At 40.6% G+C, this 113,257-nt stretch overlaps 1 protein-coding gene across 1 annotated transcript; it reads left to right on the forward strand.

Moving 5' to 3' along the window:
* The first annotated feature begins 57,667 nt into the window (after window positions 1-57,667).
* Window positions 57,668-111,380, forward strand: lrrc4ca (leucine rich repeat containing 4C, genome duplicate a). Its single transcript, XM_034084314.1, has 3 exons — window positions 57,668-59,049; window positions 92,946-93,019; window positions 106,256-111,380. Exon 3 carries the CDS (start codon window positions 106,307-106,309, stop codon window positions 108,248-108,250), a length of 1,944 nt encoding a protein of 647 aa, XP_033940205.1. The 5' UTR covers window positions 57,668-59,049; window positions 92,946-93,019; window positions 106,256-106,306; the 3' UTR covers window positions 108,251-111,380.
* Window positions 111,381-113,257: the final 1,877 nt, after the last annotated feature.

The raw sequence follows: 113,257 nt of genomic DNA on the forward strand, positions 1-113,257 counted from the left end.
ATTTACAGATATGTATACAAATATATATATATATATATATATATCCTATATAATGATGGTGGACACTTCACCTCCAGCAGGGCAGATGGCTGCACAAGTCCATCGGGGGATGCTCCCAAAACACCGACTCACTCACAAAGAGACCAGACTCGAACACTGTCTCCTGATAGGCCTGCACAAAAGCCTTCACCCCTTCGGCCTCGTTTACAACCCCCCAGTTGACAGCCATGACTCCGTCCAAGTTGTACCCCCCGAGCACCCTCTTCATGAGGGACGCGCATGGAGTGGATGAAAGTCCCGACCGCAGCACAGCACCAAACTTGCTGGCTGTCAACCTGCCCCGCCTGTGTAACTGCCACTTTGTCCGCTGTCCTCCGGTGGCTGTCTGGATGGCAGCTTGCTGGTCTCTGCTCAGTCGCATTGAGGCAAGAATTGCCTCAAGCCCCCATGCCCCTTCACCAGCTCCGGCACGGTGACAATGGCCTGATGTTGAGGCCGCGGCTCTGGCTCAGGTGACAAAAGCCATGCCATGCCACACTGTGCGCCCCTCAGTGCAGACCTGAACCAGTCTACATCCTGAGTGGCGATGTCTCTGGCCAGTGGGTTGTATGTCTCCTCTCACTGTTGGTAGAGTTGAGACACCGGCTGGACTACTTTGGAAGTGCCAGGCTTCCTCCACTGGCACTCAACATATGTGGAGCGATCTGCCACATGGCACATATTGCCAATGCTGCAGCGTGGCTGCATTTGTACATCCCCCGTGCACAATTACAGACAGCGCTCTGCATCGCGCCATCGTCTCCCATGCAGATCTGTACAAATAAAGTAAGTACCATGTTTGTTAGCATGCTATAATAGATTGCATGAGCAATAATACAAGGATGGTCCGGATCTGGGGGTGGGAGGGGTTATTTTTCCATAGTTTTGTCTGATTGTTGTTATTGTTTGTTTTTTCTGTATTTTTTGTAATGTGTGTTGTACTGGTTGTGATTGTACATTGTATTTTTCTAAATGTGTATGAATACATTTTTGAAAAACATTTGATCAACAATAAAAAATGATTTGGTCAGGATCTAGACTCAGTGTGTAGTTTATTAATTAATCAATGCTCTCTACATTAGGAAAACACATACCAGTGTACCCGAGGGAGTCACACACAGCTGTGCCTGGATAACCAAACAAATTGACAAGATAACCAAAACCCTTGAATCTACACACAGCAAATAAACTCAAATGACACAACGAGATGTAAAAGGAGATCACACATACAGTATAGTCGATAAAACTGGCCGCTTCAATCTGAAGAGCAACTAAAACAAAACACGGGAGTTTACCTTGTTCTTGTGAACACTAATGTTATCCACAGCATACACACAGACCACAAAGTTCTAAAGGAGAACACTAGTTACTGAAACAAAACACGTTCGTGTACCTTGTTAGCTAATGTTAGCTAGCTGACATTAACGTTACACATTGCACTCATATTACTCACCAACATCTTGTAAAGCCGGTCCCGCTGCTCTTACAGAACCGACTAACTCCCCTTTCGTGTATGTACAGCTCTCAACGTGTCCAGACTTGTAGTCACCTCGTTTTATACTTTTATTCTCATTCTGAAAGAACTGTGAAATTTGCTAACGTGACGGCCATCTTTGTGATGGTGACGCGTATTGTGCGAGACCAAGAGACCTGTAGTTCACTCAGCGGTTTCACACAAAAAAATGTGTAACTTCACAGTTTTACGACACATTTTAATTTTTTTGACTTGCAAAATATTCTTTTAAATTGACAAACATCATATGTGTCATTCGTGGCACAATTCAAACGGGATCAAAAGATAACCTTTCTCTCTCCATTGACTTCAATGTATAATTTTACGCTTCCGGGGTCCCATGGAGGCTCCCGGAAAGGGAGGGACTTCGCCTCTCTATATGAGGCTTTGAGGGGAAAGGCCCCCATCCAGGACATCGACTGGACGGCGGAGCTGTGCATGAGCAGTGGGTGGAGGGTGCTTGGCAGCCACTCGCCTTTTTCAGCCATCAGCTGATGCCCAGGGAACGAAGGTACAGCGCTTTTGACCGGGAGCTCCTTGGACTCTGGCTGGCCGCACGGCACTTCCGTTTTTTGCTGGAAGGCCGGGAATTTACGGCGTTCGTTGACCACAAGCCGCTCACGTTTGCCATGTCTAAAGTGGCGGAGCTTTGGTCTGCTCGTCAACAGAGGCAGCTTTCCTACATCTCGGAGTTCACCACAGACATTAAGCACGGGCTGGCAAGTCGAACCTGGTCGCAGATTGCCTCTCCAGGGTCGCCATCGGGGCCGTCCAGTTGGGCCTCGACTATACCCGCATGGCGGCGGACCAGGTCACAGATCCCAGCGTCCAGGCCCTGAAAGGTGATGACGTGGGGCTGCGCCTGGAAGACGTGGTCTTCGGTGACGCGGGCGTTACTCTCCTGTGCGATGTCTCCACGGGCCTGCCGCGTCTGGTCGTTCCCGCCAGTTCCGTGTTCGGGGCGGTGCACGACCTGTCACACCCCGGCGGGAAACCTTCGTTGCGCATGGTGGCCAAGTGCACCACCACCGAAGTAACAACATACTGATACCGGTTAGTAAAAACCATGAATTAATGCTTTGACAAGTCTGCAGACAGACGGCAGGCGAAAACCCTTTTAAAATGCGTGTTTTCTGAATGGAGATCGGCTAAGCTAACGTTGTATATGATCTGACCGTCCACACTCACAACAACGGCCTATACAGACATAAATAAACAAGCGACTGTATTCGCCATGACACAGACAGTCTGTGGTTTGTACTTCTTTAACTTTTGTCTAGTTTCTGAACAGATATGAGGAGCTGTGAGCTCTGAGGGCTAACAGCTAACGGCTGATGTTGGTTTTGTTTTTCGCATTGAAGATGACATCACGGCTCCGCCTACACACTGCGTTACTATAGTTACTACCCCAGTTCCTAAACTGTAATGGAAACGCAGCATAAAGTGAGCCTGGCCTACCAAGGCCTAACTATACTGTACTAAGCCGTGCGAGGCAATGTTTTATGTCTTACTGTTTGTTTGTTTTTCTTTTTGTTTGTTTTTTTAAACCAATATTTTCAATGGCCCGAGCGGGCAAGTGGAAAGTACGTTATGCTGACCTGGGGTGTCTAATGGCGCATTAGACACACAGGGCTAGACATTTATAATGTCTAACCCTGTGTGTGATCTGAGCACTTCTCTTCGTTGACTCGTATCCTAAAATCTATTCTGAGCAAAAGATTGTCCATACAAATCTTGTATTTTATGAAGGATATGCATTTGCACATTACAATTTTATATTTTGTCATGGTTTTTTTAAACCATTAAATTACAGAGACTGTAATCCGCAATCTAAGCAGTTTCACACTGTTCAGTTACCAACATCTTTGCTTAAATTGCTTGTTTGCGGGAATTACTGTGGTAGCTGTCGTCTCACAGGGGTACTTATCTCTACTAGAATTGCATTTCTGCACAGGATTACAGGTTTCAATCACAGTTTACAAAATCTCTTTAAAACGTCAAAAAAAACGAAGACAAGAAAATGCAAAAGAGGCAGCAAATTGTAAGATTGTCTTTGATGTTAGTCAATTCCTATTGTTTTGATTGAGCCGTTTCTCTTTATGAAAACTCATACACACTTACTTTTCTTTTGGTGGCATATTCTTCCAGCATTGTTACAATGCAGGCATACTTATCTTAATTAAAACCTTTCCCAAGACTTGCCACATTGTTGCCTTAACCTATAGTTGATAGTGAAACCTAACAAATGCAACTTTAGTTGTGGTGATAACCACTAATAACTAACATCCCGTACAGTCACTGATGGCTTTTGCTTAGCTTTGCTTTAATTCATGTGGCATTAACAATCTGCAGTATTACAGGGTGAACATGCATAGTGATCTGTTGGTCTAGTGATACAGAAACATATGATTTTAGTGTTTATGTCCACATGCTACACATATAAAATGAAAACCGTAGGTCTGCATACAGATTTGTACTACACACCAAGCATGTATGAGTCATGCTGGTTTATTCACTTTTCTTAATTCCAAGCTTATACAGCCTTTTAGTTGTCTGGGCTGTCTGTTAATTAAGATAAACCCAGTTGGTGAAACCAATGTGCAGTGTGTGTGTGTACATCCTTATTCTGTGTGATTGAGCTTTCTCTTGGTTCAAATCAATAGTGATGTTATAAGAGACATACTCAAGCATTAACTTTTTAATGTCCCACAGGGATTCAACTGTAGGTCTTTTTCTAGATCTTGTCTGTGAATTATATATCCTGCCCTTTTGTTTGATGGGGGATTCATTTTTTTAAAGGATTCGGATGCTTGATGCTAGTGAAATAATACGTTTGTGTTTCGTCCTCAGTTAGTGTCACTAATGATTATGAACCTCTGACATTGCACTGTATTTCAATGCAACAGCTTTGCAACAGATACTACATTTGTAAAGCATAAAGCACAGTTATTATGGTATTAGGCATTTTAAGTTGGTGGATATTTTTTTGCAATATTTGTAGATTCTGGTACTGTGCGTGATGGCAGTAGATTGCAAGGTGTTCATGTTATTGTGTCCTAGCTGTCAAGCATATAAACGGACTAAGAATTCTGATTTGTTTGCTTTATTCAACAGTTTTAGAGCCCATACAATCTGGTCTACAACATCGCAATCATTAATGTTGAGTCATATTTGATGTATCAAAATCTGAAGATGTTTCACAAATGTATCGTTCCCCTCAGTTACGCTTTGTGCATTCATATATATCTGATATTATATTCACTCTTTTCAGAGTTAAAATGACTTTTGATCCATAAATAAAAGGGCATGATGAAATGTAACATGTCCTTTATTGCTCCCTTCACCTATTACCTTCTATCCCTATTGTGGCCTCTTTCAAGAAGTAATTATAAATCATTCTTCTTTCCTGTGACTCTAAGAGCTTGAATGCAAATTATCACACTGTGCATATGAGAACAGGACCTCACTTTTCCATTAATCACAGTACATTTGTTGTGATGAATAATCCTAATACAATGAAAACACTAAATTGTTTCCATTACAGCAGCTTAAATTAACCATGTCCGGGGTTAACATTAAATTCAATGTTGAGGTTCTTGAGTTTTCATCCCTAAGAAAATCCTCTTTGAACGACACACAATACAATCAAGTTTTGCATTAAAAGCAGCAAAAGGCTATCCTTTTTAATGAACCAAGAGAAAATGCCTCAGGAGAGTTACAGTTTAAGATTTATCTAATGAGTCATTTGACAATGATTAGAGTTAATCTTTGTGGTTAACTTTTGATAATGGTCATTTAGGCAACTGATTACAGCTCAGTAATGAAAAAGAAGGCTTATTTATTTCAGTTAAAATTAAAATGCTTGGATACAGATGTGTAGGCCTTTGCTCCAATATTCTTTGCCTGAAATTGTACAATTGACTTATCTGTATAGCTTGATTCTTTAGATATTGCGGGCAAACTTCAATTCAGGCAACCATTATTTATTTCACTTTGATTGTTAGTTTCTCAAAGTTACTTTGTATTGGCCCCTTTTCAATGCCAACCCAACTCTAGACAGAGAAAGGAGGAAATCCACAGTCTGCCAATCACACAAAATTAAACCAAAATGTCTTCGGTTCCCTGGGGGAGATCTCCTCCGTCAGTGAAAGATCAACAAGCCAAAGATAAATCAGAACAGTGATTGTTTGGAGTTCAAACATGGACCTTGGATGGTGCTGCTCTGCCCCTCTGTTTTTCAAAGTAAGGTCTGAGACCTGAATGAATATGTATGCTCTGTGGTAACTAATGTGATATAAAAAAGAAGAGCTTTAGGCCATTTTAAAGTAAGCTATGGCCAAGACTTTTTAAATACATTTAAAACTGTCTAAGAAAAAATAATATGGTTATATGATCAATATATATTGATCATCAGTATACAACACTTACATTAATCCACTTAAGATAAACTTCATATGTGTACAAATGTGACTGTAAACTATTGCTGGCATTAAGCCATCAATACATGGCAAACCAAATGGTAAAAAATGTAGGACTGATGTCAAAAGAGAGGACCCTGAAATATATTTTTTAAGAAAGCTGATATTTTGTGAGGCATTTATATTTGCCCAATTTGAAACATATTGTGGTCAAGTACATGTCAACCATTTGTGTGTTACATCTGCACTGGCTTCTTCTGGATTGTTCTTTCAGTTATCAGCTAATGTGTTCAGTCAGTCTGTTTGTTCTGCTGCTTTGCCACCTTGAGCAAGAACCAGGGAAACTATAGACACAGGACCAAAATGTGGAGACTGCACTAAGTGGTTATAGTGATGGCAACGAGCTCAGTAAGGACACTGAAGGATACTGCACACAGGGTTCTGCTAGTCCTCACACAGGGAGTAATTAGCCATGACATTCCTTTGGTTACATTATTCCTGGAACAGGTTCACAGTCTCGTCATACATCCTCCAGGTGTCCATAACAAAACCATACGCTTGCTAACTTGCACTTCAGCCAAATAAGCAGATTTTGTTTTTTTAAATATGTTCACATTGCTCTTTGTTCTAACAGATATACTCTGTTCAGCCAACTCTTAAACTTTGCATTAAAAAACAGAGTCTACCTCACATAGTGTTGAATGTGTCAGTTGCTGGGCTATGCATGGTCAAAAAGCCATTTATTTTGTATTTTTAAGCCACAAAGTGTTGGTAAAATCAGAGGAGCTTCACACAGGTCTCTCCATGCTTTCGGCCATGATGGAAATCAAAGAGTCCTCGACTGCTTTGCATAGATTCCTGCTGTGAGCAGCTATAAATACATATCATTACAGCTTGGAAACGGAGAAAATTACAGTAAATGGAGAGGCAGGCTAATAATTCTGGCCGCGGCAAGCACTTCAGCATAAATACTATAATGTTGTTAAATCTCAATTGCCACACACTATATAGATTATATACACATTTACTCCCTGGCTGAATCTGCATGACAGAAGGAAACAAATGCAGAACTAACACATTTGTATATAACGCTGACACAGTTTACATCTGTTCGGACAGTGAAATTGGGCCACTTTTTACACTGCTATGCCATATCCATTTAAATTACACTTGTCATGCTACAAATTAGGTAGCTGTCAAAATACCAGAGCGAACCAGCAATGACTTGACAAGTAAATAATTAAATAAATAATAATGTTGCAGGTTTGGGTCAGAAAAAGCAGCTGCTGTCACTCCTGCTACCCTGTCCTCAAGCCTCTCGAAAATGTGTAATACTTGCATAGGCTCAGCAGCGCCAGGCTTAAATGTTAGGATTAGGTTGTCAGGAATAGTCAAGCAAGTAGGTAACCCATCGAGCCAGCATGAAGGTTTGTACAGGTGTGAAGAAAAGATGAAGAGGAACAAGTTATGGCAGTGCTTAGTTCCCCTCCCGTGCGAGGATTGGTAACAGAATTGGCAGAGAGTGAGGTTTGAAATATAGGAAGCAAGGGAACAGAAACGAGAAACAACAAAGCACTCCCTCTACCTTCAGTGAAGCCATTATGCTAATATATCTTGTTTCTTTTATCCATTGTTCATATCTATAATATTATCTGAGATTAATAAAGCAGTGATTTAGGAATTACAGTACTTTAGGTAATACTAATACATATGGATTTGTCACGAACTTGGAAACACAAGGTATGGTAAAGGACTAAAATGCACGACCCGGGAGACAGAGGTAAAGTATGAGTAAAATAGTTTATTCCAAATAGGTTTACAAAAAATTATCGACACTCTTAACGAGGTGAAAACAAGGCTCAAAAAAGGCACAAATAACTGGATTGGATAGACTGGATTACTGCAACGCTCTGTATGTGGGTATGGACCAGGCGTCAATTAGACGCCTGCAGCTAATCCAAAATGCAGCTGCACGTCTTCTCACTGGCCATAAAAAGCGTGACCACATCACCCCAATTCTGGCCTCACTACACTGGCTTCCTTTTATTTGTTTTCAAAGCCCTAAATGGGCTGGCTCCGGCCTATATAGCTGAACTCCTCCATCGCTACACCCCAGCCAGAGCTTTAAGGTCTGCTGACCAGCTGCTGCTGATAGTGCCCAAGACCAGGCTCAAAACCCGAGGGCACCGAGCCTTCGCAGCAGCTGGTCCTAGGCTCTGGAACACTCTGCCCCTCCATGTGAGGTCGGCCCAGACCCTAGGGCATCGTTTCTCAAAGTGTGGGGCGCGCCCCACTGGTGGGGCGCAGAGATGTGATAGGTGGGTCGCGAAAAGAAAAACAATTATTTAAAAAAATAAATAAATTCTAATTATTATTATTTATTTTTATCAACACTGGTGGAATATCAAAACAACGACCCGCCCGGGGTGCAAAACGCATCAATGAAAGTGACCCTCTACCACACAAAACAACACCTGTAGATAACCCAATTTGTGTTCTTTGAAATTGAAAATGATATTGCATGGTGTTTGTTACTTTCGTTGCAGTTGTATGTCTTAAGCGTAATTTGGCATGCTTTTATTTTGAAGGCGAGTTTACGCTGTTGACAGTTGTTGTTGCTATGGAAACAAGAAACGTTTCACAGCGGGCGGAACTTGTCATAAAGTCCACGATAATAAAGCCCACCCATTTAGAGGGAAGATATGATTGGTCAATTGTACTGTCATTTGACATTACTCTCTCGTTCAGTTACTATAGCTGGCCCTCTGTGAATTCATAGCTGGACGTCCAATCAGCTCCTGTCTTCACAGACTCGCAGAGACTGAATAGGCAGATTCAAAGGATTTATGTCTTTGGAAATGTTATTTTAAATACAATTTAATCAAGTTATTTTTGGTAAAACTAATGACAAATATTACTAAAAACATATTTAAAAAAAATATATAAAGAAAAATATAATTTGTTTTAATGTTTTTAAATATTATTTTGTAGAATATATTAGGCCCTCAGAGACAGACTCGCCACTGGTAAAAATCAAATCAAAGTAGGGCTGCTCGATTATGGCAAAAATCATAATCTCTATTATTTGGGTCAATAATTGATATCACGATTATTAAAAACGATTAACCATTTACTTTGAAAAACATCAATTTATTGAAGAAAATAATTTGAAAAGTATGTTTTTAACAGTTGATTACCCTGAACTTTAAGTATAATTCAACTGAAAAACCTATTTAAAAAAAAATAAAATCCTTTTATTTCGATTATGTTGTTTTCATAATCGTTGCAAGCCAAAATCGTAATTGCGATTACAATACGATTAATTGAGCAGCCCTAGGTCAAAGTGCACCAGATTGATGCATTTAACTTCAACATTTAAAAAAAATCTTCCTGGGGGTGCATGCCCCCGGACCCTAGAGGATGTGACGTCCACCACCAAATAAAGCAGGTTAAAATAATGAAATTGCTGGTGAGGAACAGGTGGGGAACAGGTGGGGCTTGAAAAGGCCCACCTGTTCAAAGTGGGGAATGACAGAAAAAGTTTGAGAACCACTGCCCTAGGGGTTTTTAAATCTACACTTAAAACTCACTTCTTCTCTTTGGCCTTCTAGTCAGAGCGGAGCACGACTCCTGACATTTCCCTGTGTGTGATTTTTTTTATTTTTGCTGTTGTATTTGTTGTAAAGTGTTTTTATTGTAAAGTGTTTTTATTGTATGTACAGCACTTTGGCTCGACCAAAAATCGTTTTAAAAATGTGTTATATAAATAAAACTTGATTTGATTTGATTTAACCACAAAAGCCTATATCAGAGCCATCAAAATTATGCAATTAGGACGGAAGCGACATCTCTCATCCTCCCTTGAACATTTGTATTTGTATCATAGACAAGCTAAAAGGCTGGAGTATTTCAGACTGTCACAGAAAAGGGGGCAATAGGCATGGGGCGATTATACTATGCTTCACATTATCATAGAATCTCTGATTAATCCAACACATTGTTGTTATCATTTTGATCTTGTTTATTATGATTGGCAGACTAACATTTCCCATGCCTTCATTTTTTGTTGCTTCAAGCTTTCTTGCTTTATCTTGAGTTTCAGACAACCCTGTCTCCTACAGGATTAAAGGGTCTATTATAGCCTGCAGCCGGATATAGTTGTGCCTTAAAAATAATCTCTGGAATATGTAAAATCACTTTCAGAGTTTACAAACCAGTGCAGAAGGGAAGTTGAAAAGAAAAGGGGGGTTATGTAATAAAATATCTTTGTTCTGAGGTATTGTTGCAGCAGAAAAGAGAATAAAGGATGGGGAAAAAGCCAGACAAAGGGGAGCAATACATCCAAAGAAGTAACAAAGTAGATTGTTTGTAGATTAGGTACATGCAAGTGTTAAACTACTTTGAGGGCTATGATTAACTTCAGTCATTATTAAAGATGGTATGATTTACTGACTTGTAGATTCGTAATCATTTAGATATCTAAGATGATTCGCCGGGTATTTAAATTACAAATCTCTCGGGTTTATAACAGAGACAGAATGGTGAAAGTGTGTGACAATAATAGATATATGGAAAGGCCAATGCACTGCACTGCAAGGGATTATGTGATAATGGAGACTTGCTCAGTGTTACTTAGAAGGTCGGCTGGTGAATTGGGACATAAACAATTTAAGTACTTTTTTGGTTTGTTTTGAGGCAAAATGCCAGAGTGCATTGTATTGATTGCCACAAAGGTTTGAAATGATTAAATTATTGTTCAGCTGTTACTTATCTTGAAAGAAGACACTGGGATCAGGGCTGCCTGCAGAACTGTCTGAGAAACTGTAGTTCGTTCAACATTTGTGGTGGGTCATAAAAGGTATTGGCTTTTAATTTTTCTCTAAAACTGTGAGGGGATTAGGGGAAGGGCTACTCGGTGAGATTCCAGGGACCCATTTTAGATTTCTAAAAAGTTTGATGCAAAAAGAATATCCAGACAGTGTCCAAAAAAGGTAATGAAAACAAGTTGTGTCACCAAGGCCATGTTTGTGCACATCGTATTTGAAAACATTTCCACAAATATCCTGCTGTCGATCTCTCTATGAAATATAATGACAACTTTAATTGTAAATCCAGCAAAACCTTTTGCATACCCATCGTATTTGCTTGTAAGTGTTAACTTGAAACCATATCCCCAAGTATTAAAGCCATAGTTGTGATATTTGTGAACATAAATGCACATAATGTTTATATAAAATATTGTCATATACCTTTGGAGTAGAAAGCATACAAAGAGCTACTGTTACATTATGTCAAATGTAATCAATTGTTGAGAGTGGTGCAGTAAAACAATTAAATATTTGAACAATAATGTTGTAATCTACAGTATCAGCTGTGAGCTTTTGGATTGGTAAAATTCATAGAAATGTATCAAAAAAACATGCATGTTTTAGACCAAATGCCCTTGGACATCTTTTAAGTTTTTTATTTTGATGTCAGCTACAGAGTAAAAAAGAGCCATTTGCCTTTTCTCCTTCAGTAAAAGGGGTCAGAGATGGTTATGGGGTCTGCTTTTTCTCCTCCAGTGAGCGCTGGCGTCTGACTTTTACTTGAGAGAACCTGTGGTTTGTGGCTTTTATTTTGGCTCTTATGTGAGAGACAGAATGAGTCAGACTCAACTACAAGGGCTTTGCAAGGCCACTTTCCCACTGGCTGGTCCTGGGGAAAAGAGTCACTTCTCTCCCGGGCTTTGCATTCTGAAGAAGAAACAAACACAGGACAGAGGTTTTACATCATGGTTGGGGTTGTGCTATTGCATGATCCTCTGTGTCTTTGCTATTTGCAAAATGCTGAGTTCTACTTGAACCCTAAATGCTTTATATTTTTATATAAAATATACATTTGCAACATGTTTGTTGTTAAGCTACAGTTCCCATTGTATTGCTTGCACAAGGCATTCATATTCAGTCTGGCTGGGAGTAGGTGCCTGGAAGCCATCCTAATCAATGCGTGATTGATGAGTATAATTATTATTTTCTGTGAGCTATTTCAGGATGTGTGAACTGGTCACATTGCCTACTATATAAGCATACATATACACCCACATGTAAGAACCCAACTGCAGTGCCTTGTGTCTCTGTTGTTCTCAATGGGAACAAGTGTGTGTACTTTGAAAATGTAAAGGGCATAGAGCAGATTGTGCGTGAAACCAACCCAGTCTCACAAAAAAACGTGTAATAACTACGTTGGTCCACAACTTGGGACGTAGTATTTCTACAAAAACGCCTCTGAAATTGTAAGATCCCTTAAAATGCGTTTTGATGTCATTTGATGTGAGAAATATGAGTTGTTATTTCAGATTATGTGTGCAGTGGATGTACATGATCTTTCGTTTGCTAGTTATTACGAAGATTACTTCAGGAAATTGTGTCCATTCAACGTTTTCATTGTTAACAAGGTGGTTGCTAGGGACGCTGCCATCGATATTATTTCTGTTATGTTGTGTAACTGTTTAATGGTGTTATCTTTATTGCTACCCCCATCCCCGTCAATGTATAGTGTTGGTCCACAGTGCAAACATATTAGTTTAACAAAATCCGCATCTAAAATTGTGGCATAGATACGTTATTTTCCCCTGTGCAATTCTCCAACCCAGTCTCACATCTCACATCACATCGTCATAAACAAATACCGGAAACAGACCGAAAACATTTTTTAAAAATAAAATAATACTTTATTCCGAGTGTGCTTGCTTTTCTCTTTGAAAGTCATCACATAACGGCATTGTAATACACGGTTCGGCTGCATTAAATATTACATATCTGCCGTATAGTTCTCTATTTATAGAGCCCTGATGAGAAGACTTCTAGACAAACATGAGAAACTGCCACCAAAACTGAAAACGTGATGTGGATCATAAATATATCAGCAATTAAACATCTTACATTTCTTGTCACACAATACGTCTCCTTGCAGTATCAACACTAATTCGGCTCACTTTTATATTTGATCCAATTGGTAGATAGGCTGTATTTACACCATAAAGGTGCACAGCTGATATAAAGGGACACCTAGTGGTTAAAGCATGTTATTGAATTTCATTATTTTTATTATTAGATATTAATAGGATCCTTATAAAGTATATTCATTACTCGTTATTCTCTACTAATAGTTAATTAAAGACTGTATATAATTATTATTATTACTGTATATAATTATTATTACTATTTTGCACATCCCTTTCAAGATTTCAAGATTTTCTAAGGTGTATTGACATATCATATAACGAAAACGGTGTAGTGAATGAAAAACTTGGGTCGCAGGTTCCTCAATAGTGCATTACAAAACATCTATCAATATTTGTATACCTCCAGCAATGTTAACTATGTTGAAGCACTTATTTTAACTGATATTATACATATGTATTATACTCTTATAAGATGTATGTAGATAGTATAAGAAATGTGCAGAATATGACAGTTTAATGGTGGAGGTATACACACATATTGATAGATGTCTTGTAATGCGCTGTTGAGGAACCTGTGACCCAAGTTTTTCATCTCCGACCGTCAGGTATTGAACAATCAATAAATAAAGAACACTGAATTATTAAATATAAAACACAGAATTTGTGTGATTGTACTAAATGATTTACAAATAAACACCACTGCATATTTACAACTGTTACACATGCTGATGTAACGCAAATGTTTCAATAAAGTATATCTTATCTTAAGATGATCGATGGCTACTGCCATATTTGCAAAATGTGCCTCTGAACCTTGACAAGTGCATGTTTCAGGCTTATCAATGATGCGAGCAGTACTTAACATCAGAAAGAGTGTACATGTAACCAACAAGATCCTGTACGAGGGAATACCAAGGGTGAGCGAGAAAATTGCAGCCAGGAGAATGAGACTAGCAGGACATTGCCAAAGGCATCAAGAGCTGCCAGCCGGCAAATTGGTGCTGTGGGAACAAACACACGGGCATCGGTCACGAGGACGTCCCGCACAAACATACGTGGACCTAATCAAGAATGACATAGGAGCACAAAGTACCAATGAACTGGCCAGATGTATGGAGAACCGGGATGACTGGAAGCAACGATGGAGGGCTCGTCTGAGGACGACCTAGAGAGAATGAACAACAGGAGGGGTCACAGATATAAGACCAGCTGTTAAATAAAGCTCTTCTGACCTTAGCTGTCATGTGGGTATATATTAATGCTGCCCATTATGGGCACAAGCAATTTCCACCCATGTATTAATTATATGTTTTAAATTTGAGTGTTCCTATCCCCTAAACCTCCAGGGATGTACACAGTTTAATACTGGCAACTTCTTATTATGGGAAATATGAAAACGTCTTTTAAAACTACAATTCCCAGTAGAGATGTGCCATAGAGAACATGTTGCGAAACACAATAGCCAGCATGTGTAGTTCTGGGGACGGGGTGGGGGAGGGGGGACGCGGTGGACCCGTTCAAATCCAGTTTTGGACAGTCTGCCGTGGTTCCATCCCGTTTCAAAGTGCTGTTCAACGCTCGGCGTAACCTATGGGCATAACCCTCGGAGCACACTCAAACATCCAATCACAGAGCTTGAGGACTATCACAGGATTTGGGTTTGTCAAGCGAAGCGGAGAGACTAGGCTTGTTTGAGACAAGCAAGACCTGCGCAGACCTGATCAACGTCTTGCTAGTACGTTGCATGATGGTTAGTCATTTTGTCCGACTTGCTCTGGAGGCTCGCCTACATGAGACGTTGAAATCTCGTGGGACAAAGACGCCCGCAGAACTTGAGAGCGAGGCGCGGCGAGGCGCGGCGAGGCGCGGCGAGGCGGCGCAGTTCCTCTCCACGGGCTGCGGAAGCGAAATGCTTGATGGGAAACGTGTGAGCTGAGCGCTCATTGGTGGTTTTTACCACGTGCTGCTGATGAAACTCTCCAATTGGCTCTGTAAAAGTTTGTTGTTGTTTTGTGTCAGTTTTACGTCGCCACTTTCATTCACATTTTTCATCATTGTTCCACAATGTTTATCATCATGAAATTAATATCTATATATTTTATACTATACTTGCACTGCTTACCGTTTTCATACTTTATATATCTTAGCATATTCATACACACTGTTCATACTGCTCACAGGCTGCTGTGTATATCTATTCATACCCCTCACTGTTTATTCATCATTCAATTCATTCTATATTTTACTCTGTAGATTGTGTACATTACTTTTCACTTTACTGCTTGTTGCACTCCTGGTTAGAAGCTAAACTGCATTTTGTTGTCTCAGTACCTGTAATATGTGCAATAACAATAAAGTTGAATCTAATCTTGAGTACATATCTGACATTAACGATTAAACACGTGTGCATTCTTTATAAATGCAAACCGAGTCAAGCCGACTCCGGAGGTGGCAGCATGCACTTCAAGCTGTTTGCAATCCGCCAAAAACCCGAGAGAAGAAGAAGAAGACGAAGCCGACTCCGAGCTGTCCGACTTCAGGCGAGCTTTTTGAGACCTCCCCCGGCTGCGATCGGCTATTCTCGTCTACTTTCGAGGCGAGCCGCAGCTCGTCTCAAACAAGCCTATTCTCTAAAGCACATTAGCTGCTCCGACCCTCGGTCCTGACGGACTCCAACTTGTGTTTATTAATCAAACAAATAAATAAACACAAGTATAATTATGTGTTATTGTTGAGTAAATGGAGAATTGCACAGGGGAAAATAACGTAGGCCTATCTATGCCACAATTTTAGATGCAGATTTTGTTAAACTAATAAGTTTGCGCTGTGGACCAACACTATACATTGACGGGGAAGGGGGTAGCAATAAAGATAACACCATTAAACAGTTACACAACATAAGAGAAATAATATTGATAGCAGCATCCCCAGCAACCACCTTGGTAACAATGAAAACGTTGTATAGAAACAATTTCGTGAAGTAATCTTTGTAGGCTAATAACTATCAAACTAAAGATCATGTACATCCACTGCACACATAATCTGAAATAACAACTCATATTTCTCGCATCAAATGACATCAAAACGCATTTTAATGGCCAAACTAACCTTAAAATAGGCATTTTCCACCGAGAATAAAACGAAGTTCGGCCATGTTTTCTTTTTCTGCAGGGAGAAATTTGAAGATCACGTGACATAGACGCCAGCCATTGGAATAAATGGTGAAAAAAACGGCATTTTTGTAGAAATACTACGTCCCAAGTTGTGGACCAACGTAGTTATTACACGTTTTTTTGTGAGACTGGGTTGGTGAAACCTGAGGCTCAACAGACCTTTATGCTGAGCTCTTTCTTGGCTTGACTAGCAGCTGCCTTGATGTGCCTATGGTTGTTCTCCATTTTAACCTTGTAAAATCTGAGGAATATTGTGCACATTTACAATGGTCAGCAAATAACTTTAAACAATGCCTTTAAACTCTGAGGTTAAAACCCTTGTTTCAACTACTTTACACATGGCTACAAATTGCTCCTATCTACACTTTGCTCGTCTTATGAAACCAGTAGCAGTACTACTTCTGATTCTTGACAGACGCTTCTTGCATTGCCATGAAAGTCACAAAGAGAATATGACGAACCACCACCTTGGCAGAGTCCAACTCCCACTGAGAGCAGCCGTGACCTATATGCCGATGATGCAGTCGCAGCAAACATTTCAATATTCCACGACATGTCACGGCAAGAAACGCCAACTTAACTTGCTGAAAGGGATGCGATGAATTTAAAAGGTGACAGTGATTTGAGCTGACAGCCATCTTCCCATTCTGACAAATCAGTCAAGTAACATGCCATGCCATTTAGCTGCCAGGTAGTGGTGGGTAAACAAAAGGGCACCACATTCTCCTGGAAAAGTTTAAAATAACACTCAAACATATACGCCCAAATGAAAAGACAAGATTTAATGTGCACACCATGCTGAGCTGAAGAGAAACTGATTTTTTTAAATTATTTCTCTGTCTGATAATCAGCGAAACTTTGTGTTTTTCAAGCTCTTCGATGCAAGCAGCTTTAGAATGTGTTATTTTGCATTTTATCTTTTAATGGTAATGAACTCATCCATGAAACATCCTTTGATTTCACAGTGTATTCTCTTCTACCCTCCCCCTTACGCTGAAATAAATGCACAAACCTACTCCAGTAGTAAGGCAATGATGATTATTCTGATTGTAGTTACAGTAGAACCTCAACCTTTCTATGTATATCAAGAGTATGACTGCCTATTGATTTTTCTTCCTCTAACAAAGGTCCTTTAAAAGGTGAAAGCAACATATCAGTGATTTCTGATGAGGCCGACTCAGATCTGGAGCTCTCTGCTACTGAGAGGCTGTCAGTTTTCCTTCCCTGCTCCATCCTTTCATTCCTGCCTGTCGGCCAGCAGACTGGACAGAAGGTCAGAGAGTTGATCTGTGCCAAAACTCTGAGGATTTCCCCCCCCTCCCTCCACCTTTATTATCTAATTTTCCCTTTCAGATATGCAGATTTGGGACCTCCTAATGAGAATATGTTACTCCCAGATACCATCTGTTCTGCTTGCACTCTGTATGAGAAAATAAAGAACATGTGATATCATTTCAATGAGACTGATTAATCAACGTCATGGGGTAGTTGCCCTTTGGAGATGTGTGTCACAGTCTGTCTTCAATACGTTTCCTGTGTTCAACCAGAAACACATGGATATAGAATATGAATATGGAAAATGTAACATCTTAAGTTCATTTGAGCATTACGATTAACAAGCTTGACACTGGAGGTCTTCCAGACTCTGATAAGCTGTGATTAAAAATACACTGTAGGGACATTCATGTGACCACAGGACTCCATAAAATTCAAAGAGACTTGGAAAAAAGGAAAATAAAATTGAAAAAATAATTGTATCTTTAAATGGAGGAAGAATATTGTTTGAATAATGAAAGACGTGTATCGAGGGATCAGAATAATAATGCAGGCAGTATTCTGTTGCTGGCCACTGTCTTTTGAACCTGCTCATGCTATAAATATTCAAAGCTCTTTCATTTATTTCCCTTTGTAATCCAATGATCTCACACTTATTCCCACACACAATAGACCCCACCATAGCTGGAGTCCCTCTATTTAAAACCAACAAATTGATACGATGGAAACTAGATTTCAGTGAAGAAAGACAATCTTTGGATGTGCTGGATTTTGTTTTGTCCCAACCTAAATAGTGTATTCTCACGTCTCTGTTTTTGTTACATTCTTTTCCACACATTGAAATGAAAACCATGTCGATGTTGGTGCTCCATGTGGCAGGCTACAATTCCAGCTGCATTTCAGGCAGTCACTGTCAAATTGGACATTTCGGCCTGCCCGGTGCACACCAGTGTTATTCCAATCAACTCTTGGGACGGGTGGCGCAGTAGTCTGTGCATTTGATCATCAGATCAAGGGGGCGTTGGGGAACTCCAGTTCAAAACCCGCTCCTGCCTCACTGCGTCAGGCCGTTGTGTCCTTGGGCAAGACACTTCACCCGAATTTCCTCCTATGGGTATTCTCCACAGTAGATGACCATTACATGTATGTATGATCTGTATGTGTAATGTGTATTTGTAAAGTGCTTTGAGAGTCATTGATAAAGTGCTATAATTAATAAGGATTATAACTCTTGTCCTGTCTGTGGGCATGAACATCTTCTCTTTCCTAAATAAGAAATGACAGCCAAGAGCGCTGCTCTGGTAGGCCAATCAAAGAACTGCTCCAGGATGTTTTACAGTGATTACCAAGACAACCTAGGCTGGACCAGAAACAGGCCACATATAGAGTTGGGATGCTACACCAATGGCTGGTTACTGAGTAACCTGTTGAAAAATGGTGTATAGGAAAGACAGAAGCTTATATTTATGCTGAGGGGTACAGCAAAGAAACGTTTCAAGGAATTCATTTGTGTGTCATCTTGCCCAAGCTGCTATCAAAAGAAAAATAGTTCAACAAAGAAATTAGTTTAAACATGAAAGCATCTGTAGTACGATGTCAGCTTGGCAGACAGTGGTACAGTATACCTCACAGTAATATTTAACAAGTGGCTGATTCTTTGATTCTGACTCTTAAGCTAACACGATGCAACATATTAGAATACAATCTCCTCTAATTTAAATAAACGAGATACAGAGTGTAAAGAAGAATGCTATGGAGCAGTTGGAAAGCATTTTGCTACGCTAGCACTTTCCCTTTGCTTTCCTTTATTAAGCTAATCAAGATCTGTCTACTGATTGAACAGAAATTAAACTGATATTGATCGTCTCATCTACAGTAAGACAGCAATTGAGTGCATTTTTTAAAAGACTATGTTGAAATAAAATGGTTGGATTCATTCCATAAATGTAACTTCATGGTGACAGTGCACACCCCCAATCATGCTGCTTCTGAAATGTTTTTCACTAAAAGGCAGATTTGTATTCTTTAGACAACTACCTTCACCACTTATTCTGTCAAATAAGTGGTGAATTGTCCATATTTGGGCACAATCATCCCCATTTGTATGAATAATCCAGTGTCGCCCTCTCTCAATGACATATATGTTCTGCCCACATTTGCAGCCATTAACACTTGTTCTGTTAGATGCAGTCAGACAGCACGTTGAGCAGACTTACTGTATGCCTTTAGCCTGTCCCTAAAATCACTTCAGCTCATACGTTACACAAAAGGTGTAAAACAAAAACGAAGACGCATGTATAATAGTTTCATTATATGCAGGACACTGTACCCTTTTTTGTCACTTAAGACTTGAACAATCTGTCATGATATAAAACATATTTGCATAGTGTCAATGCCTTTCCTGCAGCATTGCTATACTGTCACTTTTCGTATAACCCATTATTTTGTTTCAGAATTCCGTGACTTAATCTGCCTTAGTAGAGAAAGTCTGTACACATTTAAACCATTTGACTGAAGTGGTTGTGGACTTCCATACCATTTGTCACAGAGATGCTTCCTTTACATTCTCTGTGTAAGACATTGGACTGATTTTGCTTCGCTGCAGTTTGTTGTCATGAGGAGCAGCATTTGCAGTCTCAATACAGGAACAAATGAAAAGCATCAGTTTAATGTGTAATATGGGTCCATCCTCTTGTGAAGTAAGACAATTAGCTTTTTCTGTTGTATAACACATGTCATGGCAAAGAAAATGTGCCAGAACCTCAATGGAGGCTTTTCAAGCTTAACATGATAGACTGCCGGGAAAATGTTTTCACTTTTCTAATTGTTGTTACAAGCTGGAATGCTTTGGGCGGTGTCCTCTACAACTAAACTCATGATGAACCCAAACAGTGTTAAGACTCACAGCTGTTATTGTGTGTCTGCCATTAAGGCTTAGACTCATTAGCAGGACTATCACGACACTAACATAGTCTTTGGCCTTTTAAATCAATCAATCAATCAATCAATCAATCAATCAATCAATCAATGTTTATTTATATAGCCCAATATCACAACTGTTACATTTGTCAGAGAAAAACCCCACAGTTTAAAGGGAAAATGGGAGAAACCTCAGGGAGAGCAACAGAGGAGGGATCCCTCTCCCAGGACGGACAGACGTGCAATAGATGCCGTGTGTAAATCGAAGAGATAATACATTTTACAGCGTAGGTAGTCCAAATGTTTGGAAATGCATGTGTCTATAATAAGAAGATGAATCCACGAGGATGTCAACAATCCTGTGGGAGCCATCAGGGAAGTAGTATGATGAGAGTCTGGCAGGACCGCAGAGATAGGTTCAGCCACGACTCGAAGTCCAGGACTCAAATCCAGAACTCAGGATAGAGGATCCAGAAAATGTGCCAGAACCTCAATGGAGGCTTTCCAAGCTTAACATGATAGACTGCCGGGAAAATGTTTTCACTTTTCTAATTGTTGTTACAAGCTGGAATGCTTTGGGCGGTGTCCTCTACAACTAAACTCATGATGAACCCAAACAGTGTTAAGACTCACAGCTGTTGGTGTGTGTCTGCCATTAACGGAGCTTACACACGGCTGCGTGCGTTGAAGCTTCAACGCTTCTGCCCATTCACTTTGAATGGGGTGACGTCACGCTTCGCCAAACTGCATTGTGGGAGCAAAGTGTAGCTTTGCTCGCGTTGCTCACTTCAAAAGTAGAGCAATGTTCTACTTTTGAAGCTTTGACGGAAGCGCCAGCCAATCAAATCATATGCCAGTACAAGCTCTAGCCAATCAAACCGCATGCTTGTGTGTCCGGATTCATGTGATTGGTTGTTGGTCGAGCGTCAGACACGCCCGCCGGCAAGCTTCAACGCACGCCGCCGTGTGTAAGCTCCGTTAGGCTTAGACACATTAGCAGGACTATCACGACACTAACATAGTCTTTGGCCTTTTGAATGAGCAGTGCATCGAACAAGGCTTACTTCCTGTGTGAATGTTAAGTCACAAAACAAAAACAGTGTTACTCGCTTATTGTAATGCCTGCAGTTACATTAATGAACACAGAAATCAATGTCACCAACCATCCTAGCTACAGACAATAGCATCACAGGTACACATTTTAAATGAAATGCGTTATACTTCATCATCAGAAGTAGAATCAAGCACATAGGCAGCACGATTCCATCTCATGATGTATGGCACAATATGAAATGTGTTTAAAGTGCCTTACAACCAATAATGCAAATCATTATTGTGTCATGGAAACTACACAAAACAGCATCAGTTATTTTACAACAAATCGATTCAAACAGAATACATTTTTCTAAAATAAATCAAATCAAATATTTAGAAATAGTTTAGTTTTTTTCTGTTGGGCAAGAACTGTTATTTCACTTGTTCTGGTTGTGAAAAAAATGGTCTGAGTGTGCCTCTTAATTGAGCAGTTGAATTCATCTATTTTATATAGATGAAAATAAAATACCTGCTCTTCATGAATTGTATAGTTTCATGCTACAAAGAGTTGAAGCATCTGTTCAGGGACTGAGACATAGCCGTGTACTAATCTGTTCCTTTTTTTAAATACTCATCTGGTATCAAATTATCTTCTTCTGTTTCTGTTGTCACCTTGGAAACTATGACATAATGCACTACTTGAGTCATTGGGATGACGTAATCCACGTAATTTTAACGTGAAAAAAAGGTAGCAATGCTCAGTGTAAGAGATAGTTCAACTGATGCATCTGTAAGTAAAATTAATAAATGTTTCTGTTTTTTCCCAACAAATAGTTAAGTGGAGCTTTAACCATAGTTATTATAGCATTATCATGTTTTGACTGTGCTATTGGTGCATCATCTTATACAATTGTATAGTGATTCAATACATAATATATAAATGGCTTGGAGTACAGTTCTTTGTATTATAACTTCTCTGTGCACCAGGGGTTGGGTTTCGTTTTTACTACTTTGTGAGAACCTGCTGCAGCTAGTCTATAAGAGTAAAGACAAACCATTTACCTTTTTATATCGTGTCCTCGGCTTTCACTGCGGAGACCGCCTGGGACAGCTATTGTCAAAAAACACAACAGAAAACACAAAGGCGGGAAGAAATAAATGGAGCATAAAAAGCTATTTTTTATTAAGTTGTATACAGGATTACTTTGACCTTTTGTTTGACTTTGTATCCTTTTTCGAATCCAACAGGAAAAACCTTTAAATTCCAAACAGAATCCAACCTTGAGTACTTCAAAATGCTAAAGTATTTCTTAACAACTAAACAAAATAAGTATTCATGTTAATAATGCAACCTCTTTTTAGTACTACAGTGCACATGGAGACTTCTTGGAAAGGCTTGGATAAGGAACTACAATTAATGTAGCACCATTATTTGTTGAAAAAAACATTGTACAGATAACAGTTCAGTCTATCTGTTAGATGTAAGTAAATGAAGCATCGAATATCCCTCATTTTAAGAAACCAATGCTTCTCACTCATTTAAACTTTGCAAATGCAATCTTTACTACCATTACATTATTGTTAAATCTCTGTTCTCCATAGTCAGTGCTCCTTCATAAGTGGCATCTTTTGACTTCCAATGTCAACCATGGCAGCTCTGGTTTGGTTTACACACTGACTGTCAGTTTTCTTCCCACCCTTACACAAGTTTGTCTCACAAACAACTTGAATTGTAAAGTTATGAAACAGATGGCTCTACTTGTATACAAGAAGAATGCCAAGAAATAGTTTGAACATGCTGAGTTTAACAAATATCTAGTGCAAGCCCCATTTTTACAGACAGGGACCTGATGTTGTGCTTTTTTGATTTATTTATATTAAGTTATGATTTGCATGGTCAGACCGCACAGCCACAATCCATCCAGTTACTTTGTATAACACCTGGTCATACCATGTTTCCATTTCAAGGACATGTGCTGCCTCAGATGATTCATGTGGATAATATTTCAAGCTTCTCCCACTCCAATTTGCTGTTGATCGGAATGTGTTATTTATTACTTGTTTTTCAATTTCAAAACTGCATTGATGTAAAACATTTATGTAAAGTGTAATACTGTGTTTTATTATGTAAAACAGTATCTGGTTACTGTGGTAAAAGGAGTTTTCACGGCACATTAGTAAAACCACCATGTCCTTGCATAATTATAATTTTACTTTGACTTTAGAATGTATGATTAGGTAAATTGACTTTTTTTCAAAGACACTGTGCAAACTATTCTTTTGTGTGCCTTTACTATATTTTGAAATAACGAGATCACTTTTCATGTGGACTGAAATCAAGTGAAAGAGAACGGAGGTAATAATGCAAGAGAAAATAATCCATGCATTAGCTCCAAACCTGCTTGTCACATTTGAAACATGGAGGTCATTTACTTGAAAGGCCAATATTGTAATGGGAGATGAAAGTGTTATGAATACGGGCATGGCTTGCTTCTCTTGTATGATTTAGCAAAGGGAGATTTATATCCCTCCTCTGAAGTCTCCAGGGCAACCGTATTTGTCTTTTCTTTCCTTTCTCCTACTGTCCTGTTCATACTATATCTACCTACCTACCTATGAACAGTAAATGGTTCAATACATTGTTTATTAATGCCTGACAAATTGATTTTTCAGCTTTCTGGCATCCTTTATACTTTTGGAGAGCTCAATGCCGATATAATTTATACAAGCACCACTGATAATGCACTCAGCAAGCCAAGGTGACAATGACCAACTGCTGACAAACCATGGCACTCAATATACTGACTCATAAAATCATGCCATATTTTAACGATTTTTAATATTACAGAAATAAAGTATTTATTTATTGAATGTAACTATGAAAGGAATTGTGTTATTCTTTCTAAATAAGGCAACTTTGTTACGTCATTTACAAACAGTTTTTTATATATAGGTTACTTATTATGCAATAGTTGTAATGGTCCAGCTCACTTCACAATCAAATTGGGCTGTAGAGTGTGTGGTCCATGAACTTAAATTAGCTTGACAGCCCTAGTGCAGTTGAACAGTCTTGTTTCCAGATGAGTGTACACACACACATGCACAAAGTAGTGCCACAAGTTCTGTTGACTTCCTTTTCTTACAAATCATTTTAGTTAAAGCTCCCACTTTTTATGTGTATATAGCAAAGACCAGCTCTGATCAAACAATTCCAGTATATGAACAGTAACTAAATCTAGTGAAAATATGCTTATGTATCAATAATTCATAGCATTCAGAAGATGTAATTAATTACTAAATAAGTCGAATTAAAAGACAGTGACAGAGCCAAAAATAAATAAACAAACTGTACTAAACAGAGAAGTACATATATGTTTACACTACTGCTTAATTTACCAATTATGATACGATTCATGCCTTGAGAAGAGTTTGAGCAGGAGCTAATTAGTTGTTTTAAAAAGCGTCCACTCCACATCAGAGGGCTTAGAAGTTTGAAAACACTGATGCAAAAATGGAAGCACAGGAAATGAGTTGAATTGCCATCATGTCTGCATACTCTAAGCAACATCCCCAAACTAAGGGAATTAGTGAAAGTAGAGCAGAAGAAACAGAAAAAGAGAGCTAGTTGCAGCTGGCAAGCACAGTGAAATACCTAGAGCGCTAGTGAACTGAAGACACAACACAGAACTGAAGTTTCTATACATATACAGGCTATACATTGCACATGGTGATGTTGGATGGATTGGTAGTTGGACTATCACATTACAGCATGCCATAATACTTTTTGTGATTTGTGATTTGAAGTATGATTGTCTGAGTGACTGTGTATAAATAGTGCTACTCTTTATTAATGAAAGACATGTCATACACACCTGCAGTGAGTGGTAGTAAAAGCAAGTGAAAGTGACATAAGAGACACCACTTTGAATGTCATGGAGCCATTAAATCGCCCCTATCAGTTGTTATCAGTTCCAATTACAATGCACTTACCAGTTGTAAACATGTCATTGACTATGGCATTGTTAATTGAAACAAAACTACTCGTTAACTAAGGTTAAGGAAAATATTATGTTTTGGTTAAAATAAGTATCTATGTTATATGAATATAGGTACGATATAGGTATGCTAGATAAGTTAATGTAATAAGCTAGCTCTTAATTGTTACATAATAAACAGTTCACCAAATATGAAGAGGCTAAACATATTGTAGTGGATATAAATAAAGGAAAACAATATGAAACCTTGCATCTAACTTTTTTCATATTCAGTATCTTCAATTTCATGCGACAGTGTCCAGGGTTCATTGACAGGAGAAACAGAAACACAGAGGAGTTGACATGAACTTGTATAAGCCTCCAGTATTCCAAGAGATTCCTAATCACTCCAAGCAGATAAAAGCACAGCGTGAAATAGATGATATCCTTCATTAGCATTCCATGCTACGGTTCTGCTATTTTAACTCCTTTGTTTAGCCTGGGATGTATGTATCTGTATCCCTTGGATTAACTCCAACTGCCAGTCAATCAACACTTCCGTCCCTGGAGAGTTCCTTTACTCAAGGCAAAGCATGTTGGTGAAACATGGCAGGAAGCAGGATAAAAACACTTAATGTTCACGTTTCCCTGAGAGTGGAGCCCTCTCCCTCTCCCCATGTCTCAGTCTAATTATCTGGGATCTGCAAGCTGCCATTTGGTGGTATTGATTTGTACTACCTGTTACACACAACAGGCTATGGCCCCTAAGGATGATGTCTGCGGAGTGTTTGCCCACACCATGTAGTGATTATCGGCTGGCCAACTTTGTTGTTCAGGATATGAATAAGTGTCTACACGAGGGGTAAGCCATTATCTTCCATGATGTGTCTCTCTTGAGGATGTGTGTGTGTGAGCGAAGGAGCATCAGAGAGATAACTAAAGAGAGAGATAGAGTATAAAGAGCAGTGAAGCACATCAATTCAACATCAGGTTATTTGCAAAGGGTTTATGTGTTAGGCACAGACGTGAAGAGGCAAAGAGAGGAATTAAGAAGTAATGTAGCACGTAATTCAGCCATATGTTGCCGTTAACCTTGGGGGAGAGGCAATATCAGAGGAACACATGTATTTAGATTCTGAAACTGTAGGAGACGTCTCCAAGGAGTCATCGGTCTCCTTACTGTGTGTCAACTTAAGATGTACACGCAATGAGTATGCTAACATAGTCACAACATCCTTATTAATGAATTATCATTAAATATTACTTTTTATTCCATGATCTGTGTGTGCGTGCATCATGTTCTACACTGTTTTTAAAGCACGGAAGACCATCGTCCCCATAAAGAAAGCAAAACAATAATATCTTATAAATATATATTTTTTAAATAACTCATGGTGGGTCAATATTCATAACATTACAAATATGTATTTAACAACTAGAAATGATGTTATATACTGTCTATATATATTGATTTATATTATATTATTGTCTTGTTATTTAGTGCAAACTTCGTTTAAAGGGGACCTATCATGCAAAATGCACTTTTGTACGTATTTTATACAGTGGGGCAAAAAAGTATTTAGTCAGCCACCAATTGTGCAAGTTCTCCCACTTAAAAAGATGAGAGAGGCCTGTAATATTCATCCTAGGTACACTTCAACTATGAGAGACAGAATGGGGGGAAATAATCCAGGAAATCACATTGTAGGATTTGTAATGAATGAATTGGTAAATATAAGTATTTGGTCACCTACAAACAAACACGATTTCTGGCTCTCACAGACCTGTAACTTCTTCTTTAAGAGCCTCCTCTGTCCTTCACTCGTTAACTGTATTAATGGCATTTGTTTGAACTCGTTATCAGTATAAAATACACCTGTCCATAACCTCAAACAGTCACACTCCAAACTCCACTATGGCCAAGACCAAAGAGCTGTCAAAGGACACCAGAAACAAAATTGTAGACCTGCACCAGGCTGGGAAGACTGAATCTGCAATAGGTAAGCAGCTTGGTGTGAAGAAATCAACTGTGGGAGCAATTATTAGAAAATGGAAGACATACAAGACCACTGATAATCTCCCTCGATCTGGGGCTCCACGCAAGATCTCACCCCGTGGGGTCAAAATGATCACAAGAGAACGGTGAGCAAAAATCCCAGTACCACATGGGGGGACGTAGTCAATGACCTGCAGAGAGCTGGGACCAAAGTAACAAAGGCTACCATCAGTAACACACTACGCCGCCAGGGACTCAAATCCTGCAGTGCCAGACGTGTCCCCCTGCTTAAGCCAGTACATGTCCTGGCCCGTCTGAAGTTTGCTAGAGAGCATTTAGATGATCCAGAAGAGGATTGGGAGCATGTCATATGGTCAGATGAAACCAAAATAGAACTTTTTGGTAAAAACTCAACTAGACGTGTTTGGAGGAGAAAGAATGCTGAGTTACATCCAAAGAACACCATACCTACTGAGAAACATGGGGGTGGAAACATCAAGCTTTGGGGCTGTTTTTCTGCAAAGGAAAGAATGAATGGGGCCATGTATCGTGAGATTTTGAGTGACAACCTCCTTCCATCAGCAAGGGCATTGAAGATGAAACGTGGCTGGGTCTTTCAGCATGACAATGATCCCAAACACACCGCCCGGGCAACGAAGGAGTGGCTTCGTAAGAAGCATTTCAAGGTCCTGGAGTGGACTAGCCAGTCTCCAGATCTCAACCCCATAGAAAATCTTTGGAGGGAGTTGAAAGTCTGTGTTGCCCAGCGACAGCCCCAAAACATCACTGCTCTAGAGGAGATCTGCATGGAGGAATGGGCCAAAATACCAGCAACAGTGTGTGAAAACCTTGTGAATAACGTTTAACCTCTGTCATCGCCAACAAAGGGTATATAACAAAGTATTGAGATGAACTTTTGTTATTGACCAAATACTTATTTTCCACCATAATTTGCAAATAAATTCTTTAAAAATCAGACAATGTGATTTTCTGGATTCTTTTTTCTCATTTTGTCTCATAGTTGAGGTATACATAGGATGAAAATGACAGGCCTCTCTCATCTTTTTAAGTGGGAGAACTTGCACAATTAGTGGCTGACTAAATACTTTTTTGCCCCACTGTACATGAATATGTGTCCCCGGTGTGTCAGGGAACTCACCAAGTGTCAGAAAACACAACCCTCTCTCTTTTCCTCCATACCCAAATCTAAAAAAACGGGGCTGCAACAGAGCTGATTATTCTTTGAATTGTTCTGACGTCAGAAAAGGGGTGCTCCGCCTATATGGGCAACTCTCCACCTATCAGGGGAATGAGAGACCGCTCGAAAGCGCTGGAGACGCTGTAGTACATATGCCAGGCCTGTAAGTGGTGCTGTAGTCTGCCACAAAAGCAGAATCAGCCCTTGCAAATACAGGGCTGGAAAAGAGCAAATAGAGCGAAATGAAGCATGGTTGATCTGTTTGGTATTTTGAAAAAAAAACTTCACAGACATCTCATCTCATTATTGACTTCATAATAAAAGTCTTATTTTATTTGGACTTAGCTTGAAACTACACATGGGGTTTAGGACCTTATGATAGGTCACTTGATGGCTTGTAGTTTGATGTTTTCTTTTTTATTAAATGAAAACAAAAACATAATTTACATATAATGGTATTCTAGATGGAACTCCCACCAGGCATAGTATAACATCTAGGCCACAAATTGCAATTGTACGGCTCTTACTCGTTGGAGAATAATTATTTGACTGACAAACGGTAAATATTGAAAAAAACTGATACAAGGTATGCATTTTTCGTGGGAAAATAACTGAACCAGATGATTAAGTGTACTGTAATCCAAGTCTCTAACTGTATTATAACAACCGCAGCACACTCACTAAACCAAAAGCACAATATTGCCCTGAGTCTGTATTGTTATTTCAGGCTGCTGCATTCTGGTAAGGGATGGCCACAGGGCTTCTGTTGCAAAGTAATTCAGCTTGTGACATTGCAGATCTAAGTCCATTGCTTTAAGTGTACAACGCTTATGAAGCATGTGTGTGTGTGTGTGTGTGTGTGTGTGTGTGTGTGTGTGTGTGTGTGTGTGTGTGTGTGTGTGTGTGTGTGTGTGTGTGTGTGTGTGTGTGTGTGTGTGTGTGTGTGTGTGTGTGTGTGTGTGTGTGTGTGTGTAGGTTAGTGAGCTAGCTGAGAAAAGGAAGCGGTTTGACTCACATGCTGTTATCCCATGAAACTGTCAGTGTTTATTAATGTTTCCCTTGCATGCATTTAGACTCAGTACAAATATTTTCAGTATGACACACATAAACCAAAAACGTTTTATCCCCAATGAATTTTGCATCTCAATATCGGTTGCTGTGATCAGCAATATCCTTTGTATGATCCTACTGCCTGCCTAAGGGGTTACACAGGCACTTCCTTCGAAATATCTTTGCATTTTCATCATTTATTTTCTACCAGCCAATGCAGTTATCAACAAAACCCCAAATACCAAGCCTAATTCAAGTTATGAGCTCACGGTGTTCACCCTGTGTAACCTCTGAGCTCTCGAAACTGCTCACTCTCAAAATGTGCTCTCGAAAGACAAAGCCAGTGTAATAAAGTGCAAGCTTTCAATGTAAACTTATAGTACTTTAGGTAACAGGAATGAAGTCATTATTTTTCTAAGTGTGTTTAGTTACCATTGCTTTTTACTATTTTCATGCCTGCTGTTATGTCCTGCTTGATTGTGTTTTGAATTGAAGGTTTCAAGGTGTCAGCTCAATTTAGAAGGACATTTTCTGTGGGTCCAAGTCATCTTTAACCATAATTACAATCATGTGTGATATGTTGTTAGTGCAATTAATTGCTCACCAACTTGAAATGTTAACACAGAGAGAGAGAGATCAATAAAACACAAACACAGATATGGTTGGGATTAATTATTATTCAGTTGCGCAACAGACAAATAATAATGGGAGTTAAATCACCTTGCTTCACAGCAACCAACCCCGCGACTAGAAGCTTCACACAGGAATATATAGGATTCTAAAATGACGCACCCTCATTTTCCTTGCATTTAGCTAGCACACAAACCTAAATGTTTTCCCTATGAATGCTATACTTGTATATGTTCCAGATGTCGAAAATTCCCTTATCTCATGACATCCTTAGGAGTAATTAACTAACTAAGGCTTAACTGTATTATCAGTATCACCTCAGGCCCTCTCTGTACTTCCAGTCACCCCTAATGATTACGGAAGAGGCGATGGGGCCTCTTCTCTGGAAACGTAACTCAAATATACATTTACCTTAACTAACCATGTGACTAGGCATACGACTGATATAACAAGACGATGGGGCCTCTCTGACCTGTGTGACCTAACTCAATAACAGACTTGGTAAAGCTTATCATGTGACCTTAAGGAATCAAATGTGTTTACACTTTTGAATTCAAGTTTTGGAAAAGTGTTGAATCTCGGAACAAAGTCATAGGTTTGTAAATGATGCATTAGAGGTAAATGTAGTAGTTTGGCAGACTACAGAGGTAGCTGATTCAAGCTGTGTGTGTGTTTATGATGTGTTCTCTGTCTCAGAACTGAGCGCTGGGCCACACATCTTGGCACCGCAAAAACACAAGAGATGGATGCAAGTAACAGCATTTGTTCCCCCAACACTTCACACAGACTACATATTGTGTTATTGTAATGGATTTTCTTTCTCTTGGTCTATGTTTCAATGGCTTCCCACAGCTTGTTCTGAAATAATACATGAAACATTATTGTATTGTCTGAATGAGTTTGTATTCAGTGGTTATTGGCTGTACCTAAGACAAATCATGAGAATTGATACATAAAGTGAACTCAAGTGTAAGTCCTTGACAGAGAACAGCTAAATTAAGCAGGATTCATGCCTGATAGCACTTACGCTTGATATGTAAACAGCTCTAACCTCCACTTTAAAGTACAGTGTAGAGTTGCAACCCAGCTCGGCTCTGGACATGGTGGTGGCTTTTTTATGATTCCTTTTACGCTTTAGTCACCAGGCCATCAATCTGAAGAGGCAGCCAAAGAAAAAAGATATCAAAGAAGATGTGTTGTCACACATAGTCCAAAGGGCTTTTTAAAAAGAACAATGAGGGTTCAGTTATATATTTTCAGGGTGGTAGAGCTCCAACAACAGCTCTTGCAGAAAATACACTTCAAGAAGAGTTTTGTATTGTTTGAGCCTTTCAGTGTTGCCAGTTGTTTTGGAGCTTTTGGTTCAGAATATTGTTGACATTTGTCCTAAAACATAGTTACATAATTGCTGCCAACATGTATTAATCTGTGTGTGCACGTGTGTGTTTCTTGTATTACTGCAAAGCAGAGCTGAAACAATTAGGCGACTAATGGATTATTCCATCTACTACACAATAATTAAAAAAAAATGTTCTCATTCATTACACTCCGTTCGATGTCTCACTATGGGATGCGCCTCAACGCGTATGCAAACAGAAGCATCAATCTCATTACGCCAATCCTGATTGGCTGGTAATCTTGACGTCTACGTCAGGGAATCCACCCACCCTTTAAGTAGCTTGCGCTACGTCGCAGCGTCATTCAAACACCTCTTCTCGCTTCAGAGCACATCTCGAATATCAGTAGCCGGGCTAGCTTAACGGTCCACAGACTGAACCCAAGCTAACATTCGGTCGACGGGCGCTTGCCGGTTACTTTTTTGCTTTGCAGAAGAATTGAAAAAATATTAACACACCAGTTAACCTCTTAAGCCCTGAGCCTGTTTTTCAGGTTTCAGGCTCGAAAATGCCACTAACACAACAAAGACTATATCTTCACTTCTAAAAGGGGTAAATTAATAATCTTTTCTCTCAAAGCAAGGTTACATCTGTGAGTTGGATGTAGAAGTGTCAGAATCAATATAGATGTTTTTATTTTAAAGTAAATTCAGATGGAACACAGTAAAAACATGTAAATTATAATGTCCGCCTAAAAAACCCATTACTTATAGTGAAAACCACCCTTGAATGATGGGCTAGTAGACTAAAAGCTTTAGGAATCCAAACTATAACATATAATAAGTGCCCTGTATCAAGATCGATGCAAAACAAGTGAAATTTGACCTTTTTAGACAGGTTTAGAAAAATAAAGTCCAAGCGGACTCACCTCTGGGTAATTTGGGAACCATCAGTTCCATTTGAACTTTTTCACTGTAAAAATCATTTTATTACTTTGAATTATCACTATAGGTATTCATTCCATCCAAATACAACTGTTGTGAAAAAAATAAAAATAAAACATAGGCCTACTCTGTTATCCTCTTACAGTGAGCCTCTGAATTAGCCCCGAGCGAAAAATGCTAACCTATTACTGCACCGAAAATCACTCCTAGCTCCCTTATTACTTATCCTAGCTGCACATCCAACACATTGTTTATGATCGTAAAGACACATAATCTAACGGTGCCCACCTCAACAATGAAAGATACAAACTCGCGACGTTATCAACAAAAACGTACATCAAAACAAGTGGCGCAAGCGCTAATGCGCTAGGCTAACATGGCTCACCTTCCTCTTTGTCTGGTCTAAACTGGTCTTCAATGGCATTAAAACGATAAAAACGATGATGTAGTTAATCCATAGGTTAATATCCAATGTGGCTGTGTCCCCTTTGAAATGTTCTGATAATCTATAAGCAATAACACTGCAATTCCGTTATCTGCTGTCCGCTCTGTGCTCCATGCGCTCTTGGGTCCTGCAATTCCTGCTTCCTTACGTAGTAAACAATAAGTAAAGTCTGCTGCGTAATGTACTTAAGCTGGCTGGCATTCTTTATACTTTACGCAGGACCATATCTCTGGAACCCATTGGTCGATTTGGGTGATTTACACCTTTTTCTTAACCATTACATCCAATAGAATCGATGGGCAGTTCCCAAATCCACGTAAACATTACCATTGCGGACGTAATAGAGAAGCAAACTAAACATATCTGAAAGTACAAGCCTGGACGGCAACACTTTATACCCAGTATATTGCCATAAATATGATGATGGATTATCAGTAAAAATGTCTACGTGACACAAAGACATTGGATTAACCTTGAGCAGCATTTTTATTCCGTTGAACACAACTTTTGATCACAAATCAAAAAAGGTAAGACGTAATTATTGTAATATTTTTGAAACCGGATGTTGTTTACTTTCTCTTTTCTGGCTGATAGCTCCAGGAATTCGAGGTCGTACAGTGATGACATTACATGTGTGGAATCTGTGGAGTCTCAGCTTTAAATCGTATATCTTGTTTGTGCAGTTAAGATAGTAATAAGGGCATTTCTACCGTGAGTTCTGTGTAAAAAAGCGTTAGCATTAGTTAGCATTTTTTCGCTCAATGCTAATTCAAAGGCTTGGTATTACTCTTGTGTTTTTTTTAGCTAACAATTGTTCTTATTGTCAGTTAGCGGAGTTTCTTACCTTTAAAAGGGTATGACACATTAATAGTTTCATAAATGTTAAGAAGCCCTGAGACATAGTCTCGTAAAAAAATGGTGGGAGGGGTCCACTGGGTGGACCTTCGGGCTTAAGAGGTTAATATTGTAATCTGCCCCGCCGTTGTTTCTTTCGAAATAACGGTAAGGTTTGATTTTTATTTTCTTCAAACAGTAACATACCTGTTGCTAGTTTATCCCTCCGAGCCGACACCACGGCAAGCGGGGATGGACTCTTCTCTCCCTCACACCAGAGGAGACGGAGATAAGAAAGATATTAACACACCAGTTAATATTTTTTAAATAAAAATCTACCCCGTCGTTTTTTCCTTTCGGAATAACGGTAACGTTGGATTTTTTTCGGTAACATACCTGTTACTAGCTTGTCCCTCCGCGCCGACACCCCGGCAAACGAGGATGGACCCTTCTCTCCCTCACACCAGAGGAGTCGGATGCTCGGAGGCTCGGTTCTGCGGCTGCGGGTTTAGGATCTCGGGCACGGACTCACACCAGGTATGCTCTTCCTGCCTTGGGCTGGAACACGCCCAGGAAGCTATCGATACCCCCGGTTTGTGCGGGCATTGTGCCCGCTTCACCATCAAGAGCCTCCGCCGACGGATAGCGCGCCAAGCTAGCCTGTCGGGACGGGACCCCTTCATGTCCGTTGATTCGCAGGCCGGCAATCGGGACATGATGGCGACTGCCGCGGAGATTGAGCCCCGCGCTGTGTCAGGCCGGGGCTCAACAACGGCGGTAGCCGCGGAATCGGAGCCCCGCGCCGTGTCAGGCTGGGGCCCGGTGGTGGCAAGAGCCGCGAGAGCGGAGCCCCACGCTGTGTCAAGCTGGGGCTCCCAACTGGACCTCACCGTGGTTCCACCCGCGGAGGATGTCCTACAGCTGGATTATATGGAGGAGGATGAAGAGGATGCCTCTGAGTTCCTCTTATCCGACTCGGACGAGCACGAAGATGACATCTTTGTTTCATCTGCCCAGGCTGCCAAGCCGGAGGCGATGTCCGCTCCCCCGGGCGAAAGCACACCAGCTTCGGAAACGACAGGAAGGGGGAAGCACTTGCCCCAAGCAGCGAGGATATGGAAGCAGCTTCTCCCAGTCTTTCCAGAGATGCTGGACGAGGTGTCGGTCTCGTGGAGAGACCGCCCTTTCAGCAACAAGGCCCCAATCCAGGGTGCCTCCTCTTTGGACTGTGTCGGCATGGAGAAACTCGGCCTGTTCCGCATGCCGCCCATGGAACCGCTGGTGGCAGCCCACATCCAACCGCGGCTGGCTTCGGCACCGAGCAGGAACCCCACGCTACCGGCAAAGGCAGACCGCTTCCAGTCAGCAATGACCGAACGAGCCTATAAAGCCGCAGCTTTGTCCGCCAGGGCGCTCAGCGTCTCCTCGCTGCTGACCGCCTACCAGGCGGAGCTCTGCGAGGACATGACGATCAAACCTGAGCCTGCCGTGTGGGACGAAATCGCAGCGATCATGGACCTCCGTGTGCAGCGCTGTGCAGTCCAAGCCACGGGCAAAGCACTGGGGATAATGGTGGTACAGGAGAGAGCCAGGTGGCTTACCCTGATGAACCTTCCAGACCGGGAAAAAGAGGACGTCTTGGACATGCCTATTGTTCCCGAGGGCATATTTGGCTCCGCTCTAGCTTCGATGCAGCAGCGGTGTGAATCCAAAAAGATGGAGGATGAGGCTCTCCAGCTTTGTCTTACCCGAAGGGTCCAGCCGCCGCCTTCAACGGCCCTGCGGCAGTCCCTCGCTCAGGCTGCCTCACGTCCTGCCCGTTTCAAGATCCCGAAACAGCAGAGGCCACAGCCCGCCCCGGGTTTCCAGCCCAGACACGAGGCGAGGACGAGCTGGCCAAGAAAGTCTCCGGTTCCGGCAGCAGCCGCTCAGGCACAGCCGGCCCAGACTTTCAACCACCAGACGAAGAAGAAGAAGAAGAAGAAGAAGAAGAAGAAGAAGAAGAAGAAGAAGAAGAAGAAGAAGAAGAAGGCCTGACAGCCTCCTCTCTTCTCCTCCATGAAGGAGCTTGAAGTTCCCTGTTCTCCAGCTCCAGAACACGTTCCAGTGTTAGATGCTCATGTGTTTCCGGGGTGCAACCATGCCCCCATCTTCCCGCCGCCTCGAGTGATGTCAGAACGTCATCCTCAAGTTCGCGCCATGAGGGAAATGGACTTAACATCAACGACAGCAAGCTCCGCTGCTCGTTTAAGTCACACAAACACATGTCATCAATATTGTCTTTTAATAAATCATTTTCCACTGTCGTTTCCAGGCTTAAAGCCAAGGGCGCAGTCAATAAAAATGAAAAGAAAGACAATAAAAACAATAAACAGTCTGGGTTCACCGCCACGCTCTAGGGGTTTCACAACTACCAATATGTACTAGTCGACACGGTTTTCAAAATAGAAGTCGACTAGTCGTTACGTCATAATAAAGACACACAAAGAGAGGTGTACAACTATATTGTATATTGGAACTCATACAGTTACATTAAACACTGCATTTTAAATGTGTGTTACATGGCTAAGTAAATAATAAACAGTAACTGGACTTAGTAAATAACAAACAGTAACTGGACTCACCAAAATCGACAGCAAAAAACTCTGTTTACTGAAATGCCACGTTAACTGTTTTGGACTATGAGAAGATCTCTAGTCATTCTGAGAAGACTACTGGATTCAGGTCTGTTCTGCCACCCGCAGTGGGCATCCCCTGCAAAGGTTCGGATGTGTTGCTCAAACAATTACCGGTTGCCTTGTCACAGTCAATCTGCTCGACAAAATATGTTTGTCTTTTTTCTTTTCCTGCGATGATGGTTCTTCAGGACTGCTTCTTAAGCTCTAATCACACTCTCGCAGACTTTTCCGGTGTTTCTAAATTAGATGACAATGTATGTGTGTCATTTAAGAGGAAAAGATGCCTGTTTTTTTTGTTGTTATTACTGTCAGGAAATGTACAACCTAACCCTGGTCCGCCCAGTAGTAATAGTCAGATCGCTACTCCTGCTGATTTTAAAGCTAAGCTGGGTTGGGTTTCATCCACTTCATCCACTTGAATGTGCGCAGTCTGTTAGGTAAACTAGATTTTGTCCGTATCTGGGCAAAATCGACTGACGCTGACGTCATTGTCTTATCTGAAACATGGCTAAATAAGTCTATTTTGGCTTCTGACATTGCCTTAAATGGTTTTAATGTGTATCATACCGACCGGCCTAATAAAGGTGGTGGCGTTGCCATTTATGTTAAGAATAAGTTCAGTGTAACCACATTAGTTTCCAAATCGATCAGTAAGCAATTTGAATTTTTAGCCTTAAATATAGAAGTGGCAAAGGGTCAACAGGTCATGGTAGTGAGTTGTTACAGACCCCCCTCAGCTGTCAAAGACTCCTTGTCTTCACTAGCAAATCTTTTATCACAACTAGACTACAAGGAAATAGTCCTACTTGGAGATTTTAACTGGGACTGGTTAACTGCAGTGTCAGAGGATTTTAAAAACCTTTGTATCTCATTGAATGTTACTCAGATTGTGGACAGTCCTACTCGCCCAAATATTAAGTCCCCTAATAAATCCTCCCTAATTGATCTCATTCTAACTAATGTTCCCCATAAATATTCATCTGTGGGAGTATTTGCAAATGATCTGAGCGATCACTGTGTTGTAGCCACAATTAGGGACACTAAGGTCCAAAAGGTTAAACCTCGCATTATCATCAAGAGAGACATAAAACATTTTGTGGAGCAGGGTTTTGTGCATGATCTGTTTGATTTTGATTGGGGTAAAATCGATCTGTGTGCTGATGTGGAAACCGCATGGTCTTATTTTTATCTTGGTTTTATGGAGATCATTGATAGACATGCACCCCTGCGTACATTTAGAATAAAGGGACGAGACAATCCTTGGTTTTCTGCTGAGCTGTCTAGTCTCCTTCATGAGAGAAACAAGGCCTGGGCAAAGGCTAGGAAATCAGGCTCAGAGATAGAGTGGCTGCGTTTTAGGCAGCTAAGGAATAGCTTCACTTCAAATGTCAAAAGTGCAAAGTCGAAGTACTATTTGTCAGTTACCACAGAAAACCTAAATAATCCTAGGAAATTTTGGAAAGCAATAAAATCGATATCAACCGGTGAGATCCGTAATGAGCTACCTCCGTGCCTTACCACAGCATCTGGCTCTATATCGGATAGGGCCACTATGCTAAATTGCTTTAATGAGCATTTTGTGTCCTGCGGTTCTATGTTTGATTCTGTGACTAACTCTGCTTCTGTGAACACTACAGTCTGTGACTCTGAACAACGTGGTCTGGAAAACCCTTTCAGTTTTACTCCTTTTACTGTCAATGTTGTTCATGAAGCCTTATCTAAGCTAGATCCTAGGAAACCGGCTGGCCCGGACAACTTAGAACCTTTCTTTTTAAAGATAGCTGCAGATTTTATTGCTCCACCTCTTACTACTCTTTTTAACCTCTCCCTCAGCACAAATACAATTCCAAAAGTATGGAAGTCTGCTTATGTCTTGCCTTTACTAAAAGGAGGGGAGGCAACTATTTTAAATAACTATAGGCCAATCTCTAAATTGTCAGTTCTGGCTAAGGTTCTTGAACGCCAGTGAGTGAACAGGTAAAGGAGTTTTTATGTACAAATGACATCCTGTCTAATCATCAGTCAGGCTTCAGAAAGAAACACAGCACCATCACTGCCACAATGAAAGTGGTGAATGACTAGTGGTAAAGGTAGTCGACTAGTCGACTAGTCGATTAGTTGGTGAAACCCCTACCACGCGCATGCGCAGTGTCGACAGGGGTTGTCAACCTGGGGTACCAACATGTTCAGACACTAGAGGGCCCCATAACACAACAAATAAAGACACAGAGGTTACAGACTCCAATTCGCTGTCACCCCCCCTCATTTTTCGGCATTCGCAAGCCCGGGGAGAGTTGGCCCATATTCTAGAGCAAGAGATCCTCTCGCTACTAGACAAGAAGGCTATATCTATAATACCCTCCAACAGAGTCAGAGCGGCTTTTATTCCAAGTATTTCCTCGTTCCCAAACGGGGAGGGAACGGGATTCGGCCTATACTAGATTTGAGGGCTCTGAACAAATATCTCAAAAGATACAAATTCAGAATGCTCACTCACACATCTCTGTTGCGTCTCGTGCGCCAAAAAGATTGGTTCACATCAGTCGACCTGAAAGACACGTATTTCCACATCCCAGTATATTATCCACACAGGAAATATCTGAGGTTCGCCTTTCAGGGTGTCTGTTACGAGTACAGAGTACTACCCTTCGGTCTGTCTCTCAGCCCACGAGTATTTGTACGGTGTACGGAAGCCGCGATAGCCTCGTTAAGACAACAGGGTATTCGCACAGTCGGAGCAAGAGGCTATTACGCAGACGAATGTCCTCGTAAAACACCTGCTCGACCTGGGTTTCGTAATAAACACAGAAAAGAGCATGTTGTCCCCAGCCCAGACTGTACTCTTCCTGGGCCTACGCCTGAATTCGGTGCCCTTTACAGCCCGCCTGTCAGCAGAGAGAGTGAAAGCCTTCAGGGCTTGCCTCGCTCATTTCCAGCCACGCAAATATGTTCTCTTCAGATCATGTATGCGGTTACTGGGGCTCATGGCGTCAGCCATTCTGGTGGTACGACTGGGACGCTTACACATGAGAGAGTTTCAGCGCTGGGTAGCTGCCCTCAGACTGGACCCCGTGCGGCATGGCGTGCGGAGAGTGATGGTCACTATGAAATGCATAATGGCACTGCGCCACTGGCTGCACCCGACTTTTCTAGTACGGGGCGTGCCTATGGGTGCTGTCCTATCGCGGAAGGTGGTCACCACAGATGCATGTCAGATGGGCTGGGGGGGTATGTACGAAGGTCGACCTGTGAGGAGTCTCTGGAGCAGAGACCTCCAACGGTCACACATAAATTATCTGGAGCTTTTAGCGGTGTTCCTCACGCTGAAACGCTGTCTGCCTTTTCTCAGAGGCCATCATGTCCTCGTGAGGACAGACAACACGACCACAATATCGTATATAAACCGCCAAGGGGGTTTGCGTTCTCTCCAGTTACACATGCTGGCACGCAAACTGATCTTATGGAGCTGCGGACGTCTCCTCTCTCTGAGAGCGACGCACGTACCACGTACCAGGAGTGATGAACCTCGGGGCGGATCTACTGTCCAGAGGTGCACCACTATATGCAGACTGGACTCTACATCCAATGATTGTGAGTCAGCTGTGGGTGCGTTACGGCCGGGCCGCGGTGGATCTGTTCGTTATCAAAAGAAAACGCTCAATGTCAGCTGTTCTTTTCAATGCGCGATTTAAACGCACCGTTATGCGTGGACGCGCTCGCGCACGTTTGGCCTCCGGTCCTTCTGTACGCATTCCCACCCCTGGCTCTGATACCCCCAACTCTGGCCAGAGGGAGAGAACAACGCCACACACTGATCCTAATAGCTCCACACTGGCCTGCAATGTACTGGCTGGCGGAGATATATCAGCTGCTGTGCGGGCAGCCGTGGCAGCTCCCGCTACGCAGGGACATACTGTCTCAGGCAGGGGGGACGATTTTTCACCCACACCCAGAGCGCTTGGCACTATGGGCCTGGCCCGTGAGTGGTATAACCTGAATACAGTGGGACTCCCTCAGAAGGTGATAAACACTCGACCTCCATTTGAACCCCTGGAAGAAGCTGACATGAAACACCTGTCACTGAAGACAGTGTTGTTACTGGCTCTGGCATCTGCCAAGCGAGTCAGTGACATTCATGCGCTCTCTGTACATCCTTCATGCACTCAGTTTGCCCCGGGGCAAACGAGAGTGTTGCTGAAGCCCAACCCTGCCTTTGTACTGTTGAGAGCTTCATAGTATGTTGAATACTTAAAACGAAAGTTAGTTATAATCAAATATAATCAATTATATTCTTGTATAACCCACAATGAAAATGCTTCATATTTTAGGTTTTTCTATATTTACAGCATAAACAAAACAAAGTGGTCTGTTAAGTTGAGTGTAAGACCTACAATGATGTATGCCTTACTCTCTGATAAGGGAGGAGGCAGGTTCTTTCCTCTCCTCTCACAGCAGGGACGGGGGCTCCGGACTTAAGGAGAAACACATTGAGGCCTCAAAAGGGTGGTTATGTCATAGCCATAGAATATGTCTAGTCATGTTTTGTTTTACACAAACTTGGGAAGGTGTGTCTTATGCCAGAGCCAATAGAATATGTTGGTTGGGTATAGAGGAGGTGTTTTTGGGGTTTTCTATCCGGTTTTTTGAGCATAAAAAGACTGGCTTTTTTGGATTTCGGGGGGGAGAGAGGGGGAAACCCCTGGTATACTCTCTCCCGGTAAGCTCTGGCCCTCAGAGCTGGGTTAGATGGCTCTCGGTAAGGTATACCTGGAAGACGTTGTTAGGACGTACGGGGATCTTATAACTAATGGTTAGACCTTCACTGGAATGCGTAATTATTACGTACAGGATCTTAGAACTAATAGTTAGACCTTGCCTGGAAGGCATAATTATTACGTACAGGATCTTATAACTAATAGTACTATTAAGGTATACCCGGAAGGCGTTGTTAGGACGTACGGGGATCTTATAACTAATAGTTAGACTCTACCTGGAAGACGTTATTCGGACGTACGGGAAGCTTAGACCTAATAGTACTATTTAGATCGACCTGGAAGGCGTTATTAAGAACGTACAGGGATCAAATGAATAACACTATTTAGGTATACCCGGAAGGCGTACGCACGGGAATAAAATGAATATGAATTAAGGTTTTAGATAAAAAATATAACTCCAGCATGATATGTTTTGTATGATTATAATGTGTTAAAAGGTAAAGACTCTGTATTAGTTTGGACCTATTTTTCTTCAAATAAACTGATCTCACCTTTTGGATTGGGACAACTAAAAAGAAAATCTGTGCTCTCCTCTCCTGCTTCAAAGGTAAGACTGCACCCTGCCACACTCATGTTTAGGTAGGAACACACCTCATTTACTGATATCAAAATCCTTCGGGATCGCTTAAACAGATTAAAAAGAGTTGTCTGAATAGAAACAGCAGTTAATTGAACCTGGTTCTTCGGGGAGTTAATAGAGGTGAGATCTTGCTGACGTTGGTGGATCTGAGCCAAGCAGTAAACTTACATAGACTCAGTAACTTCGGTCAGGTCAATTAGTAGGTCAGAGTAATTTACCGGAATAAATGATCAGGACCTCACCTACTCTAAACAGTACCTAAGGTGGTTGGCTCATGTACCCCCATTGACATTGTGGCATTTCCTCCGCCACTGTGTTCTTCTGAGGAACAGCGGCCGAATTTGCTGTGCCCAGTCCGTGCTTTACGCATCCATATGGACAGGTCAAAAGAGTTTCGTTGTAATGACCAACTCTTTGTATCCTGGGCTAACCCTCATAAGGGCAAGCCTGTTACCAGGCAACGGCTCTCCCACTGGATTGTGGAAGCGATTGCTTTGGCTTATACAAGTCAGGGTTTGCAGGCACCAATGGTGCTCATTCTACTCATGGACTGGCTACATCCTGGGCTTTGTTCAAGGGTGTTTCCATCCAGAGGTTGCGCTAGACTTTTTCACTGCCCGTCATTTTGACGGACAGGATCGTAAAACTTCTGTCAAAATCCAGAATTACCCGTCGGCCTTTACACAACTCTGACGAGGGGGGGGGGGAAGCATGCTTGTGAACTGTCAACGGGGGGGGGACAGTTCATATGCGCTGTGTTATGCATGGCTGCTGCACCTCGCGGGAGCGTGCACAGCGTAAAGCCAAAACTCACAGACATTTCAATGATTTGTACGGCACAGTTAGGTTTGGTAACGGTATGATTTTCTTTTTGGAGGGCATGCATAACACCGGAGCTTCGCTGCGGGGAAACTTTGGCGCTGTTCCGAGTTTGTTCTAATCTGTCAAAATGACGGACTGCTTTCAGATTTGTCCGTCATTGTTCAAAAAAATCCGTCATAGACGGAAAATATTCGGTTAACGCGACCTCTGTTTCCATCCAAGACATTTGTGCAGCAGCGAGCTGGTCCTCACCGCTCACTTTTGCCCGCTTTTACAGGCTAGATGTCTCTGCTCCAAGTGTGGCCTGCGCACTGCTGGGCCCCTTGTTGAGACAGGGTTCTACCTGTTAAGTTCTGGTTGTTTTGGTGATTTTCGAGATAAGCATGTCTAGCAATACGGGAGTTTCAATATCCCATAGTGAGACATCGAACGGAGTGTTATGAATGAGAACTATAGGTTACTTACGTAACCCCAGTTTCAGACGGCCCTTCTTGCTAAGGCGAAGCAAGAAGAGGTGCTTATTTTGAATGACGCTGCGACGTAGCGCAAGCTACTTAAAGGGTGGGTGGATTCCCTGACGTAGACGTCAAGATCACCAGCCAATCAGGATTTGCGTAATGAGATTGATGCTTCTGTTTGGATACGCGTTGAGGCGCATCCCATAGTGAGACATCTCACTTCATGTTACTCTGAGTACTGGGGTTACGTAAGTAACCTATAGTTTTACATTTCATGTCATACACTATTGATGTAAAATAATCTGTTTATATGAATGAATGAGCCAACAGTCTCAACAACTTCCTCTCAAACACCCTTTGTCGATTAAATTAAACATTTCAAAGACATGTGCCTTCCTCTGTTGGTTTTTGTATAAAAACATCGTGTTGCACTGCATTTTAAAATGTTTGTGTCACTGATTTTGACAGGATAAGTGAGTAGCACCCATTAATACCACAACATGTCAACATATCCAGACTGTCAATCAGAGATCTAATACGCTTGAAATCAGAGAGACAATAACCACTGGCCACCAAAGATGAATTCCTTTCCACTGTAGACTGTGGGATGTGTGAACCTTGATCTTGAACATTGATTCTTTCAGTGTTTTTGATCCGTGAACATACCATCTCAACGCCGGGGGTAAAGAGTGGATTCTATCAACAAGTAGCTTGTCTAACGTAAACATTCCCTGACTTATCTTATTGTTTTGTGAGGCTTCAATAACCATTTTCTGTTGGCTATAACATACATTATATCTCTGGAAAATAATGCGTGAAGTGTAAATTGGGTCACTGTAAACAATGAAAAGGCTTTACATTATTACAAATTTAACCTTTAATCTGGTTGACGTCAGAATTTGGTTAATGTAAAAAAGAGGTGATGCATTTGTTAAAGATGGATGTTTTTCTTGCGTATAAATAGTTATGGTTTGAGCAAAGGACTGACATACAAATACATCAATTGAACAATTATCTTGGGGTTTATTTAAAGCTTTTAAGACGTTGTAACATTGTTTTACTGTTTAATATATATGTTGTTTTCTATGGTGTAGCTGTAGAATGTCATGGTTTCTATGCATTCAAATACAAGTATTTCATATTATGGACAACAGCAATAACATGGAGGTAGCACTTCATTCACTAGTTGCTCTGTCGGCATTTGGCTTCCAGAATATTTTCAGCTGGGCAGGTTTGGGAACTTGAGTTAGATAGATACTCTTCTGCCTGTCAGCCAGTATGATTCTGGGAGGGATTATGGCAAAGGGCAAAGCTTAAATTGCTGGCAGAGAGTTTGGAGAAACGGCTTATCACTAGTTTCTGTGGGCTTTTGCACAATGCTATCCACACAGGGTCAGTCTGAGCTGCTCCTTAGATTCAATATAGAGCGGAAACGGACCTGCAGTAAGTGGTTGTGTTGCTTATTAAAGATTGCCAAGCCTAATTAATATAGTGAAACGAAAGCCGTAGACAAACGTGATCATTTATCGTTCTACCATTTGTTTGTCTGATTCTGTTTATATATGTTTTGTTTGTTGCATTGTAGTCTTTTTCCTCTTTCGCTGCCTCTTCTGTGCCTCATCAAACAGGCACAAATCCACAATTCATTAACTTGCTATATTTAATACACAGCCACATATAATACAATCCAATTAACCAGCCCTGTAATATATCCCATAGTTATAAAGCTTAGTAAGGCAAGGCAAGACAAGTTTATTTATATAGCACCTTTCAACACAAGGCAATTCAAAGTGCTTTACAAAAAACGAAAGACATTAAGAAAATGGCATTTAAAATCAGTCATTAAAAAGAAAAGATAATACAATAAACATTAAAAGAAAAAATATATGGATAAAAGTTCCAGTGCAATTTAAGATGTGAATAGTTCAATTAAAAGCAGCGGCAAAAAGAAAAGTCTTTAGTCTGGATTTAAAAGTAGTCAGAGTTGCAGCGGACCTGCAGGTTTCTGGGAGTTTGTTCCAGATATTTGGAGCATAATAACTAAACGCTGCTTTTCCATGTTTAGTTCTGACTCTGGGGACAGAAAGCTGACCAGTCCTTGAAGACCTGAGAGATCTGGATGGTTCATAATTTAGCAGTAAGTCAGAAATGTATTTTGGGCCTAAACCATTCAAAGCTTTATAAACCAGCAGCAGTATTTTGAAATCTATTCTTTGACACACAGGAAGACAGTGTAAAGACTTCAGAACAGGAGTGATGTAATCCACTTTCTTAGTGCTAGTGAGGACTCGAGCAGCAGCGTTCTGAATCAGCTGCAGCTTTCTAATAGATTTTTTAGTGAGACCTGTGAAGACACCATTGCAGTAGTCGAGTCTACTGAAGATAAAGGCATGGACAAGTTTTTCCAAATCCTGCTGTGACATTAGTCTTTTAATACTAGATATATTCTTTAGGTGATAGTAGGCTGATTTAGTAACTGTTTTAATGTGACTGTTGAAACTCAGGTCAGAGTCCATGACTACACCTAGATTTCTGGCTTTATCTGTTGTTTTGAACATTGCAGACTGAAGCTCAGCGCTAACTTTTATACATTCTGACTTGGCTCCAAAAACCATTACCTCAGTCTTATCTTTGTTTAATTGGAGAAAGTTCTGACACATCCAGTCAATGATTTGTTCAATGCACTTACTCAGTATTTGACCATAGTCTCCTGGTGAAATTGTTACGTACATTTGTGTGTCATCCGTATAGCTTTTTGGTAACTTATTTTGTTGTTTTTCATTATCTGAGCCAGTGGTAGCATGTAGATCAGGGGTGACCAACCTTTTTTTAACCGAGAGATACTTTTAAAGTTGCCAGTCTGCCGAGATCTACCAGTCCAAATAGAGAGGCGTAGCCATTACTGACAGCCTACTACCAGGTAAATACACACTTTTTAGTTGAGTATAACAAGAAATGCCTTTTAAAATAGGATGCAAGCAACACTAGTTTCTTAACCTGAATTGATGATAGACTATAATGAATTTAAACAGAACAGATCTTAACGGTAAGTTTGAGAAACCGGCTCGAGATACACTTTTTGTTATATTCCATGGAATGCTCTTAACATCCCGATAGCAATGAATATCTTAAGTGCTTTGACAAAAAATCCATACAAAAATTTCATCTGTGGAAGCCGTAATACTGTAAAAAGCACGACCAATCATCTGAGCCGGACCGGCTAAAATAAGTGGATGGCCTACCTGCCTGTCAGCCTTCCATCTGTGCACACATTTATCTCGTGCCCTCATTGGTCACGTGCACGTTTGTGTGTGTTGGAGGAGGGGCTCTGTAAGGAAGTGGCAGATTTGTTCCGGTTGTATATTTTCAAATTCTAGTGCACTCAAGCTGGTTTCTCCAAAATGACCTACCCCACCTTTGATGTTTGCATTCTTATACCATTTTGTACAATAATTATAATAAATAAGTTCAAACAAACTAAAACTTACAGCTGATTAATAACGGTATCCAACTTGAGTTTTTATTATTTCAAAAACCTGTTGAAATGCTACTGTTATTTTTAGTGTCCCCAAAAAGCGCGTCGGCAGCCTCCAGGAATGCTTCTTACACAACTTTGCCGTCTTTGAAAGACTTCATGTGTTTCGCAAGAACGTGACTGACACGACAAGATGCTATGGTAGCAGCCTTGCTCTTGTTGTTGGGCCTGGTGAAAATGGACTGCTGTGCATTTAGCTGTCCTTTCAGGTCCCTCCGCTTTTGGGAGCGTAGGGCAGAATTAGGAGGGAATTCCGTCTCGTAGCGTGTGTGCACTGTTTTGAAATGCCGCTCCTAAATGACCCTTCTTCGATAAAACCACGCTCGCATTGCAGATGAGACAGATGGACTTTGAATTGGAATAGATACAAAAATAATCATCCTCCCACTAGGAGTGAAAATTATATATTTTGGGCTTTTTTGCTTCTGCCATAATTGCGGTCTTGTGTGTGTGCTGACTGTCACTCCTGTTGACACGGACAATGTCAGCAAACTAGTGCCCACTGCCCACCAGCCACGCCCCCACACATGGGGTCACGCCGGCCAATCACAAAGCTTTGGTGCGTTCAAGTGCATTATTCTGGCAGGGGAAGATTATGTTATAGGACATTAACGATAAAACAGAATATTGTTGTTCTATTTTTAGACACATCTCGCGATCGATCGACTGGTTGGGCACCCTTGATGTAGATGTTAAAGAGAAGAGGCCCCAAGATGGAGCCTTGTGGTACCCCACATGTCATATTTGTCAACTCAGATGTGTATTTACTATTTACCTATAGAAACAATGTTTTTTCTGTCCTTTAAGTAGGATTCAAACCAATTTAGAACTGTTTCCGAAAGTCCCACCCAGTTTTCTAGTCGGTCGAGTAATATGTTGTGGTCAACAGTGTCAAACGCAGCACTGAGATCTAATAATACTAACACTGAAGTTCTGTCACTGTCTGTGTTTAAGTGGATGTCATTGAAGACCTTTACAAGAGCAGTCTCAGTGCTGTGGTTTGGACGAAAAGCCTGACTGGAACACATCGACACAGTTATTTAAATGCAAGAAATTACTCAACTGTTGAAAAACAACTTTTTCAATGATTTTACCTAGAAATGGGAGGTTTGATATGGGCCTGTAATTGTTCATTACTGAAGCATCTAGATTATTCTTTTTTAAGAGCGGTTTAATGACCGCAGTTTTCAGGGCCTGTGGAAAAATACCTGAGTGAAGAGATTTGTTTACTATATGAAGTAGATCTGAGGACATGCAACGAAAAACATGTTTGAAAAATCCTGTTGGAATAATATCAAGGCAGCAGGAGGAGGATTTCAGAAGTTGTATAATGTCCTCTAGGTTTTTATCATTCATCTGATGGAATTGTGTCATGATGTCTGAATTGATGTTAAGTGGACACAGAGACAACTGTTCCTGATGCAGAGGCACTGACTGCTTGTCTGATTTTCTGAATGTTGTCAGTGAAGAAGGAGGCAAAATCATTGCATGCCCTGGTGGATAGGGCTACTGACACTGGGGGGTTAGTTAGTCTGTCAACGGTAGCAAACAAGGCACGTGCATTGTTTTTGTTTTTGGTAATGATGTCAGAGAAGAAAGACTGTCGTGCGTTTTTCAATTCCAAATTATAAAGGCCAAGTCTCTCTTTATAGATTTCATAGTGAACCTGGAGATTTGTTTTACGTTCAGCTTTTCGACACTCTCTTTTTTCTGCTCTCACGGTCATGGCCTTTCTCCATGGAGATATTTTCTTCCCAGTCACTTCCTTTACCTTAGTTGGAGCAATGGCATCTATAACATTTTTAATTTTTGAATTAAAATGATCTACTAGCTCATTTACTGAGATGTTAGCAGGGGCAGGTGTGGAAGAAAAATTCTGAGTAAACATTTCCCTAGTATTTTCAGTTAAATATCGCTTTGTGGTTACCTCTTTTTGAACATTTTTGTGAACAGAAATAGAGCTCTCAAAGAACACACAGGAATGATCAGAGAGCGCAACATCAGTCACCACAACCTTAGAGATATTCAGACCCTTTGAGATAATTAAGTCGATTTACTTAATAGTAGATTACATTTTTCTTTCCTTTAGGACTCTGTCCGATACTGTTGAAGAACAATTATTGAGCACTGAAGATCAATAGTTTTGTGGTTTAAACACAAGTGAAATTTTATCAGAAGTTAACTTAGATTCATAAACTGCAGAACATTAGTCTGCAATTAATACTGATAGAGAGTTACAGGTCACCGAGAGTTTTGCTAAGCACTCTGACTTTGGCTGATATGTCTTCACTTACAACTTGAAAATATTTTTTGGCTTCCTAATTCACACTAAAATACAGTATTTTAATAAAGAAATATGTTTTATTTATACTGCAAGTGGCAGAGATCATGTCTTTTTTCATTTTTGTTGTTTTGCCAAGAGCTATCTGTCTTGTGAGCTGAATTTCTCTAAGCATTTCATTGGGAACACTTTACATAATGCCCACCACATTTCTGGCCGCATTGACTTCAGTTCATCATATTGATTGACCATTTGCAGAAGTAATGTATACTCAGGGTGAAATGGGAACTCATCTAAAATCCTGGATTTCATGTGTGTTTTGATTAAGTGTGGACGTGTACTGCAGGACACTTTGAATAAATTGGACTTTAGAAAGGATATCACTAAAATATATTTTCCTTGTACCCGTCTGGCCTGAGATGAAAAATGTTTTGATGACACAACAATAACGGATCAGGGCGATTGCATTTTATTTTAATGTGTGAGGAAGATTTAATAATATTGTTAGAGTGTTTTTGTGTGGGCGGGTGCATGTGTGTGTGTACCAGTGAGTCAATATCAAAAAGGGATAGGGTATCTGTACAGAATCAGATTTTGTTACATATCATGTGCAATGATTATCAGAAAAACTCCTATCTTCTAAAAACAATTACCAAAGCTACTGGAACTTTTCGAGTGTTTGATTACACAAGCTTTTAACTACAGCCATCTGTGTGCTAATTCCTAATGTATTGCTGATGCAGATTGACTGGAATTACTTAGCAGCCACCATCCGATTTGTCAGATTTATTCGAATGGTTAAAAAGGTTAAAACGTAATCATGATGTGACCATTTAGTAACTACGCCAAGACCAGAGGTGGTGAATTAATTTCCAGTCATCCAATGTTGTTAATGGTCAACGTTTGTCATCCCATGTCACGTCTGGCTACATATTATATTCTTCATCTTGCTAATCTCTTTAAAATAGTGTTAGCTTGCCCATTATACATTACCACAAGCGGCTCTTAGGAAAGTCATCATTTACCAGTCATTGATTCTTATTGTCCGTAGTTACCCAGACTCTAAAATGACCTTTCTAGGAGAAAGATGATTAAGGTAATCGGTAATGAATCTAATGGTGTTCAATTATTTCCGACCTTTCAAGGTGATACCTTGCAGTGGCCAAATAAAGCTCTCATTCCCCCCCTTAAAGTTGCATATTGCTTCATCAAGAAGATAAAGGTTTCTGGCATTTATAATTTCAGTCGTTCCTTCTTTGCTTTCAGTCCCCCTGCTTAGTATTTATACGCAATATATTCATGTAACCACATTATGGGCTGTTATAAACCATGTTTTATATGGGGAGTTAAAGTGCTGCCCTCCTAATGCCATTTAAGCATACACAATGTCAGCTGTGTTTTTGTAACTCAATAGGTGAAGCCTGTATCACAATCACACATTCTTTTATATCCATAACTCCTCATGAACTCTCATGTTCCCACGCATTTTACCGTGTTTGTGAAACCAGCCTGAAGAGACACTTACTTTGAAAGCTAATCAACCTCCATCCCACCAATTGTGAGCAGTGTATTGTTGCAACAAGATGTGAAAACAGCCAATGAAATGTGCTCTCCGTACAGTGTTTCTTATTAATTATGTGCCTAATTACTATGTTTCCCTCTGTTTATCTGCCCCATGGCAGGCAGGATGTGAACGGATGGCCCACTTGATCCCCTATGTGTCTGAGCAGAAACAAAACCACACGGAAGATTAGAGACAGAGAGGATCGGCCGTCACATCCAGATGCTGCAAATCTGCTCCCTGCCTCACATGTGAAAAGGTACACCATTTTCTAGAGAGCACTGCTTGTTTTGCATGAACAGAGACAAAGCCAAGGAGATAAACAAGCTGAAACTGAGGTTACACCCAGTCTAAATCTGCCATGATACAGGATTACAAGGTGTATGTCATGCTTAAAGCTTTATCCTCTGATTGTCAGTCAAGATATCCTCAGTCGCAAATTTAGTAAGCTTTTAAATGGTTGTGCATTAATAGACAATTCTAGCAGGAATATGTGTGTTGTAAAGATGTACAGCTTACTGATTCTGAACTGTCAGTAGGAAGGAAGAGACACATACTAATCTGTATGTGGTTGCCTGCTGCAGCTCATAATGGGCCCTTTGTGGGGACTCTTCCTTATTCTGCAGTACATGATCCTTATCAAACCATCACATAAAATATATACTCATCTTTTTCAAAACATCTATTTACATTATGTGGATGCCTATTATGATCAGGTAGACATTTGCCCTTGAGGCTCATTTCAGCAGAAAATAAACTTCTGAGGTTAAATTAATTCTACATATATTTCTGTCATAAGAGAGGGACAATCATTTGTAAATCTAATATTTTCAAGGCACTTTTGTCAGTCATCCGTTTCAGCAACTATTTTGATGTGATTTTTTGCACAAATAGATAGTTGAACATCAGATTACAAAAAAAATATGAATGTGCATTGAGCACTCTACATTTCGAGAAGAGGATATTAAAAATATTCATTGGAATTGGGGGATAAAAAATATGAAATTAATTATTGAGGAAACTGCTAATGACTAATATATTGAGGCTTGATTCCTGAACTAAAGGGGTGGGGTGGCTTTGGCTCCAGAATAATAATCTGGCAGTGCTTTTCATTGAAAGTAAATAGCATGGGAGGACGGTTCTATGCAATATACAGTAGAAATGTGTAGTTTCTGACACATTTCATCTTCAGGTTTGTGTCCCATCTTACATAAAATGATCAGTGATGCAGAAATCCAAACACTGACAACAGTCCGATTAAGTAAGCTTCACATATATCCGTACCGTATACTGTATAAACAGTGTTTTGTACACAATTTTCTGGGAATAAATTAAGAAGTTGCAATCATTTTCCTAGAGATGAAGTTTGGTGAAGTTTACTAAAACTAGCTTGCTGGTGCAACAAACCTTAAGATACTCATTCTGGATGGACCCCTAAATTGTACCAAACCACATTTCATCATGCTCTGTAGCACCCATATTATTTTGTTCCCCATCGCCTTCCTCCATCAAATTATACACAGTATATTTCAACTTCCTACATAATTTTTGCATCACAAATGTGTTGGTACTGGCACTTAGTCATGACCCACAAAAGAAGTTGCACACAGCCTGAAAGGAATACATAATTGTCTAATGCCCACACGTTTCAGCCACCAAACGGCTTAAAGTCGATCAAACCATATTTGATAAGGCTGTAGTTTACATGCAGCCAGACTGTGGCAAAGTTTCAATGGCAGTATGTCTTGCAACATTTCATCGGCCAGTACAGAGCATCCACTGAAATGTGTTCTTACTTTGAGAAATGGGGCTCTTCCCAAACTATGAATCAAACCTTTATTTTCACCGTCTGTTTGCTTTATGTCTCCTTTTTCTCTTTTTGAGGAATAACGCTGCAGATAGGTCAACATCGCCTGCACTGTACATTAAACTGTCAAAACTACCATTACAAATATCTCTACTACTACACTGTAATTCCCTTTACATTCAAACAGGAGAATGTTGCAATTTACTTTTCACTTGCAGATCTGCTTAGCTGAAATTTGATTAAATCACAAAGCTTGACTCCTTTACAACTTCACTCAGAAACCTCTCTTCAAAATTGTTTTTATATGTATAGATATACAAATGTTCCCGATATTTATGCATCTTATAATCTATTCATATGTATTTAATTAGGATATTTCTAAGTATTATCAGTTGTATTTACACCTTTTGCTGTGTTCATTCTGAGACATCATACAAGCTGATATATTTTATTACTTAGTGCAATTGCTATCCTTTCTGTTGTATTCAACCAAGCACATTGCCATTTTAGATATACCACTCAACAACACTGGCACAGTTGGAGAGGGCTTTTTCTGCATTTGTGTATCTTCATCGTTGGAAGTATGCTTGAACGGATGGATTGCCAATTTGAGATGGTTCACTTTGTTTTGCAAAAATACAGAAGCCATTACAAATACTGTTAACATTTGAAAACAGTGCATACAGTTGTGAGCAGTTACAATAAAATGTGTGAGAAAGGAACAACCATATCATCTATTAATTCTTAGTGAGTAGTCCCTGTCTCTAATAACAAGACAATAAAGCAGATTATGATGAGTAATGGCGAACAGACTGGTAGATAAATGGGTAATTTGGTAATGATTAGTACATAACTGTCCAGCAGGAAGAGTCGATTAGTGGCACAAACCACTCATTCATTAATAATTATTTGGTCTTTAGTGACTTATTGTGTGCAGCCCCAAGGGAAGATGTAGATCAAACTGATGAGAGACTAAGTATTCCCTCAATTCTTCCTTATTATCTGACCATTGCTTACTCTTTGTGTGAGTGAAGCATCATTAAACAGTACTAAGAAAAATAAACACAGTTTCTTACTGAATAAATATAAACAAATAATTAAGAAGACATACATAAATGTAAAACACTTTTTTTAAAAGCTCAACTGGGCTTAACAAGGCGTAAGACTGAGCAGGGCATCCATTTGTAAAAAGATGATAACGTGTGTGCTTTGCATATATTACTTTGGGTGTACATGTTAAAGGACACCGCTGGCAGATGATTATGCTCCATGATACGATAACTAATATACTGATTATATAATGATTATCAACGGATTCATCCTTCAGTGAGTGTGGGCTGTCTCATCTCTTGATACTGCTTTGAGCTGCAGCCAACATCCAGTAACTAAGCCAGTCATTCCCGCTCCTTCACCATTTTTTTTTATGCAGTTGAAGCGGCTTAAAGAGTGTGATTAGGGTGAAGCATGCTTCGAATTATTTTAATTTACTACACATACAGGGTTGAACCGAGAACCCGATCCAAAGGTGGCCTAGCATGGAAACTAAGAAATCATCAATCTCCACCTCCCATGGGCCGAAGGAAGCCTTGGATCAGAAGTACAGTTGCAGATTAGTGTGGATCAAAGTGGAGATTTAATAGGATGCCAAACACATTGATGTACCTAATGATCAAGTCTGTGTAATGTGATGCTTTAAATCCCAGAGATGTCCTCACTGTTGTGTTTGTAGCATTTCTCGAATTGACTCTCAGACAATTCTGTGGTTGAATTATGTGATGCACGGCAAGTACAGTCGAAACAGGGAAAAGCAAGAAGGGATATCAAAGAGTAGACGGAGACAAGCTTCCTACGCCACACCACCTGAGGTAGTACTAAGACTGATGGAGCACAATGGAAAGGAGCGGTGTGTGACACATTCTCCGGCCCACAGACTCACTTCTCCATCTTACCTCTCACAACACACCTGCCTGCATTATTGCATTGCCTCTGAGCCCGGAAGGATATTAGAAGGGATGTCTCATACACTCAAAAACAACATCATGAATAAAGAATGTGTGATCTCAAAATAAATAACACGCATTATTAATGTATTCAGAGCCTGCTTTAAAAGGGGCAGGTGCCACCGAACCCCCTTTCTCACTCAGTTCCTGATTTAATTATGTCTGGGAGGAACATACAGTAAGACAGAGGAGAGAGTATTGTCATTATTTGTATTTAACAAAATATGAATTACATACTAAAAACCAGAAAACCACAATTTTTTTATTTTAACAAAAAGAGCAAGTACCTGAGATGAAATATCCTATGCATATCAAGTTCCAGATTGCATCACTTTCATCGCTATGATAACACTTGCATTACATGGAGCTTTGTGCTTATATTTGTAATACGTTATGTTTGGACAAACCTACGCTGTGTTTAAATGTTTCATGTTTTAATCTGTCAGCTAAAACTGAATCTTGGCAGAGCAAACAGCGATGGTAAGTACTCTTGACTTAAGTGTGGTATGTATATTCCTTTTGATCACTGGATGATACTTACATGGCATGCCCAACATGATTATTACATTATCTAATTGCATCCCAACACATGTATTATTCAGGCCCTGACAACATAATACTCTCAGGGAAAGGAAAAGATATGTGTGCCTTAAGCCTCATCTGAATGGCACTTTATTGCTTTTTTTTCTCCCTTCTGTCAAAACACCAGCTTTTTCGGGCTGGTTTGCATTAAGTGACGTTAAAGAGCATGGTGTTCAAAAAACATGATCATTTTAAAGCCTTCAACACTTCTGCGTCTGCAATTCACATTATTAATGTGAAGCAATGCTCATTTTTACATGGATACTGAAAGCATAACCAATAATCTATACAGAAGCATTTAAGCAAGTAAGGCTTTTTACTCGTCCTTGCCACTCCAGAAATAACTGGCCCCTTGAGTCTTGTATGTGTCTTGCCCTTTCCAGGAACAAGGTCACATTGTTTACGATAGCAGCACATCTCCTTAACGTTCTCGAAGGACAGACTGAACTTTATTATTGTGATGTTTGAATAGATCTCACATCAGTTAAAATGTAAATTCATGTGTCATGTCAGCTAAAACGATGTTGAATAATGTATTTTACAATTAACACGTGCGTATGGTTATGGTCATGGAGTACGTCAACAATATGTGTCCCAAAGCTTCACTTTGAAGAAGCAAGTGTTTCCACCAGCAAAGTCTAAAAAGCTTCATCACTGGAGGTTGTGATCTTCTCCAGTGATGGTTTCCACTCAGCATATAAGGCCTAAAGGAGTAATGAATGGTGACCAGAGATACACAATTTCTGATGGCAAAGTACAGCTTTATATCAAAACCATTAGGCAAGGCTGAATTGAACAACCTGACATGCATTACGGGAGAGAGCACTCAAAAGTGACCTCAGTAGTTACATGTGAATTACATCAAATTGCTGTAGATTCAAAGGGTTTTAAATAGAGATGTCCCGATGCGATCAAAAGATCGGAATCGGGAGAAAAAAATCGGGGATCGAGATTTTTTTGTTTTTAAATAATTTTGTGTAATAATTTTATTTAATGTTACAAAACAAAAATGACCATGTTCACGTCTTAAAGTCATCCTGAGGACTTAGTTTTGGTTTAAAATTACACAACATCATGTATGTGTTGCTTTCTTTGGGCTTGTTTTCATAGACCTGGTTGCTTATTTCTCTCAAAGCTGGCAACAGAGTGGGCGCAGTGTCTAATAGCAGCAGCAAGCTAACGAGAGGCTACGTTCAGCTGGTGACTCGGGAGTCGGGACAGAGAAAATGTCAGGAGTTTGGAAGTATTATAAAATTGAAAGCGAAGGCAGTCTAACAGCCAGATGCAATGTTTGCAAGGCGGAGGTTCCGCATGGTGGAAAGAACAGAGCTACGTTCAACACGACCAATCTAATACGCCACCTGAGAAACAAACACCAACAACAACACGACGAGTACACAGCGGCCACTCAGGTAACGGCACTGAAACAACCGACACTTTCAGAGACTTTTAAAAGGAAAGAGAAACTGCCCCAGAACAGTAACAGCCAAGATAGCTGAATTCATCGCGTTGGATGACCAGCCGTTATCTGTTACCTTTTTTTTCTCTTAATGCATTGCATAAAGATCGGATCGGGAAAAATCGGTATCGGTAGATTGTCAAAATCAAATGATCGGAATCGGATCGGGAGCAAAAAAAGGTGATCGGGACATCCCTAGTTTTAAACAAAGACTTGCTCCACTATCTTGAAGGGAAAAGAGGGTTTGCACATAGGTTTCAATTGCTAGCTTGGCTTCATGAGAGGAAAATATGAGACTAGAAGAATAGAGTGGAAAAAATGACTTATTTAATGATATCTCCCTTGACTAGAAAGCAAGAGGGCGGTGCTCTCTACTACCAAATGCAGAGGCACAGACTGGCAGGTCGACAGTTATGAAGACAGATGAATGATGCAACGCCTTCAGCACACACGGAAATTAGATCAGCTGTTGACAGGGCAATGGACAGATCCCTGGTCTGGCATTCAAATGTTTTCTCACATCTACTATGATCTGTGAATGCATCCTCTTCCTAGATTAGACATGTTCTCACTCTCCCATCTGCAAATGCATCCCTATTTTATTTATTTTTACTCCATTAAACATGTTGTATAATATGACTGAGTCGAGCAGAATAAGTGCAGTACAGCAGGTTGCCTGAGATAAACGTTTCACAAGCAATAATCTTTCTGAAGACCTGAAATCTCCTGTGTTAGCCTCTGTGCTAAAAACCTGCAACGTGTATTTCATAATTCATAACACACAGCCAGCATAAATGGGGTCGACAGTGCTGAAGACTGAGCAAGATTATAACACACCATCTTCTAGGTTGTGAGACTTTTTCCATTTGTGGCTTTTTGGTTACTGGTGTTATCTTCAATATATTATGTAGGCCTATTTCTCCTATTGTACCCTGCAGCATTTTAAAATACATATAGTATATGAAATCCTACATCAACAAAACGCAGTCTGTCATGGGAGAGCCACAATCAACCTGAGGCCACTATTATACAGAAAATCAGTCGAAGGCAGTCGGTAGGTGGCAGTCATGTCCCATTTGCAGGAGACACATGGGTGGAATCTCTTTTCCCTCCATGCACAGACAAACGGGTGCTCACTCAAACGATAATTTGCATTTGTTTTCCCCTCTTAAAACTGACCAATAAGAAGGACAAATGTCAGAAATTAATGAGTTAATCTTGGGGTGAGATTTGTGCACACCTGGAGCCCTCGAAGTTCAAACAGAGCGATATGAAGATTAAAAGAGAGGTGCAACAATATTTCCTGCCCTCACCTCTACAATCGCGCGGCTGACGGCGGCGCCGAACAGTCTCACTTGGAGAGAACAGCTTGTCAGTGGGAGGTAACCTACATGATGCCCCACTCGTACACGTATCAATCCATCGTCCGTCCGTACTGTTGCGCCGTGCGTTTTATTGGGGTACGTAAATGCAGAACGCACTGAGGTACTGTGAAGCGCCCCGATGGACGATGCCTGTGTGCGAGTATTGGAACGGGGTGATTTGTGATCATATCTGAAGCAGCTTAAAACACACTGCAGTGGACAGACAGGAAGAGGGGGCTTGGACGAGCAACACACCGTGGATAATAACCCGCTGAGTCATTTCTTATCCCCGTGGGTGTCACATCCATTAAAAGGCGAGGCTAGAGTGGCCGAATGCAAACATGGAACGAGGGGCGCAGAAGTGATGACTGGCTTTGGTGAACTATAACTCCCATCCAGACAGGGTGAATCAAAGCTTCGCGCGGAAAACATTTAAGAATTCAACCTTTGGTTTACAACGAAGGATTTTCACACTTGAAGCCTTTATTTCTGATGGAGTTTTAAAAGGCACTTCGAGGACTAGGCACCTGCTGGATTTGTATTCTTCTTTTCGATGCGAGATTTACGCATTCATCCTCTCGAAAATGGAAAACGGAGCAACTTAAAGAGATAATAGATATATTATGTCATCTCGACAACTTTATAGTGTATCCAATGCATATGATATTCATTAACTAACTAAACAACGGGACTTATTTTATCGACATAACCAGCAGGGAAAAGAGAAATAAGAATCTTGAAATCCGCACTGGGTTGTGAGGTGAAATCTAATCAGATTCAGCACGGCTGATGACTAAGAAGTAATACGGACTTGAAGAAAAGTTAGCCTACGTTTGAAAACGACAGTAAGCGGGACGTTAGAACATCCCCCCCTCTGACCGTCCATGGATGGATGGATGATGGTCTGTCATCGAGTCAAATGACTGGTTTTTCACGATGTATCTACCTGGAAATTGACCACACAAGGCTCTCCCTGCTCTACATGTTGAATATAGGTTACTTTCTTCAGCATTGCATTTAGATCTGAGAGAAAATAAGAAAAAACATTAATACGTTACATTTACCTAACTCATCAATTGAAGAAAACCTGAGACCACAGTGGGCATCGGGAGAGTAGTTTCAAAAATGGCACTTGTGGGTGTCTTCCTATTATGTGCGTCCTGAGAAGAAAGAGGAAATGTCGGATGCATTATGATCACTGTGAGAGCACGTTCATCTTGACCGATGTGTGGATTACATGCCACGTCGTTTTGAGAGTAGGAACACAATGTGTCTGACAAGAAAATATCAGCACGGATTCTGCAAAATCGCCTGATAATTGCGGATGTTTTTGTTCGATGCAGTTTTTGGGGAGGGAGCGGCAGAAGGACCGTTCTCCGTCTAAGCAGGGATCCTGCAGACATCGGCGTCTTCGTTAACAAGTAAGTTAGTGTTTGTGGTGTAAATAAATGAAGGTGGACTGCCTCAATCATCCCTATAACATTACTATTCCCTTAGCCTTTTCTTCTTTTTGGATTTACAAAATGTGATAAGTGTTCTTATTTTCATGTATTTAAATATTAACTAAATCAGGACACATAATTCCCAAGGCTTTACCCTCATTGATATTGCGGCCAGTAACTAATAGATCTCTAATCATGCGTGATTTGAAGGATAAGGACAAGATGTGTGCGCTCGCGTCGGTCTGCTTGCGTTTCATTGCGCGCCCTTGGAGTGCGCGAACATCGAGCTTTTTACATAATAGAGCAAACTGAGATATATTTGTAAAAGAAAGTTAAGTTAATGCGCGTGGTTCTTATGTTATACATTGTAACAGCCTGAGTGAGCACATGACAATCCAGCCATCCCTCATGCCCTATAACCCTACATTCAGTATCTGGAAATATGCCATATTTAGCACGGGTATTTTTATGCTATAGTGACTTTTGAGAAATAATTAATGGTGTTTATAAAATATTTAGTGTTTGAATTTAAAATTCAAAGGTTGCATCTCTGGAATCTCTCACGAATGCTTAAAACCTGAAACTGGTCCTCTTTTCCCCCTCTACTTCTTCTTTGCATGGTTTACACAGAGAACGCTTGTTTGCTTCCTCTGTGTAAGCCTGTGAGAAAGCTGTCCTTCTTGCATGGTGCTGAAATTAAAATGTAGCGTCCTCACTCTGCCTCTCCTCAGTTGGAGAATACATGGTTGTTGTAGTTAATGGCTCGAATATCTGAGCCACTGGCAGCTGAATATAATCCATTCCTATGCAACGAAGCAACATATGACACATTGTAGGCTTTATGCCTATGAAACGTTCGATAGGTTTTCAAGTGTCTTTTATCAATCTATCTATCTTTCTATCCACCTACCCTCACTTGCATATTAGCAAAGGATTAAGAGTATTTTAGGACAATCAAGCCACTAAATTGATGTTACATTTTCCATATCATTGACGGTGAGCTTTAAAAATATATATGTCTGCCTTGTTACTGATAAACTAGTGTTGGTCGTAACAGCATAAATAGAGGTGACTGTCACTCCTCAGACAAAGAATGAATTGCATCTCTCACCTGTGAAAGTGAGAAACATGTCATACATTATTCACCCTCTGAAAGAAAATCCCATGATGGAGTGACATCACCTTGGGGAGACAAATTAGACTGCTCATTTTATGTTTTTGCCCTGTCAGAGGCTTTAGCATGATAAATCCCCCCCATATTACCAAGATTGCAGTTATTTGTTGGCAACTAGTGCAGCATGATTCATAGTAATAAGTAGAAAGACTTTTCCTCCTCCCCATTTAACACTTCACAAACCTTCTTATCCCAGTGGAGGTTATCTTGCAGATGGATGTGGGCTGTAGGTTTGGGATGTCATAGGCTATATAACAATCAAGCAAACATAAGGAGCAAATGACTTTAAAGTGAACTGATTAACTGGGAAACGCTGTGTTTGTTTATTTCACTATGCTCGAGTGACAACAGCTGTTTCCCCAGTGTATCCCTATTAGTCCTTCTAAACAGTGAGAAATAGCCTCAGAGCAGGTTCTGCACTGGGACCGAGGGACTGTTGCTCACACAAAGCCAGTCCTCAGCTGATAATGTTGCTACCATAGATACCTGTTTCATGTCCATTTTCTCCAGCCATTGTTGTGTGTCTTATCTATTGAAAATCATTCCAAGCAGCTGTGTCAGAAAATTAATGAACTTGTCAGCTGGAAAAGGGCATGACTGCAATGAGGTGCCAGAATCTTGTGAAGCGACAGACTGTATACCCGTGTTCCCCTTCCACACTGCCTTTGTCATATGTCCCTTCCTCAGCCGATGACTCAGTTCAGATCAGGGCCAGCACTGTGTGCCATATAATAAAATGTTCATTTCTCAAATCGGATTAATCTCTCTAAAGCCCAGCTTAGGACACCATTAGCATTAATTTCTTCACTGCTGGGGACTTGTATCAATAATGGAGCTACCCCTACATTTTTCATCTTCTTTGGGTATGAAACCTCTCAGGGGGTTTCATTCTAAGAGAAAGGGAACTGGTACAATGATCCGTTATCTACTCTCTTGCCTATTGTATTGGAGACAGGCAGTGTGATGCGGGGAGTCTGAAGTGGTGGGCCAAAAAGGAGCGGGAAGCCCTAATATTGGAGGTGAAAGAGGCCTTTACTGTATGAAAATAAAAATGAAGTGGGCATAATCCACATAATGGTTTACATACAGCAAAATCAGAGCCCAAACAATATATGTTGGCTTTATTACAAGAAGTTCTGTACGTTTCTTTATCAGAACACAATACAAAGTTCCATTTGTTGCATTTTTCTTTCCACAATAGCTGGCAGAGCATATTTGTATTGTAAAAAAAAGAAAGAACCTTGGCAAAGGTTTCAAATATAGAACTCTTATAAAGTTCACAAAGAAAGTATTAAATGTTTCCTAATATTATCTATTTACACAATGTTTCATAAGCCCTCAGTGGAGAACATTTGTAATGATTTTGAGGTTAGAGCAGAAAGCAGTAGTGATTTTGATTGAAGATTTTAAAAAGTGCATCACCGGTGATGATTGCTTCTTTTACACTCAAGGCCATGCACATGGTGATCATTCTGCATACTTTCAAAGGTAGGCAGAAAGATAGTCACCTTACAGGGATTGGCGTTTGGAAGATGCTGTCATAAGCAGGTGAATGAGTAAGCTCTAATGTGATGGTCACTGACACGTTGCTGCAAGTCTGCATCCCAGGCAGATGTTGTGAATGTGATAAAAGAAACACCTCAGTTTCTTTTAAAGTGCACTGCTGTTAAATGATGAATGCAGTGCTTTGAAGACAGTGTTGTGCTCAGATAGATTTGCTGTTAAAAAAAAGTAGCAATGTGTCACTGCTTTGTCACTGCACGCTCTCTGTCACTATAGCATCCCTGTGTAATCTTTATAGCAGAAAAAAGGGAGTTGTTCTCATCTTGCTACACCAATGTGAACAATCATCTGAACCGGAGATCGTATATTGTTCATGCTTGTATAATATAATCTACCCTATCGAGCAGACACAAGCAAGCATCTTGGGCACAGCACGCATACACAGACAGACGTGAACGGTATGTGCTGTAGTCCCACTCATTAGTCATCCTCTCCAGCATGTCTGGTTGAATGTTCAGTCCGGGGAAAGAACAGCTGAGCAGGGGGTCGGCCGCTGCACATTCCGCCAGTCGATGGATTAATCAATTGGTGTTCCAGCTCAACCCATCCATCTCAGGGAATAATCTGGGAGACATCATAAAAGTGCCATTCTGTCATTCTAGGGGCCAGGGAGCATTGCTTCTTTCTTTTTTGTTGCCATCTCTTTCTCTCTACTACAACTCCTACAGTGGAAACAGAAGTGGATTAAATGGGATATATAGATAAGGGTGTTCAGTGTGGTAACATTGTGGGGTGTTCTTGTCTATTTTTGAAATGATACAGCTTGATCATTTTTTTGCTGCTGCTGTGACTCGGGGCTTAAAAGGAATTCTTCCACTCCATCACTATTTCCCTGTTTCTTCGCTTCCTTTCGTAAAATTCAGCTCAAAGCACTGACCTGAATTCAGGGTGCATCACTACTCACCACTTGCCTTACATCACCTACCTAGCCAGTTGTTATGATGGTGTCTTTTCAACTTAGAAATCCGCACCTTCCTCTCTGCTGCCAGTCCCTCCTTTCTTGACCTTCCTGGAAAGTCACATGTTACTAAATGAAAGTGACAGCACCCTGACGTAGGACTGGTGCGAGAGCTCTGTTAATAACTGCTTGCATTATAGTTGTACTCAAAACAGCATTCTCTCCCTCTAACAAACATACACAAATATAAACACACACATTAACAGAAACATGCACATATGCAACACAGAGGAGTCATTCTTCCTGCCTCCGGGACACGAGGCAGTGACTATTTAAAGTGATACCGGACCCAGCCGCCACATTTATTCCTGCTTCTAAATTCAAAGGTTAAATGGGCTTGGAAAGGCTGCTCACTGAATTCCTTTATTTTTCCAGAGTGTGCCTTAAAGAGGTAAGATATTTAAGTCCTAAGAAAAAAATCAAAAGACAATAAAAAAGAAAATTGAAGGCAGGTTAGAAAAGGAGACCTTACTCCCAGGCGCTGTCTTCCCAATCTTTTGTTGTTGACTTTAGAGTGAGCCGAGCATGCTCGTCGCTCTGTGCTTTAAACACCCAAAGTTAAAAACATTTGAACTGGAGAGATGCCCTTCAAACAGGTTTTTAGTGGTCGCATAGCAACAGAGTTATGCCCAGCGCATCCCCTGGCAGCTTATGAGCTGCTAGCTAAAATAGATGTATTCTATTGACACTGGCCTTCAGTGACAAAAACATTAAGAAACCGCATTTTCAAACTGCAGACTATTTCAAAAGCCTGTTGGTCTCTTTGGTCTGCTTCAAATGATAGTGATTCTAAGTTCTAGGACCTAGGTTCATTAATGCGGTTTTCCTGTGAACCAAATGACTCCCTTTTCAGTCTGAGAGGGGTTTTTGAAAACAGAGAAAAGAGCTCTTTCATAGAGGATGTTAGCATGTGCACACAAGAGAATGTACTGTTTACCTTTTAACTTGAAGGGTTGTGTTGTGTTTGAGATGAAAAGAAAATACCCTGTAGCCGTAATGGATACTTGACCTGATAGAGCTGGTGGGCTTTTCCCGGCGGAGAGGAAGCTTTTCTCTAATATGGTGCTTTGTCCATAACAATGTGCTTGTTTTATCTGCAGGGGTAGTTGAACATATGTTATATTATGATGAAGTTACCTCGGGTCAAATAATAAAAATACAGAAAACCTGGAAATATGGTTTACTGTACGGCAAAAAAATAAGCCGCATCCTTCCATCTGTTGCAATTGGCTTGAATCAAAATCAAGCAAAAATATACGTAAGAGAGAAATAAAAAAATAGATGCCCTTTGATAACACTTTACAAACCATTTTAAAAGCCAATGCACTTCAGCAGCCTTCCTCAGGGTTTGACCCTGAGTTTGGCGGCAGTAACACCAGCAAGTAAATTAGTCTCATCATGCTGTGACTATTAAACAGGCTGATGCTCATTCATTTGTTAAGAAAAGACACAAAAACACCATCACCTTCTCGTCGTTGTATCTTGTTTTAAAATTAAATCCAATATGTGTAGCTTGAATTAAAACATTAAGAGACAGAACATGTTTATAGATGGTTAAACCATTTATTTAAATCAAATGTCCGATAATCAAAAGTGTTGTCTGTTCTGGAACACAATAAAAAAAAGAAAACTGAAAGCTCAAAATGAACTCTGTTTTTGTCTGTCCATTGTTGATATTGTAATGTTTGTGTGTGTGTGAAAGCTCATGCATGTGCCCTCCTAAACCGGTGCCTTCTGCAGACCCACGGGTGCAGAATGAGTGTCTGTGATCTGGACATCTGGGTCGAGCTCTACCGTCTGTCTCCCAGATCTGCTTTTTAACTCATAAACACAATCAGGCTGGCAATCACTTGGTAGCTTAGCTCAGCATCTCAGCAGGAATCTGATCATCAGTCAAAGCCGCAGCGTGTTCACACCCCTGCCAGCAGTCACACATATCTCAGACTGTGGAACTATACAGACATTGTACCTTTGATCATTTTCTTTGTCCTTGACCACTGATACTCACATATACAGTATTAAGACTCAATTTGCTAAATAATATTTATCTGTGTGTGTATAAGCTGTAAGTGTTTTTTACGATGGGTCTGGCTGCAGACCGCAGCAAGGAGGCGGATCCTATAGGGGCGGATCCTATAGGGGCGTTTCCTAACTTTTTTTATCCAATAGCAACTTAAGGGATTCCAGCTGCTTTTATAAATCCTCGCAGAAGAAGTCATTCGTTCTAGTGATGGGAATTCCGGCTCTTCTTGGTGAGCCGGATCATTTGGCTCGGCTCACCAAGAAGATCCGGCTCTTTCGGCTCCCAAAGGGCTCTTCAGTTTACCACATACTATACCTTTTAATTAAATCAAATGTAGCCCTGTTTTGACTAATGATTTATATGTGTACACATATATCACTTAAATTATTCAAGACATCCTTTGTACTAAAGTATTCAAAAGTAAAAATTACATGTTTAATATAAATTATTTGCTGTGGCCAATTGTTTTCATTGCATTTACAGACCCGTGTAACTCTCTGATACCACCCAATGAATGCATTGACTTGCTTGTAGAACCACGCTACACAAAACAGATAGCAACACCTATAAAAACTATTTTAAAAAAGGGGCTACTGTATCAACCTATATAAAGTATATAAATATAGTTTTTCTCCCTGCAGGAGAGCGGAGCGTGCTTTGAGATCAGCTGCTAGGCTGCAGCGGGGAGAAGAGGGGGACAAAAAGAGATCTCCGTCCTCCGTGTTTTATTCTTAAAGAAGTAAGAAGAGAAGTAACGGGGCAGAAACCCTCCTTTTTACGCAGCGGTCCAGACATAGACATCATAGCTACGGCGACACATATTCAGTTGCCAGTTACTTTTGGCATTAGGGCAGGGATATCTTTCAAGGTTTGACATAATGAATTGTGCTACTTTTAAAGCAAGCAACGATGTTTTCAAATCTGTAATTAAAAAGCTCCTCAAAAACACTATAGAAGCAGTTCCTGCCGTTGTTACGTTAGTTCAAACAGTAACAACGGACTACTTTTCTTAGCGGATGCATGTCCATTTAAATCAATACATAAAACTATTTTTTAAATCAATAAAATCTTTTTCTAAATCCATAAAAGCATTTCAATTATTATTGGGAGTCATGTCGTTACTTTGTTGAGAATGTGGCTATGTGTAATAAGCGGGATAATGTCCACATTGCACATTGCATAATGTGCCTTCATGCCGATCTAGATCCCTCCGCAAAAACAAAACAAAAAACGGCTCGTTCGCGGGCGAGAGCAGGCTCCCGTCGTTCACTATAGGAAACGCCCCTATAGGATCCGCCCCTATAGGATCCGCCCTTTAGGATCCGCCTCTATACGATCCGCCTCCTTGCTGCGGTCTGCAGCCAGACTCTATTGACTCACACACTCCCCCTGGTAGTCTCTGACCTTAATGTGTCAATCATTCTGACACCTGCATGTTGGCAAGCCTGCCCTACTATGATAGTTTTGATCTGACAAGGATAGACTTACACTTGATTTAATCCAAGTTGTCTCTATGGAGTCTGCTGAGGTACCAGTCTGTTTCACTGCTAGGTCAAGGCCTTGTGACAGGGGCTGTCAGTCTGCTCCTCCACTGCATGTGTGAGAGGGAAATAAAAGCTTTCGGTTCTGAAACACTAGCTGCAGAAAGGCTTGGATAAATTAAGGGGGCTCATGCATGCCCTGTTAATGGGTAATCTCCCTTATAAACTACAATAATTAATCCTAAACAAATGCCCCCTCATATAATGAACATCTTGCAGTTGTTTCCAAACAGGAAGCTTATCAAGAACCAAGATAAACAGTAAATACATTTCATTGTCAATAACGTTTTGAATGTTTAAAGTTTGAATGTCACGGCTTCTTGGTCTTTAAAATGTACTCAGCTCAACATAAAGCAGCAATAAAGGCAATTATGAAAAACATAATAATTAAGAAAAGTGAACACATTTTTACAAAAAAGCAACTACTGTTGTGTAAAACAGTGGGGTAGCTAATAATGAAAAATAATTTAAAAAAAAGTGTGTGTGTGTGTGTGTCTGCAGCCTGATGGCTGGCCTCCTGTAGCCGTGCCAGACTCCTCAGCATTTGGCTGCAGCCTGTCTGTCGCTGAGGAGAGAAAAAAGGTCGCACACAATTCAAGGCCTTGTCATATTTCATTTTGTTAAAGTGAATACATTAACATAGCTTAACCAATGACAGATATGTTCCAAGGGAAATGTAAGCACTGTAGGTGCTTTGTGTCAAATGTTTGAACCACAAAACAGTTCTTATTAAGTGGATCTGGTGGGATTTCTGTGAACCTCTGTGAACTTGAAGGAAGAACTAATTTCGTACTTTAACATATATGGATGATGTAATGTCGTTTTTGCTAATAACTCATAACTGACTTAAATTACAAAGTAAAAAAAAAAATCACATTTCAGGTATTTTACATCTCTTATGTTTTTCTCGCTTATGTCATGCTGAATGTTTGGAATCTTAGCCTGCGTTTTTAAGTCATGTATTTTTAAGTTGTGGCTGGAGTTTTGCATTACCCTATTTTCCATTTTTGGACTGTTGAAAAGTATAGCGGCAGACTAGAAATAAAAGAGAGTGGGCTATGACATGAAACAATGGTCGCACACTAGGTATTGAGCCTGAGACGTTGCGTTTACATGATATTCTCTGTCACTATCCAGATAGCACGACACTCCAGGTACACTTTTTTGGATTTGGAGAGAATAATCTCAAGCAACCAATACCTCCACATTTAGTCAAACTCTCTGTAGAAAAGTCCTTGATATTTCCTGTACGTAATGGTGTGGTTTGATCCTTCGCTGATCTGAAGACTGTTGCTGTGATATAGTGATTATGTGCAGTAACAGGGGAACATTCCAGGCTCTATGTTAACTGCTAATTGGGCTCCAGTGTAACTACTGTGTCATATTAATGACCCAGATCCAGCTCATTGTAATATTCATGAGTTGTAAAGATAGCTTTTTCTCTGTTGGAATGCATAGTGTGGAGGTTTATACGTGTGTGTATGTGTGAGAAAGATAGCGTTTTTATGTTAATGTGGATGTGCACATGGGTAAAGGGAAATAGGTTGATCATTGTGTACAGCTCATCTTCAATTTATCCTTTTGTGCTCCTGAAAAGCATTTACAGTGCTTGCAGAATCATTTCTGTGATGTAGGTCCCTCTTGTTCCCAATGCCATTGACATGAAAAGGTTTGTGTTGTTTTAAATCTGCATCTGAAATGCTGTATATCGTAATGTTGGAAAACAGACTCGAAACCAGGTGGTCGATGTGAAATCATCCGCTTTATCCAGAATGAGCTGTTTTCAGAGAGGATGACAAAGCCCTTTGGGAGACATGTGTTTTTTAAGGACAGTGTGGACAGGTTAAAAGGTTCTTCTGTGCATGATGAAACAGGTGGGACCCCTACAGTCATTGGCACGCAATCCTTCCTCTTCCTCTTCCTCCTTCCACCAGTGTGCTCTGCATTAGCATGACACTAATCCGAGCATAAAAGAGTCGGACTCATTCTGTTTATATTAGCTTCTCTTCTAGGTGGTTATTTATTGTATACTATCATGTCCTGGGCATCATATTGCATATGTCTCTGCACTAAGGCACATTTCTGCCGTGCTACTTATTTTTCTATGCTGGATTTGGAATATGGAGTTTGATGGTAAAGAGGTCATATGAATGTGAGGTGTCCCTTATGGCTAAGCAGGCTAAACCACTTCAGTGTGGAGACAGAACAGAAACAAGTTCTTCCTATTGTAGTCAGGACAAGATCACAATGGACCTGACAGGTTGACTGATAAGAAAAGGACAAGGTCTTTTGGAGGACAAACACATCCTGATTATGGGAAGTATTAGCGCTGCCTCACCATTTCTTTATCGCTGTGTGTATTAGGGGCAATCAGCCACAAACTTCGCCCTGCTCTTGACTTTCAATGGGAATATTACCTTATTTTAATTCTTATTTTTGTTTCATTTGAGCTTGGAAAATGGTCTTTCCTCGCAGCAGAGTCAAATGATGCATACAAAGACTAAGGGTGTTGGCTGGCTTGTGTCTTCCAAAGACAAATTAGTTTTTAATGAAGAATGAAAGTGACTCTGTGGAGATTCTGGCACAACATCAGATCCAGCACAGTAACTTTTGTGGTGGGACGAGGCAATCATTATACCCAGTTAAGAATGGCAGCTATCAATCAGTAGATAAGCTGTAAAAGTCATATATTTTACTGCATGTGTAAGATGCACACCCATAAATGTCAAAAATGCAAATAGACTTAAATAGATGGTAGGGCAAACTGGGAAAGAGTAGAGTACGGGTTGTATGTCCTCCCTAGAAGCTAGGATCCTCCATTGTCTCATTTATGAAGGATTTCATCAATGTGAAGGAAAAGACATTCACTGACTTAGAGAAGATCTAGTGTTCTCTGGTGTGAAATAGGGGAACAAATCCTCATAAGACAGTTCCACAATTGTTGTACTCATTTGTTCAAACATCAAAGCATCGACTGCATCGTGATTACAGCGTCTGTGAAGTAGACCCTAATCCAAACTAATTGATGGAGCAATGCTGGAACCTGCTAACAAGAACTGTATTGTCTTATATGCTTTAATGAGAAAGTTCAGCGTGAATCTTTGAAGTGGAATGACAATTTTCATTCGCAAACCATTCCATCTTTTATACAACAGGATTTGTTTTATTTTTGCTATGTTACATTTTTAAATGTCATTATATTTTGGCAAGTGTCACCTTGGCAGAGAAGAACAATACTGACATACATTAAAAAGGAAACACATGTTTATCAAGCACCAACCCAACAGCCAGTTGTTGAGAATGACATAATTCAGGCTGACTTGGTGCAATCTTTGAAGCAGAGTTGTAAACTGTGTGATGTGTATATTATTTTAGTTGTAAATAACTTCCAAAGCACCTTAAAATTCATCAAACGGAGTTAAATAAATACAAAAAACTGCTTGGATTCCTTTCTGTATTAAGAATAACGATTTACCTTTGAGGAACCTTGTCAGCACATTGCATTTTGGCACTGAGTTTGAGTAAAACTTGCAACTGCAAAAAGCAAATAAACGAATTGGCCATATCATCCTTTTCCATTTATTTGATTGTGAAATGTCTCACCAATTTAAGGCCTTTCTCACCTTGAAAATGGGTAACTGGCCAAGAAGAGTGGTGTGTGCCTTAAAAGGCCTGTGTATGGATTGTGGTTCCTGTGGCTTTAGGTGTCGGACCCACTCATGAACTCTGACAACAAGTTTAAGTCCTCTTGCCAGATTCCTACTAACCTGCCGTTGTGTGTCACATTGCAGTCCCAGTTCTCTAACTGTGTCTTTGGCTGTCATTCAGCTTAGCAGTTTAGTGAAACCTTCTCTCTTTCTCACGACTCAATCAAAGAAACGTTGTGCATAATGATGCTCCTGCTTCCAGGAAAATAGCATTTTGAATGACAGTCCGGTTGCAGTTTCTAGAATGTTAGAAGGAAATATGTTGAAGCCACTATATCTCAGATATTACCCACAGTTCCTTTGAATATCCTGAAGGTGCAGGAAGAGAAAGTACAGAGGACAAATAAGGAAAGCTTGAGGGAGTGTGTTAAAATGAAGGATTAAACTTTGACATACCGTGTGGGGTTACCGTGGGGGTTGCCCTCCCCTTTTCAGTGCAGCTGAGGTCCAATGTAATTTTCCATATTTTAAGCTCAATGCCATGGGCTGTTGCACAATTTAAAGACCTTCTGATGTGCCAGACAACATGTGCTTACAAATAGAAAGGTAAATACAGGGTGGAAGACTGAGAAAGAGACGGATCATATCTTAGCTAGAGCATATACACAGTACAGTAGAGTACAAATAAGACGTGTATAATCACAATGCTTAACATAAATGAGGCTGTTAATTGGAAAAACATTAAAGAGTAAAAAGCAAATCAATTATAACATCACTAACAATTTAAAGATAATTTAAATGTGCATTTGTTATTTTATTGAGAGTAATAGGAAACTATGGATATGGATGCAGACTAACAAAGTAGATTATGAAATGGCCCTGCTTACTGTGAAATGTGGTGACTATATCTTCTTGTATTAACATGTTTAAACATAGGGAACAGAACAATCTAGGAAATCCGATATGTTTATGGGGAAAGTTGATACAAACTGAAAACAATTATCCCATATATTCCTGAGTAGTCATTTTCAGGTAAGGTATCATTCAGAAATGTGGCTTCATCTTATGCTGGAGCTTTTCAGTCACATATAGTAAAACACTGCTGTACTGCGAATGAATATGTGGAACTAGTATGTATACTTTAATTGTATTGCAAGTACGCAAAACCGTCTTCCTGTGGAAATCTTTTTAAACTGCATCTGTTTACACTTGCACCAGCATTACTAACATTGTCTGCTGACTTTACATGTTTAAAGGGTGTTTCTCTTATTTTGTAATGTAGTTCTCCATCTCTCTTTCCAAACATTCTTATTCTGTCCAGTAGGTTAAACACAAGTCCTCTATCTTCCTCTCCCATCTCCATTATCTTGCTTAACACATTTAGTTCTGTCACTAATCCCAATGTACTTTATGCAAAGTAATTGGTTCAGAGAAATGTGTATCCACATTTGCCAGCTCATGTGGGGCAGAATCCGGTAACCTGTGTGCCTTCAATCAGTCAGCCATTCCTGAGGTGTGACAAATAATACACCGGCTGATTTTAGCTCCACTGTTCCCTCAGTAATGGGAAAGCTAAAGACGGCTGGCTGCTGGGGCATTGCACAAACAAGGCAGGCTCGGGGGGAGCAAAGCTTCTCCAGAAAGCAACCACATCAGCGCTATTGTTAGCATGTAGCGGGAGATTAGCGCTGATGGCTGTATGTGAGCTAGCAGGCTTGGCTGGTGTTCTGTCTCGGATGCTAACCCAGCCCACCCCTCCTGCCACTGCCACCATGTCACAATTAACCAGAATAGTTGCAGGCATGATTGCCCGCCCGCCCGCCCGCCCTGGTGGAAATGCAGTCAATACATATCCAATCACTGTGATATCACCACTCTGGAGATACTGCACCCATTCTCACCTATTAGATGACATACTTTGCCGCAATCAGGAGACACACTTTTCATTTCTTAGGCTTTCAAGAATACGTAAAGTAAACTGTACTGCATTTTCCAGAGCAATATAGAAACCTAGGTGCATACCCTAAATGTCAACGCCTGATTGCATTAACATTGTCGGCACAAACGGGAACACTGCAGCAGCAAACGGCATGCTGTGTGTCTCTATTATTCTCAGTATGTACCCGTTCCCCCGCACAGAAGATGTACCCCAAGCCTCACGAACACACGCAGAGTATTTCAGTGACTCTGACTGATTACAGTGCATGATTAATTAGCAGACAGATTGCTAAACGGTGGTGAACATGGTTTGATGTGCAGAGGTAAAGAGAAGACTCTCCATGGAATACTATAATGTCCTCTATGCCCTCCCCTCTCTCTCTTTCTTTACCTATCATCCTCCTCTCCCATCTATTTATTGCTCTCTTTCTATATTAAGCTATTCTGGGTTAATCATTCCTAGAGGACGACAGCACCACAGAGCTGCAAAAAGTGACACACAGCTGTGTGCAGTGGGGTTATTGTGCTCCCACATGCAGTGATAACAAACCCCTTAAAGGAGATCCAGAGATCTTTCATTACATGTTACTTGTTAGACACTTTAATCCAAAGCGACTTACATACTCAATACTGTGGACAATCCCCACAGGAACAATTTGGGGTGAAGTGTCTTGCCCAGGGACACAACGACATGCTGACTGCAGTGGGGTTTGAACCTGGGCTCCCCTGATCCCAACACCAAGGATCTATCCACTGCACCACACGCCTCCCATTTTAGTTTTCTTACAGCCATCTTTAGCGCAATACGTATCAGAAGAAGTGAATATATTTGAGGTGCTGTCTGGGCCTTCTCATATTCTCTCAGAACCAATTCACTTGACCTTGTTATTCATTTATTCTTTATTCATGTCTGTCCTTTTGGCTTTGGCACCTCAAGAGGTTTTTTTTCTAATCTCAAGTTTATTATATGGCATCCCTTCACATCTTGCACGTTATTTTGCTCTGCTGTGGCGTGGGCCCGGTTGGACACGAGTCCTCTAATTTATTTGTTTGCAGATGGGGGATATGTCCAGCTCTGATGGATGGCTTTGGCTCTCGCCGTCCCTCAGTAGCTTCGGGTTTACAATAGTATTTGCTTTGAGTCCCTCAAAGGACTGCCTCCTCAATAGAGAGATAAACAAAACACCCCCACACACACATATAGTACATACACTGACATTACATTTCTCTATGCTGGGGCCGCAGATAGTGGTTCAGTCTGTAGGGACTTGGACTTTGGCGCCACCAAACTGGTCCCTTCACTCTCCAATCCCCCATCCTGCATGTGGTTCTGTTTCTGCATTTGTGTGTGTGTGTGTGTGTGTGTGTGTGTGTGTGTGTGTGTGTGTGTGTGTGTGTGTGTGTGTGTGTGTGTGTGTGTGTGTGTGTGTGTGTGTGTGTGTGTGTGTGTGTGTGTAGTGCTGCGTACCTGGACTCACATTCAGGTTCAGGTCCGGACTCAAGTCCAGAGGTTCAGGTTCAGGTCCGGACTTATAAGTCCGGACCTGAACCCATGGCTTGTGTCAAGTTGCGTGAGTAACTAAAGTGAACTTATTGTGAGCTAATTATCAATTGAAAATTAACTCATAATCAACTCAAATTCAAACTCGTCAGGTTTATTGTGCTCCCTTCCAACTTGTGTCTACATTTCTCTAAAAAGTACAAATGTAAAAAAAACACTTTTTTCCACTTAGTCTACAAATGACTTATGACAGCAACTACAGTGAACTACTACAAAGTTCAAACATGTATTTCATTTACCAAAGTAAAGTAACCAAACAGTCCCTGAGCTGACTGAGCCTCAATCCCTAAAACGTTGCTGAAAGGTAGAGTGTAGAGTAGACTATACGCATTACACTGTTACACACCTACTATACAGTATACACTACACTGTAGTGACTGTACAGTCAGAGTGTACTGTACTGTCTGTACACCATGTCTTTTCTACAACTCTACATGTTTACATTACACAGTACATACTACATACATAGTGATGTACATACATACTGTTAGAAATTAAAATCAATGTTGATATGGCGTAATTTTGAATTAAATACACTATTTAATTTAAATCAGTTTTATTCTGAAAATCCGGAAGTTCACACTATTTACTTAATACTTTTATTCTGAAAAGTCTTCACTTCCGGTTAGCATTAGCATGTGGCGAAACGCTACGTTTTCAAACCGTGAATCGAAGGTAAAATGACATGTGATGTTGTACACTGAGCACACTGGGATTAGCACTCATTTATTGACGCTGAATAACGTTCATCAGGGAATGTTTAAATAACCACAGACACCAGAATATACGTAAGTGCCAGTTTTTTTGCGAGTCCAAGTACCGGTTCCTGACGTTCCGGTTTTAACCGGACTTGAACCGAAACTTTTTACAAGTCCAGTACCGGTTCGGCGTACCGGTACGCAGCACTATGTGTGTGTGTGTGTGTGTGTGTGTGTGTGTGTGTGTGTAATATGAGGGAAAAAAGTAATTTCCCCGTTGGGGATTAATAAAGTATCATCTTCTTTCTTTTTGTAACCACACAGATAAATGCAAACACATACACTAAAGAGATTATTTTAAATATCTACATATATAAAATCACATACAGAATGTAAACCATTTTTAATATATATAGCTGCAATAACAATTAGTATTTTAATGTCCTCACATGAAACCAGAGATCGCTTGTAATTGTTCAATCTGCTCCATGTCCAAATAAGTCTGCATGGTGACTCTCTTAATCAATTTGGTTGCAAAGTGTGATGTGATGTGACTGCTAACATAAAGTCTCTCTCTATTTGTCTCTCTCTCCCACTCACACACACAGGCACATACACACAACACACACACACTCTCCCAGGGTCTTCGGCTAAAGTTAAATGTCTGCCAGCTGAGCCTGTCCCTCAGTCAGGCTTTTGTTCGTCTCCAGCTGAAGCTGGATAATAATAATAATAATAATAATAATGGGTTCTATTTTTAAAGCACTTCATATTTGAATTAAAATCCCGAAGTGCTACAAGTAGTGAGCATGAACAGTATAAATAAACATTACACAACATGGTAGAATTAATAAAAAAGCAATACAAATAAATAAAAGGGTGATAAAAAGGTCTGGGCAAAGGCTCTTTTGAAGAGATGGGTTTTGAGGCCTTTTTTTAAAAGCCTCCACGGTCTGTGGTGCTCTCATTTGGTCGGGGAGAGCATTCCACAGGCTGGGAGCAGCCGAGCAGAAGGCCCGGTCTCCCATAGTACGGAGCTTAGTCCTGGGGGGTTTGAGGAAATTGGAGTTGCTGGAACGGGTGGTCCGCAAAGAGGTATGGGGGGTGAGGAGTTCCTTGAGGTAGGGAGGGGCAGTTCCATGGACACACTGGTGGGTGAGGACGGAGACCTTGAATTCGATCCTCAGTTCCACGGGTAGCCAGTGTAGTGCTTTAAGGATGGGGGTGATGTGATCATATTTGCGCACCCTCATCAGGATCCTAGCAGCGCTGTTCTGAATGTACTGGAGCTTCTGGATGCTTTTGTTAGGAATCCCGATGAGGAGTGCATTGCAGTAGTCCAGCCTGGAGGAGACAAAGGCATGGACCAGCTTTTCGGCATCAGACAGAGTGAGTGTGGGGCGGAGTTTGGCGATGTTCCTGAGGTGATAAAGGAGTTATTGCACAGCTGTTTAATGTGGGCCTCAAAGGTCAGATGGGCGTCCATTTTAACACCCAGGTTGGTGACTATTGAGGAGAGGGTAATGTCCTGGCCGGAGAAGGTGATGGTGGTGATGGTGGATGACCGAACCTGGTATTGGGGGGGGCCAACTATAATGGCTTCGGTCTTGGAGCTGTTGAGTTTCAGGAAGTTTTGCTTCATCCACGCCTGTATCGCCTCCAGGCAGGCAGTGAGTGTGGGTGAAGGCAGGGCTGCAGAGGAGGTAGGGTTGATCCTGAGGTACAGTTGGGTGTCATCAGCGTAGCAATGGAATGATACTCCATGTCGGCTGATGATAGAGCCAAGGGGGAGCATGTAGAGTGTGAAGAGGGTGGGGCCGAGAACTGATCCTTGAGGGACACCACAAGTGATGTTGTGGGTACCCGACTCTGCCTCGCCCAAGGAGACGTACTCTGTTCTCCCGGTGAGGTATGATCTGAACCAGTCAAGGGGAGAGTCAGAGAGTCCGATGGTGGAGTGCAGACGATGGAGGAGGATGCCGTGATCGACGGTGTCGAAAGCTGCAGTGAGATCGAGGAGGATGAGGAGAGAGGGAGAGCCAGCATCAGCCGTCATCAGCAGGTCGTTGGTGACCCTGACCAGGGCAGTTTCTGTGCTGTGGCCTGAGCGGAAACCAGACTCGAGTTTAGGTGGTCCTGGAGCTGAGCAGCAACTAGTTTTTCCAGCACTTTTGATAGAAAAGGAAGGTTGGAAATGGGTCTGTAGTTAGCTAGCACTCCCGGGTCAAGGGAGGGTTTTTTGAGATGAGGTTTGATGACAGCGGTTTTTAGGGCAGAGGGGACATGGCCAGCCTGGAATGAGAGGTTTACGATCTTAGTGATCATGGGGCTAATGGTACAGATGTACGATTTTACAAGAGCTGACGGAAGGGGGTCCAGGACACAGGTGGAGGGCTTCATCCTCCTAACGATGCCCTCAACCTCTCGCTGAGAGATGTCCGTGAAACAGCGAAGAGGCTGGGTTGTCCCAGGCTGTGGGTCAGCAGTTGTAACTGGAGGTGCAGAGGGGCTAGAGAGGAGGGAGCGGATAGTATCAACTTTGTTAGTGAAGAAGGCGGCAAAGTTGCCACACTGCTTCTCATTGGAGTCGGAGTGTAGAGTACTTTGGGGTTTGAGGAGGTGGATTATGGTGGAGAAGAGTTGCTTGGAGTTTCCAGTACTGTTGTTGGTGAGGGAGGAGTAGTACTGGGACCGTGCATCTCTGAGGGACTGTGCACAGGCCTTCTGGTGTTCATGATAGGCTAACCGGTGAACAGTGAGTCCTGAGGCCTTGAGCCGCCGCTCAAGGACACGCCCAGCTGTCTTCATTCTCCGCAGTTCGCCGGTGTACCAAGGGGCTGAGCGCGAGAAGGTGACCATCCTGGTTTTGAGGGGGGCGTGCAGATCAAGGAGACTCTTAAGGGACTGGTTGTAATATGTAACTGACTCACTTACTGATGAGAAGTTGGCGGAAGAAAGATGCTGGAGGTCCAGGGTCATGGTGTCCGGGTTGATGTTCCTCAGGTTCCTGAAGCGGATTTGGCGTTTGGGCATGCTTAGTGGGGATTGGAAAGAGAGCTCCATAGAGATGGTCTTGTGGTCAGACACCCCCAAGTCATACACTAGCAGATTGCTGATGGGGGCAGAGTTTGTGATGACCAGGTCGAGCGTGTGGCCCTTGGCGTGTGTGGGGACATTAACATGCTGTGTCAGATTGAGGCAGTCCAGAAGTAGCAGAAACTCATTGCCAAAGTGGCAGGAGGGGGAGTCGACGTGAATATTAAAATCTCCAAGTATGATAATATTGGCAGAGGTTGTGCATAGCGGAGTGAGAAGGTCTTGTATCTCTGGGATGAAAGCTGAGTTGGGTTTGGGTGGCCGGTAGATCAGAAGTATTGTCAGGGCAAAGGGGGGTTTACATTTAAATGCAAGGCATTCAAAAGAGGACAATACAGGCAGGGGCAGGAGTGACAGTTCCAATTCCTTTCGGTAGATGACAGCTAGGCCTCCACCACGACCAGTGCTGCGGGCTTTCTCCAGGTAGCTGTAGCCAGGAGGGCAAGCTTCATTGAGGGTGGAGTAAACCTCTGGCTGATGCCAGGTTTCCGTGAGGCACATGAAGTCCATTTTCTCATCAGTGATGTGGTCATGAATGAAGGATGCTTTATTACTGAGGGATTGTGTATTCAGAAGTTCTATTTTGGCTTTGGAAGATGTGGTTAATCTCTGTAGGGGCCGGAGTAGGCTGTAATCCACTCCACGTTTTCCAGACTCCTTCGTGTGTGGCGATCTCGCGATGCTCTCCGTGTATTCATGCAGCGGTCTCGCGATGTTTCTGGCGCGATTTGACCCCGCCATGAACGGGCTCTGATGACGCGTCAGATGTGCGACACGACGGCAGACAGAGTGGATGGATGGAATATCTGCAACTCCGTGCTGGGAATATACAGTGTGTCTTCTTCTTGGGCTTCGGTGGATATAGAGATTTGTCAGGAGTAAAGGTTTCAGGTTGCCAACATTGTCAGTACTTCTGCATAAAAACACACACTTTGAATCATTGTTAAATTATTTATGACTTTCACAATTTTAAATCATCTTACATTTTAATCACCTATATTTTTTAAATAAATGCAATTACCTCGTTCTTAAAGTACTCTTAAATGTATAATGCTTCTTTATCCAGCCTGTTACTGGTCACATACTGTAGTTGTTCTGTGTGTGTGGTTGTGACGGTTGGCTCTCTTCACACATTCAGTCTGGAAGAATTAATTACTGGCTGAAGTCATACACTCTGACAATGCTGTGTTGCGGAAGTAGTTCTGAGAACATCTTGCATCAGGCATCATCGGTAATCGGATATCTGTTTGAGTTCACACTGAAACATCACCCTGAAGGAGGAGAGGATCTTAAACAAAGCTGTGTGCTCTGCTGTTTGATGCGTGTTTTTGATGCCAAATTAAATGCACAAGCCTTTGGGACATTTATGCATCTGTAAAACCGCATAGGCGAATGTGCCTGTGACTCCACAGGGTGAGACATGTGGCAGGGAAATGCACTTCTTCGGTTAATTTAGTTCAACCTCTCTCTTTCTCTCTCTTTCTTTCTCTATGGCTCTCTGTGTGACTCACATTCAAAATAGAGCTTCAAACCTGAGTACTGTTTCTTGGTCAGGGTGCACCAGTAGCATTGTGGGAGAGAATTTGCGCACATGTTCTATTATTAAATCCTAGTTATGTAAACCACCGGGAGAAGATACCAACGAATAATGATTCACCATCATTTAATTGTATAACAGGCCTTTTTTTGACAAGGAAATCAGATCGTGTGAGGCTGTGTAAGTGGAGGGCGGTATTGGTTGATTAATTTCCTGCTCATTGAGACTGTTGTAGAGCCGATGAATGGGAGTCGGAGGCGGTGTGTTCAGTATGGAACTCCACACCATACATTGAAACACAAGACTGGAATACACTTGTTGCTACTGCATGTCATGCTAGCCTGAATGAATCTAACTTCCGGTGTCCCACTCTAACGGGTCCGTGTTGCAACACAAGCCTGAAGGTGAATTATGTCCAATTATGTCAATAACGTGTCACCACACTGTTTCTTAAGTAAGTCATGTTGACGCAGCAAAATTGTCAATGTTTGGGTTGCTGTTGTTGTTATGCCAAGACAGAACAAATATTAGCCGTAATTATGAACATGTACTTTTCACATGGAGAGTGCTTTCCTGTTGATATTCTCTACAAGCAATCTAGATTCTCAGATAAGTTAATATTTTATTTTTCGTAATGTTGTTGGGCTGTATGTTTAAATTACCACTAAAGGGAGCTGTGTTATAAAAGTAAACATTGTCGATCTGGTTACCATGGGAACCAACAGACAGAGCTTGAGGGAGAATCTACTGAATGTATTTCAACATTTTTTTTTAAAAACAATTCAGGTGTCAATCACTCAAAACCACTGACCACCCCCCCCCCCCCTGTTTCTGTTTTTGTTTGACTCTTTATATATTTTCTTAGTTTTTTGTGTTACTCTCTGTCAAAGCATATTTGAGTTTTCTATATAAGTGTCATGTATTATTATTAAAGGTTTGTGCCCAATGTTTACCTCATACTATAAACGTTGGGTTTTGTGAATGTGGGGCAGTACAATATCTCACAAAAGGATAATACAGCCACTATACTAGCAAATTAAAGATACAAAAATAACGTGTTTCAAGAATTGACTTGTTTGAAAAATAAAATGTTTATTGTTAAACAACCGTCTCTAAACGTCCTTCTGGTCTGACTTGGAAAATTCGACACCATTCAGTCATATTCATTTTGTTGAGAATACGTCTTATTGAGCTAGTTTGTTATTCAGAAAAACAATGTCCAACCCAATTCCTGTGCAATAAAATGGTGTCTCAGAAGTGAAAAAAATCCACTTTGATCGTCCAGGCCACAGTTGATGTGCTCTTGGCATTCCTTGCAGTCCATCCACATGTATTTCAGTACGGGTCAGAATTATCCACTGCACACTCAAAATAGAAAGATAAAACACTGGCAAATGGAAGTAACATTTAACACAGGTCACGTTGTGCCATGCCATCTGACATGGCAGTCCTCCCAAAAAATAAATAGAGGGGATTCACAGCTGCTGCGTCGTGCTCTCACTCCCCTTTCTGTGTCTTGCTCGCCTCCAGACAGACATTACCCCATCCATCCAATCCACATGGGAGGAAGCACAGTCTTAGTTATCATGTTTAATTTGTTTCCCACTGTGTCTCTGGTGATCTCAGCTGAATTATCAAAGCGGTTTGATCTCTTCTGTTACATACACTGCTAACCAAGTGAGAAAAAGAACATAAGAGGGAAACATCACTTTATAAAAGAGGGATGTTTCCTCAATGCTTGTTGTCAGTAATTAAAGTCTGTTTGCAGTGATGTAAACAAATACAGACTCTTCATTTTGATTCCCATTATTGGACCAATATTAATTTGGAACAATGTAGGGAGTGTGTATTTTATTGTGCAACCTCACCACACAGGTCAGATCATTACATATGAGGCTGATTATGTTAATTTATGTGTATGAACAGATACAAAGAAAGTGATCAAAGCCAGCACATGTGCAGTGTGAGAGCACACGGTGAACTGGATTGTCGTGAGCAGTGACCCATGCTGAGGATCTGCTTCGATAATTAAAGTTCATTGCTTTTCCATTGCGTTATTTTTAATTTGGCATGGGGTGGGGAAAAAATAAATAAAGTGCACTTTAGAGTCTAATTGATGCTGGTTTATCTTTATTCCTGCACCCTCAGCATTCTTCCTCTCCAACCAATGAAGTTAACTAGGCGCAGTATGGAGTGCAGAGGAAGATAGAGGGGAGGGAGAGAGACAAAGGGAGGGACAGGCAGAGTGAGGAGGAAGCAAATAAGGAGGTTAAATTGTGGTGGGGGGCTGCAAATTAGATTTATTCTACATCCATTGTTAGCAAGTGGCTTTGAAAGGCAGCAAAAGCAGAGTCCATTTTCTCGTTTCTGTTGTGATGGAGATTAGCAGAGGCTGGGCTTGTTTCTATTTGAGGAATAATGAAGAGTGTCTGCCTATACAAAGCAGGTACTCTATCAGCCCCACTTTCGCACACATCCTCTCTCACTCAATTGAAATGTAAAAGCATGCAATAGATTACACATCCTGTGTTCATCCAATTTATAAAATAAAACAGCAGTGTGTGGACATGTGTGGTGGCACGGCAGTCAGAATGTGGAAGTAAGTCATGTGGAAATGCTAAACTCGTGGGGCACCACGCACTCACCAGGTGAGAATGCCTACAGAGTTGCTTTGCTGCTGAGGAGCACTTTACTTTACTGTAGCAACAAAGTCATCCTAATGATGCACTTGCTGAAAACCTGCACTGAAACAAAGCCTCGCTCCCTCCCTAGGAGGTAGAAAGGGGAAGGTATTACCTCACATCAGTCTGAAAAAATGAGCTCTCTAGCATGCTTTTGGCAGCGCTCCTTTTCTTAGTATCTTGACTTTTTTGCAGCTATGGGTAACCTCCCAAATGACCTAAATGTAAGGATGCATGTGACACCTTTGTTCATTAAGAGAAATAGGTAGCAGAAAGGTAGCCTTTCATAGGCTCCCATGACAACACAACCATGTCTGGAACAGGCCGTAGAGAGGCAGCCTTACAAAGATTATGTAGCCCCACTTCTCTGCCTCCCTATAATTCACTCTGGTCCTGGTGGAGTAAAGGTGTCAGCCAAGACATTCACACCGCCGGTTCATCCCAACAGAGAAATGGAATGATGAAAGGAAAACACCAGAGGGGATGGGGGAGGACAAGTGGCTTTTTTAATGACTTTGGTGTTTGATGGGAAGGCTGTTAATGAGGAGGGCTGGGATAAGAAGTGTTGCTTCCCACGTAGAGATAGACAAGCCTGGGAGGAGCTTGGAGAACAACCCGACTCAGCTTGCTCAATGCAGTTACATCCGAGCAAAGCCTAACCGAGCTCTGCAGACCACAGGAGTGTGGGATGAATAGAGTTTGACTGTGAGGCAGGCAAAGATGGCATGGAGAATGAGCGGCTCCTCTTTTTCTTCTCCTCTTCCCCCATCTCCCAGAGAGACAGTGGCAGCTCTCTGGTGGAGATCAGAAAGGTGGGAGATGGAAAGTGAGTGGGAGAGGGAGAAAGAGGGAGAAGAGAGAGACACTAGCCCCAGGAGGGTACATCTCCAGTCAGTAATTCCACTGGGGCTCTCCTCACCGCACTTCAGTTTCCATCTCCAGATGAAAAATAAATAACCTCATCAGACGTCCTCCCTCTCCTCTGAGAGAGAGAGAGCTTTCCCAAGAGCAGTGTTCATTTTCCATATAGTTATCTCTCTGTCTCCCCCTTTTAACTGAGGCTTTCTTCACACACTGTCACATGGTCACTGTGTCCACATGTATGCTGGATGTAGATGACCATAGTATGTTTATAATGCATGAGGGAACCATGTGTAAAACATTTATTCAGAGAGCATTCACGGACACGTACCCATGCTAACTACACTTTGGCGCTCATAATTCATTTATATTTACATTACATTACATTACATTTAGCTGACGCTTTTATCCAAAGCGACTTACAATAAGTGCATTCGACCAGGAAGACACAACCTTGAAGAAAACAGAATCATATAAGAACATCAGGTTTCAAAGAGCCAATCGTTTCAAGTGCTACTCAACTGGCTTTAGATAAGCCAGTCCTTTATTAGTATATAAGTGCTCTGTTAGCAGTTCTTTGTTAGTCATTCTATCGCTCGAAGTGGAGTCGAAAGAGATGAGTTTTCAGTCTGCGCCGGAAGGTGTGTAAGCTTTCTGCGGTCCTGATTTCAATGGGGAGCTCATTCCACCATTTTGGAGCCATGATAGCAAACCCACGTGTTTTTGCTGATGGGAACTTGGGTCCCCTTCGCAGCGAGGGTGCAGCGAGTCGTTTGGCTGATGCAGAGCGAAGTGCACGTGCTGGGGTGTACGGTTTAACCATGTCCTGGATGTAGGAAGGGCCAGATCCATTCGCAGCATGGTACGCAAGTACCAGTGTCTTGAAGTGAATACATCTTTTAACATGTCAAATTATAAAACATTGCAATACTGTTTTATATTTTACACATTTTTACTTTTAAGTCTGTTTATCAACAAACACAGCCAATGTTACCTTGACTTTTTCCTCACATGCCAAAACATTGAACGACGAATAAAGTGGAGACATTTATTATTTCAATTTAATGAGGGACACGATTAACAGCAGCACATCTATATCAAAACATGCATGTAAACATTTCACAAAACTCCTGTAGTATAATCTTAAGTTTATCTTATCTAGTTGATGTGCACTGCTTTCTGAGAGTCTCACACTGGTGAGGGCATGCTACTCTCCCATGCAAGTACTGTTTATGCTCAAGAAGTGGCATGTGAGAAAAACACAGGGTCAGTAATTGGTACGCAAATGGTGGTTTTGGGGAAGTTGTATTATTTTCTACATTCACTCCTTTTGCCTCTTCACATTCAGCTTCATGATGACTCATACACTAAGTATTAGATTCATCATTATACCTCAACCCTCTGAGCAAGATTGTTCTGGAAAGCATTGTAAGGCTGATGGCCTCGTCAAGAGAGAGACTCATGGCCGATTGTGCATGAGTGCTCCCTGGTATCTGATGTACTCCCTGGGCGCAAAGGTTGAAAAGAGGAAAGGATGTCTCCCATGTATATGTCTGGTGTCAGTGTCCATTTTGTATGTGTGGACGCAAGTATTAAGCTTTGTTGTTAATTCAGCAATCATTGTGCTTTGCTTGCTGGCAACATGTGTCCTTTCTTTTCAAATGATGTACATCTTATACTTTGATTTTCCACTTCTACACCTTACATGTTCTGACAACAGTTTTATGTCCGGACTCTAGAAAGGCACACCTTGAGACATGTTCTAACATACAAATCCTCACTTCCTGTCTTCCTCTCCTTTTCTATGTGTCTATTCCACTGCCTGCACTAAGGATGATAATGTTCAGCACTTTAATCTGGCCGTCATATTACATATTTTTTCGGGTTACATGGCTGTATTTCCTTTCTTAACTCTACAATCAACTTCCATTCCTGATACCTGTAATGAGCGCTCTGCTTAGTGCTGATATCGCACTGTAAATCCGCTTAGGATCCCAAGCGTTGAGCCCAACAGGGGATGAGGTAGCTGCACTCCTGTATGCTCTCTCTCTTACATGGTTCATAGCTGTAGCCTGTGATGACGGGTATTGTGTGTGATTTTGCACTCCACAATGAATTGTGTCCACATCGATTTACAGAAAGCTGGGAGAAGAATTGTCTCCCTATGGGGAAACAGACATGCGTGCACTAAGAAGTTCTTATGCTGGCTTATCCCATTTGAGGCTAAGAAAAAATGAAAGGTAACATTTTTCAAATCATAATTGTGCTGTGTTTGAGGAGTGTTTGTTCACCCACATTGAAGGCATGCATTAAATTATAGACAATGGTGTATACTCAAATGAACACACTCGTGCTCACTTATAACCAACACTTATTCTCAATCCCTGAAGCTGTCACTAGAGAATGTAATGTGTGCTATGCCATGCTGTTTGATGAAACCAATGTATGTTATGTAAAGTTTGCCTTAGCGTAGTGAGACAGGGAAGGTCCTACAGTATGGTCATATGTTTGCCAAGACATTTTTCAATCTGACTATCATGATTGAATATTTCCAGTGTACAAGTCGAACTGTGTGCATGCAGGAAGACAAGTGATATCCGAATGCAAAAGATAAGCAAGAACAGCAAAATCAACTTGTACCGTTCTCTGGGAATCATAAATATTGATACTAAATATCACAGTAATAAAGTCATTTGTTATCCAGTTATTGGTATTTATCGACCAACTAACATTGCAATGTGTTCACCTTGTCAATAACAGAGTAAAACATCCAATTGTAGTGACCATGTTTGTGCTGACACGACAAACTATTAAATGTTGTATGCAGTTTAGTCCTCACACTCTTACTGCCTAAAGACATGATGATCCAGATTTTCAGAGTTCTTTTTATAGCATAGTTAGACACAGGCATCATAATACCATACCTAATGTGCCTCTACCAGGAAGTCTCTTACTGTACCAAACGGGTCACCAATTGAAGCTGCTTTTCCATTCCTGGAGGATCTAGATTGATAACATTCTGACCCAAGTACATTTGGAAATACCTTTCCAATGTGCCATGTTATTTTGGTGATGCAGCATGGTAGCAGCTATTGCTCCCAGCTCTTCCTGGAGACACAGACAGTGACTTATGTCCAGTACATGACAAAAGGAAATGAATGATAATCACCGGAATATATTCTACTGCACTTCTCAGTCCTTTTCTTTTTCCCCAAGAAAGGTCTCTCACCTTCCTTGCCAGCATATCACACTCATTTGCTCCCAAGATTTCTACATATCACTTTGCCGTTTCTTCTTGATTGGTATTCCTCTTCTCTCCCACTGCAAGATTTATTTTCTCAGCGAATTTCTCTAACAATTTATTCTGAACCCTCTCCTCTTACCTCACTACATTTATGAAATGCTTTCTTGTGTTTTTGCATTGATTTGCATTACATATACTTAATAGCTTAGTGTGATATAGGTCCTGTATTCCTCTGTAAAATGCCCTAGTGTGGCATTGGTTCTCATGCATTTTTCTTCAGAAGTTTTTGCTAGCCTTTCATATGAGAGTCAGACCTATCTAGGAAAATATTTCTTATTAGTAACTTACTACCCTCTCTCTCCCTTGGTGCAAACCATGCAGTCTGTCTCTTTCATCTTCCAGGCTTCTCCTCAAATTACCTTTTGTCTGAATTTTCCCTTGAACGTTGGTACTGTATTGTGTTCCTTTTGACCTCCCTCTGAATATGCCCCTCTATGTGCCATTCTTAAACAACTTCAACATCTTTAATAGGGCCAAACCAATTACCTCCGCCATCATGGACAAATGACAGCTGGTCAAGTGAATATAGTATACAAGTGAATACCTGAGACAGAACGGTGACTATGAATGTGTTTCATAGGTGAGGAAAAGGACAATGTGTTGGGGAAAATAATGAATCAAACAGACCAGACTGGCCAGAGTGAAGCCAAGAACCAAAGGAATGCACAGTTCCATATCACAGTCATTCTACTTTGTTCCCCTTGCCTCTTGTCTTTGTTCATCTATTTTCCTTCTATAGACCATTCTATCAGCCTGTCTCCCTCCCTGCTGAACATATCTCATCCCTCCCTTCCTGCTTGAACTCTCTTTGGACTCCAAATGCTAATTCAGTCAGGCACTTAATCAGACATATTAATTCCATATCTCCCCTGATTGCACTAATTCCACTCAGCAAAGCGTTTCACTGCAGCTGAATTTTGACATGGGGTGCTAACCGAGGTTTGTAAAAGCATTACTTTAAAACAAATGTCATGTTCTGACAACAAATGTAATGCAAGGATAATACGATGGTCACGACTCTACATGGGGCAGTCTGTGTTGTATCATGTATCTGTTATCCTTCTGCCCTACAGCCTTTTTAATTCCATTAGACAAGTACAGTATGTGTTGTGTCATCCTGGGAAGAATTACATGAAGCCTTCCTATTACAATAAATGGACCTTCTTGCACAAATTGGCCAGTTACAAAATACAAAATATGGCAACAATGTCCACTGTTTTTATTTATATGGCACGGTATGTTGGCATATCTGTTTGTTTTTCACAAAAGGCTGGTTGTATGTTGCAGTGAATATTGACAGTATTTTTACTACACAGTGAAAACACACATGTATGTACACAAACACATACTCTCGCACACATGTAGAGAAAAACAGAATATGCCTGAAAAGCCCATAAGCTCTAAGATTGTCTACCAACAAATGGTGTACATAGCTGAGACAAGTATTAATTAAACTACTGATTTAGCCGTATTCTAATTTAATTAAGTTACGGATTATGTAATTGAGAGAATTACAAAATTGCTTTCTTTGTTCAAGATAATGGTATTCCATCTTAATGCCTGATTTAAAGTATGTTCATTTATTTTATCTCATCATAGTTCTACTAAGACTTTTTTCTTTAAATGGAAAATATGGCCTGTGTGCCTGCCTGTGCATCATGTCAAAGCTTAGAGATTTCATGGATCCTTTTAAACTTCTTGATATGATCTCTGCTTGTTTTAACAAAACCAGGAAATCGAGCTATTATATTAATATAGTGATTTAACAAAAATATTGTACACTATAACTTTAATAAACTTGTTTTTGAACGTTTGAGTAATTTACATCTATCTTTCTTTTTTCTATATATACTTATTTTTTATTTTCAGTCTGGCCATTTAGTAATGTGTCCTGGCAAGGCCCTCTTCAGGACACAGATGGATTTACCATTAGATAATGACAAATGGCAGGCGCAGCTGAGCTGATTTCAGCACTTACTGCTCCTCTGGGAGCTTGTACTCACCACACTGCAAACCACACTGACCACCCCCACCCAAGATCTTAATTGAACGAGTGGCTGTGCAGCCAATTGATTCAGCCTGACATGCATTTCTGGTCATTTCCAGTGGGTGATGTAGTGTGACCTGCAGGTCAAACTCTGCTGCGATCTGGAGCAGAAGGCGCTGACATTAGTCTTGATTTGTTGGACTACTACTCTTCCACGGAGGGACTTTATCTCTGTGAGTTCATTGGAGATAAAGAAAGCAGAAAGAAATGGCTTAGCGATCACTGATGTCTTGTAGACACCTTAAGATACACAACTAGAGGTGTTTTGGATTGACTGATGTTGAAGTTGTGATGAGATAATAAACACTGACCTGGGGCCTATGCTACGAAGCTGGTTCAACCTAACCTGGATATGTTTGAGTTAGCCGGTTGGCCTAATCCAAAACATACGCGCTCTCGCTAAACTGTACTACGACGCTGGTTATCAAGTGGATCGCTCAAGCCAGCCGTGTCCTATCTAGTTAGGTGCGCGTTCACATGAAATGGGTGGTATTTGGAGCATTCGACCAATCACAAACATGGAGAAGCGTACCGACAGCGCAGCGTCATACTTCCTGAATGAAAAGTGAACTTTAATACTAGTCAAAAATGAAGAAGTTAAACTTTAAACATCCATGACTTAAACACTTTATCCAGGATCAAAGCCTCAGAGCTGCACCTGCAAGGTGAACACAGCTGGAAAAAGAAAAAGTGTTTGAATGCGTACATTAACAGGTTTATGATATCACTGCCCCGTCTAAAACACGATCTGACTTCAATTACATTTGTCTCGAGTGTTTCGTCAACTTATGTGTTGCTTAAAATAATACTTCTGCATACAGTATGTGACACTGTGAGTGTTGCACGGCCAGATACGGCTCAGCTGACTCAGATAAGGAGATATATGATAAATTATGAAGTGATATGCCGCGGACTGTACTTAATGTACTCTGATCCGGTTACTTATTGTCCGATATTTAAGTAAGCTTTCTTAACGCTAATGTTATAATAGTCAGATTGCTCTGAAGATGGAGGTGATATTCTATTCATGTTCACGTTCACACAGTCGGTGATTTTTGCCGGCCGTCTTTCCTGCGACGGCAGTTTTTCTGTATTTCCTTTCTCCTGTAATATGACTTGATCGCTTTAAACTCCGCACACTGAGCTCTGATTGGTCAGCAGGCGGTGCTTTCACTGAGTTGAGCTCTTAGCCTGCAACCTAACCTGGGGGGTATACTGCGAAGCAGGATTTTCGCTTAGCCGGCTAAATTCAGGGAAAACTCCGGCTTTCCGGTCATCCGAAGCTGGTTCTCTTTTTAGCAGGCTAGATCTCCATGGTAATATATGCTAAGCAGCTAACCTGGTCGGGACCAGGTTAGGTTGCAGGCTAAGAGCTCAACTCAGTGAAAGCACCGCCTGCTGACCAATCAGAGCTCAGTGTGCGGAGTTTAAAGCGATCAAGTCATATTACAGGAGAAAGGAAATACAGAAAAACTGCCGTCGCAGGAAAGACGGCCGGCAAAAATCACCGACTGTGTGAACGTGAACATTAATAGAATATCACCTCCATCTTCAGAGCAATCTGACTATTATAACATTAGCGTTAAGAAAGCTTACTTAAATATCGGCCACAACATAAGTAACCGGATCAGAGTACATTAAGTACAGTCCGTGGCATATCACTTCATAATGTATCATATATCTCCTTATCTGAGTCAGCTGAGCCGTATCTGGCCGTGCAACACTCACAGTGTCACATACTGTATGCAGAAGTATTATTTTAAGCAACACATAAGTTGACGAAACACTCGAGACAAATGTAATTGAAGTCAGATCGTGTTTTAGACGGGGCAGTGACATCATAAACCTGTTAATGTACGCATTCAAACAATTTTCTTTTGCCAGCTGTATTCACCTTGCAGGTGCAGCTCTGAGGCTTTGATCCTGGATAAAGTGTTTAAGTCATGGATGTTTAAAGTTTAACTTCTTCATATTTGACTAGTATTAAAGTTCACTTTTCATTCAGGAAGTATGACGCTGCGCTGTCAGTGCGCTTCTCCATGTTTGTGATTGGTCGAATGCTCCAAATACCACCCATTTCATGTGAACGCGCACCTAACTAGATAGGACACGGCTGGCTTGAGCGATCCACTTGATAACCAGCGTCGTAGTACAGTTTAGCGAGAGCGCGTATGTTTTGGATTAGGCCAACCGGCTAACTCAAACATATCCAGGTTAGGTTGAACCAGCTTCGTAGCATAGGCCCCTGGTCCCGACCAGGTTAGCTGCTTAGCATATATTACCATGGAGATCTAGCCTGCTAAAAAGAGAACCAGCTTCGTAGGACCGGAAAGCCGGAGTTTTCCCTGAATTTAGCCGGCTAAGCGAAAATCCTGCTTCGCAGTATACCCCCCTGGTGTGCATGCAACATGTAAGCCGGCATTACATTTTTATGGAAAGAAGTGATTAGTGCAACATTTTTTCTATATATAGTTTGTTCCCAATTTACTTTACCTACAATGTTAGTGCTGCTTCATTTTGTGGTTCAGAATATGCCCCACAGAAGATAGCAGGCATCTTGCTGACCGTCAGCATTTGGTTTAATATTCCGTTCTATTTAATTTCATTGGAAGTGGCAGTGACATATAAGTCATGTTAGTTGAACAGATGCAATCTGATATATTTGCAACAACTTTCAAGTTGGTGATAATTTCCTTTCACCCGGGTTAAATGGCACAAACTGCCATTCAGTTGTGTGGTGCTGCACAAATTGTGTGGATATACTTTTTTTAAAGAAAGGAAACACTAAAGGAAACTTTTAAAAACAAGTAATATTTTATTTGGATTATTTTTCAATAGATAAACTTGCTTGTGGTTTACTGTAAAAGGAATGAAAGGAAGGCTAGGGTTAGAGCTCTGCACTCATACCCTGTAGGAAGAGGAACATAGTAGTCCATAGTGTAGTTAAATAACAAAACTTGTTAGATATATTTACAAAAATGATCATCAGGAAGAACATACAATGTTGTTTCATGTCTGTCCTGAAGAATACCCAACCACAAATGAAGCAGCAGCTGTCTCTGACAGACCAGGCTGTCTGCATGTTTAAGTTGATGGTAATTATAAGAATATGGTCCTTTCTTCTAATTATAAAGAACATATATATTTTAGACACGTTCTGAAACACTGGCTCTTGACAAGCTTTGAAAAATGCAATGAAGCAGTGTTTTGTCAAAGAAGGAGGAAAGCCAGGGGGGGTGTATGTGTGTGTGGGGTGCAATATTGATGTTGTTGATAATAACAACATTGATAATGATTACACCGGCAGAGCCCAAATCCATCATCGCTATCTGTGGGCATAATTTGTCATTCTTAGTGATGTGAAGCATGAAAGTTGTTTCTGCTGTACTTTATGAGGTTTCACAATATGTAATAATTGTGTAACTTACGTAACCAGGTAATTTTGTAAATATGTTACCTGTACAGCTTGTAAACAATGATGTCTTATTTTAATTTAATTGTAACATTGTATTTCAATGTATGTGTTTGCCATAATTATAGAGCTTAGAGCTGTAGAGTGGATATATGAGTTCAGTTGAGACTTCAAAGTCCTGTCTGTGATATTCTATACGTTCATCAATTAATATAAATCTCATTAAAAAAAAAAGATTGATCCTACTAACAAGTATTGCCTAGGTAACCAAAGTGTTCTTTTTTAGATAAACATGAGCACTGTACTACAATCTAACGTACGCTGTGGTGCAGCCTTCAATACTCACTTGAGCAGTGAATCTTAGACAGTCACCAACAATTATGCAATTCACTTTAATATTTGCTGTAACAAAAAAGCTGTTTTGGGCTTTATTTACAGTACAAATAAAAGGTTGTTATACGTATATAACAATATATACGTTATATATATATATTTGCATCTTCGAAAGAAACAAAGTTATTCAGGAGTTGGTCTACCATCGAAAGGCTAATACATGTTTAGTTTTGGCCTGTGTTTTTAGTATTATTTTATATTGTAGGCCTTTTGTCGCAAACCTTTTGTCAGGTTATGATTTAGCTATATTGGACGAAATCTTATTTGCAATATGCTGATCATTGTTTACTGTACAATGCAATTGATAGACATCAATTTCTAGTCATCTTTATCCAGACCGTACCTGTTTATAGAAACGTATACATATCTTAATCTTCGAGCTGATGGGTTCCAGGAATGCATGCTCTCTACACCGACTGTTTACCTGCCAACTCAATTGAGATTGGTCAATATTACATGGACTACAAATAGAAACATGACACTAAATATTGTCCTGTCTTCTGCAGACTCTGCATTTAAATGTATTTACAGTATCTTGTATAGCAATTAGGCCTTGCTTAACTTGTTTAAGCAATGAGAGGACATCTGTTGAGAAACTGTTTTATTTCACTCCAATTGGCTAGTTAAGAGAACCTCTTATTCATTTAGACACATTCTTTCTATTCCTTTGTTTAATATTGTATTAGATGGGTCAAGATATGTTTGCAGTTTATTCGCTGCTGGTCTTCTGAGTGTAATGCAACTGTAATAGGAAAACACTTCTCACTGGCAATGCTGCATAAATGAGACGGAGACAGCAGAACCCCTTATCGTGGAACAAAGACTGGGGTCATGATAGGCTCACACAGTAATGCTCCTGTGGATCAAACACACGCTTATTTGCTCTCACAGTTCCTGCTCTGCACTAATGGATGGCAGGTGCGATGGAGAGCGTTATCTCGGTTTGCTTTTGTCACCCATAAATTATTCAGCAGGGTCTGCCCTCTGCGTTGTGTGTTCCTGTGTGTTTTTTTTGTCCTAAATGTGTGTGTTTGTGATGCGTTATGGCTTTGCATGTCCCCTCGTCCCTGGGGAATGAGCTCTTCCGACTTTCACTTGTGTACTGTGAAGTTCCTCTTGTTATATCAAGGTTCTAAAAGGCACACAAATGTCAGCATCAGCAGAGATTGCTGTGGAAGTGGTTGAAAGGAAAACTAACAAGATGACTCGATGATTATTTAGAAACAGTAAAGAGAATTTTGAATTAGATATACTGTAACCTGGGGGTTTAATAAACTGCATTTTTGGTAGTTGAGTAGATACATCATAAACTTTCCAGAACAGCACATTATTCAAGGCCTGTATCTTATGAAACTGAGTGGAACTGCAGAAGCAACAAACTGTATCACTGTTAGTCTGTTTTGAAAATATTCTTACAGTTTTGTCTCTTGTGTTTTTTCAGGGACAGCTTTACGGTGGATTTGAAGTTAACTTGAGGACGACCAGAACCCCTTGGAACAGTGATTGAATTGGCAGGTGAGAAATTACACAAACCCAGAAGCCATCCTAATGTGCCATAATGCTTTCAGAAAACAGATAGATTGAAAGAAAATACTTGTTTTCGGCTTTTTTTCATGTCAGAGGTGTATGTGGTTGATTGAAACTCTAATTAGGAGACAAATATGGCATATTCTTATTCAAAACTGTACCTGAACCGCCTGAGAATAGACCTTTTCAGCAAGAATAAATCACTCTTATTACCGCTGAAAGCTGTACTTCTTAAAATGTGGGAACACAGCAGAGTGCAAAGGTGCCTAATTATTGGTGGATCGGAAACTATACTTTACCAGCATATATCTCTGTCTTCTGACCAATGAATGCTGGTATAAGCCTCAGCCCCCTTTGATCATGAAAAGGATTTAGTTGGGAAAATAAATAAATGGCGGAATTAATTAATTAACTTTGTGCTATTTCTGTCCCTGCACCTTACACAAATATGTTGTGGCTATTTCATGAGTGAGCCTCAAAATACTTTTCTAGTCACATTATATAAAAGTATATTTTTGCTCTATGATATTTAGGGTTTGGTCAAAACGGCTTCTTTTTCGAAATGCCTATACTTAAGTTAAAGGACGTTGTTAATGAGCAATTGGGCTTTACTTTAAGAGGAGAACACCTTGAAAGTAAATATGAATTGAACATTTCTCTTCAATCCATAAAGACAGAATCATTTGTGGATTTGTAGCATGTTTAGCAGGTTCTCCAATGGAATAATACTTTTGGGGGAAATGGGGACATCATGAGAAAACCTTTTTTTTTTTTTTAAATATATTGCTCTTGGTCCTTTAAAATACCCAGACAATCTGTGGCTTTTTTACGATCATCAAGAGTATTTGTTCAACATATTGGCTCCCACAAGATAGCTTACCCCACTATTACACTTTCACAATCATGACTAACAGGTAGAACATGTATTATGGTTAATATGAGCATATTTTGACTTTTCCCATAATAAACCCATCTTGTAGAAGGAACTACTATCAGACTATTTTAGGCTTTTTAATCATTCTGTATCTGTATTTTTCTTTTAGCCTTTGATACAAGCTTGTTCACAATGGCAAGGCTGCTGTACTATAACTTTTTTTGTATCCAAGGCCAAATTACACACAAGTGCTGTGTATAGTATATTTAACAAGATATATGTTCGAGTCTGTGTCACTGCTTGGATTAATTAGTGAGGCCTTAACTTTACATTTTGTCTAGCAAGTTCCATTACTATATGTAGGAAAAGCATATGGTTGTCCCCCACATGTGGTACATATAGTAGCATAGAGAACATACATGCTGATGCAATGAATTGCACAAAAATACAGTTTGAAAACAATAAATGTATTACTGTTAATTCTGTAAAAGATGAAATACCAAATTAATATCAGCTCCGTTACTAAGGGATTGAATGGCCTAGAAATTATTTAGATGATACAATGACAATGACAGAGAGAGATTCACAATATGTCTGTGGTTCCAGTGTTGCTAACTACATCAAGCAAAGTCTTCCGTATAGGCTTTACCCAATCACCTCAGTGAATGAGAAATTACCCATGGTTGCTTTGAAGTCTATGGAGAAAATGGAAAGGGAGTAAGGATGGAAAATAAGGAGAACTGTATGACTCAAGCAGTGTTTCTATGCTGGTATCTATTCTCTCATATTTCACCTTTGTATCAGGTTTTTGGAGTGCACACAGAAATACGCCACTGGTCTGAACAGTGCTGGTGGAACTCATGTATGTAACTTCCACTACACGCCTGCTCTTGGTGTGAACTACTATCGCTCTGTCTGGGAGCTTTTACTTGCAACCACTGTTACTCAAGGCTGATGATGCTGTTTGTCTGTGTTGGCCACATGTTGCCATCATTTTGTGTCTATTATCCCTACCACAATATATCATTCTGGAGATTTCGATGCAGAAGCATATAAGACCCTGACTATGTGGCCTCTTTGACAATCTGTTTTGGTCGAGATGGAAACTCACATATAAAGTGATGATTGCCAGACCTCTTTGAAAGCCTCAATGGCATTTCATCTCATTCAATATGACTGGCATGCATAGTTGCTATTACTTCAAAGCTCCTTTTCATGTGCTGTTTCTCATATGTTATCCACCCTTTATATATATGGTGCAGGAGATGGTGTTTCTAAATGAACATTATATTGAATCTGCGCAATGGAATCAATCCACGCATTTTATTTGTTGTCCAACAAGAATAATTACATATATGTTCACAATGTGTAGTCTCAGGTTGTGAAGAATTATTGAATGAGAAAACGATAACTTGTCATACACTATTACAGGACTATTGAAACTACGATTAAACTAACACCTACCTGCAGAGGCTGTTCTTTGCAAAGCAATCCGATAGTCTTGTAATATAACATTTCTTTACAACCTAACACATTTATAAGAAAAATGTGTAAGCACAGTCTATTGAAGTCCTAAACAAAATGAGCGTACTCTGCTTTCTTTGCACCGTTTATTCTTTGCATTTTCCTTTGAGATGTGAGTGTAAGCATCTCCAAACTATACGAGTGGGTGTATGAATATGAAGGGAGAAAGTAAAAGAAAATAGGGCTTGGTATGAAAGAGCGAGGATATTTTTTATTTCATAAATGTACTCTTCTTTTGTAAGTCTTCTACTTTTTTTCTGGCGGAATACATTTAAAAAAAAAATCAATTTAGTGAACTTACAGTGGTATAAATAATAGGTCATACAATAACAAAATACTATGACGTACGTTTTATAAAGTCCTTGATCAGACTCAATTTGTGGTTATAAACACTTAGCCGCTGTATCATCCTGTGGTACAATAATAAAATCCAGCATTCAGAACTGAGAAGCCTCAAAGTGTTTTTTTTCCTGTGTGTATCGCATCAATAGGGGAACAAGAGTGTTGTTATTGTGAGCTCAACAAGGGCTCTAAATTGTTCAATGTTAACTGCAATTGTAATACAAATCCCACAATCTTCCAGTATGACCAAATAATACTGTACTGAGTCAATTGTCTAAACCCTGATGAGGAACACAATTTGTTTATTTTCATTTTTAACGACACACAAACCCCTCTGAAGACAAACACACACACATGACGAAGGTCAACATAATCTTTTTCTATTCTTAAATACACAAAAAATAATTCTCAAATCATCAAACAATACATAGAAAATACAACTCAGCCACCCACACACGTCATTTCATATTCAAGTTCATCAACATAAGCGATGGAAGTCTACTTATTGCACAAATTATTTGTTGTAATAACATGTTTCCAAACCACCAGAGGTCTCCCCACACTCAAATGTTATCATATTAATGATACCATTTCTCATTGTGGCCACATTTTCTTACTGTCAATTAGATAACTTGTCTAAGCATCTGACCTTTAGTCCAACTGATGTTACCAGTACACTGACACATCAATCCAGGAGACATTACAAGAATGTGTCCTTGAGAATGTCTACACTGAACAGATGTTACAATCAGTCAAATGGCTTCAGAACAGAGGTGAAGTGTCCCAGTGTCTTTTCAAACGGATTTTAAGTGTACAATAATCAATCTCAAAGCCAGATGAATTAAATCACACTTTCAATCTTAACAGGCTCCTAATGTTATTATATTTGTTGACACTGTAGCCTCTGGTTTTGTAGATATCATCAGTGTACTCCCTATCACCCTCTTATCTCACATGTTCTCTCAAGCCCCAAGCTCAATCACAGGGAGGCTGCGCTGCCTGGATGTCCGGGTTTGCAGCCTCTGAATGACCTCTGCGTGGCTCGGTCAGACTCCATGTGATGCATGCCAACCCTGATCTCAACCGGACACCGCAAAGACAGCGGTATAACGGACTGACTCCTTCATCCCACATCCTTGAAAGGGTCGTGGTTGGAAGTTATGTTCTGCCTACAGCCTCTCTGAAATGCACAAGGTGAAGAATGGTTTTATCAATACCTCTTGTCACCCACAAGCCCCCACTGCCAACACACTGCTCAGTGTGAAACAAGGAGGCTGTCACGTACACAGTTTGTAAAGATTCTCACATGCTAAAAGCATACACCACGGACACGTTCTGCCATAGAAAAACACCTTCTGTTGAAAATCTGGGCAGTTGCTGCAAATCCTTAGAGTAAAGTGAATCGAAATACTGTGCATAAGGACAAAATAAGAAATCAGAAAATCCCAATTAATGACTCCGTTTAGACATTTGCTCTACTGTATTGATACCAGTATGTATAGACTTGTCCTTTATTGTAAGTGTGTGAACAATATTTGATTTTGCACATTCCTGCTTGCATTGTTTGCGTGCATGTGTTTGTACCAGCCCATAGAGAAGCATGTGTATATAACCTTGCATGTGTTTTCAAGGCCAGCAGCTCTAAACAAGCTTCTCGTAGGGCACTTTAGTCTGCATAGGCCAATTGACATTACTGCGGCTCATTTGTCAGGAAGATGCTCGGCTCGGGGGTCATCTTCTGACTGAGAGGGAGGCCAATTGCTCGGTCTCTGTGTAGAACTGGGCGGCACCTGAATAACAAATATGATGCACTGAAATAATGATACACCGACTTCATCACGCTGTGGTGACACACCTCTATCTCTAGCGGATACTGAAACGTTGACTCACAAGTAAAGCATCGTCACTAATAATGTCCTCATTCAAAAATAGAGAAAGATGCGTCATATTCAGCAGATGTTTGCAGAAATTAACACTGGGGAACTTGTGGGGGCTTACATTGACAATGTATGAGGTTCCAAAAAGTTGTAACTCACAACCTTAACTTTAAGAAATGTTATGTACTGTAGTAGCTTGAAACGTACAGTGTAAATACTCTGAGAATAGACCTTTCCCTATATGACTCATTGTGTCTAGTAGTTAAATTGTGGAAATGAAAGATACTAACATTATTCTAAATGTTTTATTTGGTTCTAATATATTAGGTAATTGCACTTTTTTCAAACAATGTCAAAAAACATGTCTGGAGTTTTCCCATTTGTTTGAACAAAAATGTTTGAGTTTACCATACGTGCAACCTTCAACTATAGATGTCCTCTCCCCAATCAACACATTCTCACTCCCAACTCGGCCTATGTTGACGTTATCTTAGGGTCCCTGTCGTCACTTTCTAACGCAAGGGGTGCCCTTTAGCGTCGAGTTTCAACTATCAGGGAGTCCCATTGACTTGCATAGAGCTCCCTGAACGTTGGTAATAGACGAGTTGGATCGCGGGGGAGTTGTGATCATTTGGGTCTACAACAGATGATACAAATGTATATGTCAGTAAATGTGTACTAACAGAGGCGGGGGTGTGTGTGAAAACAACCTGCTGTCAGACATCAGCTGTGCGGTGTCATCACAAACGGACGTCGCTTCATGTGACGCTCCGGAGGAAACGTTGACCCATTGCTCTTAAAACTCATTTCCCTGCTTCTCGTGCTTCTCCTTGCGTCTCTCCATGCTTCCCTGGTGGGAGGGACTAAACGCAGGGAAACGACGCAAGTGAGGGAAGCAAGGATTCCATTTAACCGACCTGAGACGCAGCCTATGAGCTGCTCCGACCCTCGGTCCTGACGGACTCCAAAAGTCTGACATTATACAATCAAACAAATAAATAAACACAAGGATAATTGTGTCTTATTGTTGAGTAAATAACAGTGTGTGGTTTAGAAAATAATACAAAATTAGAAGGAAAAAACTATGAAACAATACAGATTTCAGTATTCTGAGCCCCTACTCTCCCCCTAACTGACAGCAACAAAAGCCCGAAATTATTCAATTAAAATAAAGAAGTAAAAACAATAAGTATGGCGTGATATTGAGTAAGAAAAAGGTTGATAAACGCTGTGAGAATGGATCTGCGGAGAGCATTACGCCGTGATCCCAACTCGTCTATTACCAACGTTCAGGGAGCTCTATGCAAGTCGATGGGACTCCCTGATAGTTGAAACTCGACGCTAAAGGGCCCCCCCTTGCGTTGGAAAGTGACGACAGGAACCCTGACATAACGTCAACATAGGCCGAGTTGGGAGTGAGAATGTGTTGCCCCAATTGTTAAAGCTAGCTAAAATAGGTTTTCATTTTGTGATGGTGCAAAAACAAACAAAGGTTAATTCAGGTTATCCATTCATTCAGAGGGAAAGCAAACCAATTTGCCCACATGAGACCCCTGTATTGCTTATAAGGGTCTCAGTATTTTTCAACAATTGCAGTCTTGCAGGAATGGTGTAAGGTTCGGAACTATGCAAACAGAAATTACTAAATGGATCCCTTGTCCCATTTATCTCAAAATGATTTATGTTGTTTTGTTTTTTTAACTCAACAACCAAATAAGTCCATTTAAGTGTTTTAAATTAACACAGTGCAATAAACGGTTAGATAAACACAACAATCAGCAGTAAATTAGCTTTTTGTCTGAGCTTGTTGTCAGGGTAATTAAAAGTAAGACTGCTAGGAAGTGTCCGGCAGGCATGAAGTTGAAACCCATGTCACGTGACCCCTACTTTCATGGTTCAGCTCTGGAGACCCTTATTGAATGATATATGTGTCTATCTGCCCTGCATTCCCTGTTTTCTGTAATAAAGTCAGGAGAATAAGTGCAAAATGGCCAAAATGAGCTGTCTTTCTTTAAACAAGCCAACCTTAAATGATAGGGGTCTGGAGGACGGGCCAAAATGAACAAAAAGATGGAAGCCAGGGCCAGCCACACCATGGGCCGTCGGACCAAGAACTCCCCCCCCCTAAACTAAAAGGGCAAATTAATAAGCTAAACTAATAATTAAAGCCGTGAAAACTGGACTACCAGGTCCTCCAGGTTTAAAGGGATAAACAAAAATACATTACCAAATAGAGCGCTAAATCCTAACAACAGATATCTGACTGCTACAGTGTCAGGCAGCAGAGTGTGTCAGAGTGTCAGAGAGTGAATCCTTCTCCTCTAGCCTTCCTTTTATCCCCCGTGATTAGCTGGAGTTGGGAACACCTGAGCAGAGGCAGACCCAGGGGCAGATAAGGTGTGCCTGCAATACGGAGAGAGAACACCAGGAGGGGAGCACGTAACAATCGTGACATTCTGATCTTATGCGTTTTCTAAGGCTTTTCCGACTGCCAGTTCATATGCATTAACTGTAAGAAAGAGACTGAGGTAATAATTTACGCTGAGACAGAATGCTTACCTGTGGCTGACGTTACAGTGGCTCATTAGATGAGCTTGCGTCTTCCTCTGCTAATGGCTTTTTTCCCCTTAGTTTCCCCCTTCATTGTATTTGTTTCCAATTAGGACTTTATGCTGATGCTAATGAGCTCACTGAAACCTTTTCTGCCTTTTCCATGGTCACACCAGACTGGGAATTGAAGAAAAGCAAAAAACAGGAAGCACAAAACCTTTAGAAGTACATGGCTATCATGTATTTTCTATGGTTAATTTGTACTAGTTCCATAGTGTTCATTTAAATTGTATTTTTTTAATTATTGTTTATATTACATTTGTATCTTATTTGTACATTTAACTTGTGTAATGCTTGACACTGCTGTTGGAACTAAATCATTTCCCAATTTGGGATAATAAAGTATATATCTATCTGTCTATCTAATTATCCATGCACAGTGTCTTGACACTATTGATGTTATTGGTGAACCAAGGATTGAATCAAGGAACTGGAGAAAAAGCACACACAAATGGGATAAGATGTGGATTATCATTGGAATTACCTAGGGGGGGAAGTTGTTTAAATGAAGATTGTTTCATTTTTACAGTAACTTCCCAATCTATTTTCATGGATGAATTGCTTGTTAAATTGCTGTTTTTTGGATGAATCAAATTCATTTTACCATTTTGTTATGGATGAGACAACCAAGCTGTGAGTGGAAGCACGTCATGCTGTGGGCAGGGGAGCAGCTGTCAGTTTGTCTCACTTGGCTAGTTAGCACCAATTCAAAGTACATGGCTTGTCTTTTTCACTTGGCTGGTTAAAACAAAAGACACTGATAAAGAGCTACAGTAAGACCATCTTCAGTTTTTCCCTAGACAGTTTTATACACTCTATTTTACAGGCATACAGGCATTGATCTGTATCTTACATTACTAATTTCCGTGTTTTAATTTAAATCAAAGTATTTTAAGTTTCTGTCCATAGCCAAATAAGCTTATACAATATAAATGGAGCATATTGCCAGCTGATGAAAGCCTTTGCACTTGCAGTAATATACATTGGGTGTTTGTAGCGAGGCAAAATACCCTGTAAAAAATATTTAGCAAAATTAAAATGTACCTAAATCAAAACGCATTCAAAATGTATGAAATACATGTACAGTATAGGACAGTGAAATGTTTTTATTCTCAGTTTAATGACAGTATAGAATAATTCAACGTAGTGCAACTTTCATGCAGTGATTTTTTTAAGAAACCGGACTCAAGGTTGACTAAAATATCTGTTGCAAGAGCCTGGTTAATTATTCAGTAAACACCTACAGATAAATACAGCTTGCTAAGCAAGTTTGCTGATGTGTTTACACATGTAGGTGGTTGGTGCTATGTTAATGGGATCAAAAGGTTATCTGCAGATGAAACACTTAGTTAATTATTAATGGTTTGTGTGTGTGTGTGTGTGTGTGTGTGTGTGTGTGTGTGTGTGTGTGCGTGCGTGCGTGCGTGCGTGTGTGCGTGCGTGTGTGCGTGTGAGAGTACCGCAATAGTAATTTGAAATAAATCACTTAAGTACAACTGGTCAGTATGAGGCGCTCGAGGCTAAATAAAGAAAAGAGAAATACAAGTCTATTTGATAATCCTTATTGCAGTACAATTCACAATTTTGTAAAGACAATCAGGCGGCATTTATATATAATTGAGATAGAATTTCTACCGGATCAGAAAGCGGATAACATGTGAGATCCAGAAGACAAAACAATAAATTACTGAAAATATATTTAATTACAAATATAGAAGCAAAGCCGTTGACTCATGCTAAGTGACACATTGCTTTCAGCTTTCTCATTTTAACACAACAGTCTCAGCAGTCACGCAGCACTTCCTGACACTGGCTCAAATGAGGATGCTGTGTCCTGTTTTGACTCTACTGAAATCCTGATACACAGCTTACATTTTTTTTGTAAAAACAAAACTGAATGCAAAATATGGCATCCCAAAAAAAATACCCATATGATATAAACCTTCATCCAATCTATTCATTGCAGTAGCGGTTGTCGATGTACTGCAATGCCTATGCTGTGAGACTGTAGATAAGAAAAGAGAAGAAGGCTTGTGGTGGGTATCCCTCCTGCACAGGAATCTATAAAGGATTCTGGTTTATATTTGGAGCTGATGCAAGATTGCTGGCATTATCAAGGAGTGACCTGATTTGATTTATATCTCATTAATCTCCATCTTTCTCTCTCGCTCTATCCATTTCTCTCTCCATTGCACACATGCCAAACTTCCTCTGACTGTCGCACATCTTTCTCTCTACAATCTCTTATCGGTCTACCCCCCCCTCCATGCCATTAAGTGTGAAAGCCAAATCTTCTGTCCGTCACTCCTCACTAAAAGTTCATAATCAGTGGGCGCTCAAGCATTTAGTGTGTGCACAAGCCTTAGGACACGCCCATTTTCACTTTCCTCACCTTTAAAAAGAAGCCATGCATGTGTCTGTAAAGATTAAAGATAGACACATGTTGTAGACCACAGAAAGAGAGCAGAAGAAAATCACTCAGTGCTTTTTGCCAAGCAGTGGCTTCAACGGACCTATTTTGGGGGCTTTAGCCCCACTATAATTTCCTGTAGCCCTACTAAATAATTAATTCTTGCCTTTTCTGGCTGATTTATAATACGAACATACGATACGGACTCCTAAATGACTGTACCCATCAAAAGAGCTGGGAGGAGGACCCAGTGGAAACTGCTGTGCTGCACAGTATGTGCATGGTGAATCTGCAGCTCTACAATTGGCCACACAAAATAAAAGAATGGTATGATGAAACATGGGACTTCTACAAGTAAAACATATATTTAGAACATTAGTGTAGAGACACTCGGAACTAGCTGAATATTTTCACTGCTTGTGAAAGATGGTAAGCTATTAGGGTCAGTGCTTCAGATGATTAAAACACATGTTCTTCTCTCACAAAGAAATAAGACCAGCTTGTATTTAAATATACGTTTGTGAAAGAGCTTCAGGTGTATTGCCCCCATTTATCTGTAGATTGGCTAGATTTGTCTTTTTTTTCAAAATCCCGTGTATCATAAGAAAAGTAACACTATATGAAGTGTATTCCTTTTTTTAACTCAACATACGATACCATAATACTTTAATGGTCAGATCAAGTCTGAAATTGGACTTGCATCACAGCTGCTCCATGTGTAACATCAACATATTGATAGAAACGTTTCATCTGAGATACACAATGAAATCACTTTCTGTGTATCTGATGTATGATGTTAGATGCAGCTGATAATAAGACTGAAAAGTGTGTACTTCCTGGATGAGAAGGACATCAGCCGTATGTATGCAGTATTTGTATTCATTAGTTTTGTCATTCAAAGAGTCTCTTGTTTGTATGGCTGCCAAATGTAATTCAGATTGGTCACCTATAAGTGATCTGATGGCAGATCCTTAGGAAGTGTTTGTCAGTGAAGAAGTGAAGAGCTGCTTGATGTATTTACACCCTGAAGAAAGGACTCATGTGACATGTGAGACTCTATACAAAGCCACATTTGAAAAAGCTTTCTGCACAGTGTTTGAGTCGTACAGGCTGCACTGTAACTATGTTTTAAAAGGCTCTTTGTTCTCAACAGAGACATATGCACACATATATAAGGTAGTGCAGCTAGGGTACCCTTATACCAATGAAAACAGTCAACCCACAAACCCTTTCTTTTTCTTACAATACAATTGTTAAAAACTGTTGCTTGTGTACCATTTTAATATTTACAAAAATAAATGATGCTTATCTATTAATAAAGATTTTACAAAACAACCCATTATAGGTAAGGTTATATAAGGCTCAGTGCAACTCATTTCTCAAGTATCAGCCTAATTGCATTCCCTCAACAAAACCACATTGTTATTTCTTTTGTCTCTCCTGGAATAAGTTAGATTTTTTTTTTACCAGGCTGCCTAAGTCCACATATCGAATGGGTTGGGGTGCTTGGCTTGGACACACAATACAGGCCTTTACAAAGGTGTCCGGTGTACATTTGATGTGACATTTGCTAGATGTTGTGCTTATTCCTCCTCTGTGCTGCGTATGAATAACACTGCAGAGTTTCTTAGTGTGGTTGGCTACAGAGTGAATTGTTTCATAAACCAGAAATGAATTCAGAAATGTTGCGAATTGTGCTTTTCAATTGTGTGCAGTCCTGATAATCTGGGTCTGGCTTTAGTACTCTCTGCCAGACAAAGCTGGCACTTGATAATCTGTTAGGACAAAAGTTTGAAAATTCATTATTGTCTTAATCTGATTTTCCTTATCTCATTTCATCTAATTCTTTCACTGCACTATGTAAATCCATTTCTGCCGCTTTCATTGACGCATTGTTTTGCTTTATGAATCAACTCCATCTATTCTGCTGCCATCATTTGGATTGCTGATTCATTGTTCATCTCTTCCAAGGTTGAATCTTTTAAAGAAAAAAGGATGAGTGAATAATGGAATAAGTTTCATGGATTCCTTATTCACTGGGATCTGTTTTCATCACTCTAAACTTTGCAGCATATATTGTAAATGATCATAAATAGTGTTGATGAAATTTCACCTTGAAAGAGCATTTTACTTGTCTCAAAACTAAGTCATTGTTTGTTCAAAATCATTTATATTTAAGAAGGTCAGTAGAAATCGCAAGCATTAACCTCATATTGTACTCTGGATTGAGCCATAGTCAATTGTTTAATGCAAGGTTTAAATTCCTAACAAATTACAGCTGCCGTAAGGGAATGTGATTTTCAGCCTTCTCTGTGATCCCTGTCACATTTGCCTGGACCCCTACGTGGAAACACATTTTTTGCTCACCCTCAGGCATTTCTGCTTAGAATTTAAATTCTGTAATTGGAAAATGAATGGAGTCAGTAATCAAGCAATTAATCAGTAGTTACAGAAACAGCCTGCCCGTACTTACGTGAAGAGCTTTCTGTTTCAGAGTAGGCTATATGTTGATAATACTGTTTAGAAGCAGAAACTACTGTAATCCCACAACAGCTCTTATATTCTGTTCAGAAATTGCTACAACTGTTTTACTCCTATACGTTTGTATAATCACATTGTAATTGTCTCTTTGTGTTTTGTAATCACCGTTAACCTTTGTGTTCTTTCATGTCCTCATTTGTGCAATTTGAAGGATCAGTGCTGAAAAACGATCCTTTTCAAAATGTCATAATCCCTTTTCCCATGTTTCTAAATGTGTTAATTTGTGTTCACAATGTCAGTGACAATTGACTCCTGATAACTTTGCTTACTTTTGTAAATATGACAGCTGTTTCATTCATCACACAATCCAAGAGAAACCATGCATCTCATACTGTAATGTGTGATTACTCTGTTTCTGTATGTGTGTAACTGTCTGTCATATTTACTGTATCAATTTGCAGCTAAACAACAGTGTTTATTATTGTCATTTCACCTCTAGCACTTTCTGTTGAAGATCAAATATTTGTTCCTTTATGTTAACATTGGTTTTCTCAATGTGCTCCACTTTCTTCCCACATTGAAAAACATTCAGGTCAGGTAGATTAGAGGCTCTATAAATGTTTCTCTTTATCTGTGCTAGCTCTGTGACTCACTTCCGACCTGCACAGTGTTTTTCCCTTTCGCTTAAAGAGGTAAAAAGGCTGTTTTTCTGACAACGATGAAAAATAATATGTAATACATCCACCAGTTTTACAGGAAGCAAAACAACGTTGAGGTGGTCACAACTAACGAATGACTTACTCTACAAGGTAGATATATCCTAGGTTGAGAGTGCAGGGAGGACAGTGTGCCCAGAAACAGAGATGGATATGAGGCATTCCATCAAGGTTGCACATTCGTGTGTGTGGATGTTTATATATGTGATTATTAGTGGCTGCAGCTGACTCACAAACCTAAATAAATCATTTAGGTCCAAACATTATAAATATTGTTTTCAGAAGTGTTTATACAATTCTCAAAAAATGTAAGTGGTAATTATTGATAATCTCTACGATTCTACAGTTTCTAATGTGTTTCCCTTTCGTTTTGTCTCTCTTTCATTCCAGTGAGCCCCAATCCTCATTCCAAAGAGTGAAAGACCAGTCAATGAATTATGAATGTTAAACAAGATGACCTCCTATCAGCAGCAGCAGACGATGCGAGGTCCTAGGTGGAACCGGGCCTTGTCCGACCCTTTGTTTGTGCTGCTTCTGGCCCTCCAGCTGCTGGTGGTGGCAGGGCTGGTACGTGCTCAGACGTGCCCCTCTGCCTGCTCCTGTAGTAACCAGTTCAGCAAAGTCATCTGCACCCGACGAGGCCTGCGGGAAGTCCCTGATGGTATCTCTACCAACACACGCTACCTGAATCTGCAAGAAAATCTTATTCAGGTCATAAAGGTAGACAGCTTTAAGCATCTGAGACACCTGGAGATCCTGCAGCTGAGCAAAAACCACATACGCAAAATTGAGCTGGGGGCTTTCAATGGACTGGCCAGCCTCAATACCTTGGAGCTTTTTGATAACCGCCTCACCACTATCCCAAACGGGGCATTTGAATACCTGTCCAAACTAAAGGAGCTTTGGCTGAGGAATAACCCCATAGAGAGCATTCCCTCCTATGCTTTCAACAGAGTTCCCTCATTGCGGAGGTTGGACCTTGGGGAGCTCAAGCGACTCTCATATATATCTGAGGGGGCCTTTGAAGGGCTGAGCAATCTGCGCTACTTAAATCTGGGAATGTGCAATCTGAAGGAAATTCCCAACCTTATTCCCCTGGTGAAGCTGGATGAACTGGAGATGTCGGGGAACCAGCTAACTGTCATCCGACCCGGCTCTTTTAAAGGGCTCATCCATTTGCAGAAGCTATGGATGATGCATGCCCAGATCCAGATAATAGAAAGGAACTCTTTTGATGACCTGCAGTCACTAGTGGAGCTCAACCTAGCCCATAACAATCTTACCCTTTTGCCCCATGATCTATTCACCCCTTTACATCACCTGGAGAGGGTGCACTTGCACCACAACCCGTGGAATTGTAACTGTGACATCCTATGGCTAAGCTGGTGGCTTAAGGAGATGGTACCAGCAAACACCAGCTGCTGTGCCCGCTGCAGCTATCCATCCAACCATAAGGGAAGATACATTGGCGAGCTGGACCAGAACTACTTTCACTGTTACGCTCCTGTTATTGTGGAGCCCCCCACAGACCTAAATGTAACAGAGGGAAGTGCTGCAGAGCTTAAATGCAGAGCTAACTCCTTGACCTCGGTGAGCTGGATTACACCCAATGGTTCCATCATGACACACGGTGCTTACAAGATCCGAATCTCAGTGCTGAATGACGGAACTCTGAACTTCACTAATGTTACCATGCAGGACACAGGCACATACACATGTATGGTCAGTAATTCTGCAGGTAACACAACAGCCTCTGCCACGCTCAATGTGTCCTCTACAGAGAACAGCAGCTTCAGCTACTTCACCACAGTGACAGTGGAGACCATAGAAACACCACATGAAGGCTTCACCACCGCTGTGCAACAGAAAGTGGGCCCTACACCTTCTGCTGGTACGTGGGAGTCTGTTTCACTGACCTCTACAACGACCACCACAGTCCGGACCCCAATGTCCACACGTGCCACAGAGAAGACTTACACAATCCCTGTCACGGAGCAGGGCGGGGAGGATTTGCTGAACGGTTTGGATGAGGTAATGAAGACGACCAAGATCATCATTGGTTGCTTTGTTGCAATCACACTCATGGCAGCGGTGATGCTGATCATCTTCTACAAGATGCGCAAACAGCACCACCAGCAGAACCACCACCCAACCACTCGCACCATAGAGATCATCAACGTGGACGAGGACTGTGTAACAGGGGGCCCGGGCATGGAGGGCCACCTGACCCTGCCGCCTCTTGAGCATGAGCACCTCAACCATTATAACGCCTATAAGACTGCATACAACCATGCCTCCACTATGAACTCCATACACAGCTCAGCGCACGAACCTTTGCTAATCCGGGCAAGCTCAAAAGACAATGTACAAGAGACCCAGATCTAATTATTATTTTTTTTTTCAAAATGAGACATTATAAAACTTGGAATAGCATAATGGAAGAACATTACTGACAGTTGGTTGTGGAACTGTGGCTCAAACACGGAGGAATAGACGTGTGTGTTTGGCAAATCAGTGGCTGGTGATGTATATTCAATGACTTTGGGAATTAGGGTATGTCTACTGTTTCAAAAAGTGTCTTTACAAAACAGAAGTTATTTATTTAAGAAAAAACTATTGTGGTTAAATCAAGAAAAAACTGTATTCTGCAATTATTTTTTCAGCACCAAATGTTTTTTTGCCCTTCCTCTCATTTCACAGATTGGTTTACTAATATGCTTTTCAAACTCAGTTTGAAGACATCTGTTGAAGAAAACCTCCTAAAGTAAATTATTGTTCTTATTGGTAAACTGCTGTATTTGGATCAGATGAGATAGCAACTTCATTTCCCCATGTATCAAAGGAATCTAGAGCACATTAATGATTTTCTCCTGCTGTGGATTAAGTGATGACATATTTTGTGACCATCTGTAATTGAGATGAATCAAACCCTTGCTCATTTTTTATAGTAAGTGACAGAACTCTCAGTATTGAAATTTAATCATAATTAACTGTTTAATTATATCTGTCACATACATATAAGGCATTCTCTGCTCTGTCATCAATAGACTGAGGTTTTTAAATAAAGGAACTGTGTCCTGCGTTCTGCTGTTGTAAAAGTCAAGGGTGACTATTAGAAGTGCATTTTAGTTAAATTAAATTCTATTGATTTACTCTGAAGAAAAAAAAACACATTTGTCTTTGTGTTCCTAATCTCAACTTGCTTTGACTCCAGTTCTCTTAGACGTCTTCTCATTATAATAAAGAACATTCCATTAATTGCATTAAGACTAATTTATATTCTGAGGGCCATGATCCTCGAGCACCATTAACAGGTACTTTAGATTCTTCATAATTGTGATTGCAAAAATAGGGAAATATTGAATATAGATGCTGTTGAATTCTGGCAATAGTCCACTTCTTGTTTCCAATGTATCATGGCCTCACTCTTTCCTTTCAGTGCTTTGTATTGTGGCATATGCAGATGATTGCTTTGAAGCCACCTTTTATATGCTGGGACCCCTTACCTCATATGCACTACTGCAGGAGTGCTGTCAGAAGCTGCCTGAGCACATTGCCTGTCATCTTTGTGCCATATTTCCACATGGACTGTGCCTGGCAGCCCCAGATGTACACACCCTGCCCCTGCCAACCGAATGACTTGGCCCTGGGCAATGGGGCTTATGCTTTAGGGGTGAATGTGTGGGATTGGGCATCAACCAGATGTTTGGGTTGCACCTGCCTCTCTCCCTTTGCGACAACACCATTTTCATATTAATTGATGTGTCCATGGGCTTTGGAAGAACACAGCTCTGCAGGCACCCATCCACTGGAAACCATTTTAAAGTTTCCACTGTGAAAAAAAGCGTCAGGCACCAAACAATTCAGAGGTTAGGCAGACATTTGTCGAATCCAAAACTGAGGGAGATGCTGAATGACAGAAATGGTGGAGAGGATACACAGCAGAAGTAAAGTACCAACATATCAACTGAAACATCTGAAAGACCCAGCTGCATACTTGCACTTGTGGACTCTGCTGTATGTTCATTTGGTTTCAAAGAGTAACATTTTACTATTTTGTTTGCTAAAATAGAACACTGTCAAGCTTATATGCTGCATTTTTGTTAGTCCATGCATGTTACAGCACCCACTACCCGCCCTTCAAGAAGTCAAAACCACACACAACCATTTTGGCTCGCCTTCCTCTGATCATCTTTAAACAAAGCAGAGTACAGATGAGTTTAACAACAGTTCACTGTCCCACATTGCATAATAAAGACAATGAAACTAAATTAAATCTATCTATAAACCTATTACAGCCAGCTTTAAAGCCTACATGGATTGAGTGCTTTCTCCTCTAAAGGATTTTTGACCTAAAAGACAAGTAGGCTTCTTCCCTTAGCTTAGTCAGTATTTCCAAGTTGGGAGAATAAATGAGAAACAGTAGCAGTCCTCATGGCTAGGATATGAAAAGTGAAGTCAATTGAACAACAAGATAATAATCCAAAGCACTATTCCCACAATACTCATGAAAGCAGGGCTCCTACTCTGTGATACAATTAATTACATAGATAATATTGGGGTTAATAATGATGTAATCTGGTAAGTAAACATTTCAATAACACTTCACATTTCACCTCAGGTCAGTCGATAATTATAGTCCCATAGGAAACAGCAGCATTTTATTTGTTTTTTTCCAGCACATTTTTCTTCTTCTGCCACGTCAAATGTTGAAGTCTTTCATGGAGATTATTAATTGGAGCTTTACAACTATCTGGGATGCAAATTGAGGAGGTTATCGTATCCACTCAGTATGGAGACCCACTAATCAATTTGCTTATCAAGATATTGTTGGAGATGTTTCATTACATTGATTTATTCACCTTGAATGTGCTGCATATAAGATTCATGTGGGGGGTAGATTCTTAACATGGGGTCCCCAGATATTGTAGTCCATACGGAATGAGATAATTGATTACCCTGTATCAAGCTTTCGCCATCACCCCCTTAAACCATTTTCCCCAAAATTACACTTATGTGGAGTTTGGCACATTTGTAAACCATAGAAATACATGGGTTTGTGTCCATTAGTCTGTGTTTGAGTTCCTAGTGGTGGGATGTGGATCACAATTCTGCTCAGTTTGCATAAGAGTGTTACCATCCTCCCTTTTTGCCTTTAGTTGGAGGTAAATTGTCTGAAAATGTAAATGGTAAATTTGTTGCATTTTGGTCGAGCTGTCTCATGTATGTAAGATATCTAAATATTGTTGGTCAATATTATTTTTTTCACATTATTTTCTTTTTTTTCTGAGAGGGAATGCTGTTTTAGTGGTAGATTTATATTAAAAATACATTTTGAGAATAAAAACAAAAACATTTTGATTTTGATTTTACATGTGCCAACAACTTGTTCTAAAAGTGAAAACGAGAAAAATGCTGTATAAGAATATCAGATTGATTTTCATGTAAACATTCTTTCATGACCTTTAAAAGATATGGAGATCAATCATAGAGACCAGAGTTTGTAGTTCATACACAAAATATGGTTAAAAATAAACTATTGTTGTTTTTCTGTATTGTCTGATTCTTGCTTTCACCCCCTGTGCCACGAGAGTATTGATAGAGATACAACATTGAAATTCTCATAACTAAACTATTAAATATCTACAATGCCATTATTGCAATTTGCATTTCAATTGGTCAGATTATTATTTCTTTATGAATGTGTCCATTGCACATCAAAAATAGCAACAATTCTGAATCTTTGAGGTAGTGATTTCATATTTTTCTACCTATTTATAATACATGGTTTCATTGTGTAGATTAGAGTGCCACAGTGACGCGTCCTGAAACCCGGAAGTAAACTCCTTCCGGTTCCTTCGACAAAAACCAATGCAATTTCTCCATAGGATTTTTACCCTACTTTTATAATTTCAGCACATTTGTAAACCATAGAAAGACATGGATTTGTGTCCATTAGATAATAATCCGATTTATGATTCGAAAATTATAAAAGTAGGGTAGCATGTGGATATTATCCGGCTGAACAAAACGTGATATATGTCTTAAATGTGTCAACCACAGACCTTATTTCCAGCTATTTTCCAAATTCCTATGGAGAAATTACATTGCTTTTTGTCGAAGGAACCGGACGTGGTAAAATGCTAACTTACTTCCGGGTTTTAGGACGCGTCACTGTGGCACTCTCTAGTGATGATGCAACTCATATACTTTTTTAACACAGAGATCAACCCATATAGCACATGGCGACCAGAATTATTTCAGCAAGTACAAGGATAGTGCAAGCATTCATCTACCATTGTCCTACCATTGCTCTAGGGCAGGGGTGCCCAACCAGTCGATCGCGATCGACCGGTCGATCGCAGGGAGATTCCCAGTCGATCGCGAGATGTGTCTAAAAATAGAACAACAATATTCTGTTTTATCGTTAATGTCCTGTAACATAATCTTCCTGTGCCAGAATAATGCACTTGAACGCATCACAGATTTGTGATTGGCCGGCGTGACCCCATGTGTCGGGGCGTGGCTGGTGAGCAGTGGGTAGTGCACTAGTTCGCTAACGTTGTCCATGTCAACAGGAGTGACAGTCCGCACACACACAATACCACAATTATGGCAGAAGCAAAACATATATAATTTTCACTCCGAGTGGGAGGATGATTATTTTTTTATCTATTCCAATTCAAAGTCCATCTGTCTCATCTGCAATGCGAGCGTGGCTTTATCGAAGAAGGGTAATTTAGGAGCGGCATTTCAAAACAGTGCACACACGCTACGAGACGGAATTCCCTCCTGATTCTGCCCTACACTCCCAAAAGGGGAGGGCCCTGAAAGGACAGCTAAATGCACAGCAGTCCATTTTCACCAGGCCCAACAACAAGAGCAAGGCTGCTACCATAGCATCTTAACGTGTCAGTCACGTTCTTGCGAAACACATGAAGTCTTTCAAAAACGGCGAAGTTGTGAAAGAAGCATTCCTGGAGGCTGCCGATGCGTAATAAAAATAACAGAAGCATTTCAACAGGCTTTTGATATGATAAAAACTCAAGTTAGATACCGTTATTAATCAGCTGTAAGTTTGAGTTTGTTTGAACTTATTCATTATAATTATTGTACAAAATGGTATAAGAATGCAAACTTAAATTGATTATAGTCTATTTATTATCAATTCAGGTTAAGAAACTAGTGTGTGCAGTGTTGCTTGCATCCTATTTTAAAGGCATTTATTTGTATACTTTGGCAGCAGATTCCTGTGTAGCTTCAGATCTGAGTTGTCTTATTAGTAAGCCTAATTTATACTTTTGTAGCAACACTATTATTATATAATGGCAAAGAAAGGGTTCAGAGTCTTTTCTTTTTTTCCTGTGTCATATGTGGCAGCACTGTTCAATG

The sequence above is a fragment of the Pseudochaenichthys georgianus genome, chromosome 6 (assembly GCF_902827115.2).
Source record: "Pseudochaenichthys georgianus chromosome 6, fPseGeo1.2, whole genome shotgun sequence".
NCBI lineage: Eukaryota > Metazoa > Chordata > Actinopteri > Perciformes > Channichthyidae > Pseudochaenichthys > Pseudochaenichthys georgianus.

Coding starts and splice junctions, on each gene's coding strand:
- lrrc4ca (XM_034084314.1), top strand. CDS start 106,307: ATGTTAAACAAGATGACCTCCTATCAGCAGCAGCAGACGATGCGAGGT.